The following is a 142150-nucleotide window of genomic DNA, read 5'->3' on the forward strand; positions in this document are numbered from 1 at the left end:
TATATTTTGGATACTGACCCTTTATCTTCTCCCATCAGTAGGTTGTCTTTTAGTTTTGTTGATTGTTTCCTTTGCTGTGTAGAGCTTTTTGTTTTGATGTAGTCCTAATAATTTATTTTTGTTTTTGTTTCCCTTGCCTCAGAAGACATATCTGGAAAGATGTTACTATAGTCAATGTCAGAGAAATAACTGTCTATGCTCTCTTCTATGATTTTATGGTTTCAGGTCTCACGTTTAGGTCTTCAATCCATTTGGAGTTTATTTTTGTGTGTGGTGTATAAAAGTGGTATAGTTTCATCCTTCTGCATGTGGTTTCCAGCTTTCCTGACACTGTTAAAGAAACCGTCTTTTCCCATTGCACATTCTTGCCTCCTTTGTCAAAGATTAATTAGAATAACTGTAGGTTTATTTCTGGGCTCTCTATTCTGTTCCATTGATCTATGAATCTATTTTTGTCCCAGGACCATACTGTTTTGATGACTACAGCTTTGTAGTATATCTTGAAATCTAAGATTGTGTTCCCTCCAATTTTGTTCTTCTTTTTCAAGATTGCTTTAGATATTCAGGGTCTTTGGTAGTCCCATACAAATTTTTAGACATGGAATATCTTTCCATTTGTGTCTTCAATTTCTTTCAACCTCGACCACATTTTTTTTTTAAGATTTTATTTATTTATTTGACAGAGAGAGACACAGCGAAAGAGGAAACACAGGCAGGGGGAGTGGGAGAGGGAGAAGCAGGCTCCTTGCCGAGCCGAGAGCCGGATGTGGGACTTGATCCCAGGACCCTGGGATCTTGACCTGAGCTGAAGGCAGGTGCTTAATGACTGAGCCACCCAGGCGCCCCATGACCACATTTTAAACAGTTCTTTATGCTTCCATTTATGTGAAGAATCTACTGTTCTTTTGGTAAGAAGTCACATACAGTTATGCAAAATTTGGATATTATAGAAAGCTTCTCATGGTCAGGTATAAAGCCTATCTCCCTGAAAGGAGCACTGTTAGGGTTCAACTGCACTCTGCCAGGCTTTTCTCCACACAAATGTACCGTGCACCCCATCACCTCCTCATCTTTAAACCTGATGCCTCCTAAGGTTGAGAAATTAAAATACTTTTACTTTTTGACAGTATAACTCAAGGCTGGACAGAAGATAGACCTTGTTCTATAATAAGGAAAAGGAGACACGCTAGCAGGAGATTCTGCTATTCAGACTGCTCTTTAGGACTTTTAGTTCCCTCTATTCCTCCGTCTTCAGTATTGGAAGCTTCTCTTCTGTCCCACTAAGATGCAGAACAAGTCAGGGCAAACAAGGCGCTCATCTGGCCCTGACTGTTTCCTTCTGTCATAGATTAAATCTGGAAGTCTCTCCTAAGATGAGTCTTTGGCTTACACAGGAGCCTATTTCTCAGTCTCTGCCTCTCCATCTCTCCTGTGTCCCAGGACAGCAGCGGGGAAATACTACTTCATACTACAGTGAGTAGGACTGTCTCTTGGCTAGAAGTGGTCACCTGCCCAGTGTTGGAACAGGAACAGGAACAGGGACAGAGTGGCAGTGGCTTTACGTAGAAGAGACTATCTATGGCTCCTTAATCATTTTCCCACCAACTGTGTCCTTAGCACTTCTGGCTTTGGAGAGCTGTTCCTAAGCACATAGGATTGTGTGAACTTTGCATTTCACAAAATGTTTGTTTTCCTATTTCCTCATCTGAACCTCATAATGCCCTCTGAGCTGGGTTGCGCAGAGCAAAGTGCAAGTGGGAGTGGCTGGGCCAAGGTACATCCGTAGTAGAGATGGGACCCGTCACACCTATGCCCTGACACCCAGAGCCTGTGGCCCAAGAGCAGTTGACCAGCAGTTTATCCCCGAGGCTGTGAACGAGGCCTACAGTTGCTATAAGATGTGGAGCACAGGGAAACTGGGTGATTCCTGCCTCTTTTCTACCCTGGAGCCCTTCCCAAGCTTTGGTGTCTCTGCATGGCTGTACCTCTTAGGGAAAGCAGTATCTTGGGGCCCTGGGGTGTGGTTGAATCCCTGGGTAGGGTTAAGGGCACCATTGCTGGGGAACCTTGAACTCTGTTAGATCATCACAGTTAGGACTGTGCATGAATGCTCTGAAAGACAGGTGTGCTCACAGAGGGATTTTCCCCATTATGTGCATGGGCTCAACCCAGAGCCAGGGATAAATGACTGCCTACTGGCTGACTGTGAAAGTGTGCCTGTCCCTCAGTCCAGAACAGCTCTTTTACGGATGCCACATATTCTAGAATGTTCCCCAGGGATTGTGCTTAACGTATCTCTTCCATCTTCCTGACCCCGTGACTCTGAGGCCCACCTTGGACTCCCACAGAATCAAATTTCTCTGAGGATTTTGGGCTTGGTGACAACGTGTGTGTGTGTGTGTGTGTGTGTGTGTGTGTGTGTGTGTGTGGTTGTTTTATTATGAGTGCTCTTCCTTCTCTCCTCCTCCACAAATGATGTTATTTCACTTCCTTGTGATAAGACGCACAAATGATTGTGCGTAAACACATGCCGAGTGAACGGGCAATGGAGCCTGTTCTGTGGGTGAGGTCGGGGAGTATGTCACTGGGAACCATCTTGATGTCCTTAAAGCGCAATGTCCCTAAGAAACATTGCTTCTTCATAAAGCCATCTGATTGCTCACAGCTAGCAGTTGAGAAGAGCCCTCCACACGTTTGGGCTCCATGTACTTCCTTTGGCCTGACTGACAACTTACTTCTTGGCGGGGGGGGGGGGGGGTGGGCTTGATAGAAGAGTTGGTCTTGATCTGGGGACTCTAGGTCTGTGGGTGCCCCAGACTGAACTTGCATTCCCGCTTTCTCAGACGGTGCTGTGATGGGCCACACTCCTTTTGTTATCTCCCCGCCAGTGGTACAGGCTGGGAGACGTATCTGCAGTGGCTCACCTCAGCCTGTCCCTGTCAACGTTCCTGAAAAGCCCTGACGTCTAGAAGCTTCGTGATTATATAACCTGCCTCATTATATTTTATTGGGTGTTCAGGTCTCTGCATGGCTCCCTGTGGACTCCAGAAGGTAACACTAGCATTGCTCCTGGGGAAAGTGTCTCAGTGGCAGAGAAAACAAGTTGGAGGCCTGTTGCAGCCCTGCGGCCTGACTGGATGCTCTCCCCGCTCTGCTCACACACGGAGCCGCCTGCCTTACCAGCCAACTGGCTTCGCTTAGCCATTAAACTCTGTTTGAAGTTTTATGTCCTTCTATTCTTGTTATCTCAATGGGCAATCACTCTCAGGACATTTTGTAACAAATAGCATTTTCTGTTCTGCTGAGAACACAGGCCTCTGGCCTATAGCCTGGTCGTACTTGAGAGTCTAGCCCATCCCTTCCCCCAGCCTGAACCACATTCTTTCTTGCTTCTTGTTGTTGTTTTTAATAATATAATTTATTTCTGAGGGCCTCAAGTGTACAGAAGTGAAGTATATATATGTGCCCCAGTTCAAGTCACACCACCATCAAGGCCTTGTGTTTTATTTTTTCCTCCATCTCTGTCCCATTCTCTCCCTCTGCAGGAACCCATTTATACTGCAAGGCCTGAAATGCCATGGGCTTAGCCCCACAGGCCTAGCTGTGAATTCCCTGTTCTCAGACATGTCCCCACCCAGCAGGAAACTCTCTCCTCCTGGTTAGTCCCCCACCAGCTGGACCAGCCGCATACCATTCGGTCCGAGATCTAATGATTTCGCCTTCTTGCCAGATGTAGAATTATTCAAACAAGCCAGTCCTGTTCTCCCAGGGGAGCCAAGGGCACCCCACCCTGCAGGCCCGAAATGCCTGCTGCCTGCAGCCTCTGCGGGTTGTCGCTGCTCCCTAGTGCGGCCCCTGATGGCCCTGTGTGGTGTGTGGTGTCCTCTGTCCTGGGGCAGTGGGTACACATGACTGATAAACTGCAGTCGGTCTCATTTGTCCTGGGTCCACTGCCATGGTTGTAGGACGCATAGGATTTGGGGCAATGGGTTGAGCAGTAGATAATGAGGACAGTGCTCTGTGCATTTCATACCTGTACTCCCAAACCGTCTGCCGTAATTCCATTTAGACCTATGGGAAGCCATGTAAAATGCAGGGCGTGTTTTACTTTGCAGAAGGTGCTGTGCTCCAAGGTTTCTTCCTGGAGCACTTGCTCTCAGCGTCCCACCCCCCAGATCCTTTCATCACTCACTGTTCATTGCCTGCTCCTGGGACTTGAGAGGAACTTTCTCTGTTGTAAGAGTGGGTCAGGTTGGAAGGGGGCAGGGTGGGCATCATCCTGGGAACAGTCCTCAGTCCATTAAGTAATAAACCCCAGCTTTCTCACAACCCTGGGGTGTGCTCAGCTGCCCACAGGGGCGCCCTGCTCTGTAACCAACCCCTTCCTCCCCTTCCCTCCTCTTCCCCTCCACATCTCCCTTCCCCACTCACCTACCAGTTCTTCCTGTGATCCCTACCCAAGGGAACTAGTTATCCTCAGATTCTGCTTCCGTTTTCACTTAACGTTGCGTTTGAGAACTCCACGCGTTGCTGTATACAAACACATTTCAGTGGCAGGGAATCCCACATGGGCGTTCACCACCTGTCACCCATCCCTTTCCCTGACGACATCTCCATTTCCCATAACCTGCCCTGGGCTGGCCGTCCTTGGCCCCCTCTCCATGTGGACGGGTGACTGAGCCTCTCTGGGGCGGACGCCCAGACCTGGGAGTGCACACTAAGTATTGTCAGCTTTCTCTCTAAAGGGCTCTGCCCATGTAGTCCATCCCTCACAAAGCAGGAGATTGACTTTCCCTGTGTTGCAGCCTGGGTTTTCCAGAAACAGGCACCATGACAGAAGCTGGTGAGCAAGAGGATATTTATTAGGGATGAACATCTATGAAGGGGAGGAGGAGGAAGCTGAAGGGTGATGCAGGCTTGGGGAAGGCTGGGCAGGTTGTGGCTGACCTCGCAAAGCAGCGGGGGAGTCATTGTTGCCGTCAGGGTCCTGCGCTGGCTGCAAAGGTCAGGCCCTTCTTTCCCACTTTGCCCACGATAGTTGAGGCTGAACCTGAACACGGCTCTGTGCTGAAGACGCCCTCGCAGGTGGACAGCAAGTCCTTCCTCAGATGGGAATCGGGGCACACATCTTCCTGCCATATGACTTGAGAAAGTGGTATCTCATTGCTGTTTAGACTTGCATCTCCCCGACTACTGGGGAGTTTGGAAATGTCTTTATGGGCTCATTAGTAAAGCTGATTCAGTCAGTAGGAACCAGATGTTAAAACGGCCACGGCTCAAACCCCCAAAATGCCGCCTCCCTAACCTGGCCCAACCACCAACTCAGCCCCTCCCCTGGGACCCCTAGCCCGCTCCACAATCCAGTGTTCACAGGGGTGTCGGGGCCCTCCATGACTCTGACCCCGGGATGCAGCCAGACCGTCCCATGGGCCAGCGCCTGTATCATGTCTGCTCTGCAAATCACCCTGAAAAGGAGCTGTTTCCCTTCCATGAACTGCTGGGTAGAACCTTCCGCACTCTTTCTATGGAGTTTCCAAACCTTATCCAGGAGGATGCTGTCTCAGGTTGCAGGGCTTTTGTGGTGGTGAGTGTGTGGGGTAGGTAAGGGGGAAGGGTTTAGGCTGGGCCCTCCCTCATTTAGCTCCCTGCGAGAATCAGCAGGCCTTCCGGTCAGAGGCCAAACAGATTCAGGGCCTAGGAGAAGGTCAGGCTGAGGATGCTGGGGGGTTCCTTGGGCAGAGAAGAGCAGGGGCCTGCAGCTGTGCTCTCGAGGAACCCAGGCGATCAGCGACATTCCTGAGAAAGACCTGCTGAACACCTGCTATGGCTGTCCCTGGCATGAGCGGGCGGAGGGTGTCCCGCCACTGCCACCAAAACTGCCTTCACACCAGCTCCACACACCTGCCTCTATTACTCCGTGTCCTGCTAGCCTCTGCCTGCTCAGGCCTCGCACCCAAACACCTAGTCTTGACACGAAATCCCAACTAAACTTTATTTCTAAGATACAAATCTGGACGTATCTCTTGAATTTTCAAAACCCTTCAAAAACCCCTTCTTGTTTTTTAGCATTGTGTTATCCAGGGAGCAGAACTGGTTGGGCCCCTTTTAGCTTTTTATGATAGATTAAAAGAAAAAAAAAAATCTAAATGTTCTTCACCAAAAGTGAAGTGAGTGTTTAGGTGTAAAGCTTTGAAAAACACGAGAAGGAAATCTTTGGTTATTGAAATTATTTTGGGATTATACTACTCTGAAATGGTTGCATTCATCATTTTATATTTTTTAATGGCCACAGCTCAGGACTTTTTTGAAATATGCCAAGAATAAAAGGGAGAGTTTGGAATAAAAGGAAACAAGAAAGAGAGAAAAGCTCCTCATTGTCTGTAGCATAAAATCCCTTAGCCGGGCACATAGGATCTTCCCTCCGCTGGCCCAGCTCCCATGCTGTCCCATGTCCCATGTCCCTCCTCCCCACAGTCACCCATTTACCTTTCATCTTTCCTCCATCCCCAAAACAGCTCTGGAGTCTCCATGTCCTCAAGGGTTTGCTTACTGGGTTCCTTCTGCCTTGATTGCCTTCCCTTGCTTCCCATTGGGGACAATCCCTCTGTGAAGTTTCCCTGACTCCTAGTGGTCAAATTGGGTGGTTCCCCTCACTGGCTCTCCCAACAGGTGGGGCCTGAGATCAAAGCTAACTTAATTACCCAGGGGAAGAAGAGGGAGAGGCGAAGGGCTTCCCAGGCAGAGGGAATGGTGTGGGCAGAAGACTGGGGAGGAAGGGAGCTCAGAGGATTTGTCCTCCAGTAGTAGGTTGCTCAGGAGGACTGGAGAGAATCTCGTGTGTTGTGTACGTTAGGGATTCGGGGTGGGTGGCTGCAATGAGAGCAAAGAGGCAGGCAGGGACCTCTTCGTTGAACTCTGACTTACCTACTGGCAATGGGGAGCCACTGGGCGTGGTAAGCAGACAGAAGCATGGCCATCTTGTCACTGAGTTTCATCAGCCTCCTCTTGTGGTTCGGTCCAGCACCTTACCCCAGCTGGGACCTTTTTCCAAGCTCCTGTGTCTCGGTGGGCTTCTAATGGCCACTGAGCAGAGCCTTCTGAGACTCACGGAGCCAGCTGCTTTGTTAATGGTATCGCTCCATGGGTCATGCGGCCTCTGATTCTGGGAGAGCTGAACCCAGGTAAAGCCCGGACTCGCTCCCCAGGCTCTAATCCATAGGAAAGCTGTTCCTCATCTGAGGAGCAGGGTCTCTGGGTGGGCAGAAGTGGGGCATGGGTCCCCCACAGCCAAGAGGAGCTCAACAGTAAGACCAAAGCCCATTGTCTTTTGTGTTTCAACCAAGGGTACGGTTGGCTTCAAATGGCTTTTGAAACTCAGGCCTTTAACCCAGAGGATCTAGGTACCACCAGGATGGGGGAAAAGAGGACAGTGCCCAGCCTGAGCTAAAAGAGCCTGAGTTGAGGGGGCCCCACAGAAGCCTATGTTTTCATTACTAAGCAACTTTAGGAGGAGTGTGTTTGGGGAAAGAAAGACGGTGGGGTAATAAGTCTGTAATAATGGCTGCCATGTGGAGGGAAGGCAATGTTACCCAGCTACGAACTAGAAAGCATGGTTTATATTTTCAACAGTTGGAGAAAGAAATGAAAACTGAATATTTGCTGCACCTGTGAAAACATATTTGATCATGATGGCAAGTCCAGCATTCTTAGTGTGGGGTTCATATTTCATAACTCGTGTTCAAACAAGAAAAATGATTATAATGTTAAGTATTTCCTGAGTTTATTTTGATGGATGACAGAATAAGTACTGTATCTTTCACTCATTAAAATACAGATTGGTGTAATTTAATAAATGAACTTAATACACAGATGTTCCAGCCTGTTTTACCAGGGTGTATATTAATCAACTTCTTTATATATGATCCTCTTTTATATTTTTTAAAGAAACTTGCAGGAGCCAAGAATTTATTAGATTTGCATGCTCTAGGACGAGTATCCAATGTCAGGTACACGCAGGAGTGTATTAAGATGAAACAGAGCCAGAGTCTGCAGAGCGGCCAGGCCCCCACAAGGGTCGTCCTGGGCTCCCTACCGGCTCTCGGGGTCACCTCGGAGCCCGGTTCTGCGCCAGCTCACGGGTCCCTGCTGGGCTTACCTGCTGCTGCCACTGTCTCAGGCCTGCTCAGAGGTGCCTCTGGAGCTCCAGGTTGGAGGGGTGGGCTTGGGCCCTCAGGTGGCCCAGACTGGACAGGATAGTGGCTCTGGCAGGAAGAGGCCTGAGCCCAGGGGGCGGGGGAGAGCGGCAGGGAGGGCTTGCGAGCCCTTCTCAGCTTCCCTGGCCACCCTCCATGGCCTCGCAACTCCACATCACTCTCCCTTTCCTCACTGTCTCTTGGCGGCATGTCTGGGGGCTCTGCTTTGTTCTGTTGTGTCTCCCGTGAGGGAAGCTTGCCTCACTGACGAGACTACAAACTCCCAAAGGCAGGAGCCGTGTCTCTGCCAGCCCCACAGTCTGTGCCCCGTGGATCCGGCTGGGCTGTACCGAATCCATGTGTCAGAGTCAGGACCTGCCTCCCGACAGAGCTGGCTTTGGAAGGGGGCACAGAAACCCTCGTTCAGCCACTCTAGAAGACACAGGGACACAGCGTTGCCTTCCTTCTCTGGTGAAGGATGGAGAAAGCATGACCGTAGGAGCTTCAGTTACTCTCTTCGCTCACATGCAAATCCTGCTGAAAATGACCGAGCGTTCAGGGGAGGTTGTCTCTGGCTGGCAATAGCATTGGGAGGCTGGGGGAGGGTGTCTTGGGCCAGGCAGCCTGCTCTGTCCACATAGAGGCTCAATTTTCTCTCAAAGCACCCCACACTCTCTCGGTAGTTGTGGAACTATAGTTCCATTTCTTGATGCACAGCACTGGATAGAGCCGCTACAAGGCCAGGGGTCATTTCTCATGCATTTTGGTATTTCTCTCCTTCTGGGAGCTGAGCCCAGCCCTCTTGCACCCTTTCCCCCTCCCCCAGGTAGATGGTCAGTGCAGGTTGGCTTGATCCTGTGCCTGAGATAAGCTCGTGCCACCAGAGCATAAACACTGGTGTCCCTCCAGGTCCCCCCAAGGATGGGTGCTCCGGGCAGCTGCAGTATGAGTCGGCCCATCCCCTCTGCGGCCCCTCTGCACCCCTCAGTGGCTCATCAATCATGCGGGCAGGGCCTGCGGGTGGGTAGTGGCTCTGCTTGTCACTTGCCTGTTTGCAATAAGCTCTGGCCATAATCATTAATCATTCATGGAAGCTGTGGTTAGCGGCCCTCCGTCAAGTAGACGGTTTCAGGTTTTCCGGGCTAAGTGCCTCTCCAGCAAGCATCCTTCCCGGCCCTTTCATGTCCAGCCATTTGATGTTCTGTGCATGCCGAGCTGGCCTCCAAGGCCAGGCTTTGTTCTGGAAGGTTGTTCTGAATGCTTCCCTCAGGGCCGGTCCAAGAAAGTTCTGGGCTCCAGCTCCACGTCTGCAGGGGAAGTAGAGCTTGTAGGATGAGTCTCTGTTGAGCGCTTCCGAGGGTCCAGTTCTCTGCCAGGCCGTGGGGATCAGAGAGAAAGAGGAGGCGCTCACTCTGCCCCCAGACCCCCATTTAGGGACAGAGTTCATGCAAAAATTTGACCAGCAAGATGGAATTTATTTGGATGCAGAGGACTCCAACAGCCCTTTGGTCCACAAGCTTCCCAAGAAGGTAGAAGCCTGCAGGCTGGGCAGCGGAGGGGGAGAATTGAGGAATACAGGAGCAGAGGCCAAGGGGGGGGAGTGGGGGGTGGGGAGGATGGCTGTGTGCGCGCGCATGCGCCGGCCCTGCCGTGTGGTCTGAGCTGGGCCTGCGGTCTGAATGGCAGACTGAAGCCCTTGGATAATGGCCTGGAAACAGGGCTTGCAGTGAAAACCATGTTAGCTGGGAGAAACATAAACTTTAATCTGAGAAAATTTAACTTTACATTTAATCCGAAAATGACAGTATTTCCTGCAAGTTAGTAATATGGTCATAGTCAGAGGTTCCTGAGTTCCTTGAAAAGATGCATAATGCCCCAGAGGGGATTTGCTGGGAAAGCTAGGACGAGTGTTCAGCCGGGTTCAGCAAACACTTCCTGGCCCCCTCTAGGTGCTTGGACCTCTGCCATGGTGCTGAGAATCGTCCTGAAAATGCAGACAGAGGAGTTGGAGTGCGCTGCACCCAGGGCCATGCCTGGCTTCACAGTTCTGGGGCTAGGGACTCCAGGGCCCTGAGCTACAAAGAGTATGGGCCAGAGGCTGGGGCTTTTTGGTTGCTGAAATGTGAAGTTGACATAGAGATATTATTGCGGCTGATACCTCAGACTCCATTTCAGCATCTTTGCCAGAGATTATTTCCTCCCAAGACACATTCAATGTGTGTTCATCCACTGAGGTCCAACTTTGAATCAATAAAAGAACTCTGGGGATTCAGAAGGAAGAGACATCACATCTGGTTATGGGGGATCAGGCATGGCTGCAGCTAGCAGATGGGCTTTGGTGAGGTCTGGAAGGATAGGAAAGACTTTCCCAGGCAGAAGTGGGCTAGAAGGAGCTTGCCAGGTGCACAAAGGCACAGAGGCTAGTCTGACTTGGTGGTGCCAGGGTCCTTGTACCAGGGTAGAGGGAGAGGCAGCTGGCAGCACAGGATGGCATGAAGCTTGGCATTCCAGGCTGTGTCTCGGTCTCTAGCCCTGGGGAGCCATGCTCTGCTCCTGGATCACACCCTACCTGCTTCGTCACTGTGTTCTCATCGCTGTGTTCTCAGCCTTCTCATTCCTGCAGCACAAGATGCTCTCTGTCACCTGAACAGCCATCCTCCTGTTCTCTCTGTGATTTTCTCACTGTCTTCTCTACTTCGGAAACATTTCCTTTCTTTGCCTCCTGGAGAATTTCTCTTCATCTTGCAAACTCCAGCTCAGAGGCCAGCTCTTCCTTGCAGCCTTCCCTGATTGCTGGGTGGGGGATGGTCTGCATAGATTACCCTCCCCTTGGTGTCTTCCAATGGGGGCTTCTGATGCGGCTCACCACCAGCCAGGAGGTAGTTCTGGGGAGGGGTGGTGACAATCTGAGACCTGTCTCTGCTCCTCACTGCCTGCGTGAACAACCATCTTGATTTCCTCATCTATAAGGGAGAAACAATATTGCAAAATGTTTTGAGTAGCAATTCATGGAATAAATAAAATGATGTGTGTAATGCCTGCTACAGAGTCTGGCACAGAGTAGGTACTCAGACTCGGTTGGGCTTCTTCCAGCTCCCTGGCTGCATTCTGCCTGTGCCCCTGTCAGCTGTTTACAGGCAAGTCTCCGCGGTGAGGCTGTGAGATCCATGGGGCAGAATCCCTGTTTCTTGTACCCTCTGTATCTTGCACGGTAACTGACATGGAGTGTGGGCACACGACTAGAACTGCTCTGAACCTGTTTCATCAAGACTCCTCGACCACGGAAAAGGAGCATAGCTATTCAGGGGAATTTATAGATGTGGGAATCAAGCTTGATTTTTTTTTCTTTTTTTATGAGTGTTCTGATTAAGCCAGAAACTTCCTGAAATCATACAATTCTCCTATCCCCAGAGAAGGATTTGAATAAAGTATCCTCTTGATGGAAGGAAAATTAGAGATAATTAGTCCAGTGGTTTTTAAGATTTGTAAAGACTGGAGCCATTTTTTCAAATGAAATTTTGTGTAGAAGCTTGAACTACACAACCAGACAAGGCAGGATTTTAGGAATATAGTGATATTTATTAGTGATCAATGAAAATTAATTAAATCCTATTGACAAATATATTTATTGTACAATTTCAAGCTTATAACAAAGAAGTGAATAAATAACAAATAAGTGTATGAATAATAGATCATCTAGACAAATGTATTTATTTTATAATCCCAAACTTATAAAAATATTTTTAAAATATATGGAGGGCACGTATTGCATGGAGCACCAGGTGTGGTGCATAAACAATGAATTCTGGAACACTGAAAAGAAATAAAAAACTATATAAAATCTAGAATCTGTAAAGTAACCTGGGTCTCTAGGCCTCAGAGTGTATTGATATGACTTGCTGATTGAGTTCACACTTTGTGTCACAAATGAGTAAACTGAGAGAGGCAGTGTGACAAGGACATGTCAAGACCACACAGAGACTAGGTGATGGGCTGGGGTGAGAACCCAGGTCTTCTGCCCCCACCCCAGAGCTCTTTCAACTATCTTCTCTATCTCTCCTCATTCGTCGGAGTAAAAAAGTGTCTTCGTTGTTATTTTTTTTTAAGATTTTATTTATTGATTCGAGAGAGAGAGCATGAGAGAGAGAGAGTACAAGCAGGGGGGAGGGGTCGAGGGAGAATCAGACGCTCTGTGGAGGAGGGAGCCCAATATGGGACTGGATCCCAGGACCCGGGACCATGACCCAAGCCGAAGGCAGACATTTAACCAACTGAGCCAACCAGGTACCCCTGTTATTTGTCTTTTAGTTATTTATTTTTAAAAAGTTTTTATTTATTTGACAGACAGCAATCACAAGTAGGCAGAGAGGCAGGCAGAGAGAGAGAGGGGGAAGCAGGTTCCCTACTGAGCAGAGAGTCTGATGCCGGACTTGATCCAAGGACCTGCGATCATGACCTGAGCCGAAGGCAGAGGCTCAAACCACTGTGCCACCCAGGCACCCCTGTTATTTGTCCTTTAATAGGTAAGATAACCAACGCCATAGTTTGGTGTATATTTAAGGCTTTCTTGTAGTCCCACTAGGAGCAGAACACAGGCTGCTTCCTGGAGCAAACAGTACAACCTGGAAATCTTCATCCGTGTGTTCCGATCTCAGCGAGAGAATTCTGCCCCGGTGATTGGTAATTGAAAGGGATTTGGTCAGCCAGGCCTCTATGCTGATGATGGTTTTATGTTTGTTCATCTGTCAAAAAAGTCAAAAGCAAAGCCGGTGATTCGTGTTAACTAAGCACCTTCATTATAAGAACTCAAGGGAGAGGGTGGAGAGCGAAACATTTTTTCGTCCAGCTGTCCCGGATCCTGAGGATGATTTGTGTGGTTAAGGAGAAATTCTAATAATGTTGAGCGTATGGAAAAGTTTAAGGCAGAGATGATGGGTCATTTTCCAAGTGTTCGAGTTGAATATGAAGAACTCGTGCAGCTTCCTTCCCAACGCCTGCTTTTCCTGGTTGGGCCGACCTCATATTGTGCCTCGGTGGGGCAGCAGTGACCTCTTGTGAATTCCCAGCTCACAGATGGCACTTTCCCTGTGGACCACGGCACAGAGGGACACAGAGCTTCACCCAGGAAGGCAGAAAAGGCCTTGCTCTGGAGCATGTTGGATGCGCCATACAGTACTGCTTTCTTCGGCCTCTTGCTCCTCCTGACCCTTGGTTCTGTCTGGCAGGTGCCCAACACCCAACTGCTGGCAGCATTTTACGTGGCCCTTTCCGGGGTTGTTCTTACCTGTAGGGAGAACAGGCTAATGGTCTCTTTTAGTCTCTCCTGTCCCCAGCCATTCTCCCCGCTCCTGCAAGAAGCCTTGAAACCCATTCCTAGGAAATAGAACCTCTCCTTCCCTAGCTGCAATGGAGGGTCGGGATCCCAATACTTCTGAAGAGGGAGCTAAGGGTCTGATTCCCGTGGTGGGGTAAGTGGTCGGCATTGCCTCTTCCTTGAGAGCAGAGACAGTGTGAGGGCCCTGAGAGACTGAAATTGCAGGACAGGGTCACTGAACAGTGAGGAGAGAAAGTAACAAAAGAATAAGACCATCCTGACATATTTTGCCCCAGGATAAGGCAGGTGAAGAAAGAGCCCAATCCCGTGGGGCATTTTGAAGTGACGCTGTTTTCTGCCCTTTGGAACTGGGATAGCCCTGGGTCTGACCCTTTTTTAAAAATGTAATTAAAAGATTTTTATTATGTTATCATAATTATGTTAGTCACTATACAGTACATCATTAGTGTTTGATGCAGTTTTCCATGATTCTTTGTTTGTGATTAACACCCAGTGCTCCGTGCAATCCTTACCGTCCTTAGTAGCCTCAGTTTGTTTCCCTGAGTCCATAGTCCCTTGTGGTTCTGACTATCCTTAATCAATAAAGGTGAAGGTTTATTCTTCAATTTGCAACAGAGATCTTCTCTTCGTAAAAAAGCCTCAGACCCGAGCTTTCTTAAAGAGCAAATTTCAGATAGGATTAGAGTCACATGTACAGAAAGTGATTGACTCACGTACCTCCAAGAATACATTATCCAAAGCAAAACTCTAATTGAGCCTCAAGAGTCGTCAAACAAAAATGAAGAGGATTTTTTTCCTAGATAGAGACTAAGTCGTGCCTGCCCTAGAAATCATCTTGGCTAATTCTGTGTGATGTCGCATTTATTTATAAGTACAGGGAACTATAGAGGAAGAGGGTGAGAGGAGTGTGAACTTACTGGCTTCCAGCATGGTGCTCCCCATGTGGCCTTGAGTTTTGTCTGGTCCAGTATGGCTAATGATACAACATGGAGTGATATACTGTAACCAATCTTAAAGGAAAATGTTATCCATTGAGACCAAAGTGTGCACCATTATGGCTGCTGCTGATCTCAGCTATGGATGGTGAGGCACCTTCCCTTCCTCCGCCCACCAATTTTCTGGACTGATCAGGAACATCTTCTATGTATGGCCATGTCTCTCAGGGACTTGGAGTCAAGGGCAAAGCTAAATATGTCTCCCTTTGTGGGATTCAGATCTTGTTTTTGAGGAGATTGTACCTGAAGTGTTAAAGGCAAGTCTGATGAAATAAACAGGGATCAAAAGGTTTGCCAACGAGTCTTTTTAAAAAAAGAACTGTGCTTTCCCTTGCAGCTTGGTTGACCTTACCTGTGAGGGGGTGGAAGTGTCCCCAGGAAATCTCCAAAACCTCAGAGGAAGCTGCTGACCGGCTTCCCGGTGAACTTTTGCTGTGCTCTGAAGGCAGAGAGTAGCAGATGGACTTGGACAAACTTCGGCAGATGAGTACAATCTAAAAGGTAGGTTTCTTACTTTCGGTTGTATTTTTTTTTTTTCCTTCACTGACAGCATTCCAAACTCATGCTGCAGTGTTTCTGGGCACCACCGTGGGGTCCTGGTTTAATGGCAGTTTTTAAGAAATTATAAAGAGCACCTGACCGGAGTCAGGAGCTCTGTGTGTCTAGACAAGTCAGCTAACCTTTATTCTAAGACCTTCTCATTTGTAAGGGAAGATAACCAAAAAGCCCCATCTACCTGTCCGAGCTGTCGTGAAAATGGAATGGGGCACTGAAGACGTCAAACAATGAGAGCAGATTGGGGGCTGAGAGATCTCAGCTCTGGGACTCAGCAGGGCTGTTCCATAGAAGCACAGGTCAGAGATGGCAGCAGTAGGGCAAGGCTGGACCTGAGGGAGCATCGATGAGTGGAGGAATAACTGCGTTATCTCCAGGGAGCAAAGATATTTTCTGTCACCTCACAGACATAGGCTGTCTTCACTTGGAGATCCACTCCTTCCTATTCCAGGTTTGAGGCTTCTGCTCCAGTAGGAACAAAGAGCAGGGCAGAGACTGACACAGTGTATGAATCTCCTCAGGGTTGCCCGAGCATGTGCCCAGAGGCAAAACCTCCTCCCCCGAAATGGGCACTGAGCCAGAGGTCAGGTGGCTCACACATCACTGCTGTCGTTGCTGCCCAGTTCATCCTATGCTGCTAGGACTGAGATGCTGGAATGTCCATAGTGGGATGGCAGAGGTAGGCTCCAGGAAGCACACATGGCAATAGTCCAGAAAGATGGGGTAACTCACAGGGGGCTTGTCTTTTCATTGGCAATTGACCTGAAATGAAATCATGAAAGCTGCTGGATCCTGTGCAGTCTAGGCACCAAAACTTGTGGAGCACCAGTCTTTCGCGTTAAACTAGCTCAGCTATGATTCAGGAGCATAACCACCAACCTCTTGTGGACCAGATGAGCAGAGGCTGTGGAGACCCTGAAACCTAACTCTGGGCTGACTTCAGGGCCATTTGTATTTTGGGGATTCTGGAAATTACCAGGCTGGGTAGCTGGCTAATAGAGGTGTTCCTTCAGAAGAATCCAGGACTCTGGTCCGGTTAGCTCCCTAACAGAGGTCAGAGTTGGAGCTCTCCAAGGTGCTGATAGCTCAGGCCAACTCCCCGAGAGGACACATTACCCTGCAAATGTGCCTTGAAGCTCACCCAGGTCATCTGGAGTATCTTTCTTCCCCTCCATTCTTGTCCCATTCCTGGTAGGTCTGAGGGATAAAAAATGCTATTTATGCTCTCAAGACTGATGTGGAAAGATTGACCAAAGGATCTGAGCAAACCTAAGAATGTAAAAATGATGCATCCCCAAGTTGCCTGGAGGAGGCTGACTCATAAAGCCTTACTACTTGCAAGTAGCCACCCTTGAGTTAGATATGTTCACACCAGTATATTCTCATCACCTCTGAGAAGTAGGAAAATATTCCTTGTAGAAAGTGTCTCAACACAAGGGCAGGGCAACTTGGGGGCATCCTGTTGATAGACTCTAGGTGGGACCAGTGAAACCAACTAGAGGGTATTTGATAGTTCGAGCCAGAGATGAGTACTGAATTAGGGCAGTGACTTTATCATGGGGAGAACCCTAAGAGGCAACACCAGCAGGATTTAGTGAGTACTGGATGTGAAAGCTGGGGTGGATAGAGAAGTCACCCTTGATTCTTAAGATAATAACTTGGGAAACTGAGCAGATGATAATGCCATTCATCAGGAGGAGTATCAGGGGTTTTGGACAGGAGGGATGATGTACATGTTCAGTGGCAGGTGCCAGTGATAATTCCAGAAGGGTTGTCCAATGGCAGTTGGACACATGGCTCTGGAGCTCAACAGAGAGGTCAGGGCTGATGATAGAGGTTTGGGAATTGTCCACAAAAGGAATGTGGCTGAAGAGTTGGAAGAAGATTAGACCAACCAGGCAAAATGTGTCAAGTGAGAGGAGAGGAGGGCAGAGAGCAGGTCTTGGTGGAAGGTATACGTTTTCTGGGTATGCTGAGAAAGAGGTGCTGTTAAATGAGTTCGTCACAGGGTTCTCATCATCTGCTCACAGTCCACTTCAAATCAACCTGATGTCATTCCAATCATTTTTAAAATTCTCCTCTGACATATATTTACATGTATTATATAGGTATAGATTAGGTTTAGATACACAGATTTATTTTAAAGAATTGGCTCATGGAAGGATTCAGGTGGGCAAGTCCAAAATCTGTAGGTTTGGCCAACAGGCTGGAAACAGAAGGAAGAGTTGATGTTTCAGTCTTGAATCCAAGGGCAGACTGGAAGCAGAAATCCTTCCTTCTTGGGGGACATCAAACTTTTCTTAAGCCTTCCATTGATTGAACAAGGCTCACCTGCATTCTGGAGAGTAATTTGCTTTACTCCAAGTCCACTGATTTAAATGTTACTGTCATCTAAAAAGTGCCTTCTCAGAAATACCTAGACTAGCATTGACTACATATCTGGGTACTGTGATCTGGTCAAGTTGATACCTAAAATTAAACATTACAAGGGGGTGCCTGGGTGGCTCAGTGGGTTAAAGCCTCTGCTTTCGGCTGAGGTCATGATCCCAGGGTCCTGGGATGGAGCCCCACATGGGGCTTTCTGCTCGGCGGGGAGCCTACTTTCTCCTCTCTCTCTACCTGCCTCTCTGCCTACTTGTGATCTCTGTCTGTCAAATAAATAAATAAAATCTTTTAAAAAACCCCAACATTACAAGGTGGGACACCCACTGGAAGCCTCACACCCAGGTTCAAATGAGAGCGATACATAATAAAGAACAACCTGCCCCTTCACAGTTGCTATAACGACCCACGTGCCCACTCCTCACCACGCTCACCACACACATGCACTCCGGGGAGGGAGGAATAGGAGGTGTGGGGCCAAATACCTGTTCAATCATATTTACTCATTCCAACCTGATCTTTCCCAATTCTTCAACCTCATTTTCACTTCAGGCCTCCTTTCCTCCGACTGCCTAGTTTGGACACTCTTCTTTGTTCTCTACACGGAGGGTCTCCTTCACATTTGATCCAACTATTTGTAGTATTGCACCTCCGAGCAGGTAATAGATGCTTCAGCTTCCACTCTGCCCCATCCTCACAGGTATAGGAAGGTTATAAGATGAAAAATTTTTTTTTCATTTTTATTTCAAAGTTAGGAAAAGTGAAATGAAGAGGAATTAAATTCCTGCCCCAAAAATCTTTCAGAGAGTCTAGTGCTGCCAACAATGGGGTTTTCTGCATAGCTACACCATTCCCCATCTGTGTCAAAATCCTTGGTGCATTTTTCAAGCTTAGTGTCTAAGACATCTCCAGCCTAATAAGAATAAGGTGCCCTGGGCTGGTTCCCAGTCGGTGGGGAGGGCGCAGATATGCATTCCTTTGAAGCCGGTTTCAGATTCTGGAATGTGTTCCTGGAAACCACACAATCTTAGGAAAGATTCATCACCTCCCGAAGCTGCCTTAGGACTAGGTCAGGACAGGGGCTCTGGACCCCTGAATGAGACAGTGTCTGCCCTGATTAGCAGCTTCCTGTGTGGTGGCTGCAGGATTTACTCAGGGCTAGCTTGGGCAGATCTGGCTGAGATTCAGAATCAACTCCCCACCTCATCTCTCTCTCCATCCCCCTCTCTCTTTATCCCCATATGTACTCCCCTACAAAGCATGAAGGTGGGGATTTAGTTCTCAAATATCAGGACAGAAGGCCCGGGGTCAGAGGCAGAAGCAGATCTGAATAAGACCCGCATATAGTCTCCTGTCGAGGAGCTAGGGATAGGGTTTGGCTTCACCATTGTATAATAACACTGAGATATCTTAGGAAGTCATGTGACACAGCTATGGAGGCAGTCATGTGAGCACTGCACAAGGAGTCAGGAGATTGAGACCAGGTCTTGATTCTTCTGTCCCCTTCCTGAGGACTTCAGGCAAGTCACAAAATCAGAGAAGGGTGATGTCAGATGGGTCCTTAGAGATCATCTTTCCATTTCTCTCACTTGAGAGATGGGGAGGCTATAAGAAGTCATGCATAGGCTTAAAGTCCCAGACCAAGGTGGTGTCAGAACCAGAATTAGAAATAAAGTATCCCAACAAATACACTTCCCATTATTGCCTCCATCCCTACTTAATTTCTCTGGACCTCAGATTTCCTCACCTGTCAAATGGAGGCCAGTAGCGTCTGCCTCTCAAGACTATTGTGAAGACCCAGTGCAATCATGGATAGAAAAAGGTACAAAAATGGTGAAAATGTTGAGTCCTAGGATCTGGGTATAGGTTGCCTTCCCCAGTGACATGACCTAGTAAGGATGTAGGCATGAGTTCTAGCATGATGGAGGCAAGGACGATGTCCAGCTGGTGCTCATGAGTTTGTCCATAACTGGTGTTCAAATACTGAAATGCTTGCTGCCCCAGTCTCCCTGAGTGCCTTTCTGCCACCTTGGCCTTCACCCAGAAATTAAAGGATAAACATTTGACACAGCAGGAGATCTCTAAGGACTGCGCTCCAGCCCTACTGCCAGTCAGCATCAATTCCAACTGGTCAGTGTGTACATCATACCATACATTTTGGTTATCCTTTGATAGGCAACAAACCACGCTGAAACTTAGTGGCTTAAAACAACAGTTTATTGGGGCGCCTGGGGGGCTCAGTGGGTTAAAGCCTCTGTCTTCGGCTTGGGTCACGATCCCAGGGTCTTGGGATTGAGCCCCACATCGTGCTCTCTCCTCTGCCCGGAGCCTGCTTCCTCCTCTCTCTCTCTCTCTCTCTCTCTCTGCCTGCCTCTCTGCCTACTTGTGATCTCTGTCTGTCAAATAAATAAATAAATAAAATCTTTTAAAAAATCACTGTTTAAAAACAACAACAACAACAACAAGAGTTTATTATTATCTTTCCAAGTTCTGTGGGTTTACCAGGCTCAGCTGGATGTTTCCTCACTGGGGTCTCTCCTGTGACTGTGGTCAGATGGTGGCTGGGCCTGCCATTGTCTGAAGTCTCAGCCAGACTAGCATCCAACATGGCTCGATTCTGTGGCTGGCAGTTGATATGTCCATCAGCCGGGAGCTTGGTGGGGCTGTCCACCCAACTGGAACACTTACATCTAGCCTCTCTGAGTGGCTTGGGCTTCTCACCGCAGGGTGGCTGATTTTTCCAGAGATAGGATCCCAAGAGCCAGCATGCCCAGGGCAGGAAGCTGACCTGGTCTGGCGCCATCACCACCACAGTCAATTTGTCAAAGCTTCCAAGGGCCCTTTCAGATTCAAGGGGGCGGGAGAGTGCGAAGATCACATTGCAGAAAAGCACGTGAATAGGAGATTCTATTAAATTCATTCTTGGAAAAGACAATCTGTGTCAATCACTGCAGGAATATCTCACCAGTCTGGCACTCGGTCTGCCTCATGTCCCCCTGCCCTACTTGCTACAGCCTTTTCTCCTTTCCAGACAGGACTCCATCGGCTGAAGGGGAGAATCTCCTCCCCTTTTCAGAGCTCACTCTATTCTGTTCTCACATTTCCATCAGAGAAGAGAACTGACATTGCTTCTTCAAAGTATTATACCAAGGTCCTCCATAGCTACTTTTGACCAGATTTGCATCCACAACAACATGGAGCAGCCTCAGGAGCATGAAGGAGACCAGTATGAGATCTCATCCTTTGGGTGTCTGTTGGCAAGGAGTGGGCATGGCATGGCAGGAAGTATTCCTATCAGAGGTCTTTGGGTAAACTCTGGCCCCTGCCCAAGGCATTAGTTGTGAGATGACGTTAGAATACGGCGGTGTCATGAGTGAGCTATCTGAAAAGTCTTTGCCTTTCCCAACCAAGTCAATCTCCATGTCCGTGACATCAAATCCTCACCTCTGGCATGCAGGTTTGTGTCCTCCTGGGCTGAATTCTGGGTGGTATTTGGCTAGTTCCTCCTGTTGCTCATAAAGTCTGTAACCTCACCTTCTTTGGCCAGGGAGGTTTTGGAGTAACCATCAACCATCACTTCTATCTAGAATGTTCCATTCATCTGGTTTCCCTCCCCCCAGCATGAAGTGTGGGTACATCTGCAATCTGGATCTCTACCATGTACTTCCTCACACCTCTCCCTGTCAAGTCTCTGCCAAGCTATCTTGGGGAAAGGAATGTGTATGGTCTTCTTGTCCACTGAGGAAAAATCGAGTGGCTCTTGCTCTTTCTTTCATTCAACCAACCCCCAATGTGCTTTTTAACTGAGAGAAAATCTGTTATTCATAAAGAAAAACAAAAGAAGATAAATTATAGGGCCTTGTAAAATATATTAACATGAATCCACACTTTCTTCTAGATAATTGAATTTAGAGTGACATGGGCCAGACTCTGCAGCTCACGCAGGAATGCCAGCCTCCTTCAGTTGTTTTTCATTCTTTTAGTGTGATCCCACAAAGGCCTGGCTGCATTCAAGGGCCTCCACTGTCTCTAGGCCAGCACATGTTGTAACCTTGTCCACAACTTCGTGACTCGCTCTGAATTAGGAGCCTCACTGAAATAAGTCTCTCTCAGCATGGTAAATGACAAGTGACCTTCTAACCAAATGTGACCTCATTAGACGACAGGAAAGACTTAAATGTCAGGATACAGGGTAGCAAGGTTTGGATATTTCTGAAGGTCAAAGGCAGGGTGAGTCATACAACAGAGTATTCTACTTAAAGTCAGATCAGTTCCTGCAAATGACTGCCGTGGCTGCTCTCTGGTGCTGTAAGAAATGGGTTTTCCATAGATTCCTCTTGTATTGCAACGTTGTGGACTGTCCACAGTTTCCTTGAAGCCACCGCCGTATTTTAATTATAATTGGAAGACAGTTTGGGAAAAAGGTGGAAAATGTCCAGAAATAATTTGTTTCTGCCAACTGTCTTAATCTTCCACTTTAACCGATTATTCACTGGTTAATTGGTATTTTGCCAAAGGAGAGGTCTCTGGAGAAAGGCTGCTTTGCTCCTCTGAGAATCCCTCTGATTTGGCTCTGCTGGGCTTCCTGTGTTTGCAGACCTTGTGTTGATCTCGTCGCATAATAGTCGAAGCCTGGTTTTAAAAGCCATGCTCAGTGCAGGTCACAGGCTTGGGGCTACTCAGTGGAATGAGGAAGGGGCTACCAGTATTGTGACCCCAAGATCTGGACGCTGCTGGAGCAGGGGTGAGTTGGTGAGGCTTCAGGGATGCTAAGACTACTGGAATGGTCCATCCCAGGTCCAAGAAGTTTGTCCCCTCAGGTCCCCAGCATCTTGGGGATTCAGAGGCAGGTCCACCATGTAGGGTTGTGCAGGATGTGCACAATAGAAGGGATGAGAAGTGGCTGTGTTTTAGGCGGTGTCATTCTACAAGCCCTGGTGCTGGCCTACATCTCCCTGTAGCAGGGATTGGCAAACAACAGCCCATGAGCAGAATCAGGTCCACTGCCCGTTTTTATAAATAACAATATTTGGGGACATTGCCATATCCATTTGTTTGTGAATTGTTTATGGCTGATTTCATGAGACAAATAGCAGAGTTCAGTAGTTGTACAGAGACCTGGCCTGCAGAGCCTAAAATAGTTACCTGGCCCTTGAGAGACCACTGATCTAGAGGTAGGGGCACATTTTTTGAATCGGCAAAGATTCTGTCTGCCTGCCAAGCCAGGGTTGCCTCTGAAAGGTAGAGGCTGTCTTCTCCTAATTTGCACAAAGATGCCTAGTGGGCCAGCAAAGCCCTCCAGAGGAGATCCCAGCCATTCCTTGGAGTGTGGTAATTGGCAGGAGTCAGCTGGAAGCCTCCACTCAGGCGCCTGGGGACTTTGGTGGACCCCCCCGAGTGGGGGTCCAGGCCATAGAAGAACCACAGACTTGCTGCGCAGAGAGGCTGTTCAGGGAGCGAGGGGCTGGTCAGAGCAGCTCCCAGAGGTCAAACAAATGCTTCCCTTGTTCCTTTTCCAAATCACCGTAAAAGAGCAGGTTTGTTTTTGTATCTTTGTGGCTGGCTACTCCATAAAGAAATGCAAACTCTCTCCTGGGTTATCATCGACCCCTTGTTTTCACAGCAGGGCTGACTGACACGGTTTATTTTTCTGCGGTTTTTCTTCCAGTCCACAGTGAAACATGATCTAGAGCGTTCGCAGAGTCCCTTCACCTTTTGCAGCCCAGAACCTGCAAGGGAGGTGACTGCGTTCACTCTCTCGACTAGTGGAGGCCCCGTGGAGATCTGGCTGCACCCGTGTGAAAGGTCGGGTCAGCTCTACTTGAAAACCCGCAGGAGCCCTGTCCTCCCCAGGGAATTGATGGACAAAGCAGGACCAGGGACTGGTAGAACATAGGACTGGAAGGGAACTCCGGGCTGTCTTGTCTTCTGACAACTCCGGAGCCCCTTCACTGAGAATCAGCCCCGTGAGAGGCAGTGACTGTCCCAGCGTCTCCCCAAACCTGGATCAGCCTCTGTGAGTCAGCACTTGGAGCCCAGGCGGGACACCCCGGTGGCAGGAAAGACTGCCCATGGTGATCCAGACTGCAGGGACCAGGGTGTGGTAGGAATAATCCTGGAAACATTTCAGCATGCCCAGCGCGTGATCATTTCCAAAGCTCTTCTCACCTGTGATCTTACTTTGCCCCACTTTCCCCTGAGGCTGACACTCTGCCCCACATTCCATTAGTCCTTACATACTGTACCAAAAAAAAAAAAATCTGGCTGAATGGGATGGAATAATAAATCTAATGGCCTGCACATATTCCATGTGTCTTTTTTACTTTTTTTTTTTTTTTAGGGATTTAATTTATTTATTTGACAAAGAGGTAGAGAGCACAAGTAGGCAGAGCGGCAGGCAGGGGGAGAGGGAGAAGCAGGCTCCCCACTGAGCAGGGAGCCCGATGTGGGACTTGATCCCAGGACCCTGAGATCATGACTTGAGCTGAAAGCAGCCACTTAATGGACTGAGCCACCCAGGCGCCCTCCCCCAGTTTAAAAACAAAACAAAACAAAACAAACAAACAAACACAAGCAAAAACCTCTGGCCTTGTTAACTGTGCAAAAATCTGTTTTTTAAAAGTTGACTCTACAAAATCAGAACGGGGGTCGTGGCTAGAGGAAAGTTCATGAGGACAGACCTGGGGGTCTGTGGTGGGCGGAGCTTGGATCAGGGACCAAGAGGCTGCCCGAAGAAGATAACGTGGGGGGCTGCACTGTGTGGGACACAGGGTCCAGAGATGGCCGTTGGCCCTCCCAGAAAGAGAAGGGCGACAAATGGGCAGGCTTCCGACCACCCCAGCATCCCTCGGCCACTTCTAGGGGCTGCAGCCACTGCCGCTGGACCCCAAGGAGACATGGTCCTCACTTCTCCTTCCTCCGTCCTCGTGCCAGCTGTTGCCCACACACTCCTGGAGCTCGGGGGAGCCCTAGAATACCCGGAACACATGCAATCCTGAGATCTGTCCTTCAGGACTTCCTGCCGCCGCGCTGACCCTGGGGTCTGCCCAGGGGCCCACGTCCTCATACACACATGCATGGTGTTTCTCACAGACTCTCTGCATTGGCTGCGGAATGGTTTGTGGGAGCGTGGGAGGGCAACCTATTTCCTCATAGGTGAGACTCATCCAATAGCCTTGTTCAGCAAGTGAATTAACTCCCTCAGGGTAAGTTGGGGGAATAGCAATGCCCCTAAGACATGCTATACTTGGTATGCCTGTGTGGGGGTGTGCCTGCCTGCGTGAGACCTCCCCAGAACTTTGTTAGCCCTCTCTGCCTTCACTGGGGGCGCTGGCATGCAGCAAACGGCATGAGACCATTTTAGACTGAAATGAAGCAGGCTTTAGGTCTGGAAGAGAATGGGAGCGTTGGGACCTTTTCCCAAAGCCATGTCCAGTTCCCTGCGCCCCAGCTTTGGGAAAGGCTCTCATTTATTTGGGAGGTTTGACTGGACTTCTGCCCTGTCTAGGGACAGGGAAAGAGTTTGATGCTCTGCCCAGGTCTGTCCCTGCTCAGCAGTCTGTGCCTCAGGGCAAGGTAGAAGAGGACAACCAGGTTCTTGATAAAATCGTCGATCAGAGCAGCAAGCCGGTTCCAAGCAGCTCCGGTCTATATCTCCAGTCAGAAGCAATTCTGGAAGAAATCTTGGTCTTTGCAAGTTCCCTGAACAATCCTTCCCTGCATGGCTCTCCCTCTCCCTGGGAGTCGTATGAACCTTCTGACTTTGGTGGAAGGACCAGAGCTACAGTTTTTGGAATCCAGGAGTCAGGACTGTAGTTCTGTTGTTTATTGTAAGGAAAAAAAAGCCAAAACAGTTCTTGGGTCATGTTAGCTGAAAAAAGGAGCCTCTCAGGATTCATTTCCCCTGAGCCTGGAGCCGAGAGCTCTGAGGGGGATACCTTGGGCTGGGAGTGCCAGGTGTGAGTCTTTGGACCTTGTGGCAGAGGTCAAAAAGACCCCAATGCTTCCAAGGGCACAGACATGTTTCTCAGGAATCACAGTTCTGCACCACGGAGACTGGCTTAGCTTTGGAAAGCAGAGATGTTCAAAGGTACCCACATCCTCTCCTGAACTAGTTTAATGCATTGAACTTGTCCATTCCTCCCTCTGCAAGTATGTTCTCACACTCCCATTCCCAGGCACTATCTCTTCAGCCTCTTTCCATGCCCAGGAAGTCTTCTCCGTCCATCCCAAGTCCTGGTCCTCACCCTCTGAGAGTCCAGAGCATCCTGGGTCTCTGCCCAGAGTGCCTGACAGGGTGAGTGCCGGCGTGCGAAGTACCCCAGCCTTGCTTCTAGACCTGTCCTACAGAAAGGCTCCTCTCTCCTAAGGAACTGTATTCTGGAAGTTTAGACTTGGACCCTGGAGTTTAACCAAGCAGGGGAAGCTGATGGAAGTGAGGCCATGTATAATCAGAACACCTTAGCAGGAGTGCGACGGACTTTGCCCCTTGAGTACCTAAGTGTGGTGTGGTCCAGGCCCCAGATGAATAAGGGATGGGTCTCTGCTCTTCCCAACTTCCCAGGGCCTTCTATCCTGTTGTGGGTTAATGGAAATTTTTAAGTCTTAGGGCAACATCTTTGTTACAATCATAAGTATTTTAAAGAGATTACTTACACCAACAACTGTTCATCTTTTCCCTTAAATGACCAGAGCCTGTGACCACAGTCACTTTTACTTCTGTTTCTCTCTTTAGTCTCTGGAATTTGGGGGGATGGCATGAGTTTCTTGACACTCAGAGGGTCTTTGAGCACCAATTACAGAACAAGGAGGTGAGGGACTCATAAGGAGTTCTGGGGAATGGGGTGTTTGTCTCTCCAAAGACCACATGAATAGTTTTTTAATATTTGAGCCTGGGATTGCATTTTCTTGTGCTTTGGATATCACCAAATATTTCTGAGAGCAAGGGCAAGACACATTCCAGTCTCTTGCCATTTCTTTCTTTGGTTTCCATGTCTGCTGCCTCTGGTACTGTCTGGGTAATCAAAAGACATTTGGGTGATAAAAAACTATCTCTCCATGGTCTTTGTCAAGACTACATACATGCGTACTGGCTCGTATATGTGGCCGGAGCTTAGTGGTCTCGCCAACAGAACAATCCACCAGCCAAGGAAGATGGAACAGACTTAATCTGCCAACACTCATTTGGATTGTGAGTCAAAGCAGGAGGGCACCAGGGCAGGTTGTCCAGGGAAAGGATGATCTGGGGGGACTCGTCAAAGGGAAGGAGAGGAAATAGATTGTATGGCCTTAGAGGGGCCCAAAGTGTGGTATATATAGGCCAATAGAAGACAGAACTTCCTGACAACGAAAGGGCAGGGTTGCTGTTAGGTCTAAATGAGACAGCCGAGCTGGGGGGATACTCACTAGTGATATTGCTAAGTGTTTCCATAATGCCTGGTGCCTACAAAGCCAAATGTATGATAAGAACATACAACTTGGTGGTCTTTAAGTAAAATGACACACACAACCTGATAAGGACCCAGCTTAAAAATAATGATATTGCTCATCTTTAGGGCAAAAATAATGAAGCAGGAGGATGAGGAAAAGAACAGTACAAATTAAGAAACTTTCAAGACATGTGATTGTCACGTACCCTGAAAAGGAAGGGATGATTGTTCCTCCAAGCTTAGAGCAGTACTGGCAGTCTTGGGCAGTACCCGGTCCTCTTCTTCAGCTCAGGGAAGAACGGCCCTTGCTGGGACAAAGTCAGCCAGTCCCTGCCTGCTGAAGGGAGGTGCCCTCAGGACAGGACCCCCTGGGCAGAGAAGATAGCCATCTCGTGTTCCCCTTCTACCTACCAGCACCGCGCAGCCCATTCCCAGTGCATACAAGGCAGGCAGGCAAAAGAAGGCTCCCAAGTGACCCGTTGTATGGCAAACCGCAAAGGCCTACCTGACGTCCTCTATTACCACCCCCCCAGCTCCCCGCCCCCCCCCATGCGTCTCCTCATCTTTGAGATAATGCTGGTTGCTGGGTTGCAGTCCCACCATTTTGCTGTTGCACAAAGGGCACACTCAGGCAACCCCACAATAAAAGCAACTCGCAGGGAGACCAGCTGTACTTATACATAAACATCCCCAGCACAGCAATCTGGTGAAGGTTTTTATGAGGGGAAACATAAAATTTCAAATAAAGGGCTAATGGGAAATATGTCCAAAATGTTGGAACGGGTGATGTTCTACAGTAGGGAACGGCCCAGCTAGATCCATCAAATAAAATGTAACTAACGACTGATTCCGTTTTAAGACCTCGGCCCTCTCCCTCCCACACCTGAGCTGTATATTTTATCTGAAGGGTCGTTTCATGTTCCAGAGTCAGCTCTGTTTGCGAGCGAGCTGTCACAATTTTATGGCCTTGACTTTAAAGAGCAGGACATTTCTTTCCTGGAGAAGAGGGCTAATAGGAGGTAAAATGCAGGGGTTATGGGCTCTCCCACAAATCCGGGCTAACAGATGCGCCTCTTTTCTGTAATCAAAATGAATGTTTTCTTTGGATCCAGCTAGGAAGGCCCCTTAAAACATCCCAGGAACAGGAGACATGTGCCAGGCCAGATAACAGATTGGAAGCAGACGGTGAGGAAAGCAGGTGTCTAGCTCTTTGGAGTACCTGCTCCTTTCCCTCTTCAGGACAGGTAATTTTAAAAAATGACAAGGTGATTTTCTTTTTTTAAGGGAAAAATGGGAGATGGCATATGGTTAGCATTGCTCCTTGCCCTGCCCTTCACCTCTGTTAACAATCTGCTTTCTTCCCCCTGCTGGGGCTACAGGGAGCTCTGTTTGGCGTTCTTTTCCTCCTTAACTTTGTTCCAGACCATTCTGGGCTGCAGGGGAGGACTCCCCACCCTGTCCCCACTCCCACCAAAGTAAGAGCCTTTGGAGCAGTGCAGAGAGCTTAGACTGGGAAGTTAGAATGGGTTCAAATCCCTACTCTGTCATTCGCCAGCTTTGTGGGACCTCGGGCAAGTCACTCATCTTGTTTTCTCATGGACAAAGAAAGGCAGAGGCTCCTTGTGGGTTCGCCAGTGGCTCTGGGGAGGCACCTGCGTGGACACGGGGCAGACTGCTGAGGAGCGCAGTTCTCTGAGTCTTAGCTCCCTCCTCTATAAAATGGGGATACTAATGCCTCACAGGGTTAAGATTAAGGGAAATCCGCACGGTCCTGCTTAGCACTGTGTCTGGCACGTGGTAGCCCTCCCTGCGCCCTCACGGTCATTGCTGTTACACAAGCAGAAATCTGGCTGTTCGGCAGAGGGTCTGACTCCCCCAAACACCACAGGGCAAAAAGTTCTATACAGCCCATAGAGGGCGGTCCATACACTGCTCCTGTGCTCGTGACGGGGCCCTGGCTTCAGTCCTGTTCCAGCCTATCTTTGACTCTTGGCCTCTGTCACTGTCAGGTTAGCCCAGTTTGCTTTGGGCTCATCACAGATGAGTTTGCTTTGGGCTCATCACAGTTTGCTTTGGGCTCATCACTGGGTGGTGCTCAGTATGGTCTGGGATTTGGCTTGTGTCCCCGTTGGGCTGTTTCAGCTCCCGCATACCTTCGACATGGCCTCCTAGGCCAGCTCTGACCCTTGCATGCCAAATACCAGCTCCAGACTGCTTTGCCCCCCTCCCCTGGGTCAACTTGAACCCCCCAAGAGAGCAACAAATGACTCACGATGAAGGGGAATTAGGTCACACTGCACCTTTTCCCTCCATTCCTATCTGGGGGCCAAACACTAATGTCCCTGCTGTCCTGTCTTCACTCCAGCATGACAGCGACACAACACAAAGCAAACACAAACAAAGCTGACAAACACACTTTCTACCAGCAGTGGGGACCATGGCAGAGCGGAGGCAGTGCCCATCGTGTCAAGTTTATGCCAAACCCCCAGCATACTGTCTGTCGTGGTGGGGAAGTGCCCCTCTCTAGGCTGAAGGAAACTCATCTCTCCTCTGCCCACACCACCGGCTTCATGCTACTTCCTGTGGCTCTTTAACCTGTCTTGGTTTTTTTCCTCCATCTTCCAAGTGAGACTGAGTTCAGGGAGGGTGGATACCACACCTCTTTGTTCCCCCTTACCTCACATCACAGAGCAGAACTGTAACCAAGGCAAAAGTAAGGGAGGCCGGGCCCTACGGAGAGGCCACGCTGGAGGTGTTCAGCCGAGGTCCCGGTCTCTTTGTCTGTTAGACGTGCGGAAATGTCTAGAGTTTCTCCTGCCCCAGCCACTGCTGACCACAACCACACGAGGGACCTGGAAGAGTGCCATCTAGCTGAGCCCAGTCAGCCTCTAGAACCATGAAAATATCAACAACAACAACAATAATAATAAATGACCATTCTCTAATACTATCAGGTTGGAGTGGCTTGTTGAGCAATGACAGATGCTTGGATCGCTGATGGTTTAAACATCTCTTTTGGCTATTTGTATGGTAATGAGAACCATAAGCCATGCTCCTTAGAGGACTGGTGGGAGAAAGTGGCTCTAGCAGCTTCCCACCATACCTGCAAGCCATGCTTCAGGATTGCCAGGGACCTTGGGCTATGGGATTCCTCTGGCTGGACCCCTTGCCTGGGGAGGCGTTGACTGCCTGGCCCTTGGGGAGCAACCCACCCTTCCTTCTCCGGCTGAGCTGGGAAGATGTCCAGGGCCAGCTGTGTGCTTTGGAAAGCTACTTCTCTGGTTCCTCGGCTCTCTCCCTTGTGCAGGAGTATAAGATTAACCTCCAGTTTTATACCCTGGAACTCCAAGTACCAAACAAATTTCAGTGTTTTTCAGGTGCAAGTTCTTTGTTGGGCTTTAGCAAATGAGTACAATAACAAGCTCGAATGTGCAGGTCCTCGGGGGGTAGATCTGAGAACCACAAGAGCAAAGGGGTTTCCAGTTACCCTCTGGCTTGTGCTCAAAGTCCTCACTCTCCCTGAAGAATGGGTGTGAAGGCTCGGGCTACGCAATGGTCTGGGAATGAAGACTTGGAAGAGAGACTGAGGTTCCCCAGAATTGTAATCCAGGCCTTTAGCTAGCAAGCAGGTGGTCAGACTGAAGGGAAGGGAGGGGAGGGTTGTAAGGAGGGTGTGTGATAAGCACAATGTATCCTTTCAAGATGGTTTTCAGCAGCTCTACTTGCCTATCAGCCCTGCTGTGGACTGAACGTTTGCATCTCCCCCAAATTCATATGTTGAAGCCCTAATCCCCGGTGTGATGGTATTTGTCGGTGGGAGTCTGCGGTAGATCAGATCAACGAGTTTAGATGAGGTCCGTCCTATGATGGGCTAGTGCCTTTATAAGAAGAGAGAGAGACCAGAGTCCTTTCTCAGCCATTGGAGGACAAAGCAAAAAGGTGGCTGTCTGCAAACCGGAAAGAGGGCCCTTCCCAGGCACTGAATCCGTGGGCACCTTGACCTTGAATTTTCCAGCTTCCAGAACAGTGAGAAGTCAATGTTTGTTCTTTTAGCTACCTGGTCTATGGTTTCTTAGGATAGCAGCCTGAGCTGACTGAGACAAGCTCTGAGATCTGTTTTTAACTCATTCTGTGGGCCCGGAGGGATCTAAGAAATCATCTCCTCCAGCCTGATCCGTTTACAGGTGAAGACCCTTGACGCTTGGGACGTGCCCCCATGTTCTTCCCGTTTTTCTATTGTATTATGGCTTTTTCTACTGATTTATTGGGAATTTGTTGGAAGAGACGGAGGCATTTCCCTTCTCCGTGGCTTTATATTTCCGAGTAAAAGGATGCCAGTAAGTGTAAATCTTGTCCTCTTTCTGCCCCTCCCCCCTCACTCATTCGCTCCAGCTGTGGAGAAAAGGGGTAAATGGTCTGATAGTAAGTTTGGAAGGAGGAAGTGGATAAGCCTTACCTCTCTCCCCTCACACTTTGGGATCTCCTGCCTGCAGACACAGGCGCTCCTGGGGGGCCCTTGGCTATGCCCCGAGCTTAGCAGTGAAGGCACTTAAGATCTCCCTGGGGCTTGGGGGGAGGATCTGCTTCATCCAGAGGCCCAGCATGAGGATACCCCTGGTCTGCCCGCCCAAGTCGCATTCTCCAATATCTCTGTCAGTAACAAAGCTGATATTTAGATCCTCGTTTGCCTCTTTGAGTTCCTATTCCAAGCCGGTTTGGACTTTCAGTTGGAAAAGCTGCGCCCGTTATCAGACGTCCTCCAACACCACGCCAGCTTTGTACGTATTAGGTAAATTCATCTTTTCCCTGTACGATAGGAGTCCCAAATACTGCTTCTAGGTTTCCATTTATCTTTTCACTTGCTGTTTGGTATTTTTCTTCTTTATGTGGAAATCGAGTCAAATTGATCAATTTCGTATTTTGTGGATTTTGAGGTTCTGTGTGTTTTATGTTTACAAAGGCCTTTCCCCCTGCTGGCTTATTAAACATGTTTTTTGGCGTTTTCTTCAGGGACGTTTCCGTCTTCATGTTTCCTGTTTAATCTTTGAGAGGAGCTACCTTTGAGAGCTGTTTTGAGAGGCGGCGTGTATTACTAGGAGACTGGATTGATCCTGAGCAAACGGGTTTTGGGGTGGCAAATGAAGGAGGGACAAGGGAACACAGGGCACGTACCTTTGCACTTGGGTCCGTGTTGTTCCACGAGTGCAGTTATGGGTCAGGTGTCGGTCTCTATAGCTGCCTGAGAACTTTAGCAGCCATAACAGGGAAGGGCAGGAGCTCACGCAGCCTCCCTCTGGAGCCTAGAAAGGGAAGGGGCTCGTTCATCCACTCTGTGAGCCGGGTGGTGGAAGGACTGGAGTCCAGATCTGGTAAACACCAGCCGAGGGATTGTTCTCTGGTCACAGGGGCCCAAGCCCAGCTTGGTTCCAGTTGAACTAGAGAGCTCAGCTCTGAGGCTGATGAGCCCACATGCCTCCTCACCCTGAGGGCCCGTCAGATGCCCTGGATATCTGCCTTGCTGCCTGGGCCAGGCTGAGGTCAGACTCCTGCTGGGGATGTGTGGCCTGCCAGGATGACCAGAAAATTGAGGCAGGCCTGGGACTGTGGCCTTCGAGAGAACAGTGGTGAGTTGTCTTCTCCTCATTTCAGAGTGAAATCAACAACAGGTTGCAAACGTGGGATCACTTAGAGACCAAAGTCTTCTTCCATCGGGTCCTTGTTACTCTTGAAATTTCTTTCCCATGTTATGAAGGAACATGCCTTCGGGGAAGCAGGGCAAGCCCTGTGCTTGTCTTCTCTCAGCCCCTCGTGAGTCCCACAGCCTGAAGGACAAGTTGATGAGCAGCTCAGTGTCTTCTCACCTGCCTCCCAGCAGTCCTGTCCCCTTCCCACCAGCTCGTCCTCGAATACTAAAACAGTCCCTAACTGTTTTTCATAAGCCTAATTACCACTGAGAAGTTCTTGGGTCCTTCTCCTCATTCTTTTTTAATATAAATTAGGGTGAGTCTGGATGAATGTGAAGATCCCTTACTATAGGTATTTGTGGGCTATGTGTACATTAAAATTTTATGTATTAAATCTTGTTCACTTATCCCAGTGATGTGATCAATTTGGTGTGATCTTTGGTTGCTGTCTTCCTAGCTATCTTCCCCTCCTGCCCAGAAAGCCCCAAACAGCCTCCTCCAGGGCTACCACATACAGTTGCATAGGCTGTGCACTGCACAAGTGGTACCATCTGTTCATAGTCTATAGGCTGAAAGGCACTCTTGGACTTGTGGACTATAGCAGCCCTATCTCCATTGATTGTGCAGTCACAATTTACATTGGCTATTCTAATTCCTTTTATAATTAAAAATTCATAGGCCATTACTCAGAGCCACATGGAATTATTTCATGGGTTACCTGCTATTCTGGATTATCCATGCTTAACTCTTCTACTCATATATGTGTTTTAGAGTGACTCCCACTCTCTTAGTTGAGCTGAATCAAGGAGATAAAAGGAAAATGTCAGAATACACTGATGCACACTGAGGTGAGCCATGTGCCCCTGGAGCCCTGGAAGAACGGAGAAGGTTATTTCATTTTGGAGAAGGATCTTACTGGCTAAAAGAAAGATTTATGTTGTAAAATCCCAACTAAGTGGGAAGAGGAGGGAAAATAGTTTTGTAAGGGGAGAGCAGATTTGAGGGGAGGGTTCTAGGACCAATCCACTCATTAGCCTACAGGTCTGAGCAGAGTGTTTCTGCCGTGAGCATTTTCAGTATTCTGTCTGTTTGGGAAATCCACTAGGTGTGAGCCTCCCACCTCCTGCTACGGAAGCAGAAATGGTTTGAGCTTGCTCCTTAAGCCCCTCACTGCTGGGGGTTGCAGATATAGGACTTAAAGTCAGCCAATCAAACGCACCCACTCAGAACCAGAGCCAGGGGATGCCAAGAGGCAGGAACAATTTAGACTTCTTTCTGGCAGAAGCGGAGAGCACCCGAGATCCAGGTCCAGCGCCCCCTGGCGGCAGGGCCTGTAACGAGCATCCAGTGGCCTGGAGGTGAGCCTCCCTGGGCCTGGATGGCCCAGGGCACCCTGCCTTGCCACCCTGAGTTCTGGCCTGTTTCCTGATCTGGATTCCCCGTATTTCCTGTGGATTCTGTGAGCTACCCGACAGCCTTCCTAAAAGTCACATTTGTGCTTACCAGAGTTAGCTTCTGTTCATACAACCACGGACGCTTTGGTAAATCCCCCCTGCTCACAGAGGCCAGAGGTCTCGTTGAAGTCCCAGTGATCCTGTCTAGCAAGCAGTGATGTGCTGATAAACCATTCTCTAGAAAAGAAAAGAAAAGAAATCTCTGATTTGAAGCATTTGGCATTTGCAGATTACCATTTCCAATACAGGCAATTTCAAAATACTAACCTTGAAACACCCTACTAGCGAGATTCCAGAACATTTAACCATCGACCGTCAGGAGCCAGCACAAGCCACAGCGTCAAGACTTTGAACCAGGCTCTGAGCCTCTGATTATGAAGGACACCGTCAGATAATGGGTTAGAGTGCCAGGAGGGCAGTGGTGATCAGTGGTCAGGCCCCGAACGGGCGTGGAGAGGCGGGGCAGAGAACTCTGTGACCCTGGGCCAGCTGCTTCTTCCATCTGGGCCTCAGTTTCTCCATGCGAACAAGGAGGTAGCTGGTACCTTACTAACACCTGCAGGAACCAGGTGTTTTGTGCTGAGGCCTCACGGAGGGGTTGCGGTGGGGGGGTTGTCGGCTCTGCAGGGACAGCTCTAGACTTTCAGGGCAGAGGCTGAGAGATTGAGTCTCGGGGGAGGCCCTGGGCTTGCAGCGTCTGCGCGACGTGATGCCTGCCAGGTGTGTGTATCTCTGTGTGTGTTGTGAATGCTGTGGCAGAACCGGGACCCTGGGGACACCCAGTCCAGTGTGGCTCCGGACATGTGTCTTTGATTACTGGTTCTCAGCGGGTGAGAAGACAACAGAATCCTGTTTCAGAGGACGTGAAGAGGATTTGAATGTTTAATAAGAAAAGGATGGGGCGAGCATGCTACAAGAAATCCACAAAATGTCCCTGGCATCGGCTGGCTTGCTCCCTCCGGCGTGTGCTGACAGGATTCTGTAAACAGTGTGATTGATTTCTGTCCTCTTGTGACCTTAGATGTGAGCTTAGGTCTGTTCCTGGGGTGTGCTGGCCTGTTGCAGAGAGAAGCAGGGAGACTGCATGATTTCAGATCAGAAAAGCCCTGAAAATAGCCTCCCCAAGTCTTCAGTCCCCACTGGGCAGTAAAGCCGGCCCACTTGGAGGTTCTGCTGTACCTGCTGCTTCCCGCCCTGCCGGGCCCCTGCCAACCTCGCAGCACCGTCTGTGATTAGGGTTACACCTGAGGTCTTGGGCAACACCGCCCACCCTGCTCAATAGCCTGAAGGCCGTTCAAGTGCCTGATCCCTTCTGTGCCTCCCAGAACATTCTCTTGGGATTAAACCCCTAAAGTATCTGGGGAGATAGTGAGGTCCTCAGTAGTAACCCCTTACGTTTATGAACCACCTTAACCCAAGACTCTGTTTCATGTCAACTGCGTTCCAAAAAACGCACTCACTCTCATTTGCTGGTGTCGCCGGATGTTGCTGGCCCTCTTGGCTCAGGTTCCCCTGACATCTGGCAGGTCCTAAAGCTGAAAGGGAGTGCTGCTGATGCTCAAAGGGTTAAAGGATCACCTGTCCCCATTTGGCCCCAACAGCTGTGTGACACTCGTCCAAAGATCCCCCAGAGCACTAGGCGCCTTAGCCCTAGAGAGGCACAGTGTTGGAGGCAAAGCACCAGGCTCTGGTTGGAAGTCCGGTCTCTCTGTCGACAGACTCACTCACTCCATTTTCACCACCTGCTTGCCAACCCCCACCCTGCCCCCCTGCATTCTGAGAAGACCTAGGAGGGGGTCTCCTGACCTGTCCCTCCAGTCTGGAACAAAGTGGCAAAATTCCATTTCAGAAGTAAAGCTGAAAAAGAAAGTCTGTGCTCAAAACGTATGTTTTGGGGGAGAGGAGACTTCCCAAATCATTCTGTTTCCCCACAGAGAGCACGCTATAGCAATAGTCTAGCTACTCACTTAGCCCTGAATTCATGTGATGTCATCCAAAATGACTATTAGTGTGAAGTTACACTTTCAAAGCCAAAAAAAAAAAAAAAATCCCTTTCTCCCCAAATAAATATTGCATATGCTCAACCATAGGAGAACAGGATTATACACTCTGGGACCTGTAAGGGATTCTAGAGTTTATTTTACAAATGAAGAAACTAAGGTCTGGGGAAGGGTGTTCACAGCCTGGAGCCAAGATGGAAGGGCAGGATGGGGAACCCTCAGGGCTCTCGCCACATTTCAGGAAGGCGGTACCACGGGGTTATCTGAGGCAGCAGCTGAGTGGAATCGTGCCACCTGCCATTTGAATGGTGGCCATGTTTGGTCACAGACCGTGAGGAGGTGATGTGGGCCTAACCGATACCTGTCTCTTCTGATTTCTGTGTCCCTTGGGACACCCGAAGTCACTGGCTTGATTGTGGCAAAGAGAAGTTGGTCGTAAGCAGGGTACTTAATTGCCCCACCTCCCAACCCCCAGTGCAGGACCAGAGGGAAGATGGGTCTGGCTAGGAAGGAACAGCTGTATCCATTTCTGCCATGGGCCTTTGTGGCTAAGCCCCAGCAGATGCCAGTGACCAGCTGGCAAAGAAAGGGAACTTGGATGGGAGCAGGCTGTTCGTTTGATCCGTGAAGCTGCTCAAGAATGACCAAGGAAGTCCAGGGACAGAGGTGGGGAGGCTCTCTGCCGCCTCGGGGCCAGGTTCACTGTAGGGCCTTAACCTGTTTCCTGAAGAGTGTGTGTGCTGCGGGGTGGGAAGTGCGGGGCAAGAGGACGCCCCTTGGCCCTGGAGGGCACCTGACATTTTGACATGGGGACATGTGGTAGCAGCAGAAAAAAAATACTCCGTGAAATAAAATTTAAGAAGACTAGAAAGAAAAAATATAAACAAAGATACCCTGGGAAATGCTTGGCTCTTTTTTTTTCTTCCATTTTTCTTTAATTGTAATTACTAACAAGCTGGGTAAGAGGGCTCCTCTGCCCCCCGGTGAGGCTTGCAGGCTGGGTGATACACGGGGGTACGAATCCTATACATTACTCGGCAAAAAACACAGCCAAAAAGAAAAAAAAAAAGGGTTTTTAATATATGGAAGGGGCTGCATCAGAGAGTCCCGGATTACAAACTGCTGCGTGTAAACATCTCACCTGGGTTCTTAGCAGCCCTGGGGAAGTGCCGCAGTGAGGGCCGGGAGCCGCAGGGCTCTCAGCTCCCTGCCCCCTGCCCTCCATCTCTGCACACCACTCCCCCTCCCAGCGGGTCCTGGGCACTCTCCTGCGGGATCCATCCTGCACCCCAGGAGCATGCCCTGGCCACCCCACTTATAGGCTCCTTCTGGCCCGTGTCCCGCACAACCTTCTCTGCAGGTATTGGGCCAATACTTGGGTCTCATTTTCCCCAAATCAGCACTTGCAATCTGCCCCAGGCCTTCAGCGGAGACTGAACCTCCCGTTTCTTGAGAATGACTGCCTCCAGGAGTGTGTCTGTGCCTCCTGGGACCCCTGGGAGCTGGACAATAAAAGTCTTTGCTCCAGAAGGAATGCGTTTGAGTTCCCTGTAATCTCTTTGTTGGACCAGAGCAGCAGGGCCTTGTCCCTCCTTGAGGCACCAGGAAGGTTGTAGTCACCCTCATATGTGTCCTAGGTCTCTGTGTGCTGAAAGGGGAGGAGAGGGGGGCCCAGGGCTTGGGCCTGCATCCACATGGAACAGAAGACCTGCCCAAAGATGCGCATGATGATGACCTGGGCCTGGCTTTCTGGGTTGGGGGACCAGCAGGCTGGGAGACCAGAGGGTCTGCACATAGTCAGGCCCTAATTCATATCTGTTAAACGGAAGGGTTGATGAGACCGCAGAGCAGCCTTTTTGAAGGTCAGATAGCTCTGTTCTGTCATAGGCTACTCTACCTTCTGGAACGTACCCTTGCCCTGCTGCTGGTGTTCAACCGTCTCTGATTGCTAGCATTCAACCAAGCCCAGTCCTTAAACTTAGGATTTGATCATACTGCTTCTCTGCTCCAAAATCTTGGCTGGCTCCCTTCAGCGGTGCTCCCTGCACTCTTGGTCACGGGAGGTCTTGTTCAAAGTTGGCCTCTGTGATTAAGATTTGCTCTTGAGGACTTGCAACACATATTAGCATACTTCAGGGCCCTGAGAAGACCTGCAGGGAAGAAACTGGTTTCTCACACTTGATGACGGACTTTGTCTTTTGTTTGCTTAACATCTATTAGCACATGGCTGTGTCTGGGAGGTGTTTGATCACACTAACCTACAGCACAATGACCAGATGAATTAGCCTCGGACTCAAGAGATGATGAAATCCGCCCTCGATCTAAGGTTCTCCCTGTCTCGCCGCCATGTTGCTCCTCCTCCCTAGATCCCCCTGGATCCCTTCCCCAAGCATGCTGTCCCTGTGCGCAGAATTCTGTTGCCCTAAAATTCATATCCGCAGCCCTAATCTGCAAGATCTTAGAAGATGACCGTATTTAACTACTTGAAAGAAGTAGTTAAGTTAAAATGAGGCTATTAGGGTGAGTTCCCTATCCAATATGACCGGTGTCCTTATAAGAAGAGCAGAGGAGGACACACAGAGACGTTCCAGCCCTGTGTGGGTGCAGAGGGAAGACCACGTGAGGACACAGGGAGGAGGAGGCCCCGCAAACCCAGGAGAGAGGCCTCAGGAGACACCAACCCACCGGTGCCTCGGTCTCGGACTTCCAGCTTCCAGAACTGTGAGTAAATACATTTCTGTTGTCTAAGCTCCCCCATCTGTGGTATTTTGTTGTGGCAGCTGGACCTCCCCACTGCTCCCCAAGGTTTAAGTGGTCCATCCCGTGATTCTGTGTAGCCTCCATTCTCCTCCCTCAGGGCTCCACGACTGTCTTTCTTATAGCAACAACACAAACCAACAAGGCCAAATAAAATGGAATTCTGCCTACTTTTCAAGGTCTGACTTGAATGCCTCCTTTTCCAAGCAGCTCACCCTGAGCCCCTCGTTTGTGTTCTCCCACAGCAGGTGGAAGTTTCTGTCCCGTTCTTCAGCGTCTGCCCCCCTACACTGCGTTGAGCACGTCTACCTCTCTCGCCAAACTGTGGGATCTTGGGGGACACAAACTCGTCCATTGTCCCAGGACCCTGCACAGTGCCCCCGGGCATAACAGGTATGCAAAGATTAATTTCTGGCTACAACTGAAATTAGGTCTCTGCATCCAGCAGGCCAAGAGGAAAAGTGAGACCCTTTTGCCTGTCTGGCATTTTCCAGTTGTTGGGACAGTGGGACCCAAACGGTAGTCTCTGCTCCAGTTCAGGGAGGGCTGTGTGGAGGAGGGAGCATTTGAGGTGGGCTTTGAAGGATATGCAAGAGCTGAAGTCATGCCTCTGTGAGAGCGAGGGAACAGAGAGTTGCTTAACCAGAGTTCCAAATAATTGCACACGTGTTTGACTTGATGGCCCCGGGACCCTCTGCCTTGCACGCAGAAGTCACTCAGGAACTGTGATGAGGCTGAAGGTGGTCCAGCCGCCAGCACACCCAGCTGTCGGGCTCGCTCCGGCCATCCCGCTGGAGCCAGAAGGCGCAGGTCACGAGCGGTGGGCGGAAGCCGGGACCTCCTTCGGGAGGCCAGGATGGGTGACACCTGTGCTGGGCCACCAGCGCTCGAGTCACCGGCCCTCACGTGGTGTCTGTCGAGTGAGGCATCTACACGGCTGGCGGCCTGGGGAGAAGGGCCCCCGTGGAAGGGGAGCTTTGACACCCTCCGCTCTGATCTGAACACAGGTTTTTAATTTCCCTGTAATTTGCCCTGCTCCCTCTCCTGGGCTGGCTTCCCTGTCATTTCATTTCCTGCTCTATTCTCATCTTACAGCAGAGGTGAAGAGAGCTGACCTCTCCTTGCCCCAAAGCTGAATAAAATACAGAACAGATTTTTGTGAATAAAAATAGGTTTGAATACCACTGGCCAGTCACTCGGGGCTCCTCGTAGCCCATCTGGTCTAGGTCTCCCCCAGCCACAGGCCTGCAGGACAGGGCTGCAAGGAGGTGCGGTGGTCTGAGCCCGAGCCCATGGAGAAGGGGGGCAGGAAGGCGGCCTCCCCGGGGAGAAGGGCAGGATGAAGCCAGAGCGAGGCCAGTCCAGGTGGCTGGTGGACAGGATTGTCCTCTCACACAGAAGGCTGCAAGTATGGAAACTGCCTCGCAGGTTGCCCTTGCCAGGGGACCAAAGAGGAAAGATTGAGATGTCAGCACCTAGTGGGAAAGAAATTTCTGTCTGGAACATTTGGGAAAATTCCAAGAGGGATGCAATCAGAGTCTCTCCTAGCAGAGTCGGTGGGAGCTGGTTTTAGCGCCAGACACAATGCAGGTCGGTCTGCTCCTCACTCTCCTGCAGCGGCTGTATTTTCTCAGACAAGAAACCGAATCTCTGCAAACCTCAGTTTCGTCATCTGTAAAATGGAGATAGTGGTGTAGCTTCTTTAGGTCAGCTGTGAATCATATAAAACAATGCATGGGATGTGCTCAGCACATGAAAGGTGAGTCCCGGTCTCTCTGTGTCCTCTGTCATTCCGGTCTAGATGTAAACATTAAGGGACCATCTCTGACCCCCCCCCCCCCCACCAGCTCCCATCTAATACAGTTGCGAGCTTGGGGCATTGTGTGCCTTGTCTTCTGTGGGGCACGGATGCTTCCTTGCTTCTGTATTTAAGAGTGTGTTGTCTGGCTCCTCCTGGCAGGAAAGCCCGTGAGGGCATGGACCCTGCCTCTCTGTGGACCACTGTTCCTCAGCAGCCACCGTCTGGCACAGAGTGGGCACTTGCTCACGAGCTATTGGATACATGGTGGCAGAAATGATGCCTGTGATGCGTATCGTGTCAGGGTAAGCTTTCAAGGTTTTAATTATGTTTTCATCCCTCCCTGTCTTTTCCTAAGTTCCATCCCCCCTTTCAGCAGTTAGCAGCCTGTGGGCTTCTTCCCTCGGGAGACTTGCGGCTGGGCTGAAAGCACAAGTTGTCTGCGAACTGTCCTCCCTGGATTTTGTTTCCACAATGTCTACGGCCACTGAAGAGATGATGCTAGAGCCTGGTGGGGGGTGGGGGAAGGGTGTAAGGAGAGAGAGAAAAGGAGGGAGAGAGAGACAGAGAGAGATAGAAACAGAGGTAGAGGCAGTGAGTGAGGGTATGACAGAGACGGAGGGAGGGATATTCTGCAGGAAACATAAAGAAAGAGAGACACTCCCCTTCAGCCACCTCACCAGGTCCAGAAGGAGACTTCTGGAGACCAGATGGGGCAGGAGGGAGCTCTGGGTTCTGGGAATCGCAATGGATGCCCACTCTGCCTGAGATAGTGCCCTAAGGAGGGGTTAGCACTCAGAGAGGGTGGCTGTGATGTGCCCTGGGGAGGCAGGGACCTAGACATCAGGATCCCCAGGGATAGGAGCTGCACCGGAATAGCAGCGTGGACCAGTGTGAACCAGAATGAAGATGTCTGGGTGCAGCTGGCCAGGGCTGGTGACTAATGACCACAGGGGCCTCCCTGGTCCCCGGAAGCTACTTACATCCTAGAGATAGCGCCCTCCCACCCCGCCTCAGGATGACTGAAGTTAAGAAGTTCAATGTGGCCCAGAGTCAGAGATCAATTATTTACCTTCCTCCACATTATTTGTCTGCTGAGTCCTTGGAAAGGCCTGATGATGCAGCATGCTGTCTGGAGAGGGGAATGGGGAGGTGGGAGTGTCAGTCTGGTCCTAGATGTGAAGGCTTTAAGAGATGTGAAGGCATAAGAAGGTCATAAGTCCTTCTTTCCCTACAGCATGACTAAATTGAGTAAAAGGGCCTCCACACAGAGTTGAGGTACAAGATCTGTGACTTTCTTTTTTTTTTTTTAAGATTTTATTTATTTATTTGACAGAGAGAGAGAGTGAGAGAGGAAAGCAGGCTCCCTGCTGAGCAGAGAGCCCAATGCAGGGCTCCATCCCAGGACCCTGGGATCATGACCTGATCCAAAGGCAGAGGCTTTAACCCACTGAGCCACCCAGGCACCCCATGGGTCTGTGACTTTCCATGGCTCCTCCTCCTCCTCACTTGAGACCTCAAGGCTTTGCAATCCAGGGTGGGCATGGTAGAACCATGGGCCGCCCACAGGACACCTGCCCCTGTGGCGGCTTTTTGCCCAGGGCCAGGTGCTTCATTAGAAGGCCGCCAACTCCATGGGCAGGTGCAGGCCTGTTCTGTGGGAGTGTCTGGGGTTAGGGTCTGCTGGGCCCTGGTGCTCCTTGTCTGCACCTCCCCCCGCATCCTGCAGCAGGCAGGGTGTATGTGGGGAGGCTAGGGATCTGTTCCATTCTCCAGGGCAGGTTTCCCTTGGGGCCGTCCACCTCCCTCGACCTCTCAAAGACCCAGCTCCTGATTCCTTCCCCATGAAGGCAGAACTAGATAATTCTCTTCCTGTTAATTTGGCTTTCCAGAGAAGTCCACTTTGTCGCACATGATGATATCTCTCTCCTCTTGCTCTGAACACAGAAGAGAGGTCAACAGGGTTCTGACTCCAAAGGAAATGGCCAACAAATGCGATCAAACAGTAAATGAGGCAGGATTCAGGGAGGGAGGAGGGTGGGAGCAGGCCAATCCGGGAGGCTCCTCTGAGCCCTGTTACCCAAACTTGGAAAAACTTGAAGGTAGGGACTGGGGTGAACTCCTCCTCTTCCTTCCCTCAGTGCTAAGTTCACTGCTTTGTACCCCATAGACATCCAATATATATTACTTGCAAGGAACTGACTCAACTCTTTCAGAGTCATTTTTCTCTGTAGGACCACGTTGCTGAACTGTGCTGTGCTTGGAAGTCAGGGACAGTTGCCCATGAGGGGGACTGAGCCATCATCCTCAGGAAAGAGCCCTGGCCCCAAGGTTTGGAGAATTTTCTTTCTTGTCATGCATCCCCCCACCCCTCATGATAGAAGAATACCAGGACTGAAGCTGGGAGCCCTAGTCCAGTGCTGAGACCTCACCAGGAATCTTTCCAGATGTCAAGGAACTGGACTGAAGAGCCACCCTTGGGTTCAAGCAGAACTCTAAGATCACTTGAGCATTAGTCAGTGGTAGATGTCTCCTCCTTTGAGTTTCTTCATAAAATAACACGTGGGGAGGAAGAGGATGAAATTGAGCAAGTGAACTCCTAGGCAGAAGGTCAGGAAGCACTTCTGGGCAGATCTATTACCCGTGCCCCAGCGGGAGGGAGCTGTGGCCTGAGCCCGGGGGAGTCCCATACTGGCTGTGGGAGAGAGCATCCTGGGGACTCTGCCTCTGGGCCCCTGCTCTGAGGTTTTGGCCTCTGGTCAAAAAAATTCCCCTTGAAGCTTCTGTCTGGTGAGGGCCCTAGGCCTCAAGATTCTTCTGGCTCCCTGGCCTCAGATGGTTCCCTCTCATTCCTGTCTTCTTCACACAGTTTTTGAATGGGGACCCTACCTGATTTCTAGGACCTGAAGGCTGACCCCAGGGGTGTCTGAAGCCAGAAATCACCTCCTGGAAGGGCTGGCTAAGGACTGGGCCGAACTCTGAGGGCTGACTTAGTGTTTGCTGAGGGGATTAAGTGAGGCTGAATGGCGACTCGAGGTTGCCTTTGACACTGTCCCTGGGCCATTTTTCTCCTTCAAGTGGAGAAACACACGGTCCTTAGACCCCTCTTTATGTGCCTGCGGGGCCTGGGTTACACAAGGGATGGTGGTGTGTCGGCCTTTAATATTCTCCAGGCCACCCTTCAGCCCGTAACCAGTTAGTGGGGAGTGAAATTCATGTGGTCAAGCATTTAAAAAAAAAAAAAAAAAAAAAGGTAAAAGGAGACATAAAGTCAGTTACAATTGAAAATACCAGAATGGGGTACCTGGGTGGCTCAGTTGGTTAAGCAACTGCCTTTGGCTCAGGTCATGATCCCAGGGTCCTGGGATCAAGGCCCATGTCAGGTTCCTTACTCAGCAGGGAGCCTGTTTCTCCCTCTCCCTCTGCTGCCGCTCCGCCTGCTTGTGCTCCTCTCTCTCTGTCAAATAAATAAAATTTAAAAGAAAAGAAAAGAAAAGAAAATACCAGAATGTATCTCAAGAATACAGATGCTACTTTGTAAAAAATGTGTTTCAGTTTTGTGTATGGTATACAGAATAGTAAATGAGGGTTGCAATGTGCAATGTATTTCTTGCAGTGGTTCAAAGTAAAAAAGGTCAGAGCATCCCAGGGACAGCTAGGGATCCCACAGTCCCTGGGGGAAGAAGCTGCTACAACTTCATTGACTATAAGTAAAGATACACAAACCTTCCCAGACTTCCCTTTCCTGACATCTTGGGGGCAAGTGGAGAAGGGCCAGCTGGGAGGTGGGAGGCTGGGGTTCTGAACTTGGCTCTGTCCTATGCTCCTTGTGAGCCTTGCTAACCCCTCCTCCAACCTTAGTTTTCTCTTCTCTCAAATGGGGAAAGACCTGTTGTGTCTGTGTGCAGGGCTGCCCTCTGGCGGTGAGTTCTGTAACTTGCTGCAGCTATTGACTTCCAACTGGGCTTGTCCATTGGCTTGTGGCTGTCTAGATTCTGTTTGTTTCTGCGAAGGGGCAAGGTGAGTTTCACTCCCAGGTGAAGTGTGTAGTACCCCAATGTGTATGTTGTGAGGTCTCCTCCAAGGCTCCTGCTTTAAGAAATACTCCCGTGTGAGAGTGTACAGGACAGACCTTGTAACTCTTCCAAAGTGTGGGAAGTCGGAAGGCTTCAGGCTATGGGATTAAGGTAGCAGCCTTCACCAGCCTCAACAGCAGCTGGCTTTCCAGTGAGGAGTTCATTGTAGGGGCACTGCCTGGCATGGCCAGGATGAAAGACAGTGGTTCTGGGGTGGGCAGTATGAGACCCCTGAAGAGATAGCTTGACTGTCCACAGCTGGTCTCCTTCCCTGTGGGTGTCTTTACATAACATAAGGAATGCTGAGTGGGTCCAAGAGCTGAAGCTTCCTTCCAGGGGACCTACCTTGTAGCCTGATGAGGTCCACCTGCTTGGGGTACTTTGCTATATGCCAGGCACCTAGATGCATCTCTTCTCTGGAGCTGACAAAGGAGAGCCGGATGTTTCAGGCACAGAGTTTGTCTGTCCCGCCCCTTCCACCAACCTCTTCCTTTTCTGATGGTTTTAGCACCTATTTGCATCTCCAGTTAAAGCTCGAATAAATCCCTTCATTCTTTGACTCAACCTCTTCCAAAAGAAGTGATTTTCTGAAAAATTTCTTACCTAAACAGCATGCTCTATCTTTCTGAGACTTATTTCTAATAAATTAAGAGGACTAAATGCTCCTGGCACTGTCTCTGGATTGAAAAAGGTCAGTTGTCAGCAGGAGGAATACATCTTTGAATCCCCCAAAGAAAGTATCTTGGGTCATTGCATTTAATAGGTGCTGAACAGTTGTTTGTTAAAAGGCTGAATGGATGAAGGGATGGGCAGAATCTCCACAGTCGTCTTTCAGATGAAGCTTCTGGGCTATGAAGTCCCAGTGTTGTGCGAAGCAATTGGACGTATGAACCCCATGATTACCTGATAGGACAGAGGGCCTGGGGCCAAGGCAGGGTACTCAGTTGATGCGCTGGAAAGACCCAAGTAAACATTTGGCAAAATGGATTCAAAGCACTTTTAAAAGCAATCCTTTATGTTATTAAACCCACTATTTTATGGGAATCTGAGGGCCTAACGTAGGAGTGATTTATTTTTAAACAATTCACTTGGGTTTTGACTTTGGGAATCCCCGTGATGGCTGGGTTTTGAGGATATTACCAGTCAACCCCAGCCTAGAAGTGATTACCAATTGCCTGCTTCACAGACATGGCTCTGACTTTTAGGCTGAGTTCAAAGCAGAACCCTTAGCTTAACAATAATATAAGATTTGCTTTCATTTCCCATGCTGGGACCCTTTGGAAAACAAACAAAGCCCCCCCAAAACCAGAAATATCCCTGAAAGTTTGGGGGCACAAGTGAAGACTGAGAAAACAAGAAGCGTGTATTTGAGTTCTTGTCCACACCCTGTCATGATGAATCATGGAGACAATGTCCCTCCATTCTCTTGATGGGAAATGGTGGTTGTTTCCTGGGATGAATGAAGCCTGGGCTTTAATCCTCCCATCAGCAAACACCACGCTGAAAGTTTGTTTTAGGGCTCACAGAATCATGGAGAAGGAGAGGTGTGGCCTTGGATGTCATTTATTGCCATGTCATTTAAAATAAATTGATTAAAGATTTGGGAGAAACACTAGACTTCTACGCACAAATTTAGGGCTGGATTTCCCACAGCCGTGGATGAGTACCAATGGGAGCACGTGACATGATTCTAGCCAAGACATGGACAAGTATTTTTATTTTAACGGCATATATTTATTTTCACAAATGTATCTTACTTACTTTTATTTTTAAAATTTTATTTATTTATTTGACAGAGAGAGAGAGCTAGTGAGAGAAAGAGAGAGAGAGAGAGGACAGGAAAGGGAGCAACAGACAGAGGGAGAAGCAGACTCCCTGGATCATGACCTGAGCCAAAGTCAGAGGCTTAGCCAACTGAGCCACCCAGGTGGCCCAACAAATGTATTTTAATGGCATATATTTCATGGCTATTTATTTAATGGCATTGATTTTAATGGCATATATCTATTTTAACACATATTAAAAGGATATACAACTAACACATCTCATGTGTGATTTCATGAATAGTTTAGGAAAAGCCTAAAGAAGCTATTTAAGTAAGAACAAAAAGAGGCATGTTAAGTTAAAGAAAACTAATAATAGTATGTAGTGATATTGTGAGGCTGGTACCTATACAATGAAGTTTGGGGAACAGATTTAAAAGGAGAATTCTTACAGCACTGTTAGGAGCAATACTCAGATTCTGCACCTTATTTAGAATAAATATTCAGGACCTGCCATCCACTTGGGGGAAGGCTCAGATACTGTGGTTGTGATTGGAGGAAGTCTCAAGGGCATGGCCGTTCTCCTGGGTTATGGGAAACAGTTTGACTAAAGGATCTTCCTAGATCGACATTCTGTGGGTCTACCAGTGAAGACACCCAGCAGGCAGGGATATCTTCTCAGGAGAGTGGACCTTCTCTTAGATGGAGCGTAGACCTCAGGCGGAAGCTGACAGCTCCAAAGACTTGCCCTCTACCCACCTGTCAGGGATAACACTGCCAGCCAAGTGGATGAATTTCCCCCAGGACCATCAGACCTCATTGTGCACCTGAGCAAAGGCCAAGCCAACAGGTATGTCATCTGTGAACTCCGGCTCCTCCATGACTTGGGGATGCAGGCTGGTGTGGGAACCCCCCACTGCATCTCCTTCAGGATAAGGCAAGGGGAATGGGCTCTGCCTTTAGGCACATTCCTGAGCCTTTGGTGATGGATAAGTGTCCTGGGAGGGCACTGAAGAGGACAGTTGAACTGTTGAGGTGCCTTTTCTGTGAACTTCAGCCTTGATTAGAGAATCCTTTCCTACTCCTGGCCTTGCTGTGGATCCTAGCTTTCCCAGAGAAGGAACTCGAACAGTGCCCAGAGCTGGTGCTGGGGATGCCATTTGGTGGTCTGGGAGTTACTGATTGCTTTCTCTGTCACAAAGCCTTTGATTTCCACCGGCTCATGTGTACACATGTGGGTATTCTTGGTGGCCTGACCATTGAGCATAATTAAAAGAAATGATTGGCTTTCTCTTGATGCAAACATCTGGTTTTACTTGAAACAAGATGACTTAGCTGTTTCAGAAACATTCTTGTAACCCTGGATTCACATTTTCTTCTTAAAATATATATTTTCTCTGTAGGGCAGCATGCTAATGTAAACACTCCGTGTAACTGACAACCGACAGTTTCAGAAGTATGTGGGGCTCCAAGCACCGGAGAGACCGCAAGAATGATTGCGTTTTTGATTTGATCACTGGAAATCTGTTTCAACAGTCACTCTGATTTAAACAATTACTCTGATTTATACTCCAAACGCTATAATTTGCAGAAAATGTAACCATGTGAGGACATTTTTGTAGAGTATGTCTTGGCAACTTTGTTTTGTTGTGATGTCATTCCCTTCAGTTTCAAGGAAGCACTGAGGGAATGAAGAAGGAAAACAGCGTCCTTCTTTCTGATGGGTTTTCCTGGCCACCAGGGGAACTGTTCTCAAGTCTTCCTGGTTGACTAGTCCTTACCACTCCCAGTCCCTACGGCCAGCTCTGCAGGGCTAGGAATGACCTCCAGAAGAGAAGCAAGATCCAGTGTTTCCTGAAGGTTGAGGAATTGAGGACCAAAACATTAAGGATTGTGGTGGCAGGTTCAGTTGTCCCCCCCATTGTCTACAGTGGAGGAGGGTGGGTGGGAAGCACACTGTCACACCTTGCTTATTCTTCAAAGCCCAGTTGGTTAGAGCTGGAAGGCTTAGAGAGCTTGAGGTTTAATCCCTTCATTACCCAGAAAGGAAGATCTGGAGATGTACAGAATCCCACCCAGGTTCTAGAGCAAGTGTCAGAGCCAATGGAAGAACTAGGTCCGTGGATTTCTGATTCACTGCCAGATTGAAAGGTAGGCGTGGAATCACAAGTTGGTCTCATTTTACATGCAAAGAATGTGTTTCAGTAAAATGCAAGTATAAAGTCAAAAATAAACAAAATTGAGTGGTCTATATTTTGTAGAGTGCAGCTTAAGAAAGCTGGTGTTTGAAGTATTAGCTCTGTTTATACTCCCATGCCCTCCCCCGCAACCCATCCAACTACCCCAGTTGGGCCAGTGCTGCTGGCAAAGGAGCTGGGGACAGAAGCTCCCTCTGGCCATCTCTGCCTGCTGGTTTGGTGACAGCTCAAGTTACCATAGGCATTAAAGGAACTTCTTCCACAAGGTAACATCATGCCTCTGGGGATGGTGTCAAGACTCATGATGGGGGGTGGGGGGACAGGCCTCTCTAATCACATTTTCCTAGACCACTGGCTTGGGATCGAATGTTTTTGATCTGCCAAATTCATATGTGAAATCTTAATCACAATGTGATGATATTTGGAGATGAGTCTTTGGGAGGTAATCAGTCATGAGGGTGGAGCCCTCATGAATGGGATTAGTGCCCTTATAAGAGGAAAAGCCTGCATCTAAGCTACCATCTCTCTCACTTAGACCAAAGCCAAGGATCCTAACTGGGATTCTGACTCTTACTTGTGTCCCCAAGGAGCAGAGGTTCCCATCTGGGGTCAATCTTTCTCCATCTCAAGGACATTTGGCAATGTTTGAAAATATTTTTGTTGTCATTACTGGGAGGAAGGTGCCACTGGTATTTAGTGGACAGAAGCCAGAGAGGCTGTCCAATATCTGACAGTGTGCAGGACAGCCCCTCCACAACCATGAGTCACCTGGCCCAGAAGGTACTGAGCTCAAGAAACCCTGCCATACTGCCATAGGGTTTATCATCCCCACACAGTGACAAGAGTGATCTTTTTAAAACATAAATTAGATCCTGTCACTTCTATGCTTAAAACAATATGGATTGCTAGTGCAACAAGAATAAAATTTAAAATTTTGCATTTGCCTCAAAGCCCTATAGAATCTATCCTCTGTATACCTCTTTTCCCAATTTCTCCATTCTGTTCCTTTATAATACTCCAGCAGCAGTGACCTTTGTCCTTCTCTCCAATTTTCTAAACTTGCTCCTGTCTCAGGACCTTTGTACTTGCTATTAATTCTCCTTGGAATGGTGTTCTTTAGATCATTGCTTGATTGCTATCTCATCTCTCAGGTCTCAGGTTAAATGTCACCCCACAATAAGACTTTTCTGACCTCTCTAAATAAAACAGGCCCTCTGCTCACCTTCCAGCACACACACACACACACACACGCGTGCGCGCCCCGTATCCCATTATCTAATTTTATCTCGTTCACAGCATTTATTAATGCCTAATATTACCTTCCCTAGGTTTATTTGTTTGTGGTGTGTCTCTTTGCCCTGAGTTTCTTGAGGACAAAACTAATCTTCTGGAATAGTACAGAGAAGGGGCTCAATAAATATTGCCTGATTGATTGTCAATATGTTGAATAGAAGCTAAAGTGATTTAGAACATCCTTTCTCTCTTGTCAATGGCTAGCTTTCAGGCTATCTTCTTACTGTGAAATCGTATTTCAATAATATGAGCTGAACATTAACTCTTCCTTTATGCATTCCTAGTTATAACAATATCAGCCACCCCCTTTCCACCTCACCCACCCAATATATACCTCAGCTGGCTAAAGACTAGGTCCTGCGTAAGGAAATGCAAAAGAGAAAAAAAGCAATCCTTATTTGTCAAAATGTTTCTCTGTTACAAATATAAACAAAGTGTCTATTAAAAAAAACAAAAAACCAAAAAACAAATCACGTCTTCCAGGAGGCAGACTCCATCCTCCCTTCTCTTTTCCCAGTGGGTAGCAAGATGTGTCCTAGCTGGTTGGCCTACCCGTATGGCCCCAGTAACTGAATGTTGGTCAGCCACCTCCTTTACTGCAGCACAAACATACTTAGGACTATTTCTACATTGGTGAAAAGAAGCTGTTTCCTTGCAAATTAGCAGACAAGGCTAAATGCAGAAGTGCTGGATTCTCAGGAGCCATTTCCCATAACAAGCTCCCATTGGCCAGCGTACAAGCAGTCTTGAGTTTTCACCCACACAGTGGGTGAGATTGTGAGAGGGTGCTTCTCGTGCATGACTGTGTATTGTGGTGAGTGTGTATGCACCATTGTGCATCTGTGTTTGTCATACCCCGGAGGTCAAAAATAAAAAATAAGATATTTTGTATATCAACCCAGGAAAGAGTGGTGGGAAGAGCATATATGTTCCGCATGAACTAACAGCATTTGGATAGTGGTGGCTTTTTATTATTTATTTGCAAATGACCTGGGTTCGAATCCATTCATTAGTGTGTTTTGAGAAAGTACTTACTTTTGAGCCTCAGTTCTCTTATCTGTAAATTATGGCTGACAATTCACTTATGATGGTCCAACAAATACGAAATGCTCAGTCTCTACCATCCCCTGCCCTCCCCTTGCTGGCTAAGAAGCATCCACTATCCTTGCCTGATAGTTCTGGAGTCTTTATTACCCAGATTGGGGGGTGGTGGTGAGGGTAAAACCCGGAGCCTTATAGGATTTCCATTGCAAATGGCAGGTGCTACTTACTGCCTCAGAATAAGACAGTGGGGAACGCAGAGAGGGAGGTGGTGTTGTGCAGGCTCAGTTGGGAGCAATTCTCTTGCACTTAGGACTGAGGGAAGAAAGGATTTCAGAGCATCCATCAAGCAGGTGAACCATGGTAACAGAGGGAACTAGGGAATGACAATCTTTAGAAGTTTCTCTGTGTATTAGCATAGTGCTACTACTTTGGTATTTCCTTGAGGGACTACAGTATTGATTGAGTCTGTTTTTCTACCATTTCAATGGTTCCACAAAGGAGCAGAACCAGAAAGCCAGACTTTATTCAAGTTAGAACCAATTTGCACTGCTGTTATATTAAATGTGCATTAAATGTGATTTTTGTGTGTAATCTTGAATACAGAGTCCGATACTAAATAAGATGTAGCTACAATTAGCCTGCTTGTTATTGTCTTATCTCTCAAACGACTGACTTGATTTCAGGAGTTCACATTCTCTCTTATATCAGGCACTAACCATTTGTTGCTGTTTTGCCTTGTCTGGATTTTCCTTTGGCAACTCATAACCCATGTCCTATTGGCTCATAACTGCTCATGAACCTAAGACTAACTTCTCAAGTTTGTTTCACGATCCAAAGAAATAGAGCTCAGCCTTAAGGATATGAAATACCTCTCCCTAGGAATGGTTAGGCCTGGGTCCCTTGGATGTATCTTTGTGTAAGCAAGGGAGTGACAGCTGTGGTAGGAATTATCAGTTAGGTTCTCCATCAACGGGCCACTGTGAAGCTTGGTGAGGGGGTCCCAAGGATGCCAACCTAAACCCCTTTTCTCTGCCCACCCACCTTGCTTCTTCCCACTACTGTACTCCAAAAAGTCCTGAGCTTGCTCTGTGGTCTGGCAGAAGAACTTAGTTCTTCCCAATATGACAAGCTTAGGATCAACTCAGTCATGATGTCCCATGTGGTGTCCCAGGACACAGTATGATCCAGGTGCGGGCAACTTTTAAAGAGAAATTATGATCCCCCAGGATTGTCATAGTGTCGGACCCAGTAGAAGCATGCTTCACCATGATGTGGCTGGAATGTGGAGAGACTTCCATCACCAGTCAACTACCCTTCTGCCCACTGTAGTCTTTATTCTCTACATCCTTTCTTTTTTTCTTTTTTTTTTTTAAGATTTTTTATTTATTCATTTGACAGACAGAGATCACAAGTAGGCAGAGAGGCAGGCAGAGAGAGAGAGAGGAGGAAGCAGGCTCCCCGCCAAACAGAGAGCCTGATGCGGGGCTCGATCCCAGAACCCTGGGATCATGACCTGAGCCGAAGGCAGAGGCTTTAACCCGCTGAGCCACCCAGGCGCCCCTCTACATCCTTTCTTTTACTTAATCCTCCAGGTACCTGCTATCTTGTTTCTTGTATGCAGGATCACTGGATGTCCATCCATCCCAAGGGCTGGAAGTCCATTTCTTTTCAGGGAAGGATGAAAAGCATAGACTCAGGTGCTTGTTACCTGGGGGGAATTTCAGGTTTACTATTTAGCACCTGATGATCCTGAGCCAGTTACTTTATCTTTACATGCCTCAACTTCCTCACTTATGAAAGGAGGGATATTGTTAATATCTGTCCCATAGAGTTGTGATTACTTAAATGAGTTAATACTGAACTCTTCCTCACACCAATCTATGTAAGGTTTGTGGTGATGATGATGGTAGTGGTGGTGGTGATGGTGATGATGGTGATGGTGATGATAATGATGGTTAAGGTAATGATGAAGATGATGGTGGTGGTCATGATGGTGATGATGATGGCGATGGTGATGATGACAGTGAGGATAATGGTGATGATGGTGGTGGTGATGGTGGTGATGATGATGGTGGTGGTGGTGATGATGGGGATGATGGGGATTATGGTGATGGTAATGATGGTGATGGTGAAGGTAATGATGAAGTTGATGGTGATGATGGTGGTGGTGGTGGTGGTGATGGAGGTGGTGGCGGTTATGGTGATGATGATGATGATGATGGTGATGGTGGTGGTGATGGTGATGATGGTGATAGTGGTGGTGGTGATGGGGATGATGGTGATTATGGTGATGGTAATGATGGTGATGGTGAAGGTAATGATGAAGTTGATGGTGATGATGGTGGTGGTGGTAATGATGATGGTGATGATGATGGTGCTGGTGGTGGTGATGATGGAGGTGGTGGCGGTTATGGCGATGATGATGATGATGATGGTAATGATATGACGGTGAGGGTAATGATGAAGATGATGGTAATGATGATGGTGATGATGATGGTGGTGGTGATGATGGTGATGGTGATGATGATGGTGATGGTGATGGTAATAATGATGGTGATGATGGTGATGATGGTGATAGTGGTGGTGGTGGTGACAGTGGTGGTGATGACCTTTCTCTTCCCTTGTGCTCAGCAGCACCCAGGACAGATCTAGGCATAGAGCTGGTTGTCTCAAAAGATCTATTGCTTGTTGCAGCCTGGGCCACAGCTCGCTCTGAGGTCTCTTTGGGCGGTGGTAGCAGTCTCTGAGCAGATTCTTTCCTGTGAACAGTCTTGTGTCACTCCCAGGTAGTACTTGCAAGGTGAAGGGTTTACTCTAATGCTGCAGTGAGCAGAATCTGATGGGGTTGACCTTAGGGGGCTGTGGAGGCACCCAGAGCCCTACATAATGTTGAACTGACTTAATGATGATAATTACTATGACACAGGCACTCCTTCCTTTGGCTATGAACTCTCACTCCTTGGGAAGAAGCTTCCAGTATTATTGTGAGACTAACCAAAATATCTTTCAATCCAAGTATTTGGAAATTATTGCCAGGGCATTCAATGGGCTGGACAAGAAGGATCACTTCCCACTCCCTGCTTTTGTATCCTGGGAATAGTAGTTACAGCCAGTATACCAGGTTTGTTCTGGGGGAAATTTTTTATTTTATTTTTTAAAGAAAAGCTCCATTTTCTGTATCAGGAAGAATCCAGATCCTACTAGGTTTTCAATTAGCAATAATCGTGCCTCGGATAAACCTCATTGGCTACGATACTGCCACTGCACAAAGCTCAGATCCTACTAGGTTTGACTAGCAGGGTCTCACAGAGAGAGGCTGACCCATCCAGCTATTTGGGTTCTGGACTAAAGCAGACTTCTTTAAATTCTGATCTTTTTCTCTCAGAAGGTTGTTCCTAAATATTGCGGTTCCTCGATTCAAGGATTTACTGATGAACAGTGACCTCATAGGAGGAAAAGGAGTTTTTGAAACAGTCAAAAGAGAAAGGCCATAGACTAAGACCTGGCCCAGAGGCTGAGCATTGCAACCTGAGGATGAGCCTTTCCCAGGAAAACTGTCTTCTGGCCCTTACCCTCACAGCAGTTGACCGTAGAGATGACTTCGCATCATAACAAAATGGAGACATGGATCTTCTGGACATATGCCTATATTACTAGTTCTGACCCAATTTAATTAGAAGATTTAAATGTATTATGTTGATGGACTCTCCAGGGACCCTGGACCCCTGAAGTGGTCAGACGGTTCAGGTACTTTGTTTACAATTGCATTATGGACTTTAACTATTATGGAAAAAAGAACTGAGGTATATTGGTGAAAATGGTTGGAGCATAATCTCAACCCTTGACAGAATGGGTCAGAATGGAAATCCCAGTAGGAGGAATGAGAGAATAAAAAGGACTCATGTTCACAGAGAATGCAGGGTAAGATACACAAGGCTGGAGGGAGGAGGGACGGGTGCTGAAGCAGCGTCTCCAGTCTGGCTAACCTGAGCGCAGCAAAGAGGTGCGAGATGCCAAAAATTAAGGGGTGCTAACAGTCCTAACTTCATTCTGAAATTTCAGATCCCTTCCTTTTGGCAACTGTGAAGGCTCTGCCTTTAGAGGGTGTTAGGGACTGAGTATTTGTGTTGATTGTGTTGAGTATTGTGTTGTGAGGAATTCATATGTTGATATCCTAACCCTCAATGAGATGGTATTAGGAGGTGGAGCCTAGGGAGGTGATCAGGTTGTTAGGGTGGAGCCCTTGTGAATGGGGTTAGTGCCCTTCTTTGAAGACACATGAGAGCTTGTTTCCTTCCTCTCTGCTCTGTGCCACTTAAGGATATAATGAGGAAACAGGAAGCCCGTTTTCACCAAACACCGTATCTGCTGGTAACTTGATCTTGGATTTCTCAGCCTTCAGAACTGTGAGAAATAAATGTTTGTTGTTTAATCTGTTCAGTCTTTGGTTTTTGTTACAGAGGTCCAAGCTGACTAAGACAGGGGTCAATGTCAGCCAAGTTCAAGAATATAGTGTTCCCAGAGGTGCAGGGCCCTACAAGCTGCTCTCCCATCCTCCATCAGGCAAAGCAAGATTTAATCACATAACAGCTCTCAGGACAGCCTATGGAAATGTGTGAAACTCTTGAGGCCCAGGAACATCATGTTCTCTGAGTTCTATCATCCAAACCCAATCACCAGCTCAAGACATAGATTCCACCTTTTGATGCAAGAAGACGCAAAGAATTGTGGCAATTCTTTCAATCAACCGCAGGTGTCCTCTGTGCTTTTGGTAGCTTTAAGGATTTCCTTCCAGCCCTTTGAAGTTCATCAAAAAATTTGTGAAAAGGGAATCTGAGAAGAACTTCAATGTCGGGGAGATTATAAGGATTCCTTTTTAATGTCAAAAAGTTTCAAAAACCCCACAGAATGGTTGATGGCCTTTCGCAATCTAATGTTTGAAAAATTAGTTAATAACCAAGTTACTGTAAATTTGAGAAAGTTTTGAAATAAATGTGTATGTTTTAGTCATAGTAGCATCAAATGGGATTTAAAAAGTAGTCAAAGTTTATGTGAAATAAGACATACGAAGGCTTTAGACATTAGTGTGTGAACAGCCTCATGGGCCCCTTGTTGCAGCTCTGAGATATGATAAGGATCCAGGCCCACAGGATGAGGACCACTGTTCTACAGGAAATGAAAAGCTGGGCTTAATGTAGAGATGTAGACAAAGCTGGAAAGAAACTGTGGCTGGAAATGCTTGCCGGTGGTAATAGATATTTCTGGAGGGTAAAAGAGAGTCATTAACTGAGATCCATGACAAATTTCTGTGTGTTATTTTATATTTGCATTTGAAAGTCATCATCCTGGGCTGTGACAGAGGGGTGTGCTCAATATAGAATTTCTGCTTTGCCTGAAACACTGGCTTTTGGCTGTAAAAGTAACACATTGTCAACTCTCTGTATTTTGGCCTTCACGCTGCATTTCCGTCCCTCCTGTGAGGCAGTAACCAGCCACATACCTCCTCTCAGCCTGCTCTATGCTCATCAGAAACCTGCCTGTCTCTGTCTCAGAGCAATGACCATTCTGCTGAGGCTGAGACCTAGCATTCCAGCCCCTCTGCCAGACAGAGAACCCCCAGCTGTGGAAAATGGCCCCCAGACTTCCTGGGTGAAAGACAGAAAGCAGTTCTGACTTGCTGACCGTCGCTGCATCACTGTGGCCCAGATCGGGGCGTGTTGTCATGGTGACAAGCTTCAGCCAGGAGCACAGGGGTGGACAGAGATCCCATAAGCATGGCCTCCAGCAATTAAGGCCACGCCTTTTGAAGTTATGCTTGAGTTCAAACCTCGAGGGTATCACTTACTAACTGTGTGTCTTTGGGCAATTTGCTTAATCTCACTGAGCCTCAGTTTCCTTATGATAACACCAGATTCCTCAGGGGGTTGAAGTAAACATTAAGTGAGAAAACACAGGCAAAGTGCTTCTCCCAGTGGCTGCTTCCTAACATGTGCTTGGAAAACATTAGTTTTATTAAAATCAACATTGCTGGTGCTATGTTTCCACTCTGCCTGATTTTTAAAGTCCGGCGTAAGCAATGCATCGAGGTGGGGAAAGCGCGCCGCGTGCTTTAAATAGCATCTGGGAAGAATCTGTCACGTTTTGGAGATGCCAGCCAAAGAACATCTTATTTCCAGCCAAGCACCTTGTTTGTCCAGTTACGGAGTGTGGCCTATTTCTCTGAGACAAAGTCACCCCAGCCCCATTTTTCATATTAACTTCTCCAGAAGTACAGCCAGAGGAGGAAATTAAGCTGTGGCTTGGTTGCAGCCCAAGATGCAGACATTTTTTTCCCTTTTGATAGGCGCATCCGTCCTTCCAGTGGCCCCGTGAAACATGCAGGAACGAAGAATCACTTACGGTCACTGGAGGAATTGATACCCTTTGAAAGAGGGTTGAGAATAATGCACATGTCACGTGACATCGGCTGCCACAGAATGGGAGGAACAAACCAATTAACTGATGGAATGTGGAGCCTCTAGGGGAACTGCAGGGGCTCTGAGAGGCCAGGGAAAGAGCAAAGTGTGTCTCCGTGTGCACAAGGGTCGGCTCCCGGGGCTAAGTCTGGTCAAAACGAAAGCTGGTCCAGTGACTTTGACTGGCTCTGGGTCATCCTTCCAAATTCTCAGGGTCTTCATTTTCTTTTTAGGATGGGCACACCCCCCCTTCGAATCTGTAAGCTCCTACATCAGGGTTCACACACCAAGCCCAGATTCCTCCCTTTCTGGAATCTTCAGTTCCCATCGCCTTCTGTGGCAGCTGTGACGGGATCCGCCTCTTTTGTTGAATTGCCAGCTCCACTGAGGACACCAAGTCCAACTAGACCTGTACCAAATCCTTACCTCAGGCAGAAGTAGATTTTAGGTGGGGGGTGCTGAGGCTGAAGGTTCTTTGGGAACCTTCTTTGGGAAAGTATGCAAGCATCGATCAGCAATGTCTGCTTGTGGACAAGGGCACACTCACCTAGGCTAATCAGGGACTAGTGCACAGTAAGTGATTTAGAAATGCTTGTAAATCAAATAGCCGAACGAAGAGTGAGAACAATGGACAGGTGAAATGTCTCCCTGAAGCTCACATAGGCAGCTTGCTGTAGAGTAGGGACGAGAAAGCTTTCTTTTGATTGGCAGCCCAGAACTCTTTCTCGTTGTATCATTTACTCTTGCCCTTGGTTCAAAGCACGGCACCTGTGGGAAGTCATCAGTAAAAGTGGTAGAGGGGATCTGGTAAAGGCCAGAGCTCTTTTTTCCAGCTCCTGTTTGATCTGGTTGGAAGAGATGCGCCTGGAGCCAGCCTGGGGAAGAGCCCTCAGCTGAAAAGAGATAGACTTCTCCAGGGACGGGAGGTTGCGGGGTGTGGGTTGCTGACATCTCTCCCACTCAAACAAAATTTGATACAACTTGCAACTGGGGATTCTAGTCACATGTATGTGCCATCTAGAAATTATTTGTTAATCAATGAGTGTGTGGTTTTTTTGTTTGTTTTTTTTTTTTGTATGTTGAATCACATCTGGAAATGATCTATCCCCATAAACTGAGGCTCAGGAAGATGATTAAAAAATTCTGATTGTGCCCAAATGAGTATGGTAATGTTTCATAAGGAGCTGGGTCTTGGGATGCCTGTGAGGCACATTCTGGAATCCTCATGGTTGGGGCTTTACTTGGGGCAAAGGGATGAAAGGGGGGATTGGGGAGGTGCTGGTTTAGTTCGTTTCCCAGCCTCGTATGGGCGAGCAATCCCCGGCTCCCCGCTTGCCTTCCACCTGTCTTTCTGGGGCCCAATTTCCCGTTGCCTGATTCTCAAACACATCACCAGCCTTGTTTCCCAGGGCAGAAGGAAGGCGGAGAGGAGAACGTGGTTGTCACAGTGTTGGCATCTCACAGAGACACTGAGAATCCCAGGAGGATGTGGAGATTACTACCTGTTTTCACTCTTGGAAAGGTTATGGTGACTTAGTCTTTCTGAGCCTGAGATTTCATTAAGACTCACCTGTAAGGGGCACCTGAGTGGCTCAGTGGGTTAAAGCCTCTGCCTGCAGCTCAGGTCATGGTCCCAGGGTCCTGGGATCGAGCCCCACATCGGGCTCTCTGCTCCGCAGGGAGCCTGCTTCCTCCTCTCTCTCTGCCTGCCTCTCTGCCTAGTTGTGATTTCTCTCTGTCAAATAAATAAAATAAAATAAGATAAAATAAAAAAGGAATTTAAAAGACTCACCTGTAAGATCACAGAACATGCAAAATGCCTCAGGGCTGGTTGGCCAGACCTCTGTCCTGTAGAAGCTCACACTGAGTAAGCAAGACCATACTAACCAACTTCTCTTGCAGAGGAGGGCAAACGCAGGTGAGAGAAAGGCCCGGGTATAGCTTGGCTTGCTGCCCTGGGGACGCTGCTACATGTAGTGACTTAGGAAGTCTGCCGTGCACCCCAGAGTTGAAAGAAAGGGCCCCTGCCTGTGCTCTCCTACCTCGTACAGGTCTAGGGAACCTGACTACTTGCATGATTCCACGGGCCAAGGAGAAGGCCCTGACTTTTCACCTTATCCAGGACAATAGCCTCATCAGTCTGTCCTTGGCTGGACCCCATTCACTTCAGCATCTTTTTCCAGGAGGGCAGCTCTCTGGGTCCCTCCACATTTTTCTGTCCTTTGGTCTCCTTCCAAAGAAACGAAGGACACCGAAGGCTAGAGGGAAGAGGAGGTTTTCACAAGGTCTCGCGGGATGCTGGGGACAGAACTAAGACCTGAAATAGGACTCCTGCTCATCCCCGAGTTCTGTGTTTCCCAAAACCTTTCTACTTGCCAGATGGTGAATGCTCACTTTTCTCAAGCCCCCTGGACATCTGATAAATTGGGTGGTGCCATGATTTTTCATCCCCCCCAAAGTTATCAGCCAGACATTGGAAGACAAAACTGAACAAAGAGTGAGAAGTGGACAGAACCTGAGAGAGAGAGAGCCAAGGCGACAGTAACAACCAGCGCCAATAGCCCCAGGAGGAGAAAGGAAGCAATGCTCACTCGCCTTCGCATACTGTGGGACATGCGGTCCTCAGCTCAGAGGTACACTCAGTCCTGCAGATTTCCCGTGAAGCCCTGAGTTCTCACGGGCCCCAGGATGCCTATCTTCTTGGATGGACTTGATCTAGGGCTTTTCTTGGTGTGACATGAATAAAACATGATGAGAGGCTTAAGAAACAGACAAAACCCCAAACCAAACCAAACAGAAATAACTTGGCTCTTGTCACTCATTAAAGAATACTAGCCACATGATTGCCTTGTTCTGGGCATTGAGAGCGTCGGGTTGAGTTCAGGCCTCAGTACAGCCGTCATTTCAGTGGAAATGCTCGACATTGTGTGAATTCTTGATGTTACTGAGGGGGCTGAAGTTTTTCTTCCAAGTATGTTTTCTGGGGATGGGAGGTGCTTGAAATGGCAGATATTACCAAGGTGAGTCAAAGTCAGCATTTTGTTCTTGTCTTTTTCCCTTCTTGTACTGTTCCCGGTGCAGGAAAGGGAGAGAGCAAAGCGCCGTTCTGCTCCAGGCTTAGCAGCAAGGCTTTCTGCCACTGGCCGTGCCTGAAGCTCTCTGGCATCCAGCTGGTTGTCAGGGACAGAGACTATGGTCCAGCACAGGAGCAAAGCCCTGCCCCCCGCCCTGAACCGCAAAGTTGGGTGGCAAGGCTAGGGGAGAATAGCCCCCTCCTAGAGAGGACATGGGGGTCTGAGAGTAGCTCCAGGGGTCTGCCCTGCACTGGTCCTCTAGTCAGTGAGGAATGCACCATCAGCTTAACACCCATGGCTTGGTCGACGCTCTGTAAATCCCCCTCTTGGGCTGAGACTTTTGGGCCCATTTTGAGCTTTAGCTAATTTGGAAATTGGAGCCAATAGTGGGCCTTAGCCTGAACCTCAGGGCTGCATGTAAAATATCTGCGCCCTTGGGCTAAGGACAGCCGGTGTGCAGATGTTGCCTCCTCGGCCCCGAGTGGCTTGCAGGTGCGAGGGGGAAATGGAGACGAGCGGCAGGGATAACTCGAGCCAGCCCCCTGGAGGCAGGAGGTATCCAGAAAATGGGCTCCCCACCTTGACTCCTTCAGCTGATGTCTACCTGGCAGGCAGGTTGTCCAAGTACAGAGGTGATGGGTGGTGGGGAGAAGGACACATGAGTGTTCAGGAGAGGAGAGGGTCTGAAACAGAGTCCTTGCCTTCACTGAGCAGATTCTGCGGGAGGAAAGCACAATCAGTATGTGTATGGGGTCATTACTCTGTGCCTGATCCTTCACTGGGTGTGAAGATGCTGTGGGACGTGGCCTTGGCCCACAGGGCACAGGGCACTTTCAGGCTATAGGCAGGTGGGTGGGTGGTCCCAGTTGAGAGTGGCTTTGTCCCGGGGTGGCCCCTCTAGTGAACGATTCCTGGGGAACAGAAATTTGGCTGGAAGGTCCCCCAAACAGCTCTGTGGGTCTTGGCAGTCAAGTCCTATGCCTGCCCTTTATCAGCATCACCTCTGAAGTCCACAGGGGCCACTCTACCTGAAATGCAACAGAGACAGCTGATACGCAGCTAAAAGTGAGTGAGGATCATGGAAAAGCCTTTGGGTGAAGTTCTTCAGGTGGGATGGGTTTTATTTAGGGGCATCTTACTAAAGTGAGATACTCCCTGGAGAAACCCAAGCCCAGTGCCTGTGCTGGGAGGGAGCGCTCCTTTATTGGGCAGAGACCACGGCTGACACTGCGCTCCCCAGACCTCCAGATGCTGCAGGTCTGTCCTTGGAGGCTCAGTTGCTCTCCTGGCCATGAGAGATAAGACGTCTCTGGAGGTTACCCTGGTAAACAAGTTTATGTTAGAAGGAATATGAGAGGTTCTAAGACCCAAATACATCGTAGAACAGAAGGGAAGTTTGTGGCCCCAACAGATGTCGCAGAGGCCAACCACCAAAATGTCACTGTGCTCCCTGGGGATAAGGGATTGGCCGTGTAGGCAGAGCGACTGCAGACAGAATCAAGAGATTTTCTTGTGTTGTTCTTCCTTGAAGGGCAACGGGCATGTAGCAGGTGCTCATTTAGCGTTCGTTGGGTGAACGAGTACAGCCCATCTCCACTCCTGGGCCTGTCTCAGCACCGTATTGGCTCTCGCTGGAGTGAGAGGCAGGGAGCTGAGGGAGGCCCCCCTCCATCTGTGCTCAAGTCAAGAGGTGTGAGCTGACCTGCACAGGGGTTCAGTTGAGAACATCAGTTGTGATGATGCATTCTTGGAGATTTCTATCACTTCAACAGGAAGGCCACCTTCCCTGAGTGTCTCGGAGTACCTCCTGAAAAGCATCAGGAATGTCCCTGGTCCCTTCCCCGAAGCTGGTGCCAAGCTGGGGCTCACCGGAAGCTGGTGGAACCTAAGCCTGCTCCTTCCCCAAGGAAGGACTTTCTGGAGGCTTGCAGACTACGGGCAAGAGCACCTGCCTGCCGGCAACCGGGCGACTTCTCTTCGTCAAGGCAACCTCTATCACGCCGAGCTGCGAGCCAGGCCAGGCTGACAAAGCACGTGCTCTCGGTCCCCCTTCACCTGACCATTGTCGCTGCGCTCCTCTCTGCCTCCGCATGTCGAGAGGCACGGCCCCGGATTTCCAGGGAGCCGCTGAAGGCAACATGGAGCAGAAAAGAGAGAATTTCAGAAACCGAGGCTGGCAGTAAGCCTGGGAAGGAGAATGTCTGGCAGCCTCAGGGAGGCAGCCAGAGGCACGAGCTGGGGTCTGTATGAGGGAGCATTTGCGTGTGCATGCATTCCAGCGGGTGTGTGTATCTACGTACAGACCCCAGGCACGTGTGCATCTTTAGCTCAGGTCATGATCCCAGAGTCCTGGGACAGAGCCTCTCATCGGGGTCTCTGCTCGGCAGGGAGCTTGCCTTTCCCTCCCCCCCTGCCCCTGCCTGCCTCTCTGCCTACCTGTGATCTCTGTCTGATAAATAAACAAAATCTTTAAAAAGTTTTTTATTTTCTTTAATTTCTTTTCAGTGTTCCAGAATTCAATTTTTTAAAAAAAGACTTTATTTACTTATTTGACAGAAAAAGATCACAAGTAGGCAGAGAGGCAGGCAGAGAGAGAGGGGGAAGCAGGCTCCCTGGTTGAGCAGAGAGCCCGATGCGGGGCTTGATCCCAGGACCCTGGGATCGTGACCTGAGCCAAAGGCAGAGGCTTAACCCACTGAGCCACCCAGGCGCCCCCCAGAATTCAATTTTTTAACCTTGAGACATTTACAGGTTGGTTGTGGTTTGTCAATGTGCTCTAAGGAGACATTGGAACGCCCTCAGGCTGACGACGTCTGTGTTTAATTAACTTAACATCGGCACTTCTGAGTTCCTGGGTCTCCTGTGGGCAAGTGTATAGGGCCAGGTGTGAATGTAAAGAATGTGTCCCACACGCCTGTGTATGTGCATAGGTCGCTGTCACCAAGGGGGCGACACCCAGCCTGACTTGGGCACTGACCAATCAGAACACAGCAGCACTCGAGTCCCAGGGAGGCCCACAGGTCCCCTGGAAGACACTACAGTGATGGGGAGGGGCAGGGGGTCTTGTGGGGAGGTTGGGCCAGTGGCTGCGTACCCACTGGCTCAGATGTGTTTCAATATTTTAATAACTGGTATAGTTTTCCTTGTGCCCACGGGAAGAACATCAGTTCTGCTGTCACCAAAAATCGAGTTGGGTGACTAATTAAGGAAATACACTCTGGTCACCACCATGAGCTCGATTTGCACTAAAGGGAGTGACAGGATCAGATTTCTGTGTTAGAAAGGACACTGTTGGCTCTAGGTAAGTTGCATTAATGCCCTTGGGAAAATGGGACGACCATGACCATACCTACCTTTTGGTAAGATTGGCGTAAAGACGAAATGAGAACACGTTCATAGAGTGTGCCGGGCACAGAGGAGTTGTTAAGAGCACTGGTGTCATCACTGTTCTCAAAAAAATGGCACAGTGTCGGTTACCAGGTATGGTTTCGGAGATCACAGAGATCTGGATTTGAAGCCCACTTTGCTATTGATACCTTGAGCAGCTCAGCCTCTTTGAATCTCAGTTTCCCTGACTGTGGTCCCCACGAGGACCACAAAATGTTACGATGTGCTTGTTCTGATGATTCACAATGCCTTGCACAAAGTAAGTCATTACAAATGAGTTGGTTATTATTCCTGATGATGATGATGATGATGATGGTGCTGGTAAAGGTAACAGAGGGACCCCTCTGCAGTCCTTCAGAACCCGAAGGCCTTTAGAAATCACTGGTTTCAACTGTTTCATTGTATAGATGGGCCTGTTGTGGTCTGGAGAATAGTGACAAATGACTGACCTCGGGCTTCCCTGGGGCCAGCAGCCTGAGGAGGCAACGGAGGCATCAGGCTGGTGTGCCTCTGGCGGGAACAGCCTTTCACCCTGCTGAGCCTGGGCCCCAAAGCTGCCCTTTGGACCTTGTGAGGCGTTGGTGCTATATACTTCATTACTTTCAATGAACGTGCGGATTGTTGCTCCCATTCTCCACATACCCTCCTTGGAGCCCCGGGTCCTAGTGACTTTGAGGAGAGCGGAGAAGCGGGGATGGCATCGCTGGGCTCCTTCCGTGCTGGGAGCAGCAGTGGCCTGGCTGGTATGTGCAGGTCCTTTGGCTGCCCTGGCCCCATCACCTGCAAAACCTCCTCTCTACGTTATGAGGCCTGCGAAGATGCTGCCTTTAAGTTAGTGGCAGAGGAAGAAACTCAGGCAGCGCAAGGCCTCCCTGCACCTTGGGTACTGAATCGTCCAGAACTGGATTGCTACTGTCGGGGGTTGACGAGGGAGGGAGAGGCTGATGGCCCGTGAGGTGCTGAGCTGGTTCTCAAGGAAGAACAAGTTTCTGAAATCAGATCATTAGATATTAAAAGTAGCAAGTAAGTACACAGCATTTCATTGTGTGAGACACTCCTCAGAGCCACTGACACACGCAAACGTCTATTATTTTCACCAGAACTTTCTGAGGTAGGCGCCATTGTCATCCCCATTTTACACGTGAGGAATGGAGGTACAGTGCCCTCCAAAGACCGGGAGGGAGTGGGAATGAGATCCAGGTGGCCGGGCATGGAGTCTCTTTCCTCCGTGTCCTCTGTTGGAAGGTGGGACTGAAGGACAAAGCCTCTTCTTTCCCCTGGGAGAGATCTGGGCTGAATGCTGGGAAGCTGTAGGCATGGACTTTTCTCCTAGCAGAGAGGGAAGGTCTGAGTTGCGCGGCATGGCTGGGCCGCTCCCAGAGGCACTTGCTTTGCATTCCGCAGTGGCCCTGTGCAGTTGCTGGGACAGCCTCTGGGGGAACATCATTAATCATGGTGTGGCCCCTTGTGGGGACCAGCTGCACCTCGCCCAGCCTCTCTCCCTCCCTTGCTAAGTCCTCTCTGAGGAAGGGACCACGGCTTTCGTTTGGTGGGTAAGCTCCTGACCTTCTTGAAGGTGTGTAACTGGGACCAATTTGGCTCTAAGTTGATCTACAAGGTCTTGCCCCCCAGCTCCACCAAGAGCCTACAGAGGGCTACAGAGGGGACCAGGTGTACACAGTCAGGAGAAGAGAGGGCTCATGGCTCAGAAGACAAGTGGGGCCCGACAGATTGAGGGACCGGGGTCGGAGAAGACTTCCCAGGGGAGGGGGATAGACAAAGTGTGGCATGTCGCTGGGAAAGGGGAAGGGAGAGGGTGCTACAGGCAAAGCCCTGGGGGCCGCATTTGCTGAGCTCTTTTCGTCATGTGTCAGGCTTATGTCTTCATCTCCTGTGCTCCGTTCACCCTGGCCTCTCTGCATACCCGATGGGGCAGGGCCCCAAAGCACATGGTAGGCACTTGAAGGAACAAAAAAACTAAGGACAAGCCTGACCTTAGTGCCCCAGCAGAGCACCTGAACAGAAGGCTGGCCAAGCCTATAGGTGGCCTTCACGTTGCCTTAAGTTTATACCTCCTCAACCCACACGACTTCTGGATTGGTGTCTGAGGGGAAGCTGGCCTGCTCCAGTGATGTGACCTCAGCCTCCAGGACTCCCACCTGCAGCCTGGGGACCCGGTCTAAGGACTTGGGGGGCTCTCCGCTTCCACAGCCTACGGCCATCAGGCACGTTGGGGGAGGTGCAGGGAAGTGTCAGCGGCGGGTCTCAGGCCTGACCTGCCCGGACCTCAAAGCAAACACATGGCATTTCCTGGGAACTGGGCCATGGAAGTCAGAAGTCCTCTCCCTTTTCCCCAAGGAAAGACCACAGAAAGACCACAGAGAAAATTCAGCGTGCTACCTGTCCCCTTCCTCTTCAGAGCCTGGGGGTTCCTGGGGGAGGGGCGCCATCCGGCTTTGCATCTTCTGAGGAATTTTCAGTTTGATTTTCTCTCTGTGGGCTGCTGGGAATGACCGTGAAGAGTTCCTGTTCCAGTGGGCGAGGGGCTCCTTCCTCCCCGGCCCCCCGGAGGGGACAGGCCTTCTGCCCCAGCCAGGCCAGTGAGAGGGAGCCGCTAGGTTCTCAGGGGTCCGCGGGCTTGAATTGTAGCCTCTCCCGGGGCTGTGTTATCGTCTCACCTTCAGGTTTTTATTTTGTTTAGAACCACTCACATTATACTTTAGCACTTAATTCAACAGCCATAGAAAATATGCTCTTTTTACTTTTTTCGTCTCTTTGACCTAAGATCATGTTGATGCCAATTTCCTTTAAAATAATTCATTACCTGCAGGCCATTGGCGTGAAATCCCAGCGGTAGCCCCCACCGACCCTCTCTCTGTAATTCCAAGGCCTCCTCTCGCTCACCCTCCCCTCGGGGAGCCTTGGCCTCTGTGTTTATACACTAATGTTTTTTCTCACACATTCATTGTGCAGCTTTCCTTAATTTGGTGTCCCACCGGGCGCCCGCGGGAGGCCACTCAAACATTATGTCAGTGATCTCAAAATTGAACCCCAGGGCTTTCTTCTGCCAGTGGCCTGAGCAGATGTGTGGCACGCTTTATTAACTCAAGTACCCACGAGTTGAAAATTTCATTAGTTTGAGGGGAGGGCTAAGTCCCATCCAGAGACCTGGTCTGGACAGATTCTTTGTGTCAACCTGACCCCTAGCAAAACGGATTATTGTTCTAAGTGAGACAAGTGACCTAATGTTCTGCCTGTTACGCACACATGGTCTGTAACCTTTTAAAATATGAGTGTGGGAAAACAGTGCATTCTGCCACATCCCTGACCGCAAATTCCTGACAGGTGGCAGCCAGGCTCTTAGCAACCCACAAGGAGCCTGGAATTATCCAGGGGCCACAGTGGTTCCCTTAGTCCAGGTATGGGCCAGGTCAGGAGGCTGCCGGCTGCGGACAGGAGCCCCTGGAGGCAGAGCCCCGGCCTCCGGTTCCACCCTGTGGCAGGCCAGAGCACAACCTTAGCCCCCGGGGGTGAGCTGGGAAGGGCACAGAAGCAGCCCACCTCCCTGGCCCCCAAGGCATGGGTCCTAGGCTTTCCAGCAGCACTGAGGTGGTGAGGAGTGGGGGGGGGGGAAGATTTACCATGGAATCCTGGAGACTCACGCAGAAATATTGGTTGGTTTGTTATAAAGAGAGAGTTGGCCGAGGCTCCATGAAGAGCCTTGGGTGCAGCCACACCCTGCTGAGAACAGTCTGTACAAACCTGCCTGCTCACCCCGGCCCCCTCCTCTCCCGCTGTTCTTAGAGACCGCACGTTCCACCTGTTAGGCACACGTGGCCTGCAACCTTTCAAAACATGGGTGAGGAAGAACAGCACCTTCTGCCACGTCCCTATCTATGCATTCCTGTTCTGTGGCAGCTGGGCTTTGTTGGGGAGAAGGAAGGACACACTCAGCCGGGTTCAGTGACCTCCTGTGGCCTCCCCAGGGCGGCCCCAAGCTGGAGCCTGGGGAGGAGAGACAGGTGCTCTGACTGTGGCCTGAGGGTGTATCGCGGTAGGGGATAAGAGGTTGGATGAATCACCAGGTTGACCTGGGAGGTACCATCTCCACCCAGCGAGTGCCTGGAAGAGAAAAGCAGTTATAACTGAGGGACTTGGGTAGGACCCACAGGAGAGAAGGACCTGAGTAAGGCTTTAACAGACCAGAAGAATGGGCTAAAGAGGGGAGGGGGGTTCTGAGTAGTAAGGGGACGAGCAGTGGGTCTTGACTGGAGTTTTGGGGGTGCTAAGAGGTAGCTAAGATAATTCATAACATATTTGTTCTGGATTATGCCTGAACAGTTAGTTCTTGGGCTAAGAGAGATTTCCACTTAGGTCTCCAGCGGGGCCTGTCATGGAGATGCACCCGTGGAGGATCCCAGCCCCTGGAGCTGTGTAGGAATGCCTGGAGACCTGGGCACACGGCCCCCGGGCCTGGCCTCGGCTCTCCCCGGAGTCTCTGTGACGTGGCCTCCCAGGGAGCTGAGGAGAGGGCTGCCCTGGCCCCTACCTTCTGACAGACACAAAGCAGAGCTGGTTGTAAAAACTTAATTAAATGAAATATTTTAACAAGAAATTCCAAGAACAGAATGCCCTGCTCGTAAGCAAGCCCTCACAGAAATAAAAGCTGACAGGAAGCGTGTGTTCTGTCTGACAAGAGAAAGTTTCTGCAAGAATCAAGATGGTGCAGACGGTTGGCCTGAGCCGGACTAACAAGGGAGCCAGGCTGGTTCCTGAGGTCAGAGCCCAGAAGGAGAAGGGTCACTGTTCTGGGACAGCATGGATCCCTGACCATCCTTTTTCCAGTCAGCACACCTTCATCGAGCATCTATCTTGTGGCCAGCGGTGTGCAAACCTGAGTGTGCAATGCTGTCAGCACCCACCAGATGTTTCTGTTTTCCTGTGAGAGAGATAATACGGGATGAAGAACAGGAGTCTCGGGGAGGTGACGTGACTTCCTCGCTGTAGGTCAGAGCTGGGACTAGAACCTGGTCCTCCGATTCCCAGGTCCAGGCTTTTCTTGACCTGACTTGTCCTTTCCACCACGGTGGACTTGCTGGCCGGCCGGAAGCAGAGCCACATCTAGGGCTGGGGGATGCCACTCTTGGGGGAGCACAACCAAATTCTGCCCTCAAGGTGGGCTGGGGGTGTGCAGGGAACTTCATCCCACTCTGAGGAGACGGCCTGCAGACCAGATTGACCCGGGTGGGTGCTGCCGAAGTGCTGTGGCATGCCCATGCTGGGTCAGGCACAGAGGGAAACTCAAACCTGAGTTTGAGGGAACAGTGGGCTTCCATTGTGGGCAGACAGATGATCAAGGCAAGGGCCACCGGTCTTGGAAGACTTCAGGGAGGAAGCGGAACTTGAGAAAACCTTGACTATTCCCACAGATGGTCAGGGAGGGGGTTTCAGGCGCAGGGAAGGGACTGAAAAAAGCCTGGGGGTGGATGGCAAAGCATGATGGGTAGCCAAGGGGGCAGGAGGAGACTTCCCCGGAGGTGAGAGTGGATCAGCTGACTGACTCTCCCAGGAAACCTTGCTCTCGTGTATGTGTCAGTGATGACGAGGTGAGAGGAAACATCTCCTCTTCCCGTCAGTCTAGGGCCTCTGTGAAGACAATGCATAGGTAACTTGCGTGATTTTCCTTGATTGATTATTCCCTGGACTGGAAGTGTTTCAGTAACAATAGAACAAATCCTTCTTGCTACGCAGGTGGGCTTACTGTGAACAGTGTCCCAGTGGCCTCAGTAGGACCTGGCCCGGTGCCAAGCTGACTGAAGCGCACTCTGTAAAAAACCCAAAATCTGCAGTGAAGATTCATTTTAGGTACAATGGTTCACAGGATAAGGGGAAACTGCGGTATAAGAGTATTTCCCACCTGGTTCTCGTGCGTTATAAATTTCGAATATTCTTTGATTTAGCAAAGAGAATGCCCCAATTTTATTAAGCCTAGTAAATGTGTATGGAACCTGAGGCAGAGCTGTGACTGGCTCAGCCACTAAGTGACTCTTAGATTAGAAAATTGCCTGCCTAACTGAACGTAATAATGGAAGAAAAAAGAAGGAAAATTGCCTGCAAATTCTATCCCCTACCCTCTCCCACCTGTTTCCTTCCTTTACGCCCAGAAAGGGCATAGGCAAAGAATGTGCTATAGGAACCTGAATCCTTCCCTTCTATGAAGTCCTGTCAAGCAACTCACTCAACACTGGCCTGTGCTGTTTGTTGACTGACTAACCATTTCACTGAAGTGGTACTTCAAGGCTTTCCTCTCACAAAAATATTTGAATGGTCAGAGGAAGAAGCTGAGAATCCAGAGGACCCATCTCTTAGAACAAAACCAAAGGCTTCCGTAATTTCCCCTGAGCAAGCGTCTCATCTTGACCTCTTAGGAGAAGGCAAGTATACGTGGACGTCTCGTTGCCAATCTACCTTGTTCCAGAAAAGTTGTGTGCAGAGTTTTAGATCAATAGATTCTTTCAAATACATGGTAAGATGAGTCATTGCCCTGTTTTATTTGTAAAAGATGAAAAAAAAGTATTTTAAAGCTGACTGCATGCAGTTGGGAGTCTGGGGCCTAAAAGGAAGGCAACATGATTCCTAGTAAGAAGCCTGCTTGCTTTCTCTTAAATGAAAATAGGTCAATGGGCCTGTTGGTTATAAAACATGAAAGCCCACCCCCTCCCTAGATATAATTATAGAAGAGTCAAATTGTTCCTCACGGGGCAAGAGTCTTCTTCTGTTGGGTGGGGCAGACAGGGTTTGGGGACCTGGGGAAAGTTAAATGGGGGACACACAGAGAGACAGACCTAGATAGACAGGAGTGGAGAGCTCACAGGACATTCATGTGTTAGGGAGCCTCGGGAAGTCATGTGGGATGGCGCTCAACTGTTGTATTCAGATGTCAAAGAGGGAAGATCTTGAAGGCTGGATTTTGTGGGCATATCCAGGCAGCCAACTCTGGTTGCAGAGTGAGTTTTAGGCTTGCATTCTGGATAGGTAGGATTTGCTTAAAATAGGACACACTGTGGTCGTATTCAGCCCACAGGCGGTCAGTATTGGGAGGAACTTAAGGATAGAGACTCTGAGAGGACCATAAGGACAGGTCTCTAATTCACAGAAGCAGTCATATCAGGGACAGAGATGGAGCAGCAGTCAGGTGTCCCGACAGCCGTGAAGGAGCTTCTGAGGAGAGACAACTGCAGATTCTGCCAAGTGCTCCACTGACTGGATGGAGGACCGGGAGGCCTGGTGTCCACTGGGGTTTCTGAAGACTCGGTTAGGGGGGAGTCAGGAAGGAGGAGGCCAGTTCCCCCCTTGGGGGGATGGGGGCAGTTCCTGAGATGGAGAAGTTGTAGAGGAAACAATAGGAGAGTTTTGCCTCCCCACCATCCTGAGCAGCGCCCTGGCCACTCATCTCCTGGGAGGACCTGGATAGTCTTCCTTCAAAGGACAGAAGTCAGCCTCATGGGTCCTCAGCTTCTTCCTCCGACCATTCAAATGTTTTTGTGAGAGGAAAGCCTTGAAATACCACTTCAGTGAAATGGTTAGTCAGTCAACAAACATCACATGCCATTGTTGAGTGAGTTGCTTGACAGGACTTCATAGAAGGGAAGGATTGTTTTAGCAAAATCAATGAATCCCCAAGAAGGGCTGGACCCCTCAACTCCCCATCCCCAAGATAAAACATAGAGGAAAACTGACAAGGCCATAGGGGAAGCCCATGGCACATGGCCTGGCTGACTTCAGGGTTAGGTCTGGGGCAGCAACATGGGTCGGTCAGGAATAGTAGACCAATGCAAGCACAAGGCCTGGGTATGCTCCAGAGATGATCGGAGAAGACTTTGCAGACTTTGTTTGCTGGGCCTTGAAGGATCTCCCTAGTCAAGATAAAAGACAGTCAGTCCTGGAGGCTCTCCACATGCAGGAGGACCCAGACTAATTCAGTGCATCTGGAGTGCATTACTGTAGAGTTCCCATTTTGCAGATGAAGAACCTGAGGGTCAGAGAGGTAAAGTGACTCTCCCAGGCCCCTATAGCTAGTCTCCCTTTCTCCCTCCCTGTCCCCATGGTTCCCCAGGGCCCCAGGATCCCCGTTAGTCCTCTTCATCTGGGCCCCTCCCACAGGAGGACCTCCCCCAGCAGTATCCTGAATGCCTAGGAGAGTGCCTGGCCCAGAGAAGGAGCTTAGTAAGTAGCTACTAAAGACATGAGATGATTTCCTCTTGAAAAGAGGGCTTGTCCATCCAAAAATCCCACGGTGATGCCCTGAAGGGGAAAGGGAAGCACAAAATAAATTAAGTGCTTCATATGTGCTGGGCACTTAAAGGTTTGTCTTTTCTGTCTTTTGTTTTACATAAATAATCAACAACGTAGTTAAAGTAATTAGTAACATATTAAATACCCCAAAACTCATCAGTCCCCACAAGAATAAGAACATGGCATAATTCACATCTACTGCAACATCCTTGGGATGACTAATTGCAGGTGTCAGCTTGACGGGGCCAAGAGATGCCCGGATATCTGGTGAAGCCTTCATTTTGGTTTTGTCTATGAGGGTGTTTCCAGAAAAGATCAGCATTGGAAGCAGCAGACTAAGTAAAGTAGATGGCCCTCCCCAGGAAACTTTTTCACCTACCAATCTGTTGAGGTCTGAATAAAACAAGGAAGGGTAAATTTGCTCCTTTTGCTTGAGCTGGGACATCTGTCTTCTCCCTTCCGCCCCTTGGACGCCAGTGTTCCTGGTTCTCAGGCTTTGGGCTTGGACATCACCCGCTGGACAAAACCAGCTTTCCTGGTTTTACAGCTCGCAGAGGGCAGATTCTGGATAGTCTTATCCTCTATTTCTTAGCCAATTCCTATACTAAATCTCTCATATCTTACTGGTTCCATTTTCCTGGAATACTCTAATATACCCATCCTTGCCCCTGCCTGTCTCCACCAGCTATAACCTATCCTGACTCTTGAGTTTATCATTCCCTGACTTTACAACTATAATTCTAGAAAACAAGTTGTTTGGTTTTAGTTGATTTTAACTTTATGAAAAGGGTGTCATGCTGCACTTTATCTTGTGTTTTCACTGCATCGTTTATTTGTGAAACCCCTTTGCATAGTTGTGTATAATCGTAACTGTGTATCATTCATTTTTACTTCTGTGAATATGACACTATTAATTTATCCACTATTCATATGCCAGGCACTTGATATACATTCTCTCTTTTAATTTAGTGTATTTATTTGAGAGAGAGCGAGCAAGGGGGGGAGGGGCAGAGGCAGAGGGAAAAGCAGACTCCCCGTTGAACAGGGAACCTTATGTGGGACTCGATTCCAGGACCCTGAGATCATGACCTGAGTACAGTCATGACCGAATGAGCCACCCAGGTGCCCTTACATTCTCTCATTTAATCTTTGTTACAACCCCATGAATAAGAGGAAACCACTTTCTACTACTGCTCAGAGTGGCTCAACTTACTCCTTCATGACTCCCATTTTAAAGATGAAACTAGAAAAACCAAGACACTTTCCTGAGGTTACAGAACCCACCAATAGTGAAGCCTGACTTGGCCCCAGTGCTGAGGCGTTCTTGTGAAAGGAGATGAGTACAGGCTGCCCCAGGATTCCTTATCTCTGTGACGTAGAGCCACAGACAGCACTCAGTCCTCTTCTTACTTTGAGTTGTCTTCTTACTGTGAGTGAGTTTCCATGATCTTCTAGTGCCTCCTGCAATTCCAGAAGTGCTCTAATGACCACAGGTCCCACCAAGCTAGCCCAGGCCCGCTCTAAGGCTCCTGGAGCTGTCCTGGTGCCCCCTGCTCTATAGGGGCCCACATGACACCCTGAGCCTGACCTTCCCTGCCTGCAGAGAAGGGGTGGCGTGCACTTGGGGTGCCAGGGGGAGTTGGTGGAGCTGGATTGTTCACCGATTACCCTTCCCTCAAGCCACTTTCTAGAGTCTCAACTCCACACCCTTCCACTCGGTGTAGCTTAGAGCTCACACTGCACAGCCACAGCCCTATCCATAGCTTAAACACAAGGGTGAGGACACCAATCTACCATTCATGAACCAGGCCACCTCCCAGGCCTGAGTCATCCCTTTCACCTGAAACTGAGTGGTGCCATTTGAAGGTGTAAAATTGACACAGAGGTCAGGGCTTAGCACGTGGTGTCCCAGGCATCATTGACCCACGGCACCGCTCAGACCTGAGCAGGGCATGAGCCAGTCTGTGCAGGAGCAGAAGGCAGGGCCCTTTCCTCACAGAAACATGTGCACCAACCCCACTAACTTTTATGAGGATCTGGAATGTTATTTGCTGGTGACCACCCAACCATCGCACCAACAAATGGAGTGCTCCGAAGGGAGTTGTAGCTGACCTCTTAATGTGAAACAGCAAGACAAGGAGATGAGCTAAGAGGTAGGGTCTGTTTCTGCACATTTATCTCTGGTTATTAGACACTTTTAGAGGGAACATCTGCTTGGCCACTCCAGCTCCCCTACTGCAGGCCCTATTCAAGGGCCAGCTTGGCCTCTTCTTTGACTGAATGGGGACTAAGTCATAAATTAGAGCCAGAAGGGGGACCTAGAATAAGAAGTCGGGTGGGAGCTGCTTTGCTCATCTCACGGGTAAAAGGCCACTGGGCTCCTCAACTAACCAGCCTTGCTCTAAATGCACCTGGGGGTGCCCACTCCCAGTGAACTCATTTATTACAAGGTTTATTCTGGGGACAACACCCCTACTCCAGGCAAGAACCAGAAGTAAAACTAAAGCACACAGCCTGATCATGCTTCCTTCCAAGGTTCCAAGGACCTGGGCTGGGCTCCATTATTTCACTTCTCCTTTGGTTTGAAATATTGGTCATTTGTTTTACGGAAGAATATCTGTGATTATAGTAGGATATTCCATGTCACCTCACGATATGTTTTTAAGAGATGGATATGTTGGCTCACTCTCAAGATCATACCTAATTAATTGTACAAGAAAAAAAATCTCTTCGTTTTCTTATTAGGTTTCTAAAGATACTTATAAGTCATAAAATTAATGCAATATTATTTAAAATTCTCCTTTGTCTCTATTCCTTTGAATATTGTCTCTCTAGCCCACATCTCCAGCTTAATAGCCTGCTTGTAATTTCTGCATACTCCTTCAACTTGAAAGCTGCCATAGTCCCTTTTCAGCTGTGATAGTCTGTGGGTCCATGCCTTACACTAATAATCTGCCCCCAGCACATTCCTTCTGTTTCCATGATGCCCCATAGCTCTTCAGGTTATTCAGGTTCAAAATTTCGTAACTCTCCTGTCTGTTTCACTCATTGTTCTCCTTTGCTCTTCTGGTGTCTCCTGTACCCTCTGCAATTCTTGGTGCTGGTGATTTACCAAGGCAGCTTCCTTTCCAGTAACTTCTGCGCTAACCCTTCTGTTCTAAACAATCAGCCCCTTAGTTCTGTCGAATATGCCTTCATGATGCTTCTTATGTCCTATCCCTCCTCAACATTCCTAGCAACCATGACTTGGCTAAGGCACTTAGCATCTTTTATTTGGATGCTGGCACAGCTTTGTATCCATATTCATCTGATTACAATTTATTCTACATGAGTTGCCATAGCAGTTTTCTTAGATCACAACTTCTTTTTTTTTTTTTTTAAGATTTTATTTATTTGACAGAGATCACAAGTAGGCAGAGAGGCAGGCAGAGAGAGAGAGGAAGGGAAGCAGGCTGCCCGCTGAGCAGAGAGCCCGATGAGGGACTCGATCCCAGGACCCTGAGATCATGACCTGAGCCGAAGGCAGAGGCCTTAACCCACTGAGCCACCCAGGCACTCCCTTAGATCACAACTTCTATCACCCCTCCTCCCTCCTGTTCCAAAACTTTCACTGGGTGCCCTTCTCCAGCAAAGAAGGTACCACCTTATACCCTGGTTTTTGAGATCTCTGCAAACCTGCCAAACCTGCCTTTGCAATCCTGTCTCCCTTTACGTTTCCTATGCTCTGGCGACTAGATGATCCAGTGTCTCTCTCTCTCTCACCCATCTTCTTTTCTGCATGTTTTCCTTCATCTAGAATGCTGTTTCCACCTTATCACTTGTCATTGCATCTTCAAGATTCATTCCAATTTCTTCATGAAAATTTCTTGATTCTCATTCTTTCCTGTTATAAGTCCTCATAGTACTTTCTTTATGCCCATCACAAGATAACACATTCTGCCTTTGATAGGCAAATGGGCAGGTACCTATGAACTGCATCGTATGGACCTCGGTTTCCTCTATAGAGCATTTGTGCTTAGCATATGGAAGCATTTAATGAATGCTCATCAAACTGAATAGGTCTCCCTGCTTCCATTTCCTCTCCTTGCCTTAAACTCATTTAAATTATCATCTAAAAATCATGGCACTTTAAAAAAAAACATTAATGGTTATAAAAGCTCTTTCACATGTATTATTCCAATGGATTTTTTTTTTCTTTATGAACAACCCTCCAAAGGCAGGCAGGATAGATACTAGCCTCACTTGGTAGTTTAGAAAACAGGCTCACTGAGGGGAAATAAGTAATCCAAATCTATAAGCAAATAAGGAATGTAGCCAGTAACTGAGCCCAGGGAAGTATCCTGATTTATGGCAGGAGACCAAAGAAGAAATCAAAGTCAAAGTCCTCCCAAGTATCCCTTATTCCAACTTTATTGAGCATAATGAAGGTATTCTAAGTCACCCAGGAGCACCATGCGAAGGGACAGGTGGGCACTGTGGGATTACGTGATCATTTCAGATTTGGTTCTATTTATTCTTCTTGTTATGCCCTAGATGCAGATATCATTACATGAACCTCAGAAACCTTGGACTACCCCTTCTCCTCCAAATTAAGCTGCAATTCCAGGTCTCCTTTGGCACTTAGTACATTCTTCCCACTCAGAGCTCATCAGGGGAACTCTTCTAGGGCTATGCCTAGAAGCACTCATGTGATGCCCTGAGACCTGGGGCTAAGTTTCCTCCATCTATCACATTTGGAATTAACCCCTAATTTACCCACTCATTCACTCAACTCTCTGTCCATTCACCCATCCATCTGTCTGTCCATCCATCTATTGATTCATTATCCAATTCATTATCTGGTTCCTTCAGGACCAGATCCATACGCTACCATGTATTCCACTTCCCTAGGACTATTTCTGGCTCCTTAGTTCCAAAGAATCCTGCTAAGAGACCAAGAGGCTAATGTGTTTTTCTTTTCCAGGTAATGCTTATGTATTTTAACAGTGGGCTTCACCAAGGGAATGTGAAAGCTTTAGGAAATAATGAAGTTTGAAGGAATTTTGGGATAAAAAGAGTCATTCCCAAACAGACCTCATTTAGGATTCAGAGGGGGTGGTAATCTCCAATTTCCTATTCCCCAGAGTCCACACCCTGCTTTTGCTGTTCAATGCCATTGAAAGGAAAGCTAGAGCTCACCTTCCCCAAGATGTTAGTGATGGTTGTGCCGCACAGGTTCTCTGCAGCCTTCCCTTGCTAGAGCTCAGCTGGGATGCTCTGACCGGATGTTGCCAAGGTTTAAAACTAAGTTTGAGGTAAGTTTTGATTATACTTGGGTTTGTTAGATCTTAAATTTGGGGGAATAAGGAAACTCAAGAACATAAATGTATGCTTGGTCTCAGAAATGTTAGGAATTTATGTCCCCATGCTCCCTCTTCCACTCTTATTTTCTGTGCTTTGAGTGGATCCTGCTAAGCCGCAGGGAGACATCTGAGGTCCCTATTATCATGAAGCCCTTTGGGCCAGGATTTCCTTACCATCCTTTCTCCATTCCTGGCAGGCTGATGAAATAAAGAGCCCATTGTTTTATCTCAGAGCCCAATAGAGCGCCTTGCCTGGTGAGGGCAGACTGGTGGACGAAGAAGACTCTGGCACATAAAGACAAGTTAAGTTGCTCCTTGGAATCAAATTACATGAAAACCTTTAGAAATAGTTCTTCCTTTTCACTTGGCAAATACAATCCTTGATATCAGTTACCTTTTTAATCTTTTAAAATATTTTCCTCCTCAAATCCTCCCTTTCCTCTTTTATCCTATTACTCTAAACTCTGCGTGTATTCTTCTAGAAGTTTTGAAATACCAGATATTTGAATCAATACCCTCATTTTGTTATTTTTCAATATGAATGAGTCAAATTGAGTACTAGTATATGCAATAAAGAATTCATTTATTTGTTCTCCCGCCCCCAAGTTTAGCAAAGTAACTCAGATCCTGATTTTTTTTAACTTGCAAAATAAATGTTATTTCCCACACTTGAGAGACCTTCAGAGATCTGATACCAGCTTCTGTGCAGATCCAATTCATAGGTGCTTCTGTTTATAGTGACCTGCTTGCCATAAGGTTGGCTCAGTTTATGGTTATATCAGTAAGTACAGTTTGAATTTCCCCCTACTATATGAAAGTTTAATTGAAACAAAAGAATGAAAGAGAATTGCTATGAACAATTAGAAGGTGATAGTAAATTCTCCCGGAGAAACCGTGATGTAGGGGATCATGTTATTGACTGTGGTCAATTGTATCTCTTTCAATAATTCAGTGATATATGTTAGAAACATGTGGTATTTTTGAATGGACAGGTCAATCAATCTTTTGGACTCAGTAATGAATTTTTCATTGTAATCAGAGAGTTGTTCTGAAAAATCTTGTAGTTTATATCTGAACTGCTGATGGTAATCAGAAATGATTTCCTTCATTGCAGTGGCCCAGATTTTAATTTTTTCCTGAACCTTGGTAAAAAGCTCTGCAATCTTCTCTTTCCCTTTTCCATCTGCATCGGTAAGGATGCTAAGGTATTCCTGGATATCTTTCTGCAACTGCTCAACATGATTTGAGACATCGGAAGACAACATAACAGTGCTGACAATATAAGTGGAGTGCAAGTCCTTAAGGACACCCACTAGGTTCTCAAGGAAGATGATGATCTTTTCTTCAAGTTCATAAAACCTCGCTGTCCAGCTGAACACACTTGGATCAACAGATTCTTTGTGAAGATCCTTTATGGACTGACGGTACTGCTGTAACTGTTCAGAAGCTTCCTGAAGCCTGTATTCAAGTTCATTAAACTTGTCAAGGTAAAGGGACAGGAGTTCAGAAACATATGTGATAGATTCATTGAAAATTATGTTGATCTTGTCTTGAATATAATCAATGAGATAAGTAAATTTTATGCCCTTTAAGTATGGAATAACTTCTTCTATGTCTTGGAAAGTGTTTTTTAAATAGCTCTGAAGATCAATTAGCATCTCTGTAGTCTTGAGAGACTGAAGTTTATTAAATATATTCTGTAGCATGTCTGATAAATATTCCAACAGACTCCCAAACTCTGAGATTATATTTTTTAGTTTAAAGTTCATTGACTCAAAAGGAATTTTAATTTCTAGGTCCTTGATTAATTCAGATTTCTCCATCAGGTCTTGGAAATAGGAAAATAGTATTTCTGACGCCCTGTGGATTTTTGAATATATTTTGGACAGCACCTGCCCTACTTTCTTCATGACCACGGTGCAGACTTCATCTATAGTATATGTCCCGGCTTTTCCTGGGAGCTGGAATTTGGTGGACTTCAGGTAATCAACCAACGAGTCAATCTGATGACTGACTGAGACTTTGTATTTCTGAGTAACTCCTATTAATCTGTCAAACATGTCATTCTGGAGTCCCTGGAAATCGGCTTGGTCTCCCTGAGCCAATGACAGTTTCTGGTACAAATCCTGGGCCTTGTCCTTCCACTGCTGGTAGGTTCTAGTGGTGCCTCTGGCTATCCTCTGGAGCTCTATTTCTGCCTCATCAATCTGCCTCATGGCACCTTGATAGGCCCACTCAGCGCTATTCTGCAGACTTCTTCTCAGTTTTAAAGAAGCATCTCCCAGATCGAGTCCTGTGTGCTCCTGGTGGTACTTGTTAGCATAGTCATAAAGAGCCCTCGTGGCCTTGGGCACATTGTCTTTGAGAGAGCTTAGTAGTTCAGATGCTGCTTCCTCTTCCCAGCTGACTTTGATCTGACGGTTCTCACCAGATTCCTGGTACCTCCATTCAGTTTTGAATATGTCAAGTTTTTTATCTAGAGAGGACTAAAATGAAAAAAAAAAAGAAGAAGAAGATGAAAAGAACATGTTTTCCATTATCCCGATTACATAATATACTACACTAAAACTTCATTAGCAGTTAAAAGTAAAGATCAGAGGATCTTTCATACTCTGAAGGGGATTTATCTTTCATATGTCAGTTCATGTGTTTGTCTTACGGTTAAACAAATTCACTGTTGTTAATTCCTCTTTATCATGTAACCCAGGAAAGATAAATTTATGCATGGCATTTACACAGTAACACTTAACATTAAGGCCTTCTTAAGGACTGAAGATTAGAAGAAGGGGAGAGTGTTGCGGAGGGGGAGGAGGAGGAGGAGAACGTGGAAAAAGACCCAGGAAAAGACGACTTCAGAGAAAGGAGAAGTAGCAAAAAGGAAAATGTCTAGAGCCCATCCAGCAGAGTTCTAGGATACTAGTATGAGGAGCCATTCATTCTCCAAACCTGTGACAAACTCTCGCACTAGAACTTTATTGCTTCTTCATCTCTACTAATGGCAACTTTGATTTGGCCCCGGTAGAACGTGTAAAGTATATGAGAGAAATTTGGCATATCTCAGGTAATGCTTCTATTGCGGGAAAATTTTTGAAGCCTCAGATACTCTGGAAACCACTATGGGAAAACTGTACTCAGGAAAGTTTGCTCATGATTTAGATGATGAGGCATAACCCTCATCACTCTAAATTTGCCATAAAGTAATAAAATAATATTGGAAATAGGATGTCATATGTGCCCATAATAACTAAAATCAACAAAATCATTGTAGTACATTCTGGAGAGTAGTTTCTCAGAGAAAAAGTTCAGCCTGCTCATTGCTTGTTTCCCTCTACTTTGGAAAAGCCTTGAGAGAATACTTGTAATGCATTGACTAGATCTTCCCAAATTCTCTACCCATTCTCAGGGTGTGTAACCCATTAGATGGGACTCACCCGAGGACGATAGTACAGGTTCCATTTTAAGGTACTGTTATTTTCTTCCAAGTACAAGGCTACAGTGCCTATGGCTGGGGAGGTCACAGAGGAGGAGAGGCTGTTCTTGCTTAGTTGGTGGTGCAGATGGACATCAGTGAATGCTGGGCTGGTGATGTCGAGTTGAATCTCTTTTTTCCAGTCCCTGAAAGTAGAAAAGCAGATGAGCCATCATGAAAGGGGCACAGAGTTGGGGAAAAAAAATCACAGTGATTTGAGAAGAGATGAGATTTCCATGAAAGTTCCATACTGAAGTCCTTGATATTTGCTATCTTCTTTATATTCTGCACTGATGTCACGGTGTGCAAATGTTCCTTTCGTCCTACAGACGAACATGCCATCTTCAACTTTGTGTGTTCCCACAACTGTAGAGGAGAAAAGTTATATTTCATTAAAGAATTTCAAGACATAAGCATTTTCATTGTGAAAACCAGGAGAATTCCATCTCAACTACGTGCTTTACATGTTTGAAACATGCAGTCCATATTCAACAACGATAAACAGAAGGAGGCATTTTTAGTCCTAAGGTCATCACAGAAAAAAATTACACTTTCTTGGAATCTATTCCTCTTGAATGTCATAGGTTTTCTAGGATGGTTTTTACCTGTGGGGTGTATACCCTTCTCCTTCTTTCTTTTTAAAATTTTGCTGTGGAAGTGATTTTGCTTCCAGTCTTACAAAAATTTCTAATTATTCATTCACAACTCTCATTGCAAATATAGAACATATTGGAGAGGATCTTACCATTTAGATCATATTCCAGGAATTGAATGGTTGAACTGCATGTGGCATTCAGGAATGTTTCAACATATTCTCCTTTGTTTTTCAAACCAGCACTCCAAGTACCATTATACATGGGAGAGGCCACTCCAAAATGTGCAGTCAGTCCTCCAAAGAAGGGAATGAAAATTCCAGCAGGTACAGAGAACGTAAGGGAAGGAATCTCAATAGTCTGCTCAGGTATGGTAATGGCTGGCAACTCAAAGTCTGCAATTTTGCTGGCCACCTCGTTTAGATACCCAACAGCACTGTCAGCTGAAAAACTTTCTGGGAAGGTGAATTGGGACACAGTTAACTGAGATGCAGGCATAGTTACCTCAAAAAAGGGAATTAAAGAGTCTTCTGGTTCCGAATATTTTGTTAACACATCAACTTGGGGGAATTTTACTTTGGGTAGTGTTGGTATATAGAGGGAAAATGGCAAAGTGCTTAGCTTCTTATAGATTTTTATTTCACTGAAATCAAATGTGTAGGATGGAACCTGAAGATCTGTAAATGGGACTTGGAATGTAGGTATAACAAAACTTGAATTTAGATCACTTAGGTTAAGTCTGGGAATAATGAATTTATCAGCTAATTCTTGCAAAGGGAAAGAGAAATGATAGCCATTGGGGTTTTTGGTATACACAAAGGCAGCTGAAGCATGAAGATACTGTTTTGTATCAATGCTGGTGGTGACATCCAGCTTTAGGAGGTCCCATAAGCTCTTGTCATAAACTGGAAGGACAATATCTTTGAGGAACCATGGGGACACTTTTAAGGAACTTGCAATGTCAAGGCGTGTCTCTTCGTGGCCATTGGAAATTTGTATGTTGTTCTGGAAGAACTGAGAATGAACCTGGACCTCACTTTTCCAGCTGATCTTCTGGTTCTCAGTGTTAGCATGCAGGGACACCTCCTGGCCAAGGTAATTAATTTCAAGGAGTGAATGGGGTTGACTTTCATGGACCTGAATGAAGGCTGATATTTTCCATGGGGAGAGCACCAGGTTGGCTTTGCTTGTATGCTCTCCAGATGATAAAATGAAGCCGCCTAGCTGTAAATAATTTTTCGTGTTGTGTTCCCAGATGGCATAGATGCGTTGCAGAGTGACTTCTCCAGCAATATTTTCTTTTACTTCAAGGTTACAGATACCATCAACTTTGGAAGTCCCTTGTAGCTTCACTGAAGACCGAGTACTCTTGGAATTCAAGTAAGTGCTGGCCTCGCTGGCAATAGTTCCTGAATATTCTATTGAAAGTACTGAGCCCTTGATATCTCCTTTGGTAGATGACTCAATGTAAAAGTAAGAGGTGAGGCTCTCTAAGTTGAGTTTGTGGTTGATTGTTCCTGTGGCAGTAGAATTGAGATCATACATTAATTCAATGGATGAAGAGACAGTAGGCTTCGACTTGGTATTTCCATTAAGTTCTTGCTTGAATTTCACTCTCAAAATAGGAATTTGGACTTTTGCGGATGTTGTCACTGATGCCTCCATGTTTTTCTTGGTCAAACTAATAGTACTGTCATGATTTCCTTCCACAAATTTATTACTCAGAGACAAAGCTGTGGCTAGCTTCAAGCCTCTTTTCTTCGTCAAACTTGAGGTGCCCTCTAATTTGTACTGCAGAGCATCAGTGACAGAAGAAGAGGAAGTTAGGAAATAAGCAACAATATCTGACTGGTTATACAGTCCAACATTGGTATTCAGTGTGATGATGCCTGACTTAAAGGAAAAGTCATAGGTAATATTGCCCATGGCTGGAATGAAAATATCATTTGGGGTACTCAATACCTGGAAATCTTTTGCATAAAAAGGAATTGGGATGATGTGCTTGTCTTTGTTTTTCTTATACTGAGCCTTTACACTTAAATCAAATGATTGTTTTGTTGTTTTCAGGAAATCCTTCAAGCCTGTTTTTTCCCAAAGGGAGAAATCTTTCACCTGGGGAGTTGTGAGTGTTGTGTAAGGTAGAGTCATTTCAGGAATTGTCAAAGGAATGTTGAGGAAATCCAGGTTGGCTTCTCCATTTATTCCTATGTGGGCCTCAATGCTGTTCTCATTGTTTCCAGCAGAGAAATTCTGATGGTACTTATACTGATTGAACCTGGCACTTGCTTGCCAACTTGCTTGTTGGGTGCTGGGACTCAAAAACAATGCGTAATTATTCAGGAAGTCTACCTTCCCTATCAATTTTAATGGAAAACTAACTTTCAAATTCCCTTCATTGTTCGTGGATGCAGTAATCTCAAATGGCTGGGCTGTAAAGAAAAGAGAATTTTTCAAATTTCCAATAACTTTTCCATTTAAATGAGCATCATGGTTGCCAGTTATCTCTGCCTTCCTTTCTCCAAGCAGTGCTGTGCCTTTAGCAGCCAGAACACTGCGCCCCACATGCTGGGATTCAACCTGTGACTGGATTTCAAATTTAGCAAAGTCAAAGAAGCCAGATTCATAAACCAAGTTTTGGCTTAATCTTAGGTGTTTGCTATTGATCTTATTAGATAATCCAAAGGAAGCATTGGGTCCTTCCATAGTAAAGCCAGCTTGTGATTCATGGGACCCTTCATCTGAGAATGTGTGGCATGCCCATTTCCATGACCCTATGCCAGAAGAATTCCATGCTACATGTCCAGCTCCCAACAGGGCCTTGATTTCATTACGCAGCTCAGCCTGGCTGGAAAAGTCCAGCTTGGGGACGTTCAATTTGTGAAAGTATTTTGTGTTGCTGTCCAAAGTAAGCTGATTGTTTATCCTGACAAGCACACCATGACTAAGCTCCAGAGTATTTTTTTCTGTGTGTAAGCCTGCCACCGTGTTTGATTTTCCTTCAATACTATTTCCAAAAAATAGCACTTCACTCTCATGCTCTGTTTTCAGGTACTTGCTGGAGAACCTCACAGATTGCTTCATAATCAGTGGATTAATCTCAGGGTCTGAAAGCTGTGCATTGGCTTGAAAATCAAAATTGAGAACTTCTAATTTGGACTCTCCTTTGGCGGTGACGGAAGCTGCGATCTCTGCCCTGTTCCCTGAAATCGTTACATTCTGAACGTCAGCATTTGCATCTAATGTGAAAAGGGGAGACTGGATTTTCAAAAGGCTATGAAGCTTGCCAAAAGTAGGGACTTCAACTGTGGGTGAGATGCTGGGAAGCTGGAATTCTGGTATGTGAAGGTCAGGAACTTGATAATCTTTAAAATCGAGATTTGGGATTATGAGTTCTGGAATTGTGATTTCTGGCAGATGGAAGTCTGGCAGAGTGATGTTAGCAAGAATAGTGTCCACCCCCATCAGGTCCCTCAGGTCCACTTCTGGAACTGGCCACTGCAGCTCACCATGCAGCATTTGGTCAATGGTTCTGATGATCTTTGCTTTTATTTCTACCAAGTCAATTGTAAAGGAAGGCACATGGAAGGTATTAAGGACAGTAAATTCTGGCGTGGCAAACTTGGATGGCATCTCTATATCTTTCAACCTTTTGAAGTTGATCTGAACTGATGGAACCTTCAGATCTGTCAGGGGGACTATGAAGTCCGGAGTCTGAAACGTAGCTTCTTGAAGAGCACGGAGACTGACTTCAAAGGCAGGCATGGTTCCAAAGGTGGTCTGGATTTCAGGAATAGTGAATCCTCGTTCTACCAAGGCTTTCAGGTTCTCAGCCCAGTCTTGGATAGAATACTGTTCTGCAAAGTCAGTAAGGTTCTTAGCGGCGAGACTCCACCAGTCAGAAATAAAAGTGACAAGCGTGCTGTAAGCCTGGCCGATCAGGGACAGGCACCGCTGAATTTCCTGCTGAATGTCCATTTGATACAACCGGTCTCGTGTATCTTCTAGGGTTTCTCGGAATTTTTCTTTCATGTAGATTAAAGATGTTGAACTTAAAGCTTCCTGCAACCAATCAAAGAGTAGGTTTATTTGGGTGCCCTTGAGGTGCTCCAGATGGACAGAGACCGTGGCCTTGATGTCCTCTACAAACACTGTCAGTGCTTTAGCTTTCTGTGACAGTTCCAGGGCCTGGATTTCACCATTGAGTCTCTGGGTCACCTCATGGATTTTGTTATTGGTTTCAATTATAAACTGGTGGTAATCAAATGACCTTAATCTCTTTACCAACAAGTCAAGGGATCTGTTTACTTGTTCAATGATTTTTTCAAAAGATAATGCTTTAAGTTGTTTGATAGCATTATCAATAAATGTAACCAATTTCTCAAAGTGATCTTTTATCTTAACTTGTTGTAGGACACTGCTTAGCTTCTGAACAGTCTCTGTCAACTTATATTGGTGGGCCAACTGTACCGATTTATCCATTAAAACCTGGATGTGTTGGTCTATTTCATACATCTTAATTAACTCATGGGACATGGTTCCAAGTGCACTGATTTTCTCAGCTACTTCAAAATCTTTCATAAGATTTATAACATAGTATTTGACATGTTCAATAATTTCCTGTATTCTTTGAAATGGAATTGTAATTCTCAACCAATGTAAAAGAACTCTGACATCAGTAGCCTGGACCTGCTGTTTTAACTGTTCAGCAAGGTGCTGGAGGTCTAGATTCTCAATCTGTGTCTTGATCTGTTGCAATTTCTCTTGTATCTGGATTTTGATTTTATACTTTGCATCCACATTTTGAATCCAAAATGCAGTACTACTTCCAATTCTGCTAAAGTCAGTCTTTTCAATAAAAAAACACACATCATGGATTGTTTTTACTAAATTTACATGGATATGATAATGTTCATCAAGAATTTTCAGATTTTCAATGATTTGATCAATAATCTTAGCAATAGCAGTTTTAAAATCATCTAAGTCATAATTATCATTAATATACTGATCAAATTGTATCACATATGTTTTTAGTTGAGACAGTTTGTCAATAAGGCTGATTTTGGTATTGTCTAATGTGATTTGTAGATCATTTTCTGTAATTTTATAATTCTCCGCGAGAGCAGTTAGTTTCTCCTTGGCACTCGAAATTTGTCTCTCCCAATTGAGTGCATTCAAATAACCATTGACTTGTTGTGGGAGCTCGTCCAAGGCTGTTCTGTATTTCCTCACAAACTGATCAACATCAATGAGTTTCAGTTCTTTCTGTATGGTTTCCAGTGCGGTTATAATCACCATTCGTTTCTCCTCAAAATATTCTGGGAGGATTTCAAAGAATGGGAGGTTGATGGTGTGGACATCTTGATTCTTATCATATTTTACGGAAGCAACAACACTGAATTCTTGGGGCTGATCAACAGCATCCCTCAACTCTAAAGCGTCAATTATGTTGGTGTGCTCACTGAGCAAAAATGGCACTTCAATGGGGAAGTCTAGCAGGGTGAGGTCAGCCAGGGCTTGTCCTCGAAGCTCCACACCAACTTTGTCTTTATTATTGTAAGCATCGAAGTCCTGGCTGTATCCATTTTCATTCAGCCGGGTCTTGAGCTTCCAGGTGCCTGTCTGCTCAGCCGGAGTAAGCAGGGCGCTGACTTTGTGATCAAGAGCAGTCGTGATGCTGCTCTTCAATGGGAGATGGTGGCTTGTGGATCCTTTGTAATCATGAGAGAAAGTAAGGGACAGAGGTTCGGCTTTCAGCAGGAATTTGTTGTACAGCTGCCCAGTGTGCTCTCCCCAGAGACTCAGTTTCCCATTGCCATTTGTGTGCGAATCAATGGTCATTGTAAACGGGGCCACGGCAGAGTGAACAGCATTGCTGAAATGGAGTGAGTCTGAGTTGTAGTTTGTACTGATGTCGATGGTTGAAGCCAGCCCAGCCATGTTTGTGTTGACCCGATGGCTGAACTCCATACCCTGTCCTTTAGCTACGGTGTCTGTTTTATAACTTGCTGATAAGTCAGCGTAAGAAATGGTGTAGATGTGTTTTATTTCATTGTTTTGGTAGAGTCCTTTTATGTTCCCACCCACGTTCAGCTTCAGGGGTTCTAGCCGTAGCTTTCCACTGTTGGTCAGATCCAGGGCGTTGAATTTCAGGTCATTGTTTAAAGTAGTTACGAGAGAATAGGGCTGTAGCTGTACATTAACATTTTGCTTATAAAACTTGTCAGAGCTGTAAATGTTGTCAAGTTTTGAAGAGAAGTCCAGAGATAACCCTGCAATATTCAGGTGGTTTGTGTAGTCAAGCTTCATCTCCGCGTAAGATCCCATCATGTCATTTGAAAGCTTCAGGCCCTCCCGGCTAATTTTGAAATTGAAGACATTTTTGCTGTCGATGCCCCAAATCATGGCCTGATAAGCACTTCCCAGTGACACCTCTGTGAGGGCAGCTTTTCCATCCAGACTGAATTTTGCATTGTGTTCCCTGAAGCGGCCATTCGCTGTTAATTTCATAGATGCCCCGGAGAGGCCAAGCGCAGCATTCAGCTCATTCTGCAGCACCAGCGGGCTATACTTCAAGTTAGTAGTTGCACTGGTGGACATTCCATCCTGGGCAATCCTTAGCGTTGCTTTGTGAGCACCACTGTTAATTTTGTCCGTGCCCAAAATATCAGCATTTAATTCAAGGCCATGGGAATTTAGTGATCCGGAAAGCAGGGTGAAGAACCTCAATGACTTGTAATCAGCCTGATACTCAGAACGTAGCAATGCATTTTGCCTGGAGAAGGTCATGTCCACTTTGTTAGAAGTGGCAAAGTCCTCGTGCTTCCCATTGGTGTCTGATTTCAGGGTCAGCTCATAGTTCTCGTATCTTAGGAAAGCAGTATTTTTAATGACGCCATCTTGCAGATCCGAGGTGGAGGTTAAGGAGACAGCTCCATCCTCATAGCTTCCTGTCATCTGGTTGGTACCCTGCAGGTAGGAGGAGTTAAACCTCAGGTTGGACTCTCCACTTAACTGGCCAGTGTTAGAATCCCTCTGGTAAGTCAAGCCATATGTGCCTTTAGCGTAGAACGAAGAGACTCTCAACTGCCCATCAATCTTGGCTTCCCTGACATACAAATGATGTTTCTTTTTTGAGTCCAAATGTACTGAAGCAGACATCTGAGGTCCCCAGGCACTAGTAGCTTCAAATGTTAGCAAACTTTTTGAGGCTGGATTATTTCTAATTTTTTCCACATGACTGAATTTCATTGTTGAATCCAGTAATCTGTGGCGTAGATACCCATCACATGATAATGTGAATGAATTCCTGCGGTCGTAGGTTGTTTCTCCAGATCCTGACATAAAAATGAAAATTAGTTAAACTAAATAATAAATTTTTGTAGCAATTTCTATGTTGAAAGTCTTTCAGTAATAAAGTACCCCCCTTCAAAAAAAATAAATAAAGTCCCCTTAATCTGGATTAGTCATGCAACAGTCTCCTCCATCCATAACACAAGCATAAAATCTGACAGCAAAAGGCTTCCCTGACCACCACAGATCTTGCTGGGTTCCCTTATCAAGTGCTTCTCTGTGCCTTGTACTTTTCCTCCTTCACAGTATCTTCTACGCTGAATTTTCATTACCAGTTTAGCTGCCTTCTTTCTCTGTTGCTGCCCCAGTAGAATGCTTGGTACATATTATACGTTTAATTAATATTTGTATTAGTTGAGTGAATGAATGAATGAATGAATGAATAGGATTCTAAATAGAAGGGAAATATCTGTAAGAAAGCCCAAGTCTTTTCCTTCCCAGAGGAGACTATCCTGTCAGAGCGTGCAATGAATTCACCCTGTGTACCCTCTACCTGACCATGGCTCGCTCACCGTGCACACTGTAGGACAGCAAGTCAATCACAGAGTCAGCCTTCATGTGGTACCGAGCCTGAAGGCTCAAGTGGTTGGTGCTGGTGTTGCCACCAGTGTAGGAGGCAGACCAGTTGTACAAATTGCTGTAGATATTTGTAGAGAGGTCTAGAACACCCAGAAGAGGCACTCGCAGTTGATACAACTTGGGAATGGTAAAAGTGGGCACTTGGAATTCCCGAGATGGCAGGTGGAATCCTACGGACTTGAAGTTGAGGTCTGGTGTCCGAAAAGTCTCTAACATCTTTAGATCTTTGGAGGATTTTCCACCAAAAGGCAAAGGAATCTCAACGATCATACTGTTCTTGTTCAAGGTGTATTTGACACGGCCATCACTAAAATGAAAGACAGACAGCATCCCCACAGTCAGACATCAAGGACTCAAAGTTCCCTGCTCTCTGACAGAAACAGGGGCACATGTTCCCCATTCCCCAACCCACACTGCCTTTTCCTCATTCTGCTCCCTGTGTCCAGAATCCTGCTTTTTACCTCCAACCATCGAAGACTCAAATCCATTCAAAACCCTTCCAAGAGGGGCACCTGGGTGGCTCAGTGGGTTAAAGCCTCTGCCTTCAGCTCAGGTCATGATCCCAGGGTCCTGGGATCGAGCCCCGCATCAGGCTCTCTGCTCTGCAGGGAGCCTGCTTCCTCCTCTCTCTCTGTCTGCCTCTCTGCCTACTTGTGATCTCTGTCTGTCAAATAAACAAATAAAATCTTAAAAAAACAAACAAACAAACAAACAAACAAACAAAAAAAAACCCTTCCAAGAGCCAGTCCCTTAAATCTGTCTCAAAGAACATGTCGCAGTTCTGCTTACATAATTAACTTGTTCAGTTGTCAGTGCCTGCGTGTTCTTCCTGGGAGGAAGGACGACACTTCAGCTGGTTTCTCTCTCCTCACCGCACTTAGTGTAGCGTCTTACACACACGTGACACTTGCTATTTCCTCTTTGCCAAATTGAAACGAGACAACTGGGCATGTGAGAAGAGTGTGGTGTAGGGGCAGTAATCTCGGGCTAGAGTTCTAGCTTCCATGCAGTGGTGATGCTATGTGTCTATGCCTCTCTGAATCTCAGGGATGTTATCTGTATAGGGAGGATAATAGTACCCATCTCACAGAGCTGGCCTTGCGTACCTAAAAGCCCTCTGAAATTTTTTCAATACGATGCACATACAGTGGGCTATTATAATAGTTCATTTATAATGGAGGAAAACTAGATGGCTTTCAAATTCAGTCTGCGGTGCATAAAACCTCTTTGTGGGAATGTACCAGAATCCCCCAGTTACTTTCTTAGGTTCTTTTTTTTTTTTTATTTTTTTTTATTTTTTTATTTTTTTTTTACTTTCTTAGGTTCTTTCTGGCTGGATTGGTGTTCACGTTCAGATCCCATGACCCATAAAGCAAAAATGTCATCATGCTTATGTGAGAGTTTTCAATCTCCTTAAGACGCTTCAATTATTTCCCTTAAAAAGGCAAATTTAAAAAGAGTCTAAATTATGCTAAGTAAAACCTTCCATTTACTTTCCATGGTTCAAGAAATTTTTCTTTTTTCTTTTCCTTTTCTTTCTTTCTTTCCTTTTTCTTTTCTTTTCTTTTTTTTTTTTTACCTTTTCAAGAAGAGGTTTTCTGGGATGTGGAAGTCAGGCAATCCCATTTTCTGGAGGTACAATTCTTTTAGGCCACTGAGTGGATCTTGCCAATTCTGGACATAAGGAAGATGATTAGATGCCTTCTGAAGCCATGTGTTTGTTGCCTACAAAATAAAAGAAGCTTTTAGAGCAATGGGTATGGAGGGACCTCAAAGTACAATTAACATCAGGGATAATCTATATTCGACAGATCGATCATTAAGCAGAATAATGCACTGAAAGTTAAAAAGAAATCACAGAAAATTATGAATTTTGGGTGTTCATCATTGATCTCTTCCTGGATTTTATAAAAAGAATATATAACATAGGCAAACTCCTAGCCAAGGTCTTGAAGCTTCCTTTGAAGCTTAGTAATATTCATTAGGTATTTATCACATACGGCCTGTGTAACTGGGTAACTAAACATGCATTCATGTTTGTTTGCTCCCCAGGAATTCCCTGGGGTAGGAAGCATACCTTATCCATCTTTGGATACTCTTCTTCACCTAACTCAGAATTCAGTATGTAATTAGTTATTTTAACCATGTATTTATCAACCGACTGATTTGTACTTACAACTATTAATTTGGAACCCATGTGCCGGAAAGTCATGTCTGTTTGAGGAACTTTGTGATCCAAGAGACTATTGGCATACATATGCAAGCTTTTAGGATAATCAGAGACATCCACAGGGAAATTAGAAGCTGCTTTTTTGGTATCCACGTTGGTGCCTGTGTTCCATTCAAATTCAATCTTCTCTTGGTCTGAAAGTACACATGTGAGACGCCATTTGTAGTACCAGGTCAGCCCTAACCCATGCCTCTCAGAAATACCCTCCCATCCACGGTGCTCTCAGAAGCGCTCACAGGGAGAGGAGGTACATACCATAACGCCAGACCAGCTTCTTGGAAATCGTTGAGCCGTAAGCTGTGGCGGACGAGTCCATTAGGAGGAGCAGTTTTGCGGGAGACCACTGGGTAAGGATTTCGCTTCTGACTTCTGCTTGCAGACGGGGCACGGAAATAACACCTTTGATTTTGCCTTCTTCCTTCTTGTTGTAGCTATTGAAAAGAAAATGATTTGACATCAATGACTATCCATTCCAAGGGGATACATAGGATTAAACAAAAGTGTCATTTGCAGCGACAAAAATGAGATACATGAACGGCTCCAAAAATGAGCTCATTAACTTCTGAAGCGGACTTCGGCACAAATGCAGTATTTCCAAGGAGGTGTGGGAGAAAGAAATGATTTTCAGAAATTGTCTGAATCCCACTGTACCATTTACTAGCTCTCTGGCTTTGGCCAAATTATTTAGCCCCTCTGAGCTACCATTTTCTTATCTATAAAACACGGAGACTCATATCTAGGTTGCAGCTTATTATAAGAACTGAGATGATTCCTTCAGAGAACCCGGCACAATGCCTGATGAGTAGTAAGTGCCCAGTGAACAGTAGGAAGGGTCAAGTGGACATGTGCAGACGGTCGGAATATTGAGGGCTCTGTCTGCCCCTCGGACCACAGACTGGGGATGCCCCTGGTTTGGTTAGCACTTTTTAAAAAAAGTTTTAAAAATACTTATTTATTTATTTGAGAGAGAGAGAGAGTGAGAGAGCGCCCACACATAAGCAGGGGGAGCAGCAGGCAGAGGCAGAGGAAAAGGCAGGCTTCCTGCTGATCATGGTGCCCGACGTGCGGCTCGATCCCAGGACCCCGGGACCATGACCTGAGCTGAAGGCAGACACTTAACCGACTGAGCCACCCATGTGCCCTTGGTCAGCCTTACAGCTAAAATGGAAGCAAGGACAGAGCTACAAGGTCCTGCAGTTCATTTCAGATCGTCCAAGCCTTCCATACCTCATGTGGCTAGTGAGAGTGACTTCCGTGATTTTCTTGTTCTGAAGGTCCAAAGTGAGCTTGTAAGACTTTTTTTCCATAGTAGATTCATCACTAACTCTGAGGATTGTCCCAAGGTCAACGTCAAAATCTGGAATTTGGATCTCACTGGACAGCGTCATCCTCTGCCGGTTATATTTGAATGTCATAGTAGCCTCGGTCGGCTTCGCACCTGGAAAGGGTATACGAGAGAATCAAGACGTGTGTATTCAGAAGTTAAGTTTAGGAAGGAAGGAGAGGAAAAGGCAGAGAAATCCTAAGTAATCATTCAATGTGCTCAAATGAGGACACAGTTTGGGATTTTACCTTCGATTCCTAACTCTACATTTGTTCAGTCTGCAAATATTTATTGATCGCCTGTCACGTGCTTGGCACTGCTCTTGGCATTGGGGAGTCCTTGTCCTCATGGAGCTCACATTCTAGTGGGGGGGGGGATGCACCAACAATAATCATATTACTTATGTCAGATGATACTAGATTTCATGAAGAAAAGTAAAACTTAGGAAGACAATAAAGAGAGGGATAGAGAGGTGCTATTTCCTGTGTGGCGGTGAGAGTTCTCTCTGATAAAGCAAGGTGGGGGCAGAGACCCAAATGAAGAGTGGGTCTGAGCCATACCATGTTCTGGAGGGAGAGCATTCCAGGCACTGGGACCTGGAATGCAAAGATCTGACATGGGGCACACTTGGCAAAGTCAGGGAACAACAAAGCCTTGAGGTCCTTCTGTGTCGGGCAGACAGGACATCTCTGTGCGACTCTCTAGCTGTGGCAGCCTTCTTGATTCCTAGCCATGCCAGTCCTGGCTTCCCCTCTCCCCAAATTCTTTTTCCTTTGTCACAAGATTCCTAGGTTTTCAATTCACAGGATTGCCCATTTTATACCTTTGTTAAGTTGTTACATGACCTTTTTTCCCTAGCATGTACCCTATTTCCTGTGGGTTTTGTTTTTCTCATTTAATTTTGTGACATGCTGTTCCTACATTAAAAAACCTTCCAAAGTGAGTGTCTAAGTTTGTCATGTCCCCTAAAACCTCCTTCTCCACCAGTCTTTTTGTATCTAGGTACACAACAACTCCACTCTTAGTTCCTCGGGCCAAAAAACTTCATCATGATTCCATCTTCTCTCTTACTTTCAACACCTACCTTATCAGCAAATCCCGAGAAACCCAAACTTCAAAATATGTCCAGAATCCAACTATTAGATCTCTTCTGCCTCTGCTCTAATCCTAAGCGCCCATATCTCTGGCCTGGATCGCCACAACAGCCCACTGCAATGTCCCTGTCCCCACTAACATCTTTCCGCACTATAAACATAGATCAAATCATGAAAACTCTCCAGTGACTTCCTATTTCACTCACAGTAAAAGCCAATATCCTTGCCACGACCTACAAACACATCCTTCCTGTACTACCCCCTATCTCTGTGACCTCACTTTCTACCATTTTCCTCCCTGATCTTTCCTCTTCAGTCATACCAGGTTCCCTCCTTCTCCTCAAACTTTGGCAGCCATACACCTGCCTCAGGGCCTTTGCACTTATGAGCCCCTCAGACTGTAACACTCTTTCTATATGGCTCATGCCCTTATCTCCTTCAAGTCTCTTTTTAACGCTCTTTTACCAGTGACCCATTCCCTTACCATGTCAAATGGCACTGTCTTCCCCCACCCCTCCTCTTCCCTGTCACTGTAGACGTTCCCTAGATCCCTTTATCTACTTTCCTCCCCAGCACCAGTCTGGCATTCTGAAGAGTTACGTGTTTGGCTGTCGGCTGTAAATGGTATGTGGGCTTGGTCATCACCGTTCATTGTTCTAGCCTCTGCTCTTACAAGTGGCCTGACCACAGTAAATATTTGTTAAATTCAGTAAATTCAGTAAATTAATCAGTGCTCCTGTGAGTCCTGGATCTGAGACCGAGGCAGAGCTGGATGAGCCCTTTCCAGATACTTGCCTTCTGTCTGAGTTACAAAGGTCAGTGTGTCCACCGGGGCGCCAGCCTCTCTCTGCAGTTCGTAGGTTACGCTGGCCAAATACTGCTCGACTTCTCCGGTGGGCTTCAGTTCCAGTTCAAATCTAAAGATGTCCCAGGGCGTGTGCACAATGTTAGAGCTTTCGGTGACGATGTTAACCGCCCCCGAACAACTCCTCCTCCATAGCAACCAAAGTATGGCCCTTATTTCAATCTCCTCTCTTGTCCCTCACTCTGGAGGACCTTTCCAATCCCTTTCCATCCCTCCAAGAACCCAAGGCCAGGGGAGACCCCAGGGGGTTTGGACACACAGAGCAGGAGCTGGCTGGTTGTGTCAGCAAAGCTGACAAGAAGCAGTGGGAGCAGAGAGAGTTGAAAACAAGGAGCCCTCAAGCACGGCCGGCGCATCGAACACATCAGTGGGCTCCCAGGGGAAATCCAGTTAATGGATGTGGAGGCTCAGAAACCTGGACACTGAATAAGGAGCGAAGTGGAATCTGTGTTCTGATTCCACTCCCTAATGCATACGGGAGAAAAGGGAGACACCATCTATAAACAGATGCTTTCAAAGGAATATTTCTCACGTACAATGGCTTTAGCTCCCTGGAGGGAGTGTGCCAGAATCATCTTGGTTGTTTATTTTCTTGAGCTAGGACCTCTTTTAGGGTCATGATTCACCTTCCAGCTTCCCCCACCCCCCACCCTGCCCCACCTCACCTATGAAGAAACTCAGTCCTATTCAAAGTTTAGGGAGGAGTACAAGTGCCTTTCAGGTGTGCTGGACAGAGGACCGCCATTTTAGGTAATTAAAGGACGGTGCAGACACCCAAGGCTGGCGGCACAGGCCTCTTCAACACACAGATTTCCCTTCACCCCGCCAAGTGGCCATCGTGTGCAAGGTGAGCAGATGCAGGGTGCGACACTGAGCAACTCTGACCTGGTGTCCCTGGTCAGCGGATAGTAGGAGGCCAGTTCTAGGGAGGGGACGGTGGAGTAAGTGCCTGAGGTACAGTAGTCCAGGCCAGGAAAGAGAGGCCTGCAAGCTGACCAGGACCGCCTGTTCTCGTTGAGAGGTGGAACCACTTCTGTCTTGTCGGTGGAGACGAAATGCAATGTGTTACTGGGGAAGAAAAGAAGAAACCTGTGTTACCTTCAAGTTACCAGTGGAAGTGAACACCACTGATGGCCGTACGTGGGTCTCAGTGCCAACATGTGCTCCCTTAACCTGCTCTCTGTCTCCCCTCTGTCGGCACCCACCTCAGGTTATCTCATTCGCTCAGAAACAACGAACAGCACAAACATCAACAAGGCACCAAACACAGTGACTCTTCTGTTTCAGGCATTGCCCTGAGGTGTTCGCCTTTGTTCGCTGGGATCCCCACAATGGCAGGCATTAGGAGGCTCCTTATTTTACAGAGGAAACAGAGACTCAGATGTTGAATAGGGACCCCTGGGCCCTGGACTCAGGTGTGCCCCTTCCTTCCGTTAGTGAAGGGAAGCCTAAGGGTAACTTTTACTTTATTGGCTTATTTCTACTTCTTTCCCACATGGAACAAGTCTAAGTCACCTCTCCCTTTGCAAGCCTCCCCCATCGCACACCTCTCCCATCGCACATCTCTCCCATCAAGCACACCTCTCCATTGCACACCTTTCCCATTACAGGTGTGCACATGTGCACGCATGCACATGTACCCTTTTCTTTCCCTGCTTCCCCCTCGTTTCCCTCACAATCAAGAAACGGGTCGGCCTCGTGGCCTTCACTCTTTCAACATGCTTCTCATGAACTGTGATTTGACACCACACCATCATGCTTCTGGGCCTGCCTCCAGCAGCATCTCCAATCACCTTCTTGCTCCTAACTCCAGAGGACCTTCTTAGGCTTTATCTTCCTTGATCTCCCAGGAGCATTAGGGAGACCTGCTCACTTATGGCCAGATTAAGACTTTAGAGTCCCTGACCTCTGAACAGATGATAGATAGAATCCTCCTCTCAAGTATGTTCTTAAAAAAATTTGTAAGTCCAACAAAGTTCAACAATGTCCTGATTTCACCCAAGGATGCTTTTTTTTTTTTTTTTTTTGAAATATCATGTTCTTTTCTCAGTGTAAGTTCCTCATTTTAAGGGTACCCGAAAAGCTAGCCTTGCTGGTGGGCTGGAGCTCTGTCAGCTTTAGCTGCCTATGGGGTAATCCTGGAGGTCTCTCTTGGGTCTCTCTTGGGTTGCTGAGACCCTTTACAACTTTGGCCCTTCTTCCGCCTCCCTGAACACTACTCCTTGCTCTTTCCCGCTTCTCCTCTGTTGCTTCACACATTCACATTTTCTGCATGTCTGTCCATCACGTCTCATCCTACACCCGTCGTCGTTTGACCTCAACAACCTCCTTCTGCAGGTGATGCCCAAATTGGTATTTGTAGCTCCAGTCTGTTTACTGAGCTCAGACCCATTGGTCCCACTCCCAGCTGGTGGTCTCACAGGACTTCAAACTGAGTTTGTTAACTCCTCCAAACCTCTCCCTGTCTCAGCGAGAGGCACCCCCACTGCTCTTCCTCTTCTTCCTCACCTTGCAACTGGTCAATCACCAAGTGCTCATGTTTCCACCACGGAAGAATTTCTGGAGTAGGTTTGCTCCTTCCTATACCATCACTGGCCCTCGTCTGGTTCAGATCACGAGCATCTCTCAACCACATTTGGATGTGACAGACTCCAACCAGTCTTCCCATCTCCACCCATGTTTCTTATCCATCCATGCCCCACTCTGGAGTCAGAGCATGTCCTCTAAAACACCAGCCTTTCATTATCTATGCTCCCACCTTTAAAGTCCTCTGCCTTCAGAAGAGTCTACCATCCTTCAGGTGGCTCAGAAGGTGGACCCTGGCCAGCCTCTGCCACTTCCCTCCACGACCCCTGTGCACTTTGCCACCCTGAGTTTTGACTTTCTTGCAGCTCCTGAACTGTTCTTTTTCCTTCAAGCCATTCTCTTGGCCTGGGAACAGTCTTTCCTTTCTCCTTGGTCTGCAGAACTCTGACAGCCTTCAGGTATCCGTTCAAGCATGGCTTTCTTCAGAAAGCTTTCCCCGAGTGCTACAGACTAGGTCTTACAGAACTTCATGTCCTCTGGTGTTTCCTCTCAGCATTCACTTGATACTTCTATGTCCTTCCCATGAACTAAGTGCCAGAGGTCAGGTCTATCTCATTCTATGTGTAAGCACTAGAAGGTCAGGTATCTCATTCCACATGCTTCATACATTAGGCACTTAATACTATTTTTACTCTTTTTGAATCAACAAATTAATGAGTCCAAGATAGAGAAACCAAGGTAAATCAGTGTTTAAGGACATCATTGAAATGGATATGTGCTGCATCCCATAATCATGAGATTAGGACTCTCATGCTCTCTCCACTGAGCTAGCTACCACAGATTCGTATGTTTCCTGGCATTTTTCCTGTGAAAAGAATGTTCATTTCCCAAGGATGATTTCTCTAGAGTTTATGTTTCTTCATTCTCAAAACAAACATACAAATAAATAAAAAATAAAAAATAAATATAAAATAAATAAATAAATTATAAATTATAAAAATTATATTATAAATAATATAAATTATATATATAATATATATAAAAATATAAATAAAATAAATTATAAAAATAAATAAATAAATAAATAATAAAATAAATTTTAAAAAACACACAAATAAAAAAAAAACATAACCTATTACGTGATTAATCAGTGAGTCCTAAATGTCAGTTTGGTGAAACCTGGACAGTCGAGGAAATTGGAATTATTTGGTGAGTCTAACCTACGTTAAAAGTAGGTAACTCACTACCTTCTCTCCCCCACACCCCCAAGATCACGGGGTCCTGAATTATCTCAGACAGTCAAGTCCTACGGATCCAGTTTCCACTGTCCCTCTCACACTGGCTAATCCCACCTGGCAGACAGATTACCTGCCACTGAGCAGCTTGACTGGCCTCGTTGGAGAAGGAACGATGAACTTCAGCTGCCCAGATTTCAAGGCAACTTGCATCTCCAGGCCTGTCTCATGGAAGAAGTTGGTGTTCATTTGGATCCCGGTCCTTGAAAAGTCTGGGATGACGATGCCCATGTTTGTCACAAAGTCCACGGACACCGAGGGCTTTGTCACCAGCTCCATCTGCAACTGTAAGTCAGAAAATGACCTGTTGAGCTTCATTAAATACCCCTGTCCCTGCGCAGTCAGATCAACCGCCCTTCCCCATCCCGGGGCAAACGTGTCTGGACCACTCACGCCTCAGGAAACATTATTGTGATTTCTTTGGAGGAAGAAAAGCCATGTTCTCAGTTCCCCAGAGCCAGACTCCACTGAAACCCAGCACCAGGAAGTGCCCGAGCTGCTTAAAGTTAACATAATAGGATGAAAAGAGGATAGGAATCCGATTTTATTGAGAATAGCTTGTTCCTTAGTGCTAGGAGCTAGCCAGGTGGAGCCTCCTAGTGGAATCCTAAAGTTTTTCATAAAAATGAATAAGGGGGAGATGAACCATGAGAGACTGCGGACTCGGAGAAACAATCTGAGGCTTTGGAGGGGCAGGGGGGTGGGAGGTTGGGGGAGCCTGGTGGTGGGTACTACGGAGGGCACATACTGCATGGAGCACTGGGTGTGGTGCACAAACAATGAATTCTGGAACACTGAAAAGAAATTTAAAAAATAAATAAAAATTTTCAAAAATGAAAAAGGTGATGATAGTGATGATGTACTTCAGCTGGAACTACACACATTTCAAAATCGTACAAGAAACCTGCCGCGGAGGAAATGAACAACCTGGGGAATGAAAAAGTGAACAGGGTCTTACATTGGCTGTTTCTAGCTTCATTCCGGCCTTGATTCCAGGAGTGATGACCCCAGAGGAGGAGACTTGCAGTTGTAACCCAAGTCCGGTGGGCAGTTCAAAGGCGTTGTCCATGAAGATGTAGTGAAGAAACAAGTCATTCACTGAGCCCTTCCTGATGGCCTCTCCAATCTGTGGATCCAACAGGGGATGGCAACGACAAGTAAGCCTCATCCAAGCAGGATTTGTGAAAGGCAGCCTCTCACATATCAGACAGTACTTGTTCTTCTTTATCCCGAAAGGAACAGACTAGCATATTTTGATTAGCTGAGGATTTGATCAAAGGCATGATTACTGGTTTCAACAGATTGGGATGTAAGAAATTGCCCTTCCCAGATACCATGTCATTTTGAACTAGTGGTTCAGAGTCACATAAGAATAGGGCTGTGCCTCAGAGCTTTCTTGAACTTTAAGTAGCCTTGGATGGCATGGATTAATTCTGGTTATTTGGAGTCTACATGGAAATGAGGCCTTACTGAAGTATAATCTATTATGATAAAATAACTCTTTTAAAAGATTGATTTATTTTAGAGTGGGGGAGGGACAGAGGGAGAGAGACAAGCACACACACTGCTGAACACAGAGCCTGACTCAGGGCTTGATCCCAGCCCTGGGATCAAGATCCCCTGAGATCTTGACCCGAACTGAAACCGAGAGTCAGCCGCTTAACCGACTGAGCCATCCACGTACCCCAAAACCATTTTTTTAACTGAAAAGCTACTGAGATGATGAACATATTAGTATGCATTGTTTTTTTTAAATAACATTTTAGAAATTAACTTGAAATCTGGTTTCTTAAAGCCAACATTATTATTTATCAAATACCAGGGAATATATTTGCACATTTTCTCCCTTATGAATAAATTAATGACAGAAAATATAGCTCATATTTAGATAGTGGATGACAGTTTGTCAAATACTATACAAATGATTTCATAATCATTTGATATAGAGAACTTGTAGCATAGATATAGGGAAACACACTTAATATTGTTTTCCGTATGAACAAATGGATGCCCTCAAAAGATACACCTAATATTATCAAAGGCCTAATTTTTAAATGTTACCAACTCTTTGCAATCTAAGAATCTTCCTCTCTGAAATTCAAAGCAAACCTGCTTCTCTGAAGGAAGTACAAGCACCTTCTCTGGTTTGTGGGACAGGATCTTAGGGGTCTGGGAGATCTACAAAGGGCGTGGGCTAATCTCATTGCTTGTGATGGCACCTGGCCTACTTACCATCTGGGGGATACCAGGAAGAGTATGAACACCATTCAGCAGCAGCCTTCCCAGGAGCTGGATATCATGGAGCCTGACAAAGCCAAGCTCCTCTCCCAGGATGCGGAGGTAGGCTCTGGCTTCTGGGAATTCTCTGGATTTCAATTCTTTGATCAGTCTCTCGACATTGAGCATAATTCCATTGACCATGTCCTGGGATTTTAACAATAAAATGTCTAATGAGATGTCAGCATCATCAAACACCTTTAGAGTCCTCATGTGGGGCCCATCTGCTGCAGCCGTGGTGGGTTAAACATAAATACACAGGTGGGGATATAGGGAAGCCCCTGAAATCACTCCTGCCTTTTACTGAAAGATAGATAGGTCTACCAAATTGAGATGAAAAAAGAAACTGAGGTCTTATCAGGGATAGTAGGTGTCTCCATGCTGTTGGTAACTTGAATGCAGGCATAATAAGAGGGACCTCTGTTCTCCAGGATCCTAGGATTCCTAGGGCTCACCAAGAGTAGAAGATATCTCCCGATTACCCCTTTTTCCTTTGATGAGAGATGAATACTAGGGGTTTCTTGAGAAAGTATAGCTGCTATATAAATTGGTCAAAACCTTGAAAAACACCTTATCCTAGATAAGTTCTTCTTAGAGATTAGAAGAACACCATAGACTGATGTTTATACATGTGGAAAAAAAAAAAAAAGAACAATTGACAGACTCCAACAGAGCAAAGAGCTCCAGCCTCACGAGGAGATGAGTAAATTAGAAAGTGGAGGTGGGGCCATCTGTTGGCATCTAGGAGTAAATTGTTGCCCTGCTTTTCAAACTGAAATGTACATACAGGTCGCCTAGGGAGTGTCATTAAGATGCAGGTTCTGATGCAGTAGATCTCAGAGGGGCCTCAGAACCTGCATTTCTAACAAACCCTGATGTGAGCCAATGACTGAATCAGACTTGGAGTAGCAAAAAACTAAAGAATGAGAAACTCCAGATCATACAATCTATTTTCTACTCCTTAGGTGGGGGCTTATGCTAGCTTCAAAGTAGATTTTGCTCCCACTATACGAGTAAGAGCCAAAGAAAGTGGTTAATAAGGAAAATAAGAATTTGAAAATTAAAATAATATCTGCTTATTGAACAATCAGTACCAGTCATGCACTCTGCTTAGCATTTTACATACTTTATTTCATTTAGTCTTGAAATAACCCAGTGAGGTATGGATTATTAGCACTCTGGGGATGTAGAAATAGAGTATCAAGCAGCTTTCTCAGGTGTGGGCAGTTTGAAGACAGCAAGGTCAGAATTCAAATCCATGCCCCAGAATTTCCACTGGTAATCATTATGGGAAAGTGCCTCTAATGAGTCTGGCTCCTGGGCACACTGAATCTCTAGGAGGCTTATAACTGCAGAGGACCCTAGTCTTTACTTCCACAGGACTGGTTAATAATAGCCACAATAGTCATTTCAGTTAGATAGCTCCTTGACGACTTCTAGACTAGGAGGAAGATGTTTTGCATTAAGATCCAAAGCTTTTCTTAATGAAAACATACCTGCTCTTGATTTCAAGATTTACTTTTTTTTAAAAAATATTTTTATTAATTTGACAGACAGAAATCACAACTAGGCAGAGAGGCAGGCAGAGAGAGAGGAGGAAGCAGGCTCTCTGTGGAGCAGAAAGCCCAACGTGGGGCTCGATCCCAGGACCCTGGGATCATGACCTGAGCCGAAGGCAGAGCCTTTAACCCACTGAGCCAACCAGATGCCCCAGATTTCAAGATTTACTACAAAGCTGTGATCACCAAGACAGCATGGTACGGCCAAAAACAGACACATAGATCAGTGGAACAGAGTGGAGAGCCCAGATATGGACCCTCAACTGTATGGTCAAATAATCTTCGACAAAACTGGAAAAAATATACAGTGGAAAAGAGTCTCTTCAATAAATGGTTCTGGGAAAACTGGACAGCGATATGTAGAAGAATGAAACTCGACCATTCTCTTACACCATACACAAAGATAAACTCGAAATGGATAAAAGACCTCAGTGTGAGACAGGAATCCATCAGAATCCTAGAGGAGAACATAGGCAGTAACCTCTTCGATATCAGCCACAGCAACTTCTTTCAAGATATGTGTCCAAAGGCAAAGGAAACAAAAGTAAAAATGAACTTTTGGGACTTCATCAAGATCAAAAGCTTCTGCACAGCAAAGGAAACAGTCAACAAAACAAAGAGGCAACCCACGGAATGGGAGAAGATATTTGCAAATGACAGTACAGACAAAAGGTTGATATCCAGGATCTATAAAGAACTCCTCAAACTCAACACACACAAAACAGATTATCATATCAAAAAATGGGCAGAAGATATGAACAGACACTTTTCCAACGAAGACACACAAATGGCTATCAGACACATGAAAAAATGTTCATCATCACTAGCCATCAGGGAGATTCAAATTAAAACCACATTGAGATACCACCTGACACCAGTTAGAATGGCCAAAATTAGCAAGACAGGAAACAATGTGTGTTGGAGAGGATGTGGGGAAAGGGGAACCCTCTTACACTGTTGGTGGGAATGCAAGTCGGTGCAGCCACTTTGGGGAACAGTGTGGAGATTCCTCAAGAAATTAAAAATAGAGCTTCCCTATGACCCTGCAATTGCACTGCTGGGTATTTATCCCAAAGTCACAGATGTAGTGAAAAGAAGGGCCATCTGTACCCCAATGTTTATAGCAGCAATGGCCACAGTCGCCAAAGTGTGGAAAGAACCAAGATGCCCTTCAGTGGATGAATGGATAAGGAAGATGTGGTCCATATGCACGATGGAGTATTATGCCTCCATCAGAAAGTGTGAATACCCAAATTTTGTAGCAACATGGACGGGACTGGAAGAGATTATGCTGAGTGAAATAAGTCAAGCAGAGAGAGTCAAGTATCATATGGTTTCACTTATTTGTGGAGCATAACAAGAGACATGGAGGACATTGGGAGATGGAGAGAAGGAAGTTGAGGGAAATTGGAAGGGGAGGTGAACCATGAGAGACTATGGGCTCTGAAAAAGAACCTGAGGTTTTGAAGGGGCGGGGGGGTCAGAGTTTGGGGGAACCAGGTGGTGGGTAATAGGGAGGGCACATATTGCATGGAGCACTGGGTGTTGTGCAAAAACAATAATATTGTTACGCTGAAAAAATAAATAAATAAAAATTAAAAAAAAAAAAGAGAGAGAAAACATACCTGCTCACGTTTATCATCTTTGGTATAGCCGAAGTGGTCAACTAAGACCTTGGAGACATGATCAGGAACTTGGTTATCAACCCAGTACAAAGCCTTGTTGACACTGTCTGGGAAAAATCCTTGCTTTCCAAAAAGAGCTTCCAATGTTGGCTCAAAACCTTTCCCTTCCAAACCAATCTGGGAAAGAAAATCAGGCAAGAAAATGCCATCAGGTTGCTTTGTTTCATGTCAGCCTCCAATCCCTCTTTAATGTCCATTTAATTAAACAAGTATTTAATGAATACTATGCAGTAGGAGCTGAACTCAGCAACCACGGGAGTTGTCTTATTTAAATCTTACAAGAATCTTGAAAGGCAGAACTTATTACTTGTCCTTTTTCCAGAAAAGGCTAAGGTCAGAGAGGATAAGCAATTAAACAAGAGATTCAGATTGGGAATGAATTTGGGGTTTGAACCAGATCAGTCTGATTGCACAGCCCATGTGTTTTGTTGGCTTTGGATCTAAGGGCTTCCCTAAGACATCTACATTTCCCTTAATACTACAGCGTCATGCTTCAGGTGACCTTTAGCTAGAAGGCAGGAGGGTGAGGGAGGAGGGAAAGAAGAAGGCCTCAAACTGACGGTAGGAAGGAGCTGCTTGATCTTAGCTGCTCCCCAGGCTGGCTCATGCCCCCACCCTTGACTTTCTATTTATGGAATTGTACAGAACTGGAGAGAGGATGGGAGCTTCTTCTTAGTCTCATACATACCTCAAAGAGGTCCCCTGGAGCAAATCCAAAGACAGTGAGGGTTGTTTTCAGCATGCTTTCTTTAGGAAGGTAATTATTTGGATCAAATATGAGATTTCCCTCAATTTTGGCTGAGACAGGGTCAAGTGATGGCAAGGAAACAGATTTGGAAAGCTGATAGTTCTGGGAAAATTTTGAGAAGTCCATGATGGTTGGGAGTTGAGATCCTTTCAGAGCTTCTTCCACTAACATTTTCAAGCTAGATGGAAAGAAGGAGCATATTTTTAGCTTACACATCACGTTACAAATCCATGTCTCTCTCACCCCAAGGAAATATGGATTGCCGAATGCTACCAAGTGATCTGGATTTCATTTGCCCAAGAGCTTGGCTCGGGACTGCTGCATTTTTGTGTGCATGTTGTCCAGAAGAAAGAACACTCCATAAAGGGCAGGCAGTGGCCTTTAGGAATGAGGGGGGGAAATTACTCTCTGCCCTTTGTGGCAGGTGTGAGAAAATTACTGTTACTTACTTTTTGATATACAGTTCTTCTGAGTTTAAGATGTTGGCAATGTGGGAAGCCACAAAGTTCTTCACTTGCTCATTCTGTTCCCGTGGAAGAAGCTGGATGATTTGGTTAATATCTGACTGGGAAGGTCCCCTCATCAGCATGAGATAGGCAGCCAGTCGCTTATCCCCTGGAGAGGCATCATTGAGGAAAACTTGAAGAAGGACTTCCCGGACCTGTAGCCAAAAAAGGAGACTGTTACCACTGTCTTTTGGTCAGAACACAGAACATGCCTGGCAAACACCGGTGTGGTCTGGGGTTTACTACATACAAGTCACATTTCTTTCTGATAACTTTTCAAATGCTAGTATGGTATCTTCTCACCAGTGTCCCTCAGAACAACCAGCTCAAGGAAGGTTCTCAGATGACTCCTATTAAATGCACGTTACATCCAACTGCATTAACATACTCAAGTTGGGACTTGAGGAAGATCTGCTACTATAAGTGAAAACAAACTTGTTTAACCGTAAGTTATTTCAATGCGGGAATGTAGGTGGGAAGGGAAAGTGAGAGTTTGGAGTGAATAAATAAGGTGTTTTCCAAAGCTCTGGAGTCATTTGCACCCAATTTGGGAAGATGGTGGAAATCAAGCATGTTTTCCTATGGTGAGAGTGATGGTTGATCTGGAAGTGGGACAGCATGTAGCTAAAATCTCAAATTCTGAGGCTAGAGTAGGAGTGTGGTCTATTATTTCTGTCTTGTCCACATACTGTTAGGCAGTCAAGAGGCTTGTTGAAATTGGCAATTAGAAAGCAGTAGAATGATGAGATTTAGAATCTCTTTCCTAAGAGATTCTAAGTCTAACAAGTCTAACAAGGACTTGTTAATCTAACTAAAGTTTTTATGTTCAGACTTCCTCTGTGGACTTCACCTCATCATTAAGCTCCATTTTCCGCAAGGCCTGGATGGCAGCCTTCTGAATCAGCAGGGATGGCTCTGTACTTTTGATACACTTGAGGACTGAAGACCTGAGTCTTGGGGTTACCGTCTCCATGGTTCTGCCAATATTTCCAATGACCTGCATTGAAAAGAAACAAGGGCACGTCAGGTGCAGAAGGAGAAGTAAGGGGTGTTCATGAAAATGCTTCTGAAACAATGCACGTCCTACAAAAGACTTAAAGTACCCTCAGAATCAAGTAGGTGTGATCTTGGTTCCCAGTGCAGTCATCACGAATCTGTTCCGACAGGTAATCAGCAATATCCAGTAGGTCCAGAGTCACCAAGGGGTTAGCCTTATGATAGCTGCGGAATGAGAGTTAGGACTTAACAAGCACAGCCGAGTTTATTTAAGATACAAACTTGTGTGTGAAGATTTCTTGTTTCAAGTCTTTGCTCTCCACATGGCTAGTGGAAAAAACAAGAGTACGCAGGAGAGTCTGAAAGGGGAGGGTGGGGTATAATCTTAGTACAGAGATGTGGGGTCTTGCTCAGCTCCTACTAGGAGAAGCAGTGTGAAACTCACTTGTTGACTGTGTGACTCAGAGCATATAGAGTGGCCCGGCTCTGCTGCTCCTTTGCTGTGCTGAAGATCTCCTGCAGCCTCTCGGTTGAGGGCTCTGGCATCAGGGCCATCAGGTAAGTCACTGCATCTATCAGGAGGGGGTTGGCCTTCTCACTTCTCAGCCACCGGAGGATGTGAGTGTAACAGTGGGGCTGTCCACACTGAATCAAGGCTTGTAAGGTGATGGGGCTGAGAAGGAAAGAGCAGAGAAGGTTACAGAGATTGCCTTCAGGCAGCTCCAAGATCCTTGGCCCATGATTTCTGAGATTCACTCTCCAAATCTGACCATCTTCCAAAATCCAATGCAGATCCCAAGAAGCAGGAAGCCTTCTCTACAAGCACTGTCCACTGGAGAAGCACCACAGAGGAAAGTCTCAAGAAGGACCCCAGAGTTACTGCCCAAAGAGGATTGTTATCACTGCCTTTCATTCAGAACATAGACCGTGCCAGGCAAACACTGGCATGGCCTCATTTCGTTCCTTAAGTCTTTCCTCTGATCTTCCCAGCAGTTAGAACCAGTGCCTTAAAGTATGGAGAAATCACAGTATCCCTTTGTTTGCCTAGTTCTCTCTCCACTAGTGTAGGCTTCCGGAGGGCACAGACTTCTTTTTCTCCCCAACTTTCCAAGGTACTCACAATAGAACGAGGAATTAGAAGATACCCATTAAAATGTGGGAAACATCGCTCTCCCATTTTGACACACAAATGCCTGTCTGCCTTGAATGTAGCATGGGTGTGTGTGTGTGTGTCCCATGGAACTCTAAGCACATTAGTTGATATTTCTCTGTCCAGCAAACATCAACTGATTGACTAGTGGAATTATTGGATTGATATTTCAGTGGCCTCTGAGATTTTCTGCTTGACCAAGATTTGAAAGTTTAGCCCCCTACCCCAGGTCATACAAAATATATGGCTACAACCATTCAAGAAATACCTGGACACCTCGATCAGCTTTGGCAAGAGGGATGTGAAGGCCTCGTTGTTGAGACTTCTCAGCTCAGTAATGAGTTTACTGAAGAGGTTAGCTCTCTGGGCATTCTTCTCAGAGACATGTAATGTTTGCAGCTCCTCCATAGTCTTCACAATGGCCTCAGCCTGCTGTGGGGGTGGTGTGGACTTGGTGCGCTCAAAGGCAAGACCCACGTCTTCAGTGCCTGGAAGTGGGGGGGAGTGTCAAAGGGGTTCTTGCTTACCTCTACATTTCAACCACCTCCTGGTCTACTGAAAATCGGAAATTAGGGAGGTACAGCAAAGAAGAAAAGAAAACTATCTTATACTTAATGCCTTTTATGTATCTGGCTCTGTGCTTGGTGTTTGACTTCAGTGTTTTTACGGACTCATCACACTATCCTCTGGTTCATTATTATTCCTCAATTTAAAGATAAGGGAACTGAGACCCAGAGATGAAGAACTCACCTTGCCTAAGACCTCTCTGAGTGTAAGAGACCCAGCTGCAATTGAATCCAGGCTTGTCTGAATTTGATCAGATTACCTCTCTGCTGGAATGAACTAGACATGACTATGGTTGAGGCTAGACCCATTGATGTTCACCTGCCATTTTTTCCAATGGAATCTATAAGAAAGCTGATGGGGGAAGACCCTTCTGTGCCTCCTCCATCACCCTGCCCTGATCTATGCCAGGATGCGGGTTAATGTGGAAAATGTGTGTGTGTGTGTGGGGGGGGGGATAGGGGAAATGTGGTGCAATGGAAAGAGTCCTGGCTTCAATTAGACCCGAGGGCTGATTTTGCACTACTTCCAATATTCAGAGACCTTGGATATATCACGAGCCTCTCCAAGTTTCATTTCACCCTCTGTAGAATGGGTATAAAATCACACATGGCTACCACCTGACATCACAGGTTGCATATGAGGGAACAATGAGGGAATGCAGAAGACAGATTTAAATATAAGACAAATGCAGGGTTAGGGTTAGTCTAAGATAGCCTACTATCTTAGACTAGAGATTGCTAAGGGTTTGTTCCTGCTCTAAAGACTAATTTCTGACTCCAAAGGGCCTCTCCCACTTGCCCCACCTCATCCAGGTCCCAGGCTTATTTCAGAGTGTAGGAGGTTGTCAGACCTACCAAAGGTAGACTTAGGAGGCCAATTTCCTTTTTACAAGAACCTAGGTAGCTTTGGGATACTTCTCCTTTTCGTTTATTGCATTGGCACTTAACATTTTGAAAGGGATGTGCTTTTTCACTAGAGAAGCCCATATCCAGAATGCCAAACCCCACTTGACTCATCAGTCAGCAGACATCTCCTAGCTATAATACGTGCTGTGTCTTGGGCAGATTTCCAAGTGCTGGCAACAATGTGCATATAAAATCTTACCTTCCTCAAAGAAGCGGCTGTTGATCTTAGGTGTGTCTTCAAGTTTCAAAGTTTGTGTAACTTGTGCATTCATCCCATACTGACTCCTGGTAACAAAGGAAGCACTTCATGTCATGGATGGCCAGTTCCCTAGAGAGTAATATTCTTTTCATGTTGAATGTTTCCCTCTCTACTTCTACCCAAATCCTGCCTACCTTTCAAACTGTTGAATCCAGCCTCCTTGACTTCCTTCCCTGCCAATGAATACCCTCCACCTCCCCCTGGTCATGCTACCTGCCCTTCCATTAGAGGGACATCTGTAACGTATACCTTTCACTACTCTGGAGTGCCCAGAGGGGAGTAACACTGTGCCTTGAAACTCCTGTGTCTCTCCTTCAGCACAATGCCAAGAATAGAGCAACTAATCAGTAAACACTAGTTGATGTTTCAGGTTTCAAGATGGATTGGGATATACAAGTCTCTGGTCCCAATCCCAAATCTTTGATAAAGCCTTTTTAACCAGGGCAGCCTGCAATGATCCTTGGCTTTTACTGATCCATTACCCTTAAAGTCTGGGTCTCAGATATCTTTTGTTGGTCTCAAACTATTTTGTATACCTAAGATTTTCTTGCTGAATTATCTGTTAGCTTGAAAATAGAGACGGGGATGGGCTCTGCTTTGTACCTCCTCATAGTCTCCTCCAAACACAGCCTTGCTTGGAACAGGGTATTGAGAAGCATTCATCTCCCATCAACCCATAAATAATGAATCAGGGTGCAGAAGGTGACCTACTTGGAGGATAAAGGCAGGAACAGGTGTTGCTCCTTGCAGATGGCTTCTGACACATGCTTCTTCTTGGGGTCCAAAGTGTACTGGCAGGACTGGTTACTGCTAATCAGAGTTGACAAGGGGTGGAGCTATAAATGAGATTAGAAAAAAACATGTTGATCAGCGTCTGGGGATTGAACCTGATTCTTCTGCCATGGGCATTTACCTTCAAGGAAGATGGGAGATGGGAGTTCTGCACCACTAGATAAACTCAGTTAAAGAAGGGAACTTGGTACTTGGCATTTAGACAAAGGGATGCAATAACTCAGTATACCCAAAGCTGAGTGAAGCTGTAGACTCTTCTTACTCCACCCCAATGGCCATCTCACCTTGCACAAAGTATATCTAACCGGGTATTGTATATCTACCCTCCCAACACACATTAACACTTCGCACTGCTTCTTAAGTTTTCTTTGCCTAGAAGCCTGTCCTTATGTCTTATGTCTCTTACATCCTTTGTATCTTTCAGGTTCATGCTCCACATCCCCCACAAATCTCTGAGGCTAGACTGATGGATACCCGCCCCCCATTCCTTCTAAGCAGATCTACCACCAAATTTGCCCAATGAACTATGTGAATAGCGCTTTCTCCTTTCTGGTCAGGCCTTGGATTGCTTGTCAGTTTATAACTTTATCTAGTATGTCATTTATTGTCCTTTATTGGCATATGTAGGAACCTTGTTCCTGGATTAGACTGTAAGAACAAAGGGAAGGCCCATGGTTCATCTGTCACTGTCTCTGACCTTCAGTTCTGCCCAGAGTGGGGCTAAGCATACAGCAAGCTCTCAGAAAAGACACACAGGCCAGTGCCTTGTCTTCTTCTGAATACGACACTTGTGGGTGTCAGACACGATATATTCAGCCTCAAGGACAATGACCAGGAACATTGCCAAGCATGGCAGTGATTGCTCACGTCCTTCCTGTTTATTGAGATAAGCTGTGATTCATGTCCCAGAAGATTATAAGGCACTGGGTAAGCTCTGGTGATATGGTGCTTCATGACCCCTGTGGGGGGCAGGCAGGATAGAAAGCTAAAACTAAGGGGCTGGCCTAGGCAGGGGGCAGAGAGGCCAGGCATCGATCAGAGTCATACATGGGATGAAAGGATAGGACACTGGAATGCTCTTGGTAATGTTGCTTCATAGGAGTGAGGGAGAGTAAGGCAGAAAACAGGTCTTGGGACTTCCTCAGAGGTTGGATGCCTGGAGCTGGGGACATCCAGTCTTCTTATAGAAAACAGCAGTAGAGGGCTTTGCTATCCTCCAATAAGCCCTAGAACCTTTTCAGGGATGGACAGTCATTACTCTCCAGGGATTGTGGATGCTTTGGTGTCAGTGACAGAAAGACAGCAAGAAGGACAGAGCTCTGGACTGGGAAGTAAGGAACCTGACTCTGGTCTTGGTTCAATTAATAACAGGTCATGTGGCCTTGGGTAGTCCTTTCCTGGTCTGGTCCTCAGTTTCCTGCTATAGTCTAGACAAAAATGAGTCTGGGTTGATTCTTCCCTAAAATTCTTACCAGCTCTAACATTCCAGAATTTTAAGACTCAGAGGAGGATAGTGCTCATTGCAAGGAGCAATGTGGATGTGAAACTTACCATGCCTTTGATCAAAGCAAGTGGGCTAACTCCTGTGCTAATGGCCTTGAAGTGATCACACTTCTCCAGGTTCCTTTCAATGGATATTTCTGTTGCCACATTTGCCTTCTTTGTTTTAACAATTAAGTCACTGGAACAGTTTCCATACACAGTATCCTATGGGAGTAGAAGATATAACAGTGGCATTCAACGTAGGAAAACAGCTCTGGATGCTTTAGAGGGGCTAGGAAAGGAGCCTGGGAGAAACGACAGGAGTAAATGGATTGGGAAGGGATTTTCTTCCTCTTAGGCTGACAGTGGGCATTGCTTTTACTCCAGAGCTAGACTGAGAAGGCCATGAAGGTGGTTCTGGTTCTGAGGCACATCCACCGTGCCTCCTAGGACCCAGACGACTCTGACTATATTCTGTGCTCTCAGAGGATTTTCTCTATTGCTCCTTTACAGCATGGATTCCAGTCTGCCTTGTACTCAGTGTGTCTTGGTTCTCTACCCAGATCCCGAGCACGCCCTGAGGAAAGGTCTCTGCAGGACACATCTCTGTCTTCTCCAAGTGGAGTACAGTATAGAATTTAGAACACAGTAAGGGCTCAAAAATGTTCATGGGGGGCGCCTGGGTGGCTCAGTGGGTTAAGCCGCTGCCTTCAGCTCAGGTCATGATCTCAGGATCCTGGGATCGAGTCCCACATTGGGCTCTCTGCTCAGCGGAGAGCCTGCTTCCCTTCCTCTCTCTCTGCCTGCCTCTCTTGTGATTTCCCTCTGTCAAATAAATAAATAAAATCTTTAAAAAAAAATGTTCATGGGACTCAACTCAATTGAATTCTCTCTCGGATCAAAACTTGAAATTCTTGAGAGAGACTGGCAACAGATTCCATTATTTTCTGGGTTTAAAATACACAGAGCTTTACTGTGTTATATCTTGTGGGGACACAAAAAATCAAACAGAAGAGTAGGGTGGTCAGGACTCCTCAAATACTGCTTTAAAATTAGGCTGCTTTAAAATTAGGTCCTGCTCTATCTGCTCAGGAGGGATCCATCAGTGAGCCCAGGGGACAGGGAGAGCCCTGGGTACCAGCACGTCACACCCATACAGGGTTTCCTGGGTATAGCTAGTCATGTGGCTAAGTCAATAATCCACTTTATATACAGAGTGGGACCCAGCTCAAATATGTGACGATGAGTTCAAAGGGCACTGTTATCAATTTTCTGCATTCTCACCAGAAACAACTCTTGTTTATCTGCTGCTGTCTCCAGGGGAACCAGGAGGGCAGAGATGATGCCCCTCTTGATGTTCAGGATATGTGTAGGCTCTTCCTTCTCTGGGTAAAGTAAAACTTGCTTCCCTTCAGGAATGGCCAGCCTGAGCTCGTACCTGTTCAGAGAGAGTGAGGTCACAGACGTGTTCTTTTTCCGCTGTAAGCCTGTTGGATGTAAACTAGGTAGCTTTGCAACCTCCTTTTACTTACTGGGGTTTTTTTTTTTTCCATCTTCCCTTTATAAGTGTACATTTTTCAAAAAAGTGTACAAATATGTGTATGTTTTTGGCATTCTTTGACTTCTTTACCTGTTTTGCTTGCCTCGTGCATCCCCACTCTGTTTTCTACCCACACCAGTCTCTGCTGTCATGTTCCTCACAGAATAACCCACTGGGTTTTCCACTTCTCTCTCCACACGCAGGCAATCCTATCTAAAGGTGTGGGGTGGAAACATTCACACATAAAGATTTTTTCATTGCTTGTTTAAATAGATGACGTCATGTTTTCACCTTTTTTTTTTTTTCTATCTTGCTTTTCTCAATTATACTCCACAGAAATCCTTTGACTCCATTGGGAAAGGTCTGACAGATTTTTTTTTTTTTTAAGCTATAGAACTTTCTCATTTTATGGTTATATGTAATTGATTCAGACATTTCCTCTATTTGATGGGATTCACTTTCCTTCAGGATTTTTCTCTCCCACATGAACAACACTGAAATAAACACGCTTATGCATATTATCTTCACACAATACTGCTCTTCTTTTCATGGCGAGAGTCCCAGCCTTTTGAAATTGCTATGTCAGAGGTAGTAAGTTTTTAATTATAATAGATATTGACTATCGGCTCTCATTTCCACCAGCAATGTTCACTTTTCCTCAGAGGTCACCAGCAACAGGAGCTTGGCTGTTTTACATTTCGGTAATCTTATGGGCGTACTACGATAAATATATTGTTGTTACATTAATTACACTTCCTGACTACCAGTGAATTTGAACTTCTTTTCATACATTTGTTGGGTAATCACTCTTTAATAAGCCTTGAGACCACGTCTGAAGCCCATATCAACTACGGTCTTAGGGACTTCCCTTCGGGGGCTTCCTTTTGGAAATTCAGGGCTGCACCTGCTCTGGTTAGGTCATAAGGAGGAGAAGGAGACCAGGCACATCTTCCATAGCTCAAAATCTTTGCAGAAAGTTCCAGATACTGCAGTGTAGGCTTAGAAAGCCAGTGGTAGTCAAGAGCAGGAGTCCCTTTTGTTTGGAGAAGGTAAAACCCAAAAAGAAACTACCAGTCCTTTCTGTCACTGCATCCCTGTGCTGCAGACATACTCAGGTCTTGGATAAAACATTGGCGAGAGACAGAAGCATGAAAGTTTACTCGGCAGAGAAAGGACTGGCTTTCATGGTTTAACAAATCAAAAAGATGGGTGGGGAGTTTCTGATGCTCCCGTACCAACAAACCTATGGCCGTCCGTATCTGCACACACTTAGGACACTACCCACTGTGATCTGGACTCGAGGCAGGGGTGATGTTCACAATATTCACAACAGGCGCAATACAGACACGGATCAGTCAGAAGACAGGCCAGCTGCAAACACCAGGATGGCCTGGTCACTATGCTTGGGCAGAACTACAGCCCTGGGCAGGGCAGGGGGCTGGGGGAGGGTACTTGGCATCCCCTGCACTCGCTGAAGCTGAGCCTTGCTGCCCCCTGTGGAACAGACCCTGCACCACACCAAGTCCTGCTGGACCTTCCCTGAAGACCACAGGGCTAGGGGTCTTGTTTAATTCTTTAAACAAGAATTCACCTGTTTAAACAAACCATCTCACCTTTATTGTCTCAAGGAGATTTAAAGCATGGGAGTTTTTAGAAACACATTTAAATGATAATTAGGGGCACTTTGCTAAGGGAGGGTAAATAACGTTTACCTCTTTTTGATTCTTGGGACAACTTAGCAATTCCCTGATCCATAGTGAATACAGAATGAAATGTTTATCCTCACACACAGGCCTCACATAAAACACAAGCATTCATCCCTCCCTGGATACACACACACACACACACACACACATATATATCCAACAACACATCCAGCAAATCTCAGAGCTCAGAAGTTCAGACAGGCCCACGCCTTACTTGGACATGGCAGCAGCAAACTCCTCCGAGTTCTTGGTCTTATGCAGTGAGGGCCTGCCGTTAGGGTTGAAGCCATACCCCTCCTTCAGGGTGCACTGGCTTGTCCTGAGGATAAATCTGCAGAGTTGGGGGACCTCCAGCTCAACCTGAGAAGAGGGTAGCAAGCAGCCCATGGAGACTCTCCATCAAGAACACGAGACCCTTCGCAGCCCAGGGCTTACTCTCTAATCAGGACTTGGAGGGAAATACAGTTGGGGACCACCGGTTAGAGGGAATACAGTCTAAGAGCTAGAGGAAGAACAAAGGAGGCAGAAAGAAAGCCATCATTGGTTTCAACAGCAAATGTTTCCTTAATGTCACCAAAAAAACCAAGCAACCTAACTGTTCCTATCTCTTTGGGCCTATTCAGAACTTCATGTATTGCCGGAGTTTACAGAGATCCCTAAGGGTTATTTGGCACTGTTCAAGAACTTTCTGCAATGATTGAAATGTTCTACATTTACCGTGTCTGATAGGAGAGCTGCTGGCCATGGGCACTTGAAATGTGGCTGGTATGATGATGAAGTTTAAGTTTTACTCAATTTAAACAGCCATATGTGGCCAACACAGACTATGGGGCCCTAGAAAGAAGAGGTCTGTTTTCCAACTTGACTTCTCTTTCCCACATGGTCCCTAATAGTGACCCTTAGATCCATTCCATGTGAACATGGACAATCATTTCAGCAACAGATAAAGTTTTGAAACAAACAACATATTCAAATTTTTCTTTTTTTTCTGTTTGTCTTAAGCAAAGATTCTGTTTGGCTCCGAGTCTAAAAACTGTACTCCAGAATGCTTTCCTGAGATGCCCCCCTCATTTGGCTTACCCACTGGGCTTCACTCATCATGTTAAATCTACCATCCTGCAATGCTAATATTCTAGAGCACGTATTCCACTTACAACTTAGAAGCTAATGGAATAATAAATCTGGTTGGCAATTTTTTTTTTTTTTTTTTTTTTTTGTGGCAGAAAACCCAGCAGAGTGGCTGACTTTCAAACCCAGGGACAGTCCCTCACTTTGTGATTAACAGCAGTCCTGGCATGAGCGGGGTCTGCAAGGGCTCTGGGGTCCTCCAGTGACTCTTCCTGTCTCCTCATACCTTGCAGTTGATTCTGGTGGCACTCCTTGAGTCAGCGGCCGTGGGGACACCAGTGGAACTCTCAGCCTCATAGCTGTATACGTACTTCCTGAGGTGCTTGAAGCGAGTTGCACCTTCTAACATGGGGAGAAATAGGTCAGAGACGTAGTAGATAACTCCCCCAAAGAGTAGTCTACTGGGAAGAGAGAGGTCATGGCAAAGATCGTAAAAAATGGTAATCAAACTCAAATTATTTTTAATTGACTTTGCATTATATTGAATTTCCCTTTACAGATTTAACTTCCCCACTATGTTTTGTTAAGGATAATGCTTAAATTTGCCAGTATTTTTTGAATGTATTATCTGAGGTGCAGGGAGGGGAGTGTTAAACAGTGGGGCTGAGAAGGTCTATAAGAGAGACTGGCGAATTAAGAGTCAGCAACATAAAGGAAATAGCTCTAATGCCTTTTCAGCTTGGAAATACCTCAGCTCTGTGGGTCTTTTTTTTTTGTTGTTGTTCTACCAAATTCTTGAGGCAAAGTTAATTAAGTCTTAGGGATATCTGACTGTCTTAGGAAATTCTGGAGTTTTCCTCTGTGAGAGGAATTGGCTGAACAATTTGAGGCAAAGAGCTTGTGGGGCATGAACACAGGGGCAGTGATGCCAGGTGGCCACAAGATGGCAGTGCTGTCCCACCAGAGGCCAGCCTCCCGCTCGGAGGCGTGCACTGGGTACCACCTGGAGGCCAGTTCCTTTGACCCCTTGAGGTCAGGTAAATATGGAGGAGTGGGGGTCTGGATTTCTCCACAAAGGTTAAAGTCAGCATTTCCTCACCCTCATGTGCTTCGAATCAATGATTAGCCACTGATAAACAGACAGTGATGGGACTCTTTAGCGTGCCCACGGGCCAAGAGAGTGACAGTCCCCGCCCCAGGCCAAGCACTTGGGACAGAGTAGAAATGCAGGCAGAAGGAGTTAGATCCCTTGGAGGTGGGCAGAGTCCCAAGGAACTGGCTTCTTGGGGCTCAGAGCTGTGCACACCCATCAGATCATCCCAGCATCTTAGCGAGCTGAGGTGCAGAAGGAGGGGCTGGGGGTTGGGGGCGCCCTTCCCCGCCCAGTGGGGACAAGCCTTACTTGGGCAGCTGGGGCTGGCATTTTCCAGCACCTCGTCTTCTGTAAGAAAAGGAGAAAGACAGCGGTGGGTTTTCTCCCGTCTTCAGATGGGGCCCCGGGTCTCCCGGGCAGGGGGCCCGCTGGCGTCTTTAGAGGAGAAGCACGTTCTGGAGAACCCTCTCCCCCGGGCTGCGCTGCCCCCGGCCCCCACGCCGTTGTGCGTGGACGAGCTACCGCCGGTCCGGGTCCCCGGCCTCCCAACCCCTCTTCCCGGGACCCAAGTCCCCGCGGCCCGTAGGCCGGGCCGTCCCACTCACGCGCCCGGGCGCCGGCGACCGCCAGCAGCAGCAGCAGCACCGGCAGCAGCGCGGGCCTCGGAGGGCCCATGCCGACGGGGCGGGCGGCTCCCTCGCTGCGTCTCGTGTCGCCTGGCTGGCCGGCTGGCTCCTCAGGGACGGGCACCCGCAGGCAGCCGCCCCGCACTGAGGAGGGAATGCGCGGCCGTCGCCCGCGCCCCATTTATACCAGGTCGCCCGCCCAGGCCGCAGCGCCCGGCGAATTGCAAAAGGTCCAAAGGGCAGCCGGGCCTGTTTGCTTTTGCTCACCAGTCTCGCGGAGCCTCTGAGCTCCAGGAGGGGCCGGCCGGACCCTGCCCCGCCGCCGACCCCACAGTGCTTTCAGGAGATGACCAGGCACCCGGACAAAACCCACCCCAGCATCCTGCTCTGACTTTGTAGCCATTTCCAGAACTAGTCCTTAAGGGCCTCTTGGTTGAGACATTTTCCGTTCTGTTCCGTTTTCACCAAAATGGTGACTTTGTTTTCACCAAAACTTTGGACTTTTTGGTGGCCGGGTGCCCTTAATCTTGATCAGTACCTGTGGCTATGGGTCACCTGCCTGGGGTTCAGCCCACCCGGAGGGAGCAGAGGGAAAGGGGAAGGAGGCCTGGGGAGCGACTGACCCCGTGTCCTGAGGGACCTAGTTCCAGTCCCAGCAAGAGTCCAAGGGTCGAAATCTTCAAGAAATCCCAGTGAGGTGCCCCCCCCATCTTCTTGGGAAATTGGGGAGAGGGGGTTTTTCCCTGCATGCACCAGCTCCTGGGTTTCCTCCAGGGATGGGGAGGCCAGTGAGGAGAAACTGAGTGGTGCATGAAGACAGCATGTTCCTCTGAAACACCCCAGAGCCTCCTCCACAAATCTTTCCCTTCTTTCCCCAGGAGACATTTAACAAGGTGCCTCCTCTCGCAGCTGTAGGGAATTGGATATTTCAGGGGCACCAGCTTTATCCACCCAGGAGTCGTGCTCCAGTATAGTAGATGGGATGGACCGACACGGGAGACTGGCCTGTCCACAAGGCATCTCCAGTCCTCGTGGTGAACAGATGCAGAGACGGGAAACTGCCGGAGGGCCCTGAAGGTAGGCTGTCAGGAGCGCTAAAGTGGGTGGGGTGTAAGGGCTGGAGGAGTGCAGGGCAGGGGTTGGGGCAAGGAACCCCAAGCAATGACCTGGAGACAGGGGACTACCGGATACACAATTAACTGTTGCATGAGCCAGTGCTTACTAGTCACAAGTGGGTGCTTCTGTATCCAGATGGAATAAACTACCTGTGAGGGGTTGCAGTCTTCTAGTGGTGAGAAGGGTGGTTCCAGAAGGGTTCCTAAAAAAAAAAAAAAAAAAGGGTTCCTTCTGTGCTCTCAGTGGAGACGCACACTACAACATAGGCCTTGTTCCTGGCACTTGTTTCCACATTTCTCCTCATTCGTGTATGGTGGTCTTTAGCCAGGAACTCCTTGGGCAGCGGAACTCCCTGCTGTGACCAGCGGTTTTGCATTCATGCTGTATTAAGGTTGTTATTAGGCTGATGGTACCTGAGCCACTGAATTGTGGAAGGTCTGGAAGAAGTATCCGCCCCCCAAATCATTTCTCTGAGCATTTTATTAGAATGATTTTATGACTGACTTTCCATAGGAGGAGCTGTCGTTCGTATTTCTGAAAACGCATGTTCACTTCAAAGAGAATGGGTGAAAAATTCAGGCAGGAAGAACCAAATGGAGATGATGAATGAGGTCCCTGTACCATTGTCTGTCAGCAGAGAACACAATTGTGACTGGGGAATCAAAAATGAATCTGGATAACTTAGATGTTGGGAAAATTTGTGGGGTGTTTGGATGCTTCTGAGCTGTCACCATCTCTAAAGGAGAAAGCCCAAGACAAGGAAACATCGGGGTTAGCTTCTCTGTTTCCCTCATTTTCTCTAGAGAGTCACCCTGTGCTGGGCTCCATTCTCTGATAGGGCCCAGGACACAAGCACCACAGAGCAAACGTTCAATCGTTGAGTTGACCTGAGTAGGTTCACAGAAATACTGTGAGGATTAATATATGGACTTTTCTTAAATTATGAATCCACTTAGACCCTTTGTCAAAAGCTATTGGAAAACATTAGCATTGTTTGTGACCACAGGTATCCCCTTCATCTTTTTCCTTTGAGTAAAACATTTCTCAGTTCCCTCTCCTCAACAAGTTCTAAGTTTCAAAGGATATCAACTAGTTTCCATAGAGACATTAAATAGAATTAAGATTCAGGAAATCTTATGGCATAAGCTACTCATTGAGCAGAAAACATACTGGTCCAGAGAGGTCAGCTGATGCAAAGGAAACCAGTGTGAGTATTAGACTCAGGAAGACCAGAGATTGAGTCCTGGCTTTCTTGGGAAGTTTATAACCTTGAGCAAGTGACTCTACCCTCCTAAGCCTCTGTGTAGTCATCCCTAAAATAGGATTAAAATTATCTACCTTCCTCCTAGCTATTTTTGTGAGAATTAAATGAAACAATTATGTAAATAATTACACTGATAGCATGATATCTGGCAAAAAAAAAAAGAGAGAAGAAAGAAAAGTAGCTTATTATGTGTGTATCAGAGCGGAAATATCTTTGTAGCATACCTATTGAACTAGTTAGCCCTGCTGTATACAGAAGCAGAGATTAATAGAACAAAAACAGGAAATCTGGGCTGAGGAAAAGCCAAAGCAGAACAGAGCATCCAGGAGGGTTAGGCATAGCTGTCCGTTTGTCTCTCTCTTTTTTATTATGTTCCGTTAGTCAGCATCTAGTACATCATTAGTTTTTGAAGTAGTGTTTGACAATTCATTGGTTACATATACCGCCCAGTGCTCATCAAAACATGTGCCCTCCTTAATACCCATGACTCGGGTCCGCCATCCCCCCACTCCCCTCCCCTCTGTAACCCTCACCTAGCTTCCCTGTTTGTCTCTTGATGATTCCTTGCATTTCTGAGTATTTGAAATCACTGCCCTTTCTGAGGCACATGGGGGCCTTCCCACAGCAGGTGGACTAGTGACTCTAGCAGAGATGCATTCTGGTGTCCCCCAGATTAATCCCACAGAGTGGCTGCGATTTCGTGGCTCCTAGATGCAAAGTCCCATTGGGTGAACCATCAGTCTGAGTAAACGCAGAGCCCTGGGTCCCCATTAGGAAGCCACTTGACCAGTTTTCAAGGAATGAGATAATGTTGAATAGTCCAGCTGCAGCCTCTAGAAGTGAAACTCTGCATTGGGTTCACCTGCAGGTGACCAGAAGGAACTGTGGGAGTTAGTAAAGGCCCCCCAGAAGCCTGATATTTTGAGTTCAGTGCTGTTCACATCCTGATACAGATGCTCAGTACATAATTTGCTGCATACTGTTGGATGATTCTGTGGCATTCATTTATACCCCATTGCTTCCAGGATATTTATGAACAGTGACCATGATGCCAAATAAATCTTCTCGGTGACATAATACAAGGAAATACAATCTGATACAAATTATTCCCAGCTATGCTGTTCAAAAAACTCATCTGACAGGGACGCCTGGGTGGCTCAGTGGATTAAGCCTCTGCCTTCAGCTCAGGTCATGATCTCAGGGTCTTGGGATCGAGTCCCGCGTCGGGCTCTCTGCTTGACAGGGAGCCTACTTCCTCCTCTCTGTCTCTCTGCCTGCCTCTCTGCCTGCCTGTCTGTCAAATCTCTGTCTGTCAAATAAATAAATAAAATCTTAAAAAAACAAAAACAACAACAACAAAAAACTCATCTGACAAATAGGGACCAGTACAGACAATGACTAATTAGCCTATCTCTTCTCTGCCTATGACTACATTGTGTTTGTGAATGATCCCTAGAAGCTGGAAAGGAAACCTCAAGAATTGTAGTTGGAACCATGCAGGCCTAGTGTGGTCTGTGCACGCACACACACACCGTGCACTCACGCACACACCATTCACATACACATACACATACACAAATAAGAACTGTCAAGAAAAAAATGGGGCGTGCGTTTAGGTGGAGGGCACAGGTGGAAAATAGTGGGTAGGGCCATGGTCAACCAAATGAAGCACTACGGTTGGGTGATTAACTCCTGTGAGGAAGCAAAAGAGAAATTTTCTTACTCCCTCATTCTGCTATCCAGAAGATAAGGTCAGAATGCAGAGCAGCAGCTCTTACAACGGGAGGGACCTCAGAAATCAGCACTGTTGTCCCGGCAGTGAGGTTCTGTGCCTGTGAAGTACCACTTCCTGGATTATGCCCATCTCATCCATTTCCCTTCAGGGCAGGCTGCAGCCCTACCTACTTCAAGGAACCTTTCTCCTGGTCCAGCCCAGCTGGACCTCAAGGCTTCTGACTCCGGTCTCTTCTCAGTTTCATTTTAGAACAACCGGTCATGAAGAGCCTTCATACAAACCTTCTACTATTGCCCTGAACTGATATTTCCTCTGGTAATATGATTTAATGTTTCATGTGTTTACATATTAGCTTGCCAACCAGAGAGCTAAGTGAGGAGGGCAAGGATTGTGTGTGGTTTTCACTGTTGTATCCCTGGTCCCTCTTGCTCACCAACACCTTGTATTAGGCCGGGCAGACAGTAGCGAGGATGTACTTACTGTGATTATAATGTGAGACGGTAGTTGGGAGGCAGGTATCTTTTTTATATGTGCACTTCATTTTTACTCCTGGGTGCTGTCTGAATGTGTCTATATCTTTTTTAAAGATTCTTTATTTATTTATTTATTTATTTCACAGACAGAGATCACAAGTAGGCAGGAGCAGGCAGAGAAAGAGAAGGAAGCAGGCTCCCTGCTGAGCAGAGAGCCCAGTGCGGGGCTTGATCCCAGAACCCTGGGATCATGACCTGAGCTGAAGGCAGAGGCTTTAACCTACTGAGCCACCCAGGCACCCCTGTATCTTTTTTAAAATTATATTTAAATTTCGTTAATTAACATACGGTGTGTCGTTAGTTTCAGAAGTAGAGTTCAGCTATCCATCCCTTGCAGGTAACACCCAGTGCTCTTTACAACACTGCCCTCCACAGTGCCCATCACCCAGTTACCCCATCCTCTCACCCGCTTCCCCTCCAGCAACTCTCAGTCTTAATTTAGAATGTGTGATGGTGCATTTGAATCTGTAGGAGAGAGAGTTATTGCTGTGAACCACGATTATGGGACCATCTCCAAAAGTCTAAGTGTCTATTCCTCACCTGTGTAACGAGTGGACAGGACTAGGAGACCTCTTATGCCCTCCACAGCTCTGACTAATTTGATTCTATGAAGACTGTGCAACTTAAAAAAGAATTATAAGTCGCCCTGGGCTCCAGCCTCATGGTGGTTAGGGGTTGGAAATGAGGATTTGGAATCATCGAGAAGGCTGGGTTTTCTGGGAGGCCACCTACCTCCATAAAGACTTGCATTCTTGCATCTAAGAAATAGAACACTCCACTCATTTTAACTGGATTTCCTGGTAAGAAGAAGACATGCCTTCCTGGGGTTACTGGCAAACTCTCAGGAAGTTCATTCTCACGTCTAACTTTGGTCTTTGTCTTTGCCTTGACTTCAGATCAACTTTCTTAGGTATACCTTCTTTAGCTTTTCTTTGAAAGGCTTTTTGATGACTTTTGTCAGTTACTCTTTACTGACTTTTTCTTCCCTTAAATTTCCTTTATGTTCTCACAGGGCTAAGGACTGGAATACACTACCCTCTAAAGGCTGAGACCTTTTGTGCTGATGGTCAACTGATGGCTGGCTGGCTAGCAAGACTCGCCGTCCCCACACAACCACTGAGTCTCAAGTATTGGGAAGGCTGTAAGCACTCTGTAAGTGCTCTGAGAGCTTACAGATGAGGAGAGGGGCATGGATACGCATCACAGCCGATAGCCAGTGTATATAAAGTGCCCAGTGTGGGGTCTCTGCAGACTTCACCGGTCCAATGTGGGGTTCAGAGGTCCTGACTTGAGCTGCATCTTGGATGATGGGCAGGGTTTGGGTAATGGGACCGGTGGCATCACCAAAATAGAAGTTACAGGAAGCTGAGACTATGAGAGTCCATAAGCCAACCAGGCAGCTGAGTCCATGGAAAAGGCTGGGGAGAAAGTGGGCTGGGCAGCGGGAGGGAGGACAGTTTGTTGTGACCCAACCAGGGGCTGAGCTTTCTGGCTAGTTCAATAGTTGATCTAATGGAGAGTTACTGTATAAACTGCACAGTGTATGTTTGGCATTAAATATAATGTATATGCCATAACACTAGGTTGTGTAGAAGGCCGTAAGTATTGGGCAGAGTTCTCCCTTGCAGAGCCATAAAGGGAAACAGAGGAGCAGGGATTTATAGAGGGGTAGACACAGAGATCTTAAAAGACTGACTCTAGATGCATAGGGAAACTGAGGCCTGGGCAGCCTGTGGTCATGGTTGTAGTGTCCAAGACAAAGGCAGAGTCAGGACAAAAACTTGGTTCTCCTCAATTATAATCTAGATCATTCATTCTACTCTAATAGCATTAAATCTATGTTGATTACAAAAAATTGCTTGGAGACTATTTTATGAAGATGACTCCTTGACATCGACATGTTTCCTTGTAATCTACTGCTCATTAAAATTTTTGTGTATTCATATTCAGAATAAATATTGCTATTGCTAATTAAATAGAATCAGAGATTCGGGGTCTCAAAGTGCCATTAAGGTCATTGAATCCTATTTGTCTCCCAATATAAGTGTCCCACCAGTCTGAGAATTCCTGGGCACCCAATAGCAGCCCACCTAACTGGCGTACTTTCTGTGAAATTAGATAATGCTTCAGTCAGTATAGCAATTCAGAGTCCCTAAAAAGGAAGCTTCCCAGCCTGCTTATCTACAGACGGACAAATGGTCCTGTGCATGGACAGCAATGTTTTGTGGCCATATCTCACATCTCTCTCTCTTTTTCTTCAAAAGATTTTATTTACTTACTTTAGAAAGAGCAAGGGTGAGAGAGAGAGAGTGGGGGGCGGCGGAGGAGCAGAGGGAGAAGGACAAGCAGACTTACGACCCTGAGATCATGACCTGACGTTTAACTGACTCAGCCACCCAGGCGCCCCATCACATCCCTTCTGTTTCTGCTAGGTCACAGACCATCCACTGCAGGGAAAGCTGAGAAAGGTGCCAATCTGGGAATGGAAGTTTCTCTAACAGGTCTTACCGATATTCTGAAGTCAAAACCAAGTAATTACCAGATTGTCTGACGGTTTCATCTTACCTCCTTCCTCCCTATTAACATAGGGTGTGGCAGTGGTGGGGTCAAGCCAGCCCACAACCTGGGCTACTTTGATTTCTTGGTCTCTGAAACAGAAAGTGGGTAGAAGCATGTGCCATTTAGTATCTTGGGTCCCTTGTCTTTCTTTTTTTTTTTTAATTTTTAAATGGGGGCACTTAGTCTTAATACATTTACTTTGAAAAATATTGGCCACCTTCAGTGTTCTGAGATCTGCCTTTGAAAGGGACTTCTTTAACAGCTTTATTAATACACACTCATTTAAAGTCTATAGCTCAATCATTTTCAGTATATTCACAGAATTGTACAACCTTTACCACAATAATTTTTAGGCATTTTTATCACTTCAAAAAGAAATTCTGCACCAGTTAGCCAACACCCCCTAAATTCTGCTTTCCCCAGCCCTGGGCAATCATAGGTCTATTTCCTGCCTGTCTTTATAGCTTTACCAGTTCTGGACATTTCATATAAATGGGGGCATACAATGTATGGTCTTTTGTGACTGGTGTCTTCTCACTTGACATAAGGTTTCCAAGGGTCATCCATATTGTAGCATTTCATTCCTTTTTATTACCAAACAATATTTTATTGTGTGGATATACCACAGTTAATTTATCCGTTCATCAGTTGATGGACATGTGCTGTATCCACTTAGTGGCTGTTATGAATAATGCTGCTATGAACATTTGTGTATCAGTTTTGCATGACATATTTTTTCTTTTCCCTTGGGTAAGAGTGGAATTGCTGGGTCATATGGAAACTCTACGATTAATCATTTGAGGAACAGCCAGACTTCAGACTTTTCTAAGGTGGCTGCACCATTTTATATTCTAATCACTGTTGTATGAATGTTCCAACTTCTCTGCGTCCTTGCCACCACTTATTTTTATCTATCTCTTTGCTTACAGTCATCCTTTCGGGTGTAAAGAGGTAGTTTCATTGTGGTTTCAACTGGTATTTCCATGACAATCAATGATCTTGGGCCTTTTTTCATGTTCTTTTGGGAAATTTGAGAAAGGTCCTTTAGAGGAATGTCTATTCAAATCCTTTGGGTTTTGAACTTTGTGTTTTTTAGTATTTTTTTTTTCATGTGTCTGATAGCCATTTGTATGTCTTCGTTGGAGAAGTGTCTGTTCATATCTTCTGCCCATTTTTTGATATGATTATCTGTTTTGTGTGTGTTAAGTTTGAGGAGTTCTTTATAGATCCTGGATATCAACCTTTTGTCTGTACTGTCATTTGCAAATATCTTCTCCCATTCCATGGGTTGCCTTTTTGTTTTGTTGACTGTTTCCTTTGCTGTGCAGAAGCTTTTGATCTTGATGAAGTCCCAAAAGTTCATTTTTGCTTTTGTTTCCTTTGCCTTTGGAGACATATCTTGAAAGAAGTTGCTGTGGCTGATACCGAAGAGGTTACTGCCTATGTTCTCCTCTAGTATTCTGATGGATTCCTGTTGTTATTTATTTATTATGTTCAGTTAGCCAAAATATAGTACATCATTAGTTTTTGATGCAGTATTCAACAATTCATTAGTTGCATATAACACCCAGTGCTCATCACACTGGGTGCCTTCCTTAATACCCATCACCCAAGTTATCCCATCCCCCCAACTCCCTTCCCTCTGTAGCTCTCAGTTTGTTTCCTGGAGTCCAGAGTCTCTCATGGTTTTGAACTTTTGTTATTAAGTTCCATGGGTTCTTTATATATTATGAATATGAGTGTCTTATCAGATATAGGATTTGCAAATATTTTCTCTCATTCTGTGGATTCTTTCCACTTTTTTGACGGTGTTTTTCAAAGTACAAGAGTTTTAAATTCTGGTGAAGTCTAATTAATTTTTTATTTTGTTGCTTGTCTTTTGGCATCATACCTAAAAAATATCATTTAAAACTAGGTCAAGAAAATGAATTTTTTTCTCCTTAAAGGTTTTCTCCTAAAAGGTTTATAGTTTCAGTTTTTGTATGTGTCTATGACCCATTTAGAGCTATTATTGTGTATAGAAGATTCTTTTTGAGACTCATTTTTAGAAATGTCCAAGTTTTGTAAGCCTATGGATGGCCCAGAGTAACCTCTCCTTCCCCTTGCTAATAGGGCATGACCTGTTCCCCACAAGGATGACATCAGTCCTATTGCTCAAGGAGCAGGATCAGTCCCTTATCAGGGTGCTGCTCCTCCCTGGTGCTTTCCAAGCAGTGACCAGTCACCTGGGACTGAGAGTCACAATCCCTGAGGGACAGGCCCTGAGCCCTTGTCATTTCAGAAAGAAAAAAGATGTTTTTGGTCTCTCAAGATGAATTCTAAAGCTTCTGGTATAGTCCAAAATGCCATAATGCTGTGAGAGTCATTCTCCCTTTTTCTCCAGAAAGGATCCAGAGATTAGGGAAATGAAGTTTTTTGTTTTGTTTTGTAGCCAAAACAGTTTAACATGTTTTATAAGGAAACATACAAAACTAGTAAAAAATAAATAAAATAAATGAACGGACATCAAAAACTTTAAAATGTTTACTTTGGGGGTGAGGAGGAGAAGAACAGAAGTTGAGCGTGGGGGTAGGAGTTAGAACGGGGAATATACAAACCAGTAAACCAACAGACCAATGATAACAGTGTGCCAGACACCGAGAAGGGAGAAAGGCCATCTCTCTATTCCAAGTGGCAACACAACAATAGTCATATCATTATGAATAGTTTTAAAACCCTAATATATATATTTTAAAGATTTTATTTATTTATTTGAGAGCAAGTGAGCGAGTGAGAGAGAGTATGAGCAGGGGAACGGGCAGAGGGAGAAGCAGGCCCCTGACTGAGCCTGGATCCTGACATGAGCTCCAACCCGGACTCCAGGATCATGACCTGAGTCAAAGGCAGATGCTTAACCAACTGAGCCACCACCAGGTACCCCAAAACCCTATTTATCAAGCACCAGAAATGTACCAGTCCTTGTGGTAGTTAACCCATAAATGGTCTCATTTAATATTCAAAAGAAAAAATCTTCCAGGTGGATATTTTAACCACCAGCCTTACAAATAAGGAAACTGGAGTTAAATTCTACATAACTCACCAGATTCTACTGTTGCATTGTGCAAGCACAGACACCCACAAGGGCCAATTACGAATGTGTCAGAGGATCAAACAAGCAGCATAAGGTTGTATCTCAGTGACTCTGTTCACACACAAGTTGTCGTCTATCTGGGGAGTACGCTAGTGTCTTACTAGGAAGAGCTGCAATTCCACATTGTTTCGGTATTCATTATTTCTTTGAGTTCTTCTAATAACCTGGTGTATTTTATGTTCTATATCACAGGGAAGGCATTTGAGGATCTCTGGAGTTGAAGATTTTCCAGGATCGCCTAGCTTAGAACTGGCTGAGTTAGAACTTGAACTCAGGTGTTGTGACTTCATATCCCAAGTAGTTTGTACTCTTGAATCTCAATGAGAAGATTAGGAAATCCTGAACTCTTTATGGCATTTGTTAGAGAGTTAAGGCGTGGGGTTTTTAGATTCATCTGGCTTCCAGAGAGGATACTCAGGGAAGCAACATAAAAATATCCTAGCACTCAAAACCAGAGAAGGAGATGGGGCAGGGTGGCATTTCCTAAGGTAGGTCTTTGATAACATTCAGATTTCTTTTTTTTTTTTTTAAGATTTTATTATTTATTTATTTGACAGAGAGAGATCACAAGTAGACAGAGAGGCAGGCAGAGAGAGAGAGGAGAAAGCAGGCTCCATGCTGAGCAGAGAGCCCGATGTGGGACTCGATCCCAGGACCCTGGGATCATGACCTTAGCCAGAGGCAGCGGCAACATTCAGATTTCTGTTGCCATGTGCTTGGGGGAGGGGGACGCCCAGGCATGTTGGAACACTGGTGGTTGCTGCTCTTCGGATGAAATCTTCATGTAAATGCTGTTGATTGCAATGTCCCTTTCTTCTTGCCTTCATGCATTTTCCCCAAGTAGGTACTCAAGAAGCTGGCTCAGATACCTCAGTTCTTTTTCCAGACTTGTTCTGTACATAATAGTCTTTGCATGGCTCATCCTACTGGATTCACCCTCTAGGATGTGAGCCGCTGCCTCATACCCAGAAAACACCTCTGAGGATGACTCAGTATGAAATGATATGTCTGTTCTCCCCTTCCAGACCAGGTCTTGGGACTGGATTACCTTGGTGCAACACTGGCTGATAACATTCTCTATTACTGGCTGACCCATGAGTACAGCTAAAGGTCATCTTTGTAAATTACTTTGGACAAATCCAATATAAAATGTTAAATTGAGGCAATTAATTCAAATCAATCTATTCCTCTTGACTCTTACACCTTTTTTACCTGAACATTTTAGTTGAAAATGGGGATGGATGTCTGAATTATCCAGATAATTACTTTGTTCTCACTTCATTAATAACAGTCCTGTGTCTCCTTGTTAGAGGGTCGATGAGCTATTTATTCCCTTACTGCTCAGAGAAGCTAGAACCTTCCTGAAGTAGGGGGGTGGGTATGGAGAGTCACATAACTAGAGTAGCTTCTGAGTTCTTCCCTCTGATGACTGGACCCCCATCTATTGCTCTCCTCAGCTGGCTCCTGGGCTTCGCCACCTCACACTCCCCTGCCTTACCGTAATTCCACAGGTGGAGAAGGGGTGCTCCTGTGTGTGACTCCTCCCCCATGCCTTGACCTCACTTGGGTCCCTTTCAGTGCATTCACTCCCTTGCCCTGGTCACCCGGTCTCAGCTCTCATCACCACTTTATTAAGGTTGTCTGTCCTATTCCTTTTCCTTCACATTTACTTTATCATTTCCACCATTTTGGTACTCCATTTTCTCTGAATTAATTATTGTTTCCAGTGAATTTATGGGCCGTGATGCTGGTACATGTGGACTATACTACAAGGACTCCCCCAGTAGCCCGAGTATTAGTTTTCCTAGGACTTCAATAACAAAGTACCACAGACTGCATGGCTTAAGCCACAGAAATGTATTTTCTCATAACTCTAGAGGCTAGGAGTCCAAGATCAAGGTGTTGGCAGGGTTGGTTTCTTTTGAGGCCTTTCTCCTTGGCTGCCTTCTCTTCTGTGGGTCCTCACATGGTCTTCCCTCAGTGTCTGTTTCCTAATCTCCTCTTCTTATAAAGACACCACTCATATTGGACTAGGGCTCACCCTAATGACTTCGTTTCCCTACATTACCTTCTTAAAGACTCTTCCTCCAATATGGTCATGCTCTGAGGTACTGAAGGTTGGGACTTCAACGTACGTCTTAGTCAGCTTGGACTGCCATAACAAAATACTGGGTGCTTAAACAATGCAAATTTGTTTCCCTACAGTCTGGAAGCTGGAAGTCTGAGATCAGGATGCCCCACGGTTGAGTTCTGGTGAGAACTCTCTTCCTGGCTTTCAGGAAGCCTGTGTCCTCACATGGTGGGGGGAGTAGGGGTGATGTGGGGAGAGGAGAGGGAGATAAAGAGGAGAGAGAAGTGCTGCAAATATTGTCACATTGGAGATAAGGGCTTCACATATGAATTTTGGGGCAACACAATTCAGTCCACAGCAACATATGAATTTTAGGGGTAGTGGTGGACACCTCTTAGCCCATACTAGTCTGAACGGGGACCACAAACAGAAGTACATGTTCTCCTTATAGTGGGCTGTGATATAGACCCATACTTTCTGTTGTTTCCTGAGAAGGGTGTTTTTGCTTTCATTTTGTTTTGTTTTGTTTTGTTTTTTCCTGAGAAGGAGATCCTGTTAGCTGATTACCTGACTGTGGAGTATGGTCCAAATGGTCTTGTATCTGCCTCATAGAGCTAAGTATGGCTTCCTTAGTGTCCAAGTGCTTCTTGAGATAGGTTTTGGCCATCGTGCTTGCTGCAGTGGAAGGATATCGTTGGAAAGTGCATCTAGGGCATACTGTTGGGCAGCATTTCTACTGCTCTCTGGGGCCATACAGCCATTAATCCTGGGGGATTTATTCCAAGGATAAGGCAAATCCAGAAAACAACTGCCCTGGGACATTAAGACAGCCTGTCAACAATAGCAAAATAACCAAGGAAGAAGAATGATAAAGCTTGTTGACTTTTGCTCTCCAGGGGCTAATTTTCTTCTAGTAAACTCATCTCTGGGGATTAAACCCATCTCTAGGCAGGCTCCCAGAGAGCAATGGACTCCCTTCTATGTCCACGCCAGCAATTCACTTAGCTCCAGAGACAATGCAGCCAGTGACCTTTGCTTAATCTGGAAGGGCAGATTAATGCTTAACACTCTGGATGCTTTCGGTAGGGAACAGAGAAATAAAGGTGTCTCTGGCAAGAAAAGATGAAGTGCAAAAATTATAAATTAAAAAAGGTTCATTTATGTGAGATATCAGGCTTCTTCAAAGAAGTGCTGGAAGAAATATTTTTGGCTATTTAGGAGATTTAAAAAGTGACAATTTTGATATCAATCAGCCTATAAAGAAAAGTATGATAATATTTTATTTCATAAAAATGATATCAAAATAAGGCAAAAATAGCATTATATTGCTTGGCTGAGTAGTTTGACTGAACCCAACCATAGTTTGATTCCATTATAGTCGGGGAATTTATGCTGTGTGATTTTATTTTTTTTAAAGGTTTTATTTATTTATTTGACACAGAGAGAGATCACAAGTAGGAGGAAAGGCAGGCAGAGAGAGAGAGGAGGAAGCAGGCTCCCTGCTGACAGACAGTCTGATGTGGGGCTCAATCCCAGGACCCTGGAATCGTGATCTGAGCCGAAGGCAGAGGCTTTAACCCACTGAGCCACCCAGGTGCCCCTGATTTTAATTATTTTAAATTTGTTGCAGTTTATTTATGACCCAGAGTATGGTCTATATTGTTGAATATTTCATGATTACTTGAAAAAAAAAAACTATCTCACTTAGCTGGGTGTAGTTTTCTATAAATGTCAATTAGATAGTATTGGTTGATGGTGCTGTTCTTTTACATCTTTGGTTATTTTGTGTGTTGGTTCTATGAATTGCTGACAGTGGGATGTTGAAGTACTTGGCTATCAATGAAGCTGGGGCTCAAAAAAACAAAAAGACTAGGCTTCCTCCTATCAATCAGTCAATCAATTAATCAATCAGTAAAATAAGACATAAGTCCAGTTAAGAGACTTAGATGTTTTCATTATGTATGAAATTAGTGTGTATAGGCTGATGATGTATGCTGGAGGATTTGTAACTTCCCTTTCTGAAGATTTTATATATGTTTGATTAATTCATCTGGTTAGCTAAACTTGGTTCCAGGTAACCTATGGACTTAGGAGGAAGACAGAATTTCCACATGCTGGACGGTCTTGTTAGGAACTTACTCTTTTTTTTTTTTAAGGAACTTACTCTTGTTGTAGAGTAAGCTGATCATGGGCAGACTCAGAAACCCACCATTTTTTTCAGAGCTGGGTACTGGAGCTTCCTCATGTATCTTTTCTTTTTAGGAAGTGAGCCAGTGGAGGGGTTAAGAGCAAACACTCCAGAAGCCAAAAGCCTGGGTTTACGCTGCAGCTGTCACTGGCTATATGATATGGGGCAATATTTAGTCTCTTGTCCCTTCTGCTTCCCTATCTGTAAAAAGGGAATCATAATAGATGTTCCTGCCTGATAAGGTTTTGTGATTATTAAATGGGTTAATGCAGATAAAGTACTTGGCTCAGCTGTGGTGCATGAGAAATAGTCTGTAAGTATTCGTTATTATCTGGTCTGTCAATACATCCTTTCAATTTAGCTCCCTTCCTTCTTCCAATGTCTGTGATCTTCTGATGTGCACACATAGTTCTACCTCAGACATTTTCCCAACGTGAATAAAAAGGGCTTCTTTTCTGCTAGTTTACACTCTTAGAGAGGAAGTAAGACCTGTAAGAACAGCCAAACTATAAGACCTACTGTAATTGCCTTAAGAGGGGTGCATCCACTGTTGGGGTCACAGGAGGCAGGGGAGGGAGGTTAACTGCTATGATGAAAGCGCCAATCCTATGAGGAATTTTGCAAATAGTTCTTTTGGATCTCAGCTAAATGGCCATTTGACATTTTTTTGGTGATACTTGTGTTGTATTAAATATGTCCATGATATTTTCTTTACTAGGTTGATTTTTTTTTAAGTAAAAACACTAACTTCTCAGTTTTATAAATATCTATTTGAGCTTCTATCTAGTGTCTTTATGTTTTCAGTGGAGTTTCTGCAGAAATGTGGAAACTCTTCAATTATTTTTCAGGGAAGCTGTCCTTTCTTTTCATATTTATGAGAAACAATTCTTTTCCTGATTATAAAATTATCATATGTATCATTATAGAGTTTCAGTGCAATTAAAGTCTTCATGGTTGGCTTGAAAGGTGGGTTGCCTTAGAATCTCCTGGATTCTATGGGCAGGAACAGATGTGGCTGTCTACAGCTCTAGTCTCCAGTCAGGGGTGGAAAGTGAATCTTCACAGATAAGTCCTTTGGAGAATAATCTTATGTTAAAGAATTTAGAATTGGAATTTATGGTTTTATGGGGTTTTTTTGTAAAATAATATAGAATCACAAAGGTTAAGAAGAAAGAAAATAAGGTATCATAGAATTTTGGGTTATTTAGTAATTCCCTAGACTTTGGAGTGAGATAAGAAGATCCTTAGAAACTAAGAGACTTACCCAAAGTAAGTTTTTCTTTCTTTCTTCTTCTTCTTTTTTTTAAATGGCTGTGTCTGGGAGAATCACAGCTTTAAGGAGCGTTGGAACAATGGACAGGATTAGGAGAAAACTGGATGCTTTTGTCTTCAATGATTATTTACTCTTTCATGCAATTGAAACTTGGGAAAGTATTCCCCTACATAACAATTCATAAAACCATGAATTCTAATTATGAATTATTTAACCTTAGAATATTCTTTAATAGCTTTAACTGTGAGAGTTCTAAGGAGGACAGAAATTACTGCACCTTGGAATGGTTTGACTGATATTTTTACCTTCATATTATAGTTACAGCATAAGACATAGATTACCACCTGATAGTACTTGCAGTCCATATGTCTCATCAGGGTCCTTATCTTTGAAATTTTAATGATAATTGTCCAAGTGACAGCTGTCAACTTCCAGTTTAACATTAAAACATTTATGTATCTTGAGACTACTTCCTAAATACACAGTAATGACTATTACAAAAAACTATTCTTTCCACACCAACAGAAATACGGAAAAGCATATAAATAGTTCACGGAAAAGGATATAATTCTTAAACATGTAAGAAGATGCTCTATCTTATAATAAGAAAAATGTAATCATAATTACATTAAGATTCATGTTTTCACCTGTCAGGCTAACAAAGATAAAACAATTTAGAAAACACACTGTGCCATTATTGATGGGGGAGCTGTAAATCTGTCCAAGTTCCATGGAGGACAATATGGCAAGATAAAACAAATTATAAGATGTACATAACTTGAGGCCCAGAAATTCTACCTGTAAACACTTATTTTTTTTATTTTTTATTTTTATTAGCATATAATGTATTATTTACTTCAGGGGTACAGGTCTGTGATTCATCAGTCTTACACAATTCACAGCACTCACCAGAGCGCATACCCTCCCCAATGTCCATCACCCAACCAACCTGTCCCCTGCCCTCAACAACGCTGTTTGTTTCCTGAGACACAATATGTGTCTGTAGGTGTCTATAATATACCTACAGCTATAAAATGACATGTGTACCAAGATATTCCCACAACATTGTTTATTATAGCAAAATTTAGAAACATTAAATGTCCATCCGTAGGAGATTAAGTCAATAAATTACTGAACAGGGGTACCTGGTGGCTCAGTTGGTTAAGCATCTGACTCTTGATTTTGGCTTAGGTCATGCTCTCAGGGCCGTGAGTTCAAGCCCCATGTTGGGTACTGTGTTCAGCATAGTTTGCTTGTCCCTCTCCCTCTGCTCCTTCCCTTCATGCTCTCTCTCTCTCTCTCTCTGTCACACACACACACACACACACACACACGAGTAAATAAAATCTTAAAAAAAATTACTAAACAAATATACTTTGGGAAGCTGTGCAGTTCTACATGTGTACCAATATAGAACAGTCTCCAAAATAGACTATTTGAAAAGCAAATGAAAAGAATGGTCATAGTGTGTTATCTGTGTAAAACTCTGTACACATGTACAAGGTAGCTTCAACATACAAATGTATGCTTAAATATGCATATGCCCTTTTTATTTGTCAGAGTTCTTCAGAGAAACTGAACCAATAGGAACCCATAATGTATAAGTATATATTTTACATCAGGTTTAAGTATTATCCATTAATAAGTAAATAAAATATAGTTTTTAAAGTGTGGTGAAGGGTAAAATGGTGATGGTGTGGCCTGGAAGGTGCAGAGGAAAGTGATAACCTTGCTCAGAATTTACACTTATGTTAAGGGAGACAACGAGTGGACAGCAGTTGCTGCAAGTGAGCCTCATGGTAATCAAGCATCCAGAAGCATGTATGTTCTAGTGTGTATCTTATATATACTTTTTGATGCAAGAAGGCATGAATGGTAGAAAAAGTCTGTAGACCTATGAGTAACACAAAGTACCTGGAACATAGCAAATGTTCAACAAATTTTTATTGACTGAGAAAACGCAGAGGTGGATCCCTCTGCCCAGTTATAGCTGATAAAGCTCTTTAGAGCTTTGATGAGACTGTGAGGTGAAATAAATAAACTTTCCTGGAGACCAGAAGGGCTCTGGGAAATCCCCTCGGCATCTGTGTATTCCACAACCATCCCAACATGATGTGTTTGTTTAGTGAATGAATAAATGAATGAATTTGTTGAACAGATCTCTTCCATCTTCTGCATCTTGAGTATGGGAAGGAGTTATCTTTCTGTTTGGGGGTCAATATTCAGTCACATGTCTTGATTGATGGAGATTCATAACTTACTATTTCTCAACTAGCATTCACAATTGGTCTCCTTTCCAAGTCTCAGTTGTGTGAAAAACAAGACGGTTTTCCCTCCAAGGTAGTTTTCATTGTTTCATGGAAAGATCGTCTTTTGAATTAAGTAAAGTGTTAACAGGAATGCTTCTGGAGGTGCAAGTGGATTTGGAAAGGACGTTGGACTCTTTAAGGAAGTAGGCATGCGTTTTAAAAGATCAATAAGGAAGGGTGCCTGCTTGCCTCAGTCAGTTAAGCATCTGATTCTTGATTTCGGCTCAGGTCATGATCTCAAGGTGATGGCATTGAGCCCCTTGTTGGACTCCAAACTCAGTGTGGAGTCTGCTTGAGATTCTTCCCCTCTCACTCCTTCCGCCCCATCCTCCACTTGCTCTTTCTCTCTCCAATAAATAAAAATAAATAAATAAATCTTTTTTAAAAACCAAAGATCAAAGGTTCTGAAGGGGCGGCGGGGGGGTGGGAGGTTGAGGAACCAGGTGGTGGGTAATAGGGAGGGCACGTACTGCATGGAGCACTGGGTGTGATGCCAAAACAATGAACACTGTTATGCTATAAATAAACAAATAAAAAAAAACAAACAAAAAAAACCAAAGATCAACAGAGATAATTTCGATTGCAGCATTATTTGCAGTTCACTTTTTCTAAGTTCTGTTTGTACACACACACTTCATTCACAACTCTCAAAAAAATTAACTGAATAAAGAAGGAAAAAAATCCATATTACCTTAGATGGTTTTTAGTAGCAGTAGGTGGTTTTTAGTAGTTCCTACTATCTGTCTGGTCAGACTTGACACGGAGAATGTTCTTCCTTTGTGCTACGTGGAATTCCTTCTGGCTGTACATTTAATAAAGTATTGTTCTACCTTGAGCAAAAGCATAGAGTTCACTTTTTAATTCATTCTTATGATTTCAGTAATGAGACATAATTTTCATTCTAGTAATATTCTTTGGAATTTGGGGAAAAAAAGAGTGGTTTAGAATTGGAAATAGAAACACCCTAGTACAATGACTATGGCTTACTTCTTTAGCAAAGGAGCCTATCAATTCATACCCATGAAACATAAAGCTGTGAAGGGGAGAATATATTTCTCATTTCTCAGCTATCTGAAAAGTGTCACTGGACCAACTTTAATCAGATTTCCCATTATCATCTAAATGTATATTTGAGATGTAGCATCAAAAACTAAGTGGGTATTTTTACATTATCATGTTAGTTTTTTTTCTGGTAATAAAGCTGCCTGATACTATTTTCTATTATTTCAGCAGCCAACCAGAACTTATTTTATACAACTTTTATCCAGCTCTCCAAAATCAATTCTATATAAATGAAGTCATATAGTGTAGTTAACTGTTAACTTTTCCTACTCTTTATTATTCTATTAGTAATGACCCAGTTATGGTAAAGAGAGTTATTGATTTAGAATATTGGAAAAAATAAATAGAGAACAATTTATGCTTTCTTCGGCCCAAGTTTTTCACTTATTGTCAGACCAATGCTTTAAAAAAGAATGAATTAATTTTGCTAGTATTAATTATCTGTAAGAAACTTATTACTCTAAATAATTAAGTATTTTCCTACAAAGAGAGAGAAGCATCCCAATTTAGGTATGGAATTAACCTTCTTTGAACTCAAGAAAGCTACAGCTGTGAAATTAGGCCATGGTTAATCTTCTGATTAAGACACCTGGATTTAGCTTATACAATTGTTTAAAAGTTATTTAGTAATTTAAACGACGTTTCCTATAAGTAAACTTTCCCCTTATCTTCAGCAATGAAGAAAAAAAAATAAAGGGAAAAATGTCTCTCCCACAACAAAAACAAACAGAAATATCCAGTTTCAAAGAATAAATTTTAGATTTGCTTAGATTCAAATTTTAAAAAATCAGATTATATATACACAATGCCATCAAATAACAGCCAAATGGGATGCCGGAAACTCAAACTTTCTCCATATTTCAACAGCAGCAATGTTAATGACAGAGTCCACCATGGAGCAGTCCATACTCTTCACATTAATGACAGAAATAATGGGAATGGCTATATTGCACAACAGATTGATTACCTTCAGCTTACTTGTTTTGAACATGATTGCATAATTGTTGCAGGGATTGGTGACATATGATACACTATCTACAGAAAAAAAGGGTCAGCCCTTAGATTTGGTCAAAGAATTTCTAATTAATCTTCTGCAGGATCCATATGTCCATGGGGACAGTGCTACCCCATTGCTAGAGTCTGATAACAGAGCAAACTTAACAAGTAGCTGTTGAAACAGTAAACCAGATAGAAGCCAACTCCTGTTACTCAAAAGCACCCTCCTCTGCTTTTTGTCCAGGGTTACAGGACTTCTGTTATTAATATAAGAATGTATAACAACTATAGGGGCGCCTGGGTGGCTCAGTGGGTTAAAGCCTCTGCTTTCGGCTCAGGTCATGATCCCAGGGTCCTTGGATGGAGCCCCGCATCAGACTCTCTGCTCAGAGGGCAGCCTGCTTCCCCTTCTCTCTCTGCCTGCCTCTCTGCCTACTTGTGACCTCTGTCAAATAAATAAATAAAATCCTAAAAAAAAAAAATATATATATATATAACAACTACAGTTGAGAAAACTAATCATTTAAAAATTTTGGGGGACCCAGAGCCCTTTGCTGATAAGAGCTAGTGTCTTCTTACTGTAAAAACCTAGAAATATCCAACAAATTTTGCATATAAATGAAACCCCTGAAAGCCATCCACACACCCCCAACAACTCCTTGGTCAAGATACTTAACATGACAACTAGAAGATTAGGTTCATACTTAATTCTCTGTACCTCTAAACTTTCTAGTGCACTGAATGGCCTGGAGTAGATTTTCAGATACTTTGGGAATCAATAATTTACTAGGGGTTGGGGTTGGTGCTCTTACCCACAGGGAGCTCCAGAGCACCAGTGGAAAGCCTCCTAGGAACTCAGTGCTCTTGTGTGTGAGGTCTAGCACTCTCCCACCACTGCCTTTTGTCTATTCAGGAGAGGATTCCGGGGAGACTGGGATGGCTGCGTAGCAGTGTGAGTGCTAGTGTGGGTGATGACAAAATGTAGTGCAAGCCCAACATGACCAACTGGGCAAGTCTTGAGTAAGGTCACTGCTGTCAGGCTGATCCTGTTTTTGGCTCTTCGCTGATGATGTTCATTATTAGAATATCATTGTCCTCCAATAAATAGTACAGTTAACTATTGCTGTGTCACCAGGAAATCTCTGAAATGAGTCAGAGAAGCAGTGCACTGAGGCATAGGTCCAGAACCAATTATCTCAACAGGGAATTTGTGCTATAGAAAGAATACAGGAAATGGCTTCAAATTTATTCCATGCTCCAGTTTTAGAATCACGTCCTTTTCAGTATGAGGAGAGGATTATGACTGCTGTGTGTGTGTGTGTGTGTGTGTGTGTGTGTGTGTGTGTGTGTGATAGGGAGATGCAGAAGGAGGTCCCAAAGCTATGGACTCAAACCATACTTTGAGAGATATTTTGAGGCTAGAATTTCTAAGGCACACGTGACCTGTGACTTGACTTTTTCTGATCCAGAGCCTTTAGCATTGTCTCAGAAAACCACCAATGCCTTGACAGTCCTTCATAGTAGAGCCACACTAAGCCTGAAGGCAGGGTGTGTACTTGATAGCTCATCAGGGCAGAGATCAGGTTTCCATGAGAATGCCGCAGTGGCAAAGGTTCAGTTCAATCACAGCATATCAGGAACTCGAACGCGAATGTGGTTAAGTCTGCAACTACAGACTGTTGTACTGCTTGTGTCTTACTCTGTTTTGTGTCTGTGACTGGCCAGGGTCAGATGATCCTGGGATCCAGATGATCCAAGGGAGAGGAGATCCAGGCTATGCTTGTTGAGAGCTGGTAGTTGGGGTCAACCAGGCAAACAAGGACTCACGATGGGGAGAATGACTCTGCAAGGCAGCTCAGACAGACTCTTCAGACAGACTGCAGTCTCTCTGACTTGTCTCAGGCTCTGTCCTCTACTCTTTTTTTTTTTTTAATATTTTATTTATTTGACAGAGAGAAATCACAACTAGGCAGAGAGGCAGGCAGAGAGAGAGGAGGAAGCAGGCTCCCCGCGGAGCAGAGAGCCCGATGTGGGGCTTGATCCCAGGACCCTGGGATCATGACCTGAGCCGAAGGCAGAGGCTTTAACCCACTGAGCCACCCAGGTGCCCCTGTCCTCTACTCTTTTGTAGTTCCTTTTCTTTTGTTGTTCTGTGAGCCAAATCTTACTCTTTCTCTAGGGTTTGCTTTCAATGGACCTCTTGGAAAGCTCCTCTAATATCTCAGCTCCACTTCTCTTCTGTGACCTATTACTGAAGAAGAATTATTACGCATGTGGCATTTAAATATTCTCAATAGTCTCCAGTTGTTTCTGGTCATTCTCCTTCCCTAGTTGGATCCTTGATCGTAGGATGTCTGTAGATACTGCTCCATGGGGTTGAGCAAATACAGAAATCAAGAATTATTGGATTGAGTGAGTTAGAAATCCCACTATTGGTTATTAGAGAGGTAACGCTGAGTCCAAATAATTTTATGAACATTGGCGTGGAGAGGGCATGGAATCTTCTCAGCATTTTGCAAACTTTTTGAAAGTGACCCATACTAAGAAATTCTTTTCCCATCACAATACAATAAACACAAATATATGTAATAGAGACAAAAGTGACCTGAAACAAAACTTACCCTTACTATATCAGGCGATATACTCTGATATTTTCTGTTCTGTCCCATTTCGCTAAAAAAAAAATGCTGGTCACCATTCATTGAATTGATTTCATGATCCAGCAATGGGTGGCCACTTTTTGTTTGCAAAACACAGACTTACTACATGAGATTGTAGTGAGCTTGACAAGGAGAGCTACCCTGCTTTGCATTCTTCTCTAAAAATCTTAAAAATAATTCTTTCTTCATCCACAGTTCATATAACATCAAAAGTAAATACTTCCAACAATTCTGAAGTGGGTTTAACTGTGTCTCACAGCTAACAAGTGGTGAAGTTAAAAGCCATATCCAGACTTAAGATTCCAAATCAAGGGTCATTTCTACTTTATCCATTATCTGTTTTGTGTTTGTCTAGCTTTCCCAACTTAGTTGTAAATACCCAACAGACCAGAAATGCACCTAACATCTGGATGGATGCTCAGGAGGTGCTCAATGAATACCTGATAAACAGAAGGGTATAATACGGTTGGTCCAAAGCCGTATCTCTTATGAGGTATGATTATACTTCATGTATAATCTCATGGCTGTGATAATCTACAAGCCATACGTCAATGGGGTGGCAATGGAAAAGTTTCCCAAGCTTGCAGGGCTTCTTCAATGAACAGATAATAAATACTGACAGAGGAACACTATTTGGCTCCTCCCTGTCTTTGAGCTTTTCCCAGATCTCCAAAAGAAAGTTCCAGAGACATTAAAAGCACCAAAGAAGAAGATCTTTGCTCTTGCTCATTTTCCCAAACAGGTGGTTTTCCAAGGCTATCATCTGTAGATCTGGCTTCAACCAAACCCTGAATCCATGATCAGTGGCAAACTATTGAGAATATGCCCCAATTTCTGCTACCTTGGGCCTCTCCAGCTAACTCCAATGTCCTTGGGGAAACATACACATCTGTCCTAAGGTATATACTCATGTGTATGAGGAGGTGGGTAAGAGAGTTACGACTGAGCAGGCACAGAATCATCATCTGTTGAATGCATGTATGAATGATTATATGGATGAAGAAACTCAAAGTGTAAATATATGCTATCTGTATGTAGATATCTAGGGTTTTTAATATGCATCTACAGGAGGCTCTTTTCCTCAATGTCCCAGGAGGGGGAAATGTGACAATAACACAGTCCTCTGGGTACTTGGAAAGGAAAAGACAGGTGGGGAGATGAATTGAGGGGAGAAAAGGGAAGAACTGCAAAGAGGAATGAGGGGGACATATGTGGTTGGAATAACAGGAAGAAGGCCCAGCAACACCAAATGTTGACTTCAATCTTTGTTAGTTCTGGAATTACCTTTATCTTACCTGTTACTTTGTATACTTTGTTAGATTCAAAGTACATGTTTCATGTGATGAAAAGTTCCTGTTTACTTATTCTTCCTGAGCCTTTTTTAAAAAGGCTGTTTAAGCATCTCAGTAAGTCTCTTACAGCTGATAAAATTCTGAGCCGAGCTGAGAAATGGGAGAAAGAGG

At 46.1% G+C, this 142150-nt stretch overlaps 1 protein-coding gene and 1 pseudogene across 1 annotated transcript; both read right to left on the reverse strand.

Annotated features, from left to right (window-relative positions):
- Positions 1 to 54106: 54106 nt before the first annotated feature.
- Positions 54107 to 54227, reverse strand: LOC123926295 (annotated as a pseudogene).
- A 23846-nt stretch (positions 54228 to 78073) lies between these two features.
- APOB (apolipoprotein B) lies at positions 78074 to 117953 on the reverse strand. The gene is made up of 29 exons (XM_045979562.1): positions 117771 to 117953; positions 117475 to 117513; positions 116359 to 116474; positions 115219 to 115364; positions 113043 to 113196; positions 111828 to 111983; positions 110196 to 110320; positions 109425 to 109510; positions 108022 to 108241; positions 107049 to 107276; positions 106711 to 106828; positions 106458 to 106604; positions 105551 to 105762; positions 105042 to 105279; positions 104294 to 104470; positions 101065 to 101256; positions 99791 to 99958; positions 98906 to 99117; positions 95897 to 96079; positions 94942 to 95063; positions 92956 to 93166; positions 91984 to 92159; positions 91675 to 91862; positions 91078 to 91223; positions 89432 to 89805; positions 81722 to 88903; positions 81228 to 81342; positions 80939 to 81122; positions 78074 to 79993 (listed from the first exon to the last, which is right to left on the reverse strand). Exons 1-29 carry the CDS (start codon positions 117838 to 117840, stop codon positions 78368 to 78370), a joined length of 13311 nt encoding a protein of 4436 aa, XP_045835518.1. The 5' UTR covers positions 117841 to 117953; the 3' UTR covers positions 78074 to 78367.
- Positions 117954 to 142150: the final 24197 nt, after the last annotated feature.

The sequence above is a fragment of the Meles meles genome, chromosome 15, assembly GCF_922984935.1.
Source record: "Meles meles chromosome 15, mMelMel3.1 paternal haplotype, whole genome shotgun sequence".
Lineage (NCBI taxonomy): Eukaryota > Metazoa > Chordata > Mammalia > Carnivora > Mustelidae > Meles > Meles meles.

What these genes read in the sequence shown, in the direction of transcription:
- APOB (XM_045979562.1), bottom strand. Translation starts at nt 117,840, where the DNA reads ATGGGCCCTCCGAGGCCCGCGCTGCTGCCGGTGCTGCTGCTGCTGCTG. An exon ending in TTCCTGCCTTTATCCTCCAA is followed by an intron (nt 109,511 to 110,195) that starts GTAGGTCACCTT and finishes CTTTGTTACCAG; the next exon opens with GAGTCAGTATGGGATGAATG. An exon ending in CCGCTGACCAGGGACACCAG is followed by an intron (nt 95,064 to 95,896) that starts GTCAGAGTTGCT and finishes GGACATCTTTAG; the next exon opens with ATTTGAACTGGAACTGAAGC.